We start from the raw sequence: 144179 nt of genomic DNA, 5'->3' as shown, positions 1-144179 counted from the left end.
ACCCGGTGCTGATTCCAATCTGCCACACCAGTAGGGCTGTGTCCGGTGTGTGATGTGACGTGGGAAGGTTGGGAAGCTTTGGCCCAACATAGAGCATATAGGGAGCTTATGTGGTGATGTTTGTGGAAGCAAAATAAATGGGAATAGCCTAAATATCTACCAATGGAAAAGAGGACTAAAAACTAATGCATTTGCTGTGCAAACTATTATATATAGGATGGATAAACAACCAGCTCCTACTGTATAACACAGGGAACCATATTCAATGTCCTGCGATAAACCATAATGGAAAAGAATGTAAAAAAGAATATATATGTGTGTGTGTGTATATATATGTGTGTGTGTATATATATATGTGTGTGTGTGTGATATATATATATATGTATATACTTTGCTGAACACCAGAAACTAGCACATTATAAATCAACTATACTTCAATAAAATAAAGTTTTTAAAAAGTAATACACTGATCATACAAAGAACATCACACAATATAAAAACTTGCACTGAACTACACATATCTGCATGATCAAATCTGAAAACAAAATATTAAGTGAACAAACAAGTTGCAAATCATTTATATAATGTCTGCAATACAAGATTAAAAACATAACAAATAAAAATAAGTAAAAACATAAGAGTGGGCTGTGTGTATAAAGATAAAGACAAGTTTTCTAAACATGGGATCTATTAAAAGAATCTGTGATATCAGAAAATTAGAAGATTGCTCTGAGATGAAAGGAAAAAAATACATGTAAAGATTTATGATTTGGAAGTAAACAGCATTTGATGTGTCCCTTCAAAGAAAAAAAAAAAAGCAACAACTGTAAAATAGTAGACAAAGTACACAATGATAATAATAAAGGGGAGGGGGAGAAGTGGTTGTGAAACAGGTAGAAATAAAAAAGGAAGCACAATGCAGCAAAGAAAGAATGCTATGTGAAGGGCACGCTTGAGCCACAAGGCTAGAATGCAGCAAAAAACATTTAACTCTGGGACTGAATCAATATTACACTTTTTAGAACTACTATATGACACCGCAATCCCACTCCTAGGCATGTACTCAGAGAGAACCAACATTCAAAACATATATGCACTCCATGCTCACTGCAACACCATCTACAATAGCCAGGCCATGGAAGCAACTTAAATGTCCATCAGCAGAGGTATGGGTAGGCGACTTTCCCAGCAGTCCAGTGATTAAGATTCCACCTTGCATTGCAGAGGAGGAGCGTTATGTATTCCTGATGGGGGAACTCAGATTCCACATGCCTTGAAGTACAGCCAAAAAAAATAAAACAAAAATCCCAGAGAAATGGATGAAGAAGTTGCAGTACCTGTAGGCCGTGGCATATTATTCAGCCGTAAAAAAGAAGATAATGCCATTTGCAGAGACACGCTTCTCGGGTGGCGCTAGTGGTAAAGAGGAGACGTAAGAGATGCAGGTTCGATCCCTGAGTTGGGAAGATCCCCTGGAGAAGGAAACGGTAACACACTCCAGTATTCTTGTCTAGAGAATTCTATGAACAGAGGAGCCCAGTGGGCTATAGCCCATGGAGTTGAAAAGAGTTGGATATGACTGAAGTGAGTTAGCATGCCCAGAGATTGCCATACTGAGTGAACCAAATCAGACAAAGACAAATATATGATATCACTTATGCATGGAATCGAAAAAAGAGGGTACAAATGAACTTATTTACAAAACAAATAGAGTCACAGGTACAGAAAACAAACAAATTTACCAGGGGATTGGGGGAAGGTGTAAATTAGGAGATTGGGATTGACATATACATGCTACAATATAAAACAGACAACTAATAAGAACCTACTGTATACACAGGGAGCTCTACTCAGTGCCCTGTGATGGCCTATACGTGAAAAAAAAATCTAAAAAATAGATTCACTTGGCTGTGCACCTGAAACTAACACAACATTGTAAATTAACTATACTCCAGTCAATTTAAAAAAGAGAAAAAAATCACACTTTTAACTATAATAATTTTAGAATAAGGTTTAGAATCTGGTTGACCATTTTTCAATATCCTCTTTTTAACATTGAAAAATATTTTCATATTTTATCCTTTTTGAAGAAAAAACTTGCTAAGATATGACAAAAATGCCACTGTAATTTTATATAAAGTGAAAGTGAAGTTGCTCAGTCTTGTCCGAGTCTTTGCAACCTCATGGACGGTAGCCTACCAGGCTCCTCCACCCATGGGATTCTCCAGGCAAGAGAACTGGAGTGGGTTGCCATTTCCTTCTCCAGGGGATCTTCCCTACCCAGGGATTGAACCCGGGTCTCCTGCATCGCGGGCAGACGCTTTAACCTCTGAGCCACTAAACAAACTATTGATTATTAAACTTGAAGATATATTTTTTAAAGCTTTCTGGGCTATAGTTAATGATTTTTTTTTTTTTAAACTACCAATTTGGGGCTTCCCTGATAGCTCAGTTGGTAAAGAATCTGCCTGTAACGTGGGAGACCTGGGTTCGATCTCTGGGTTGGGAAGATTCCTTGGGTGAAGGGAAAGGCTATGCACTCTAGTATTCTGGCCTGCAGAATGGCCTAGATCACAAAGAGTGGTACACTGAGTGACTTTCACTTTCACTTTCAAGACTGGAGACAGACTTTGTTATGATGTTTGGTGATGCCCTTCCCCACTACTGGGGGTTATGAGTCTCTGTTATTTTACATCTTGGAGGTGTAACTTTGTTGACAAAGTTATAAGCACTTTAGATGTAGGAAAGAAAAAACATCCTACAGAGAGAGTAAATAAGCTAATTGACATATTACATATTAATAAATAACCAGAACAGGATGCTGGTAAAAAAAAAAATTCTGAGAAGCTCAAGAATGAAAACTATCCATTCATTCCTTCCACAAATCTGGATGAATACAGGACTAAGATGTCAGGAGCACACGTGCACAGACAAGTTCCTATCCCAGTAGAAGGGCCAAATAGAGTTATGATTGGTATCAAACAATATCAGTATCGAGACTGAAAAGACAGAGTTTTGTCTGTAGCTGTGGGAATCACAATTCAGCAGACTGGGATCCAGGTAAAACCAAAAGAGTGGTCTGGGGAAGAGAGAAAAGCTACAAGGTTGTTAAAAGTTCTCTTGCAAGACTTATAACTGGGACTTCCCTGGTGGTCTAGTGGTTAAGAATTCACCTGCCAATGTAGGGGAATCAGGTTTGATTCCTGATCTAGGAAGATTCCACATACCACAGGGCAAATAAGCCCATGAGCCACAGTTTCTGAGCCTATGCTCTAGAACCCATGATCTGCAACTACTGAGACCCAACACCACACCTACTAAAGCCTGCATGACCTAGAGCCTCTGCTCCACAACAAGAGACTGCCACTGCAACAAGAAGACTATTCACTGTAGAGTAGCCTCCATTCTCTGCAACTAGAGAAAGCCCACCTATAGCAGGAAGACCCAGTGTGGCCAAAATTCAATCAATAAATACAATTTTAAAAGATTGACAATTGGATCTGATGCAAAAGGGAGACATTTGTCAATTTTTTTTCCTTCTTTTTCTTTTTCTATTTTTCATTTTTCCTATCCATTACAGGATATTGAATATAGCTCCTGTTCTATATAGTAAAACCTTGTTGTTTATTCTATATATAGTATTTTGCAACTGCTAATTCCAAACCCCTAATTTATTTCTATTGCCCACCTTTCCCCCTAAACCATAAGTTTGTTTTCTATGTCTGTGAGTCTATTTCTGTTTCATAAATAAGTTCATTCAGACCATTTTTTTAAGATTTTGCATGTCAATGCTATCATATGGTTTTTGTGTTTCTGATTTACTTCATTTACTATGATAATCTCTAGGCCATGTCTAGCCATGTTGCTGCAAATGGCATTACTTCATTATTTTTATGGCTGAATAGTATTCCATTGTGTATATATGCCACTATTCTTTATCCATTTATCTGATGTTGGACATTTAGGTTGCTTATATGTCTGGGCTATTATGGGAAGTATTTGTTTTTAAGACATAGGATGTCACTAGTTATTTAGGGTAAGGGTCCCATAGATATCTTGGGTTTCTAGAACACTACATTTCTACAACACAGTTGATCTGGATGCTTATATTAAGATAATAAGTGGTTAAAAGTTCAGACTCCATCTGGGCTGAGACATGCACAAGTCCCACAATGTCAATGGCCTCCTATTTCCATTTTAGAGTGCTCTCTTAACAACACTGACTCCATTTGTATTTTCCTTTTACACCAGAAACTGGAATGTAGAGAGAGCCCCAGGGGAGATGTGACCCAGCCTAGGCATCAGGAAGAGTTAGTTGTCTTGACAAAGTGATGAGTAAGTTGAGAGTTATAGGATCAAGAGAGCTAGCATGGTAAAGAAGAAAAAAAGAAATCCAACCAGGGCTCTGCAACAACCTAGAGGGGTGGGATGGAGAGGGAGGGGACATATATATACCCATGGTGGATTCATGTTGATGTGTGGCAGAAACCAACACAATATTGTAAAGCAATTATCCTTCAATTAAAAATAAATTAAAAAAAAATTTTTTAAAGAACATTCAGGTATAGAGTCGGGTGAGAAGTTATTGACTAAAATGAGAAATCTGTGATTGCAGTCTTCACTGGTGGTCTGGTGGTTAAGATTCCGAATTTCCACTGCAGGCAGTGCAGGTGTGATCCCTGGTCAGGGAATTTCCACTTGCTTCATTGTGCAGCCAAAACGAAAAGAAAGAAATGGGGCTTCCCTGGTTGTCCAGTGGTTGAGAATCTGCCTGCCAATCCATAGGACACAGGTTTGATCCTTGGTCTGGGAAGATCCCACATGCCTCAGAGCAACTAAGCCGATGTACCACAACCACTAAGCCTGAGCATACAACTACTAAAACTCCAGCACCTAGAGCTCATGCTCCGCAACAAGTGCCACTGTAATGAGAAGCCTGCACACCACAACACAGGGTAGCAACTGCTTGCCGCAACTAGAAAAAGCCTCCACAGCCACAAAGACCCAGTGCAGCCCCAAAGAAATAAATAATATTTTTTAAAAAAAGAAAGAAAGAAATTTGTGATAACAAATAGTGACATTGCCACTCAAGAATTACCGATGCCATTTCTACACATAAAAGGGATTTGTTCATTGGGCCCTGGGAACATGATATGAATTGAGTTTCATCTTCACAGAAAACAATCGGGTAGATTACGCAGCTCTGAAGTAGAAACATATTCTACTATGTTCTATCTAAGACTGGCAATTAGATAAACATGGTATTCAGCTGCTTTTGTATAGCTATGTAGTTTTGTGCAAGATAAATGCCTTATATCTCAATATATTGACTGATTTTTGTATCTTATAAAAATATTTTTGCCCTGAGGATATTTTAGTTTCTTTTTTTTTTCCCCAGAATTTAGAATGTTGCATATGGTGGGGGGAAGGGTAAACTGGAAGCCTTTAACCGCAAAGTAGAAATTTCATGATGTTCTATATTTGAATGTGTAATTTCATTAGTGTTGTATTCCTTTTTTTCTTTTTTGCTGTTTGCAGTTACTACTTCAGAGTTCAAACTACAAATTTTACTTTGAAGATTTTATAAAAATAAAATTGCCTACTTTAATTCACAACATTGAATTTTCAAATAAAAAAAAGATATACCATGATTGAGGTTTCTAGCCAATGTAATAGGGAGAAAAAAACTAGAAAGTTGAATAATGGAATAATGCTTGTCTTAACAAAATTCAAAATGATCAATGTAAACCTAGTGGAAGTAGTAGGAGAGTTCCTAGGTGGGCAGATACAGTTCCCACAACAATAATCACTCTTCCTGAAACTAAGCAGGACCCTGAAAGGCCCTTCTGGGTACAAGCCCCTTCTTGTCCCAGCTTCTTATTTGCAGAAAAAGCTTCAGTACCCTATCCTTTCCCCAGTTTCCAAAGAGCAGACTCAAACAGTTAATGATTACAGAAGTGAGAAAATGAAGAAACAAAGGAAAAGCAGTCAAACAAGAAAAGTACTAAACATGAACAATAGTCACTCCTAGTTCCTGCTGAAGGGATAGATAACAATCTGATGCCTATCTTTGAGTTGTTTTACAGAAACTAGATTCCCTTGTCTAGAAACCACAAGCACACAGACCCCAGACTGATTGGAATCAGAAGGTTGAGAACTGAGATTCCTGAAATATCACCCTGCTACTGTACCATCAACTAATCAGAAGAATGACAAGGTGATCATGCATGAATCCTGTGACCTTCATCACCTAATATTGCCTTTAAAAACCCATTCCTGAAAGCCATCAGGAAGTTTGGGTCTTTTAACCAATGGCTACCCATTCTCTTCACTTCTGCTGTGCTGTGCTGTGCTAAGTTGCTTCAGTCATGTCCAACTCTTTGCGACCCTATGGACCATAACCCCCCTGCTCCCCTGTCCGTGGGATGTTCTAGGCAAGAATACTGGAGTGGATTCTCTTTGCTCGGTTCCCTGCAAATAAACACTGTCTTTCGTTCACCTCACCTTGGTATCAGTAGATCGGCTTTACTATACGGCAGGAGAGCAAATGCAAGTTTGGTTTGGTAACAGTGTTTTCACATAGGAGAACACCTTAACAAGGAACATCCTGTTAGAAATGTAATGCAAAACAATCCCAACAAAAACTATTTAAAAAAAAATTTACCACCCTTAATCAGCAAATTCAACCAAGTACTAGAAGAAACCAAGGAGGAATTTTTTTGACTGTTGGATGGGAAAGTGTAATCAAAAGAACCCTGTGGGTCTCCTGAGTATGAATCCTTTCTGTGTCTCCCATCTCTTGTTTGTAGACAATTAGCTTCATTCAGGGCTACCCTGGTGGCTCAGTGGTAAGGAATCAGAAATGTAGGAGATGTGGGTTTGATCCCTGGGTTGGGAAGATTTCCTAGAGAAGGAAATATCAACCCACTCCAGTGTTCTTATCTTAGAAATCCCATGGACAGAGAAGCCTGGCAGGCTACAGTTCATGGGGTCACACGACTCGGCGACTAAACAACAGCAAACTTCATTCAGCCTTCAGGACCTTCCCTGAGCTCCAAAGGGCCAATCCAAACCATTGCTAACCAGGGAAAGCAGGGAATGCAGAACAAGGGAGGAGCAGTTAAGAAATAATAGTACAGCCTTGGGGCTGGGTCCTGGCTCCTCTTGAAGTATGTATAATAATAACTTTGAATTCTTCTGCAGGAACTAAGGCCCCCACTCAGGATGGTAACTTCAAGCTGAGCTCAAGATTCCTGAAGCACCACCCTGGTACTTTGCCTCCAGTCAATCGAAAGAAAACCACACCCTGCAGCCCTCACCCTAAATTTTGCCTTTAAAAACTTCTTACTTAAAGCCTAGGGAGTTCAGGATTTTCAGCATGAGCACACATTCTCCTTGCTTGTCCTGGCAATAAACCTTTTCCTGCTCTAAACCTCTCTCTCCTATATGTGCATGATGCACAAGAACTTGTCTTCAGTAATAAAAGTATTGTAATAGTTGCAGGAAAGACCCAATTCTGACTGCCTGTTGGATCTGTTTCTTTAACTTGATTTTCATTGTTTTTGTTATTATAATCATACATAATGGCCTGCCTGAAAGGCCCCTGCCCCACTGCCTGGCTGTTAAACTAAAGTGCCTTTGTTCAGCTCACAGAGAAATAATTTGATCCTGCCTACCTGTAGATGGCTGCAAGACAGAAGAGATTAACACATTCCTTCCCAGAGATGTTTTGCAAGACTGATGGCCCTTTTTACTTTACTTCCTGATTGCCTCTTCCTCTCTCTACTCTGCCTTTTGAGTTCTTCACAATTTCTCTCTCTGGTTCTATAAAAGAATCTGGCATCCAGACCCAGGCAAGATGGTTATTTTGAGACATTAGTCTGTCATCTTCTTGGTCAGCCACCTTTCCAAATAAAGTCGTATTCCTTGTCTCAACACCTCACTTCTTGGTTAACTGGCCTGTTGTGCAGTGAGCAGAGTGAGCTTAGAATCAGTAACAATATGGACCAAATATTATGTCTCCCCAAAATTCATATGCTGAAATCCTAACTCTCAATATGATGATATTTGGAGGTGGGGCTTTTGAGAGGTGATTAGGTCTTAAGAATGGAACCATCATGAATACAATTTGTGCCTTATAAAAAAAGGCATCAGAGAGTTGCCTCACTCCTGCCAAGTTGGGGACACAGTGTGAAGACCAGAAAGTGTGCTTTCTCTAGACCCTGAATCAGATGGTGACTTGATCCTGGACTTTCAGCCTATAGAGGACAAGAAATAAATTTCTGTTTCTTGTAAGCCACCCAGTGTATGGTATTTTATTAGAGCAATCCAAATGGGCTGAGACAAAGTACTTACTAATGAAGATATGAAGTGCCAAAGGCATAAAGAAAATATCACTAAATACATGGATTTGGCTGCATTAAAATTTAAACTTCAATACACCAAGACACCATAAAAAAAGTAAATAATGTACAAAAAATTTTGTAACATATAAAGAAAATTACAACAACCCAGTAGGGGTGAAATGCATAAAAGATATCAGCAGACTAGTTAGATAATGAAAAACACAAATGGTTAACAAAACATATCAGAGAAAAGAAAATTAAAACAGTGAGATATCATTTAAGCTAATTAGATGAGCCTAAATATTAAAGATTAATAATATCCAGTGTAAGCAAATGAATCTGTTTGTTTCTGCATGGGAAGGAAAACTTATTTTTATACATTTCCAGTAGAAAATTGGTCTAGGACTTTAAAAAGAATTATTTATAAGCATTTATCAATCAGAATTCAAAGTGCATGTATGCTTTATGATAGCAATAACGTTTCTGAAAAGCTTTTTTATAGAAATAATCATGTATCTTTGGTGGTGGTGGTGGTTTAGTTGCTCAGTCGTGTCCCACGGACTGTAGCAACCCACGGACTGTAGCCCCCAGGCTTCTCCATCCATGGGATTCTCCAGGCAAGGATGCTGGAGTGGGGTACCATTTCCTTCTCAAGGCAGTGTGCGTGAGGTCTATTTAAAGTCTCGCACTTAGTTGCTTCAGTCATGTCCAACTCGATGCAACCCCATAGACGGCAGCCCACCAGGTTCCCCCATCCCTGGGATTCTCCAGGCAAGAACACTGGAGTGGGTTGCCATTTCCTTCTCCAATCACATATGTTAAGTGGATGCTAATAGAAATATTGTTCATCATAATGAAAAATGGAAACATCCTAGATGTACATTAGAAGGAAAATTTAATTAAACTGCATCACCTTAATATAGAAAACTATGCAGAGGTTTAAAATTTCAGGTATAAGAAAGTCCAGTTCAGGACAGCAGACCAAGGACACATACTACATTCCACTTGCTACCTCCTGCCTATAGCAGTACCTTTTTAATCCCAGAGGCCCCTGGAGACATACTCTAAGTGAAGTCAGCTGGTCAGTGAATGATCCGCTGAGCTCCCAGTCAAAGGTCACTGGAGATATGACTACCATTCAAAACCACAGCGTAAATTTCCATTGGCTACTAAGCTCTCTTGTAACAAATATCCATCAGTCACTATGCAGGAAAAAAAGAATCAGTGGTTTATAAGACAAATACTCATATAAACAAGTGGCTGGGCAGGGGGAGGAACAATAATTTGGGAACAACATACACATTTAAAAATCTCTAACCTACTACACTGGAGCTTCCCCAAGTGGTAAAGATCTGCCTGCTAATGCAGGAGACACAGGAGACTCAGATTCCATCCCTGAGTCCGGAAGATCCACTGAAGTAGGATATGGCAACCCACACCAGTATTTTTACCTGGAAAATTTCATGAACAGTGGAGCCTGGCTGGTTACAGTCCTGTTCAGTTCAGTTGCTCTGGATGTCCGATTCTTTGTGACTAAAAGGACTGCAGCATGCCAGGCCTCCCTGTCCATCACCAACTCCTGAAGTTTACTCAAACTCATGTCCATCGATTTGATGATAACATCCAACCATCTCATCTTCTGTTGTCCCCTTCTTCTCCTCCTGCCTTCAGTCTTTCCCAGCACCAGAGTCTTTTCCAATGAGTCAGCTCTTCACATGAGGTGGCCAAAGTACTGGAGTTTCAGCTTCAACATCAATCCTTCCAATGAATGCTCAGGACTGATTTCCTTTAGGATTGACAGTTTGGATCTCCTCGCAGTCCAAGGGACTCTCAAGAGTCTTCTCCAACACCACAGTTCAAAAGCATGAATTCTTCGGTGCTCAGTTTTCTTTACAGTCCAACTCTCACATCCATGCACGACCACTGGAAAACCCATAGCTACAGTCCAAGGGATCGCAAAGAGTTGGACACAACCAAGCACACAAACAATAATGGCACACGTAGAGAAATTTGAGATTTTCACCAACTTAAAACCCAGATAAATGTGGAGTTATTGCTTACCAGGTATAAAGTTTAAGTCTAGAAAGATGAAAAGAGTGCTGGAGGTGATGGCGGTGATGGTTGCATAACAGTGTGAATTACTTAATGCCACTGAACTGCACACTTCACACTTAAGAGCAGTTAGGATGTCAAGTTTTATTTTAACTGTTTGTGCATGCTAAGTCCCTTTAGTAGTGTCCATCTCTTTGTGAGCCCATGGACTGTAGCCCCCAGGCTCCTCTGTCTATGGGATTGTCCAGGCAAGAATACTGAAGTGGATTGCCAGGCCTTCCTCCAGGGGATCTTCCTGACCCAGAGACTGAGCACTTGTCTCTATGTCTCCTGCATTGGCAGGCAGGTTCTTTACCACTAGTGTCACCTGAGAAGCCCTATGTTATCTGTATTAAGCCACAAATTAAAAAAAAAAAAAAAAAAACAATGAAAAAGAAATAACCAAATACAGACCATGAGTTACTTGGCATTGTTCTCCTTGCAGCTGTGGTACCAAAGGAGACATGACTGGAAGTTGTTCAGTTTAACATCTGGGAAAATGTCTGGAAAGGGGCATGCACCCTGGGACGTGTCTGTTGCTGACAAACACATGTGTATATTTCTGTCTTGGGACTAGAGGGAAGGCAGGTGGGAGGCATGAAGACCTTAACCATGGTATGCAGCTGCGGCTCTCCACCAACAATCACCAGCCCCCACTCTCCTTTTTCATAAGCCCTCGTAATTTGAGTCACTCTTATTTGGGTGACTCAAGAGTCTATCTGGCTATTATACACAGCCAAATACAACCCCTGACTGAGACATTCCTGCTTTTGACAAGACATGACATGTGACTGTATCCCCAGCAGCGTCTGGCAAAGAGCAGAGCAACTTCTTCACAAATACTTGTTGGATGATAGGCATAGACTCCCATTGTTATAACATATCAAACACAGCCTCACTTAAGGCATCGCTACCCTAAAAAAGAAAAACAGATGCTTTCCCCAGGGAAGAGGTGAGGACTAACCACCCTGTACCACAAAGGCACCTTCCCCCATCTCCTCTAAGGAGGTGGTGTACAGATGATGCCCCAGGAGATGAGGTCATAAGACAAAATTCCCACTGTGAATGTATGAGTTTCAGCCCCTTGAGAAGTCAGCTGTCTGAAGCCAATCAACTTGTGGGCATTAGTGCCAGGGAGCAGGTGACAAACACATCCTGCTTGTTATAGCTAAAGCCAGAATGCCTCAGCTGTCGGGGTTACACGTTAACCCCTCAACATCCACTCCCATGAGAGCCCGTCATGAAGACGAGAGGAAAAATGTTTCCCTCTTGGCAGCCAATAGGGATCACTTATTCCATGGACACAGGGGCCGTAAGATTTCTGAGTCATCCTCATCTGAGAGAGTGTTAAACCACAAACAGGTTATAGAGACATAAGACAAATATTCCTGAAGGACCTAAGCTACTCCATTTTGTTAAAAACTCCATTTTGTAAGGGTCCAGGAAAAGAGCCTTTAAAAATCCAAGAGCCTTTGAAAATCCCCTGACCTCACCCCACCACCCTCGAGCCAACCAGACCCCAGACCAAAATCTCCTGACTTAACGTAGTCTACCTAGGTAATGGGAACCAATCAGAACCTGGGGCCAGCCCGGGGAAAATAAGAATCAATCAGAAACCAACACCTAACCCTTCCACAGAAGGTAACCAATTAGATGTCTCCCAACCCAGAAACTCCCGTTTTTCAAATTTCTCGCGCGAGAATACCCTATATAAGCAATGTAACCCAGAACTCGTGGCTCCTCTCTATAGCTGCCGCATCGGTATCGGGTGGGAGCCCCAGCTCGAGCTTGGTAATAAAAACTCTCTTGCTTTTGCATCGGATATCGGCTCCCTGGTGGTCATTGGGAGATTTCGCGACTTGGGCATAACAATTCCAACTGCTAGCCCTCCTCTTTCATTTTTCAGATCAGAAACTTGGGCCTGGAAAAACTAATATTTATCACAATTTAACAACTGATGCTGAAAGCTCAGCTTCTCTGTGCTCCGGTGCCGAATCAAATTTCGGACAGTATTTTGAGTGAAATATAAAAGGATAGCTTTATTGCTTTGCCAGGCAAAGGGAGACACAGAGAGCTCATACCTTCAAGATCATATACTCCCACTTGGGGAAGACAGTAGTAAGTTTTATAGTAATTGTTTTATAGTAATTGTTCAAAGAGAGTATGATCAGTCCATACATTCTTCTGATGAATGGATGATAAGGTAAGTAGGAGTCAACATCATCAAACTTCAGGTCCAGCTGGTGTGGAGTCTATATGCTTTGGGGCAGTATATCATCATTAATTGCTAACTTCTTCTACCCGAAAAGGGTTTCAGTATCTGAAAAACAGCTCAAAGATACCGTGGTGTGTATTTGTTTGTTACCAAGTCCAAGCTCACTCTGCTTGCCACACGATAGGCCAATGAATCTGAAAGACTAGGTGTTGAAGCAAGGAAGAGACTTTAATCCAGGAGACACCAGACCGACAAGACCGCAGGCTTGTGACTCAAAATAGCCATCTTACTTGGGTCTGGATGCCAGGTTTTTTAATAGATCAGAGAGAAAGAAGCAATGAGGAATTAAATTCGAAAGACAGAATAGAGAGGCAGACTCAGTGGGGAAGTAAAGTGAAAGGGTCTTCAGTCTTGCTAAACATCTCCAAGAGAATGTCCAGCCTTCAGAAGGGGTGCATTTATCTCCTCTATTCACAGGTGGGAAGGGACAAACTATCTCTCCATGAATTGAACAAAGGCACCTCAGTTTATAGTCAAGCAGAGGGGCAGGGTCCTCCAGGCAAGCCATTGAATATGATTATAATAATAAAAGCAAGTCAAAGAAACAATTTCCAGCTTGGAGTCAGAATTGGCTTCTTTCCTGCAACAACTTGATGGGGAAACAGGACCTTAACCCAAGGGTGTTCTTGACTGTTTCTCCCTGGTCTTGTATCCCTTCTCTTCCCCAATTAACAGCTGCTTGAATTTGCCCATTAGAATTCAGGGAAGACCATGAAGGTTGAATGAAGGCTATTTCCTATAATCGAAGGAATGGGGGACCCAGAAAGGCCCTATGCCCAGGACCCCACAGTATCACAACTAATTTGGGGACTTAAATTTATGCTTGACATGGAGGGGGAAGAAAAATAATTTTCCCTGTACCCTGAGTTCTTGGCTGAGACCTCCCTGTAAAAAGACAGATTGAACCAAAAAAAAAAAAAAGAAGAAGTTTATTAACATGTATACCTCATGGATACAGGAAAGATACCCAAGAAAAATTATTAAATCTTCAGATCACCCAATCCATCACTTTAAATACCATCTTCAGCTAAAGATAAAAGATAGGTGTTGGGGAAGGGAAGCCACTGGTGGTGATGGGAGGTTGGGGGTGGGGTGGGGTGTGGGGGGTTGTCTCCTAGAAGAATAGGATAAACAAAGACAAGGTTGTGATGCAGATTCAAGTGTATGCCTCCTTCACTTAGTAGATTCTCTTGTAATTTGGAGTCATCCTCCTCTTCCTGGTACATAGCAGGAGACACCAATACAAATGGAGATTTCCTTTTTAAATGTAAATGTCCCTTACAAAAAGTAACTTGGAGTCTGTTTTCAGAGCTTCTACCCTTCAACAAACTCTAATATCTATAGATGACATGGAGAATTTTTATATTTTTCCCAAATAGCTACACATTCACTATCACCTTGAAAAAAAATTCTAGGTGCTTGACTGTATATTGTTTTGTTGAGTTTTTAACTGCGCTGGTATTTATAGCTCTGTTTCTCTAGTGAAGGCTGTGTTTTAAAAGCTGCTATCCTTCCCCCATACATCACCACCTTCTTTCCTCAGCTTAATTTTCCTTAGTAGTTGGGCTCTTGTCTCTAGTCTCCAGCTCAAGAAGAAATCACACTCTAGAAAGATGATCTAAAAGGTTAGCTTAAAATTTCGTACATTATCATGCTAATCTGATACTTTAGGTGTCACTCTCGTTATTCAACTGCAGGCCTCTATGTTTCATTGCATAGAAAAATGCTTATGGTGCATTGTGAGATAAAAACTAAAGTCAGTTTTCATAGCCATTAAAAAAAATTGTGCATTATCTGTTCTGAGTTTTCTATAGAACTTTTAAAAACTATAACGAACACTATATTGGGTTATATTGGTTCATTTTTTCCATAAATTTTATTTAATGTCTAGAAAATTTTTCCCCTAGAACTCCAAATTTTTTCAGCTAGAGACACCACATATTTTCTCCAGATAGACGCCCAAAACATAAATCTGTGTTCTCCTGCAGAAACACTGTCAGCAATCTGTATCAGTGGTCTTTATCTTTTTAATAGTGGCTAAATAGCTTTCGACTCCTGGATTGGAAGATCCCGTAGAGAAGGGAATAGTCACCCTCTCTAGCAGTCTTGCCTGGAGAATCCCATGGACAGAGGAGCCTGGAGGGCTACAATCCAAAGAATCAGACAGGACTGAGTGAATAACACTTTCATTTTCTTTTCAAACAGTTCTTAGAAGTGATTCAACATGTTAAATGCAGAGGCTAGGAACTTTGCAGAGAAGAATGGTCCTTGCTCCTTTCCCACTTTCACGTACTTGTGCAGTGGATCAATTTTCTTTCATGGCCCGACTTCATCTCTGTAATTTGCAGAGTGAAAATGGAGTATTGATATTTGCATCAGTAGCGCTAATGTAATCTGTATTGCTTTAATTGATTTATTTTCATTACTAGGCAACATTTCTGATGGTGGGTTACACAAGTGATATCAACATACTCCTAACTGATCTGTGTTTGTTCATGAATCAACCTAGCTCTTATATTCTCTGTCTCTTGCTCTTTGCAAAAAATTTTGTTTTTAAAAAAAATTAAAGGACGGTTTCCCTGGTGCTGGTGGTACTGGTGGAGGATTTGTCGCTAAATCATGTCTGATTTCTTGCGACTCCATGGACTGTAGCCTGCCAGGCTCCTCTGTCCATGGTATTTTCCAGGCAAGAATACTGGAGTGGGTTGCCATTTCCTTCTCCAGAAGATCTTCCTCACTGGTAAAGAATCAACCTACTAACCCAGGAGACACACATCAGATCCCTGATCCAGGAGGATCCCACATGCCATGCAGCAACTAAGCCTGTGTGCCACAACTATTAAGTCTGTGCTCCAGAGCCTGGGAGCTGCAACTACTGAGCCCACATGCTGAAACTACTGAAACCCATGCCCCCTAGAGCCCATGCTCTACAATAAGAGAAACCACGCGATGAAAAGCCTGCATATCACAATTAGGGAAAAGCCTGAGCACAGTAACAAAGACAGTGCAGCCAAAAACAAATAAATAAATAAAGCTACCTAAAAAAAGAAATTAAAGGGGGAGCAGATGGAGCACTCCTCAGCACACATTGTCTTAAATGTAAAAATAGCCGAGATTGATAAAAGGATCTTGCAATGTCCTCCTGGGAGCTGCAGGGACAAGGGTTCATGCGCAGACGCCCCCGCGGGCTGTGCCCCTGCTTTGTGGTCTCCCCACCCTCCTCCCTCCAACACCGGATAGACAGGTGCTTCTCCCTTAGTTCTGAGAATGCAGAAGTAAAATTTAACTACTAAGCCCCTAGTGATCACTGCATGCCCCTCCCCAGCACCACTTTGCCCACACCTCATTTTTCTATATTTTTTAAAAGAAGGACATGAATCCTGGGAGGCAGTCCACTGTCCACTTACCAAATACAGAAACTGACAGGTCTCTCCCCAAATTCCTTCTGGCCATAGTCCAGTCACCTGTAGGAATAGACCAAGAAGTGACAACTGGGCCACTTCTCTGTTTCCATCTCAAACAAGCTAAAGGAAATTATTCTGATGCCTGTTCAAATGGTAAAGAAGAAATTTTTGTTTTTCAAGACAATTGCAATAAGGGGCAAGAGATCAGGCCTGACTCAGAATGGAACAAAGACAACTGGGGGGTTATAGCCAATGAGAAGACTGTGAGGTTGGTGGACATGAAACCACTAGGAGGAAACATCAAGGATGGGCGATTCTTGATCCAAGGTATCAAGAATGAGGCATCCAGGGTAAGGAGATGAAGAGTTTGATTAGATATAAAGGGTGGGTGAAGTGATGGGACCAGATGCCATGATCTTAGTTTTCTGAATGTTGAGCTTTAAGCCAACTTTTTCACTTTCCTCTTTCACTTTCATCAAGACACTTTTTCGTTCCTCTTCACATTCTGCCATAAGGATGGTGTCATCTGCATATCTGAGGTTATTGATATTTCTCCCGGCAATCTTGATTCCAGCTCGTGCTTCTTTCAGCCAAGCGTTTCTAATGATGTAATCTGCATATAGTTAAATAAGCAGGATGACAATATACAGCCTTGACATACTCCTTTTCCTTTGGAACCAGTCTGTTGTTCCATGTCCACTTCTAACTGTTGCTTCCTGACCTGCATATACAGGGGGAAACAGTGGAAACAGTGTCAGATTTTATTTTTCTGGGCTCCAAAATCACTGCAGATGGTGACTGCAGCCATGAAATTAAAAGACGCTTACTCCTTGGAAGGAAAGTTATGACCAACCAAGATAGCATATTCAAAAGCAGAGACATTACTTTGCCGACTAAGGTCCATCTAGTCAAGGCTATGTTTTTTCCAGTGGTCATGTAAGGATGTAAGAGTTGGATGGTGAAGAAAGCTGAAAGTCGAAGAATTGATGCTTTTGAGCTGTGGTGTTGGAGAAGACTCGTGAGAGTCCCTTGGACTGCAAGGAGATCCAACCACTCCATTCTAAAGGAAATCAATCCTGAGTGTTCTTTGGAAGGAATGATGCTAAAGCTGAAAATCCAGTACTTTGGCCATCTCATGCAAAGAGTTGACTTACTGGAAAAGTCTCTGATGCTGGGAGGGATTGGGGACAGGAGGAGAAGGGGACGACCGAGGATGAGATGGCTGGATGGCATCACCGACTCGATGGACACGCGTTTGAGTGAACTCCGGGAGTTGGTGATGGACAGGAAGGCCTGGCGTGCTATAGTTCATGGGGTTGCAAAGAGTGGGACATGACTGAGTGACTGAACTGAACTGAACTGTGTCTGCCTATAATTCAAAGGTGGGGTCTCTGACAAGACTAAGGTGTGCCCTGGGTTTCAGCTCAGTCGCTCAGTCGTGTCCGACTCTGCGACCCTATGAATCGCAGCACACCAGGCCGCCCTGTCCATTACCAACACCCGGAGTTCACTCAGACTCACGTCCATCAAGTCAGTGATGCCATCCAGCCATCTCATCCTCTGTCATCCCCTTCTCCTCCTGCCCCCAATCCCTCCCAGCATCAAAGTCTTTTCAATGAGGCAACTCGTCACATGAGGTGGCCAAAGTATTGGAACTTCAGCTTTAGCATCATTCTTTCCAAAGAAATCCCAGGGCCTATCTCCTTCAGAATGGACTGGTTGGATCTCCTTGCAGTCCAAGGGACTCTCAAGAGTCTTCTCCAACACCACAGTTCAAAAGCATCAATTCTTCGGCACTCAGCCTTCTTCACAGTCCAACTCTCACATCCATACATGACCACTGGAAAAACCATAGCCTTGACTAGATGGACCTTAGTCGGCAAAGTAATGTCTCTGCTTTTGAATATGCTATCTAGGTTGGTCATCACTTTCCTTCCAAGCAGTAAGCGTCTTTTAATTTAAACACCTTTAATGTCATCACATTTCTTTGGAAGGAATGATGCTACAGCTGAAACTCCAGTACATTGGCCACTTCATGCGAAGAGTTGACTCATTGGGAAAGACTTTGATGCTGGAAGGGATTGGGGGCAGGAGGAGAAGGGGACGACAGAGGATAAGGTGGCTGGATGGCACCACTGACTCGATGGACATGAATCTGAGTGAACTCTGGGAGATGGTGATGGACAGGGAGGCCTGGTGTGCTGCGATTCATGGGGTCCCAAAGAGTTGGGCATGACTGAGTGACTGAACTGAACTGAACTGAATGTCATCTCAGGTGATCTCCTAATCTAGATTATCTTCTTTAATCCCTTTAATCTTTAATTTTTAATCTTGCCTTAGTAGTTTCTTGGCTGTTCCTCCCTTGATTCAGTTCAGTTCAGTCACTCAATGCTCAGTTGTGTCTGACTCTTTGTGACCCCATGGACTGCAGCATGCCAGGCTTTCCTGTCCATCAACAACACCTGGAGTTGGCCCAAAATAATGTCCAAGAAAAAGAAATGCAGAAAGGCAAAATGGCTGTCTGAGGAAGCCTTACAAATAGCTGTGAAAAGAAGGGAAGCGGAAAGCAAAGGAAAAAAGGAAAGAGAAAACCATTTAATGCAGATTTCCAAAGAATAGCAAGGAGAGATAAGAAAGCCTTCCTCAGTGATCAGTGCAAAAAAAAAGAGGAAAACAATAGAATGGGAAACACTAGAGATCTCTTCAAGAAAATTACAGATACCAAGGGAACATTTCATGCAAAGATGGGCTCAATAAATGACAGAAATGGTGTGGACCTAACAGAAGCAGAAGATATGAAGAAGAGGTGGCAAGAATACATGGAAGAACTGTACAAAAAAGATCTTCATGATCCAGATAACCATGATGGTGTGACCACTCACCTGAGTCCTGGAATGCAAAGTCAAGTGGGCCTTAGGAAGCATCACTGTGAACAAAGCTAGTGGAAGTGATGGAGTTCCAGTTTAGTTATTTCAAATCCTAAAAGATGATGCTGTGAAAGTGCTGCACTCAATATGCCAACAAATTTGGAAAACTCAGCGGTGGCCACAGGACTGGAAAAGGTCAGTTTTCATTCCAATCCCAAAGAAAGACAATGCCAAAGAATGCTCAAACTACCGCAGAATTGCACTCATCTCACATGCTAGTAAAGTAATGCTTAAAATTCTCCAAGCCAGGCTTCAACAATACCTGAACCATGAAATTCCAGATGTTCAAGCTGGTTTTAGAAAAGGCAGAAGAACCAGAGATCAAACTGCTAACATCCGCTGGATCATGGAAAAAGCAAGAGAGTTCCAGTAAAACATCTATTTCTGCTTTATTGACTATGCCAAAGCCTGTGACTGTGTGAATCACAATAAACTGTGGAAAATTCTGAAAGAGATGGGAATACCAGACCACCTGACCTGCCTCTTGAGAAATCTGTATGCAGATCAGGAAGCAACAGTTAGAACTGGACATGGAATAACAGACTGGTTCCAAATATGAAAGGAGTATGTCAAGGCTGTATATTGTCACCCTACTTATTTAACTTCTATGCAGAGTACATCATGAGAAAGGCTAGGCTGGAGGAAGCACAAGCTGGAATCAGGATTGCTGGTAGAGATATAAATAACCTCAGATTTGCAGATGACAGCACCCCTATGGCAGAAAGTGAAGAGGAACTAAAGAGCCTCTTGATGAAAGTGAAAGAGGAGAGTGAAAAAGTTGGCTTAAAGCTCAACATTCAGAAAACGAAGATCATGGCATCCAGTCCCATCACTTCATGGCACATAGATGAGGAAGGATTGGAAACAATGGCCGACTTTATTTTTCTGGGCTCCAAAATCACTGCAGTTGGTGATTGCAGCCATGAAATTAAAGGACGCTTACTCCTTGGAAGGAAAGTTATGACCAACCTCGATAGCATATTAAAAAGAAGAGACACTACTTTGTCAACAAAGGTCTGTCTAGTCAAGGCTAGTGTTTTTCCAGTGGTCATGTATTGATTTGAGAGTTGGACTATGAAGAAAGCTGAGTGCCCAAGAATTGATGCTTTTGAACTGTGGTGTTGGAGAAGGTTCTTGTGAGTTCCTTGGACTGCAAGGAGATCCAAACAGTACATCCTCAAGGAGATCACTCCTGGGTGTTCATTGGAAGGACTGGTGTTGAAGCTGAAACTCCAATACTTTGGCCACCTGATGCAAAGAGCTGACTAATTTGAAAAGACCCTGATGCTGGGAAAGGTTGAGGGTGGGAGGAGAAGGGGATGATAGAGGAAGAGATGGTTGGATGGCCTCACCGACTCAATGGACATGGGTTTGGGTGGACTTCGGGAGTTGGTGATGGACAGGGAGGTCTGGGGTCCTGCGGTTCATAGCGTCACAAAAAGTTGAACACAACTGAGCGACTGAAATGAACTGAATGTCCATTGAGTAGGTGATGCCATCCAACCATCTCATCCTCTGTTGACCCCTTCTCCTCCCGCCTTCAATCTTTTGCAGATTCAGGGTCTTTTCAAATGAGTCAGTTCTTCACATCAGGTGGCCACTATTGGAGTTTCAGCCTCAGGATCGGTTCTTCAAATGAATATTCAGAACTGATTTCCTTTAGGATGGACTGGTTGGATCTCCTTGCTGTACAAGCGTCTCTCAAGAGTCTTCTCCAACACCACAGTTGAAAACGATCAATTCTTCTGTACTCAGCTTTCTTTATAGTTCAACTCTCACATCCATACATGACCACTGGAAAAACCATAGCTTTGATTAGACAGACCTTTTTTGGCAAAGTAATGTCTCTGCTTTGTAATACACTATCTACGTTGGTCATAACTTCTCTTTCAAGGACCAAGTGTCTTTTAATTTCATGGTTGCAGTCACCATCTGCAGTTATTCAAAGCCTCCAGAATGATGCCTGTCACTCTTTCCATTGTTTCCCCATCTATTTGTCATGAAGTGATGGGACTGGATGCCATGATCTTAGTTTTCTGAATGTTGAGTTTTAAGCCACCTTTTTTACTGTCCTCTTTCACTTTCATCAAGAGGCTCTTTAGTTCTTTGCTTTCTGCCGTAAGTGTGGTGTCATCTGCATATTTGAGGTTATTGATATTTCTCTGCAATTTTGATTTCAGCTGTGTGTCATCCAGTCCAACATTTCTCATGATGTACTCTGCATATAAGTTAAATAAATGGCCTTGATGTACTTCTTCCCGATTTGGAACAAGTCTGTTGTTCCATATCCAGTTCTAACTGTTGCTTCCTGACATGCATACAGATTTCTCAAGAGGCAGTTCAGGTGGTCTGGTATTTCATTTCTCGAAGAATTTTCCACCGATTATTGGAATCTAAACAGTCAAAGGTTTTGGCATAGTCAATAAAGCAGAAATAGTTTTTCTGGAACTCTCACTTTTTCAAAGATCCAAATGATGTTGGCAATTTGATCTCTGGTTCCTCTGCCTTTTCTAAATCCAGCTTGAACATCTGAAAGTTCACAGTTCAAGTGTTGTTGAAGCTTGGCTTGGAGAATTTGGAGCATTTCTTTGTTAGCTTGTGAGATAAGTGTAATTGTGCAGTAGTTTGAGCATTCTTTAGCATTGCCTTTCTTAGGGATTGGAATGAATACTGACTTTTTCAGTCCTGTGGCCACTGCTGAGTTTTCCAAATTTGCTGGCATGTTGAGCGCAGCACTTTCACAGCATCATCTTTCAGGATTTGAACTAGCTCGACTGGAATTCCATCACCTCCGCTAGCTTTGTTTGTAGTGATGCTTCCTAAGGCCCACTTGACTTCAGATTTCAGCATGTCTGGCTCTAGGATGGTGATCACACCATCGTGATTATCCAGGTTGTGAAGATCTTTTTTGTACAGTTCTTCTGTGTATTCTTGCCACCTCTTTTTAATATCTTCTGCTCCTGTTAGGTTCATACCACTTCTGTCCTTTATTGTGCCCAGCTTTGCATGAAACATTCCGTTGGTATCTCTAATTTTCTTGAAGAGATCTTTAGTCTTTCCCATTCTATTGTTTTCCTCTGTTTCTTTGCACTGATCACCCAGGAAGTCTTTCTTATCTCTCCTTGCTATTCTTTGGAACTCTGCATTCAAATGGGTATATCTTTCCTTTTCTCCTTTGCCTTTTGCTTCTCTTCTTTTCACAGCTATTTGTAAAGCCTCCTCAAACAACCATTTCCCCTTTTGCATTTCTTTCTCTAGGGATTGTCTTGCTCCCTGTTTCCTCTACAATGTCACGAACCTCCTTCCATAGTTCATCAGGCATTCTGTCTATCAGATCTAGTCCCTTAAATTTATTTCTCACTTACACTGTATAATCATTAGGGATTTGATTTAGGTCATACCTGAATGGTTTAGTGGTTTTCCCTACTTTCTTCAATTTAAGTCTGAATTTGGCAATAAGGAATTCATGATCTCAGCCACAGGCAGCTCCTGGTCTTATTTTCTTGCTTCTCCATCTTTGGCTGCAAAGAATATGATCAATCTGATTTTGGTGTTGACCATCTGGTGATATGCATGTGTAGTGTCTTCTCTTGTGTTGTTGGAATTGGGTGTTTATTATGACCAGTGTGTTCTTTTGTCAAAACTCTGTTATGCATTGCCCTACTTTTTTCTGTATGCCAAGGCCAAATTTGCATGTTATTCCAGGTATTTCTTGACTTCCTATATTTGCATTTCAATCCCCTATAATGAAAAGGACATCTTTTTTGGGTGTTAGTTCTAGAAGTTCTTATAGGTCTTCACAGAACCGTTCAACTTCAGCTTCTTCATCATTACTGGTTGAGGCATAGACTTGGATTACTGTGATACTGAATGGTTTGCCTTGGAATGAACAGAGATCATTCTGTCATTTTTGAGATTGCATCCAAGTACTGCATTTTGGACTCTTGTTAACTATGATGGCTACTCCATTCTTCTAAGGGATTCTTACCCACAGTCATAGATACAATGGTCATTTGAGTTAAATTGACCCATTCCAGTTCATTTTAGTTTGCTGATTCCTAAAATGTCAATGTTCACTCTTGTCATCTCTTGTTTGACCACTTCCAATTTGCCATAATTCATGGACCTAACATTCCAGGTTCCTATGTAATATTGCTCTTACAGCATCAGACCTTGCTTCCATCACCAGTCATATCCACAACTGAGTGTTGTTTTTGCCTTGGCTCTGTCTCTTCATTCTTTCTGGAGCTATTTCTCCACTGATCTGTAACAGCATATTGGGCACCTAACAACCTGGGGAGTTCAGCTCTCAGTGTCCTATCTTTCTGCCTTTCCATACTGTTTGTAGGGTTCTCAAGGCAGGAATACTGAAGTGGTTTGCCATTCCCGTCTCCAGTGGACCATGTTTTGTCAGAACTGTCCACCATGACTCATCTGTCTTGGGTGGCCTTACACGGCATGGCTCATAGTTTTATTGAGTTAGATCAGCCTGTGGTCCATGATCAGATTGGTTAGTTTTGTGTAATTGGGGTTTTCATTCTGTCTGCCCTCTGATGGTGGAGAAGGCAATGGCAACCCACTCCAGTACTCCTGCCTGGAAAATCCCACGGACGGAGGAGCCTGGTGGGCTGCCATCCATGGGGTCGCAAAGAGTCTGATATGACTGACGACTTCACTTTCACTTTCATGCATTGGAGAAGGAAATGGCAACCCACTCCAGTGTTCTCACCTGGAGAATCCCAGGGATGGCGGAACCTAGTGGGCTGCCGTCTATGGGTCATACAGGGTCGGACTCGACTGAAATTACTTAGCACCAGCAGCAGCCATCTGATGGAGAAGGATAAGATGCTTATGGAAGCTTCCTGATGGGAGAGACTGACTGAGGGGGAAACTGGGTCTTGTTCTAAGGAAATGGCAGCGCACTCCAGTATTGTAGTCTGGAAAATTCCATGGACCGCAGAGCCTGGTAGGCTACTGTCCATTGGGTGGCAAAGAGTCAGACAGGACTGAATGACTTCACTTATGCTAAGTAAATCCTTAATCCACTTTTCTGTTGATGGGCGGGACTGTGTTCCCTCCCTGTTATTTGACCTGAGGCCAAGCTATTGTGGAGGTAATGAAGATAATCAGGACCTTCTTCAAAAGGTCCCATGCAGGCACTGCTGCACTCAGTGCCCCCAACCCTGCAGCAGGCCGTTGCCAACCCACGCCTGTACCGGAGACTTCTGGACACTCATGGGCAAGTCTGGTCAGTCTCTTGTAGGGTCACGGCTCCTTTCTCCTGGGTCCTGGTATGCACAAGGTTTTGCTTCTGCCCTCAAAGAGTCAGTTTCCCAGTCTTGTTGGAATCTGAATCTGCCCTTTGGAACTCAGGGAAAAAGTCATGGAGGCTGGAATCTTGCCTACAAGCAATAGGGGACAGAAAGGCCTCTGTGCTTGGTTGCCACACAGGGTCCTGCTTGGTTTCAACAGTAGGAGAATTCACTTTCCTGTTTTATTTAATTCCAGTACTTTCCTAAAGTTTAGCTGACTGCTAGACTGGCACATAATGCTCAAAAAAAAAAAAAAAAAAAACACAACCAAAAAACTTTAATTCAATGATTGCACAAACCCCATTATTCCTCTCTGAATAGGAAAGGAAGGTGTGGAGCCCTGTGCCAAGGTCACAGGGATGGGGCCCAGTACCAAGGTCACAGGATAAAAATCTGTGGAACTGACCAAGCCCCATAGCAACTGTTGCCATGAGCCTCTGGATGTAAACCAGCCAATTCCCTAACCCCATATTAGTTAAAATACCCACACTATTATACACCCTATTGCATCCAATGGGTCATGGACTGTGGCAGTACCTGCCTAGGATCTTTTGAGGGAGGTCACCATTATCTTCATTACCTCTACCATAGTTTCAGTTCAGTCCCTCAGTCGTGTCCGACTCTTTGCTATCCCATGAACCGCAGCACGCCAGGCCTCCCTGTCCATCACCAACTCCCAGAGTTCACTCAGACTCACGTCCATCAAGTCAGTGATGCCAGCCAGCCATCTCATCCTCTGTCGTCCCCTTCTCCTCCTGCCCCCAGTCCCTCCCAGCATCAGAGTCTTTTCCAATGAGTCAACTCTTTGCATGAGGTGGCCAAAGTACTGGAGTTTCAGCTTTAGCCTCATTCCTTCCAAAGAAATCCCAGGGCTGATCTCCTTCAGTAGCATATTGGGCACCTAATGATCTGGGGAGTTCCTCTTTTGGTATCCTATCATTTTGCCTTTTCATACTGTTCATGGGGTTCTCAAGGCAAGAATACTGAAGTGGCTCGCCATTTCCTTCTCCAGTGGACCACATTCTGTCAGGCCTCTCCACCAGGACCTGCCCGTCTTGGGTTGCCCCATAGGCGCGGCTTGGTTTCATTGAGTTAGACAAGGCTGTGATCCTAGTGTGATAAGATTGACTAGTTTTCTCTGAGTATGATTTCAGCGTGTCTGCCCTCTGATACCCTCTTGCAACACTTACCATCTTACTTTGGTTTCTCTTACCTTGGCGTGGGGTATCTCTTCACAGCTGTTCCAGCAAAGCACAGCCGCTGCTCCTTACCTTGGATGAAGGGTATCTCCTTACCGCCACTATTCCTGACCTTCAACGTGGGATAGCTCCTCTAGGCCCTCCTGTGCTGCGCAGCCACCACTCCTTGCTGTAAAAGTGCTGCACTCAATATGCCAACAAATTTGGAAAACTCAGCGGTGGCCACAGGACTGGAAAAGGTCAGTTTTCATTCCAATCCCAAAGAAAGGCAATGCCAAAGAATGCTCAAACTACCACACAATTGCACTCATCTCACATGCTAGTAAAGTAATGCTCAAAATTCTCCAAGCCAGACTTCAGCAATACGTGAACCGTGAACTCCCTGATGTTCAAGCTGGATTTAGAAAAGGCAGAGGAACCAGAGATCAAATTGCCAACATCCTCTGGATCATGGAAAAAGCAAGAGAGTTCCAGAAAAACATCTATTTCTGCTTTATTGACTATGCCAAAGACTTTGACTGTGTGGATCACAATAAACTGTGGAAAATTCTGAAAGAGATGGGAATACCAGACCACCTGACCCGCCTCTTGAGAAATCTGTATGCAGATCAGGAAGCAACAGTTAGAACTGGACATGGAACAACAGACTAGTTCCAAATAGGAAAAGGAGTATCTCAAGGCTGTATACTGTCACCTGGCTTATTTAACTTCTATGCAGAGTACATCATGAGAAACGCTGGACTGGAAGAAACACAAGCTGGAATCAAGGTTGCCGGGAGAAATATCAATAACCTCAGATATGCAGATGACACCACCCTTATGGCAGAAAGTGAAGAGGAACTAAAAAGCCTCTTGATGAAAGTGAAAGAGGAGAGTGAAAAAGTTGGCTTAAAGCTCAACATTCAGAAAACGAAGATCATGGCATCTGGTTCCATCACTTCATGGGAAATAGATGGGGAAACAGTGGAAACAGTGTCAGACTTTATTTTTGGGGGCTCCAAAATCACTGCAGATGGTGACTGCAGCCATGAAATTAAAAGATGCTTACTCCTTGGAAGAAAAGATATGACCAACCTAGACAGCATATTCAAAAGCAGAGACATTACTTTGCCGACCAAGGTCCATCTAGTCAAGGCTATGGTTTTTCCTGTGGTCATGTATGGATGTGAGAGTTGGACTGTGAAGAAGGCTGAGTGCTGAAGAATTGATGCTTTTGAACTGTGGTGTTGGAGAAGTCTCTTGAGAGTCCCTTGGACTGCAAGGAGATCCAACCAGTCCATTCTAAAGGAGATCAGCCCTGGGATTTCTTTGGAAGGAATGATGCTAAAGCTGAAGTTCCAATACTTTGGCCACCTCATGCGAAGAGTTGACTCATTGGAAAAGACTCTGATGCTGGGAGGGATTGGGGGCAGGAGGAGAAGGGGACGACAGAGGATGAGATGGCTGGATGGCATCACCGACTCGATGGACCCGAGTCTGAGTGAACTCCAGGAGTTGGTGATGGACAGGGAGGCCTGGCGTGCTGCGATTCATGGGGTTGCAAAGAGTCGGACACTACTGAGCGACTGAACTGAACTGAACTGATCTCCTTCGGAATGGACTGGTTGGATCTCCTTGCAGTCCAAGGGACTCTTTGGCCCTGGGTAAATAGCAAGAAGGGAACACAGCTTCACCCATCAACACTTTTTTTGGTTTTTGTTTTGATGAACCCACTTTTTAATGACCCCACTTTTTTTTTCTGTTTGTTTAAATGAATCCATTTCTTTTTGTTTGTTTAAATGAATCCACTCTTTTTTTGTTTTAACGATTAGCACATTCTTATGGAGGCCCCACATGTATGTAGTATGTAATTAGATTTTATTTTCTCTTGTTGACTTGTCTTATGTCAGTGTGATTCTTAGACCAGCTAGAGGAACCTAGAAAGAGTAGAGAGAAACTTTTTCCTTCCCCAACATGGCATCACACACTTCTTTCTGGGGGGCATGATAATGCCTCGTTCACTTTGCTGCTGCTTTTCCATATTCTGGAAAACACAGCAGGTCCCCAAGGCATAAAGCGGTGTCCAACCCCATTACGAGGAAAGGTATTGGCTCTGTAGGGGAGGAAAAACTCTCTACCTCTCCCTTCCTAGGTTCTCCAGCTGGGGCCCTGCAAAATAGACTGATAAGAAAGACAGACTAAGAAGAGAAACTTGAGAGTTTCCTTGGGGCCCAGTGGTTAAAACTCCACACAGCCAGTGCAAGGGGTCCAGGTTCAATTCCTAGTCAGGGAACTAGATCCTTCATGCTGCAACTAAGGCCCGGTGCAGTCAAAGAAAAAAAGAGAGAAAAAACTCAAATAGAGTTTGTTAATGTGGGTAGCACATATAGACCTAGGGAAACTCAGGGATGTGGGCATTTAACAAAACAATAAATTTCTAGAGAAGTGACCAGACTCAGAAAAAGATGTTCAGGATTAAAGGTAGCAAACTTTGGAAGGTAAATATATGGGGAGAACTCTTGGGAAAGAAGAGTTGTTTTAATTGGCTCATTACCTAGATTCCTGTCCTGCTATTTCAAGGGCTGGGAAGAGACTCAGATCCATCCTCCTCTTCCTGGTACAGGACAGGGAAAAAGCTTTACAAATGAGAGTTTATATCCTTTTAGGCAGATGAGGGAGATGTTTGGCTCCTGCTGTTTCTCATTTGTCTTTAGCTCAAAATAATCTTTATGGCCACATGGTGTATTTTGGGGGTGGCCTGTTCTGACCCTTACAGCCCTTAATAATCTCAAATCTTGACTGGTGGCCAAATGTGCTGCCTACATTTGAGGACAATCACGGTGATGCACAATTTATGTACCGATAGTACAGTAGAGTTTAAGACACCCTGGAAAGAGGTGGGGCAGACTTGTCACCTTGTTCCAGAATTTTTAGGCAAAGCCTACCTAATGTAACAGGTTCTATGTCCTTGACTCTGTCAAAGAGTTAGATTTCTTTCTGCAAGCCTTTTAGTGAGTTGCACTGAATGCCTGTGATGTGCATCGAATTCTGGTTTAATGCTTTTATTCAATAATAATAATATATATTTTCCTTTCTACTTCTGTGGAGCAGTTTTTTGGGGTGGGAAAGAATTTTGCAATTGTATTTCTCCCCCATAGGGCCTGGGAACTGCAACTACTACGCTCACTGAACTACTGAAGCTGCAACTACCGAACCTGCACATCAGGAGCCTATACTCTGCAGCAAGAGAAGCCACTGTGATGAGAAGCTCCTGTACCGCAACTTGAGAAAAGCCCGATTGGTAACAAAGACCCGGCACAGCCAAAAATAAACAAGGTAATAAAAAATTTAGAAAGTAAGAATTCTGGACTAGAGCTGGGAAATCAGTTGTTGTTGTTGTTCAGTCACTACGTCATCTCCAATTCTTTGAGACCGCATGGACTACAGCACACCAGGCTCCCTTCTCCTTCACTATCTTGAGGAGTTTGCTCAGATTCATGTCCATTGAGTCAGTGACGCTATCTAACAAATCTCATCCTCTGCCACCTGCTTCTTTTGCCTTCAATCTTTCCCAGAATCAGGGTCTTTTCCAATGAGTTGGCTCTTTGCATCTGGTGATCAAGGTATTGGATCTGCAGCATCAGTCCTTCCAGTGAATATTCAGGGTTGATTTCCTTTAGGATTGACCAATTTGATCTTGCTGTCCAAGGGACTCTCAAGATTCTTCTCTAGCACCACAGTTCAAAAGTATCAGTTCTTCAGTGCTCAGGTTTTTTTCTGGTCCAACTCTCAAATATGCACATAACTACTAGTAAAACCATAGCTTTTACTAGATGGACCTTTGTATCTGCTTTTTAATATGTTGTCTATTCTTGTCATAGCTTTTCTTCTTTTGATTTCATGCCTGCATTCACCATCCACAATGATTTTGGAGCCCAAGGAAATAAAGTTTGCTACTGATTCCACTTTTTTTCTACTATTTAATTCCAGAAAAACATCTCCCTGGCTTCATTGACTGTGCTAAAGCCTTTGATTGTTTGGATCACAAGAAACTAGAAAATTCTTAAAGACATAGGAATACTAGATCAACTTATCTGCCTCCTGAGAGACCTGTATGCAGGTGAAAAAAAAAGCAACAGTTAGAACTGGCCATGGAACAATGAACTGGTTCAAAATTGGGAAAGGAGTATGTCAAGGCAATATATTGTCACCTTGATTATTTAACTTATATACAGAATACAACATGTAAAATGCCAGGCTGGATGAAGCTTAAGCTGGAATCAAGATTGCCAGGAGAAATATTAATAACCTCAGATATGCAGATGACATTACCCTTATGGCAGAAAGTGAAGAGGAACAGAAGAGACTCTTAGTGAAGGTGAAAAAAGAGAGTAAAAAAGTTGGCTTAAAACTCAACATTCAAAGAACTAAGATCACGGCATTCAATCCCATCACTTCACAGCAAATAGATGGGGGAACAAATGGCATCAGTGATATTAAATGCAACACTTTAACAGCATTGTCTTTTAGGATTGCAAATAGCTTAGCTGGAATTCCATCCCCTCCACTAGGTTTGCTCGTAGAGATGCTTCTTAAGGCCCACTTGACTTCACACTCTAGGATGTCTGGCCCTAGGTGAGTGATCGCACCATCATGCTTATCTGAGTCATTAAACCCTTTTTGGTACAGTTCTTCTGTGTATTCTTGTCACCTTTTCTTAATCTCTTTCGCTTTTTTTAGGTCCTTACTGTTTTTGTCCTTTATCATGCCCATCCTTGCATGAAGTCTTGATAGCTCCAATTTTCTTGAAGAGATCTCTAGTCTTTTCCATTCTATTGTTTTCCTCTATGTTTTTGCATTGTTCATTTAAGAAAGCCATCTTATCTCCCCTTGCTATTTAGAAATATTACTACATTTAGAAAATGAATGAATGAATCATTAAAATATAGACATAGTGACTTCCAAGCATTTATGCACTGATTTGCCTTGATATTATTTTGAATTTATTAATAACATCGTTTGAGAGATGAGAACTTTGTCTACTTACCTACATTAAAAAAATATATAAGCTGCCATTGGAATCTGTCCAAATAACTCTTCTATCCTACTTTTTCATTTCTAATTAATTTTATTTTTGGTTGCACTGGGGCTTCATTGCTGCATGTGGGCTTCTTGAGTGGAAGCCAACTAGAGAAACTAGAGGGGGCTTATCTCTAGCTGCCATGCTTGGGCTTCTCATTTCAGCGGCTTCACTTACTGTAGAGCGTGGGCTCTAGAGTGCATGGGATTCAGTAGTTGCAGTTCCCAGGCTCTAGGGCACAGGCTCAGTAGTTCTGGCATAGGGGCTTAGCTGCCAGGAGGCATGGAATTTTCCTGGACCAGCGATGGAACCCATGTCCCTTGCCCTGGCAGGTGAATTCTTAACCACCGAGTCACCAGGGGAGTCCTCTTCTATCCTACTTTGTGCCTTTGTTGGCTTGACAGCCAGACATGAGAACCAGGTAATGTCAAATTTTTTCTACCAAAAATGAATTGTCCTTTGGTTCAGTTAAAATTTTAAACGAGTAACTTATACATGCGTCATGTGCTTTCCTTTCCTGACTGTGCAGTGGGCTCTCTGGCTTCCACACTGTCTACGGAAGCTGAAATGAAAAGACATTCAAAGCTCAGTGTTTGAACAGTCTAGGATTAAAAAAGCTTTACAAGTAAGTATTAATGTAGCTTTATATTAAAACCAAAATGAGACCCCAAAAGAGGGAGACCTTTTGCTAAATGGTATGAAAATAATATGTGATCAAGGATCCCTGTAGTAATAACTTTGTAGCAGTTGTTCTAGACCTAAAGGCAAGCTAAAGAATGCAGCATTTTTCACGCCATGTATACATGGGATTGCTGTTTGACTGGCATTCCATTTTGCTTGTATTAAACTAGTTAAACTAGAATGTGAATTTTATTGTTCTTGAGCTTGTTTCCTGAGATAGCACGTAACATGTGTATGAAGTAACAGGTGAGATGGTTAAAAGGAAGAATGTGACTGAGTAGAGCTAGTGGATCTCCCAGGGGCTGCTGCTGGTCTGTGATCCCCTCATTCAGTAAGCATGAAGGTCCTAGAGGACTGACCATTCACAGATCGCAAAGGGAGGGATTCTCCTTTCGGTAAGAGTGGAGTAAGGGGGACAGAAATTATCTTCTACCTTACCCAAATGAGAAACAGACCAAATATAGGAAAAAGCTATGGATTACTGCCTTGTTGGTTTGCTATCCATGGAGCATAATGGGGGTCTCAGATGTAGCTCCGTAGTGGCAAGACCCCTGGGTTAAGGAGACACAGCTCAGAGATGGAGGTGGCCAAGGCAGCCATGCTTCACAGGTGAGAGTGTCCAAAAGAAGAGATCTCCACAGAGCACTCCCCAAATCTCTCTGCAAACATGTGAAAGAGTTCTGAAAAATGTAAGTATGTGAAGAGAAGGCCAGAGAAACATCACCAGAGAGGATCAGGGGAACAACCCCCACTCACACAGTCCAGGAATAATTCATGTTCCACCAGCCAGACTGGAAAGATTCCCAATAAACAGAGTATTAAAAAAAGTAGTCAATACTGTATTGTCTTAGGAGTAGGGACAAATTAGCCTTAGGGTAAAAATCAAGTCTCAGAAATATCAAACTATTTCCAAGTACTTACAGTACGTATCAGAATAAAGGTAGTAACATTTAAAGGAATGATAAAAAAATTCCTACACTCAAGAATATATTTAACATATCTATCATACAATTAAAAATTTACCAAATAGGCAAAGATCTAGGAAACTATAACTCATGATTAGTAGAAAAATAAATTGATACAGTTCCAGAAATGTCACCAATGATAGAATTAGTAGAAAAGAATGTTAAAATAGCTACTATGAACGTTTTTCAAATGTTCAAGAGAGCAGAGAAAATTATATGTAAAGAAGAGTCATTGGAACATATGAAGAAAAAATAGACCCATATAATAGAAAGAACCTCAAGAAATGAAATATATGATGCCTGAGATGAGGAGACGTATGTATTACTATGGCTGATTCATACTGAGATTTGACAGAAAACAACAAAATTCTGTAAAGCAATTATCCTTCAATTAAAAAATAAACAATTTTTTAAAATAAGAAAATTACAGTGGATGGAATTAATAGCATTTTAGACAATGTCCAAGAAAAGATAAGTGAACTTGAAGACCTCGTAGCAGAAATCATCTGAAATGAAAGACTATCAGTGAACTGTGAGACAACATAAATGACAGTATTTTTGGAACTTGAGTCCTAGGGAGGGGATTTGATGAAAATCATAAAACTACAGCTTAAACAAACGAATAAGAGCAAAAATAAAACTCAACAACCCCAAACAGAAGGATCATGAAGAAAATTACTCCAAGTTATATCATAATAAAACTGCTTAAAGTGATTGAGGAAGAAAAATCTCCCAGGCATCTGGAAAACAAAGGGCACATGAACAACAGAGAGATGAGGATGGCGGGGGGCGGAGGGGGGGGGGGGAGGTGGGGGTGGGGGGTGTGTGTGTGGCCAGTGAACCTAGGATCCTCTGCCTGTAATGTTGGTATGTCCCTCATTTGTCCTCCTGGGCCCAGATCACAGGCCAGCTCCTGTGAGAGACAGGAAGGGACACTGCAACTCTTGATTTTTAGGGTCTGTTTTACTGATGTGGCAGGTGAGGGAAGATACCCCTCTCCCCTCACTATGTATCTGTCTCTCCGAACTGTCTTTGTGTTTAGAAGGGGTAGGGGAATAAAGACTTGCCCTAGCTGGATCTATGAAACACACTGACAACAGACACAGTAACCAGAACAAAAAGTATGTAAATTAATTTATTATTTAAAAAAATATTTATTTATTTGGCTGTGCCAGGTCCTAGTTGCAGTACTCGGGGTCTTTGATTTTCATGAGGTATGCAAGATTTTTAGGTCCAGCATGCCAATTCTTAGTTGTATCATGTATCTGTTTCCCTGACCCAAGATCAAACCTGGGCTCTCCACATTGGGAACATAGAGTCTTAGCCACTAGGGCACCAGGGAAGTCCCCCAAATAATTTATTCTTAACATCACAAGATTGGAGGAGTCTCAGGGAGAAAAAAGTGAATACCCAAAATGGTGATGAGATTTGAGATCTTATATACTATCTTCATATGGGAAGGGAAGAAGGGAGATGAACGTTTTAGGGGAGAGTAAATTATTTTAAAACAACAACAAATACACACACAAAAAAGAATCAAACAGATGGAAGTTATGGTCATTTGTCTGAGTGTGGTGGTGACTTCCAGTCTTTTCTCCTATGATAAAAATTAATCTTCCCTGCTGGGTGAAAAACTCCTGGGAAGGAATTAATGGCAATTGAGTTCTTTTCGGAGGATTTGTCTTTAGGCAGATAAGCACTTCCTTTGTTCAAGTGCCTTCGGATCAAAATAATCAGTATACCAAAGAAGCATATTTTGGGGTGGTGTTCCTGAATTCCTTTAAAGGACCTGGGAATTTGTGGGTACAGAGTTAGACAGACTCCAAGTAACATCACTTAAATATCTAAAGAGTCACAAAAGACAAAGATTAAAAAAAAAAAAAAAAAACCTTGAAGGGATGTTAAAAACCATCTTAAGGGGGAGGCTGCCAATCTTAAGATAGGAGAATTACATAATGTACAACTTGACTGATCAAAACATGGGCTGGGAGAGCCTTTGGCACAGAAATATGTCCCTCATTTTGAGAAGGATCATCTGGAGTTTCTGGAGCTGAGAGAATCATCTTGCTGGGGATGGTTACTTCATGCCATTCAGGTGGGATCACATTCTTGTGTCTTTACAGTGTCAATGTGTCTTAGTCCAGAGGCTCAGCTGTAAAGAATCTGTCTGCAATGCAGGAGACCCCAGCTTAACCCCTGGGTCAGGAAGGTCCCCTGGAGAAGGGAATGGCTACCCAATCCAATATTCTTCCCTGGAGAATTCCATGGACAGAGGAGCCTAGTGGGCTACAGTCCATGGACTTGCAAAGAGTCTAACACAGATGAGGAAGATTTAAAAATACTAGTATTTAAAATGCTATATATAAAATAGATAAATAATGACATACTATTTAGCACAGGGATTCTACTCAATACTCTGTAATGACCCATACAGGAAAAGAATCTAATAAAGAGTGGATATATATATATAAATAACTGACTCACTCTGCTGTACAGTAGAAAACATACCATTGTAAATCAACTATATGCTAATAAAAATCAATTTTAAAAAATGCTAAAAGTATGTGTAGACCTGATTCATAAATCAAGAATATACTGTTAATATTTTTGTGCATACTTAGTATTTTATGTATTTTTGAAGTTTAGGAGATTTAGGGCCCAACAATCTTGCAATTTCAGTTTAAAATGTGTAATTAAATAACTGATTAGACTATTTTTAATTTTCAAAGAAACTCCTAAACTTTGTAAAAAATATTACCATGTAAAAGAACTTATAATTTATGAATCTATGAAGACTACTTGGGAAAATTTTGTTAATTAATCAAACAACTAAAGAACTTATAAAGGAAATCAAATTTTTGCTTTTCTTAAATTGATGAATAATTGATGGAAATCAAGTATATTGTTAAATGCTTAAGGAGACTTAGGTTATATAAAAGTATATCATTAAAGTTTATTTAAAGATTGGCTAGATTTTGGAATAAAATAATATGAATTATGTTTGCTTAAAGAAGAACTAGGTTTTTACAACTTTAGGATTCACTAATATTAAATTTGTAACTTTGATAAACCGAGTCAGTTCAGTCAGTTCAGTTGCTCAGTCATGTCCAATTCTTTGCAACTCCATGGACTGCAGCATGCCAGCCTTCCCTGGCCATCACCAACTCCTGGAGCTTGCTCAAACTCATGTCCATTAAGTCGGTGATGCCATCCAACCATCTCATCCTCTATCGTCCCTTCTCATCCTGCCTTCAATCTTTCCCAGCATCAGGGTCTTTTCCAATGACTCAGTTCTTTGCATCAGGTGGCCAAAGTATTGGAGTTTCAGCTTCAGCATCAGTTCTTCCAATGAATATTCAGGACTGATTTCATTTAGGATTGACTGGTTTTATCTCCTTGTAGTCCAAGAGTCTTCTCCAACACCACAGTTCAAAACCATTAGTTCTTCGGTCCTCAGCTTTCTTTATGGTCCAATTCTCACATCCATTCATGACTACTGGAAAAACCAAAGCTTTGACTAGGCGGACATTTGTCAGCAAAGTAATGCCTCTCCTTTTTAATATGCTGACTAGGTTTGTCATAGCTTTTCTTCCAAAGAGAAAGCATCTTTTAATTTCATTGCTGCAGCCACTAGCTACAGTGATTTTGGAGCCCAAGAAAATAAATTCTGTCACTGTTTCCATTGTTTCCCCATCTTTGCCATGAAGTGATGGAACCAGATGCCATGATCTTAGTTTTCTGAATGTTGAGTTTTAAGCCAGCTTTTTCACTCTCTTCTTTCTCTTTCATCAAGAGGCTCTTTAGTTCCTCTTCATTTTCTTCCATAAGGGTGGTGTCATCTGCATATCTGAGGTATTAATATTTCTCCTGGCAATCTTGATTCCAGCTTGAGCTTCAACCAGCCTGGCATTTCTCATGATGTACGCTATATAAAAGTTAAATAAGCAGGGTGACATTATGCAGCCTTGAAGTATGCCTTTCCCAATTTTGAACCAGTCCATTGTTCCATGTCCAGTTTTAACTGTTGCTTCTTGACCTGCATACAGATTTCTCAGGAGGCAGATCAGGTAGTCTAGTACTCTTATCTCTTTAAGAATTTTACAGTTTGTTGTGATCCACACAGTCAAAGGCTTCAGCATAGTCAATGAAGCAGAAGTGTTTCTGAAATTCTCTTGCTTTCTCTATGATCCAATGAATGGTGTTAATTTGATCTCTGCTTCCTCTGCCTTTTCTAAATCCAGCTTGAAACTCTGGAAGTTCTTGGTTCATGTGCTGTTGAAGCCTAGCTTGGAGAATTTTGAGCATTACTTTGCTAATGTATGAGATGAGTGCAATTGTGCAGTAGTTTGAGCATACTTCGGCATTGCCCTTCTTTGGGATTGGAATGAAAACTGACCTTTTCCAGTCTTGTGGCCACTGCTGAATTTTCCAAATTTGTTGGCATATTGAGTGCAGCACTTTCACAGCATCATCTTTCAGGATTTGAAACAGCTCAACTGGAATTCCATCACCTCCACCAGCTTTGTTTGTAGTGATGCTTTCTAAGGCCCACTTGACTTTGCATTCCAGGATGTCTGGCTCAGGTAAGTGGTCACACCATTGTGGTTATCTAGGTCATTAAGATATTTTCTGTATAGTTCTTTTGTGTATTCTTGCCACCTCTTCTTAATATCTTCTGCTTCTGCTACGTTCATACCCCTTCTGTCCTTTATTGTGTCCATCTTTGCATGAAATGTTCCTTTGGTATCTCTAGTTTTCTTGAAGAGATCTCTAGTTTTTCCCATTCTATTGTTTTCCTCTATTTCTCTGCACTGATCACTGAGGAAGGCTTTTTTATCTCACAGTGCTATTCTTTGGAACTCTGCATTCCAATGGGTATATCTTTCTTTCTCTTCTTTGCCTTTCACTTCTCTTCTTTCCTCAGCTATTTGTAAGGCCTCCTCAGACAACCATTTGGCCTTTTTGGTTTTGATCACCGCCTCCTGTACAAGGTGCTGGTTTTCTCCTGGCCACAGGCAACACCTCCTAGATGTTTGTTATCTGCTAGGATGCCAAAACAATGGAAACAGTGACAGACTTTATTTTCTTGGGTTCCAAAATCACTGTGGATGGTGACTGCAGCCATGAAATAAAAAGACACATGACAAACCTAGACAGCATATAAAATAGCAGAGATGTGTTTGAAGATGTAGGATCTGTCAGTTCCAGCTCCCCTGGGGTCCCTGCTATCTGTCCCTTCCCCAGATGGAGTCATGAGAACAGGGCCCAACATTTAGGAAACCCCAACATAGGTCGGTTCCCGTGACTGCTCTGGGGTCAAAATCCCCTGATTTTCTGAAAGAGAGGATGAAGGGCCTAGTGGTCTCGTAGGTCTTCATAGAACTGCTCAACTTCAGCTTCTTTGGTGTTAGTGGTTGGGACTTAAACTTGGAGTACTGTGATACTGAATGGTTTGCCTTGGAAACCAACAGAGATATTTCTGTCATTTTTGAGATTGCACCTAAGTACTGCATTTCAGACTGTTTTTGTTAACTATGAGGGTTACTCCATTTCTTCTAAGGTATTCTTGCCCACAGTAGTAGATATAATGGCCATCTGAATTAAATTCACCCCTTCCTGTCCATTTTAATTCACTGATTCCTAAAATGTTGATGTTCACTCTTGCCATCTCCTGTTTGACCACTTCCAATTTACCTTGATTCATGGATCTAACATTCCAGGTTCCTATGTAATACTGTTCTTTAAAGCTTCGGACTTTGCTTCCATTACCAGTCACATCCACAGCTGGGTGTTGTTTTTGCTTTGGCTCCATCTCTTCATTCTTTCTGGAGTTATTTCTCCACTGATCTCCAGTAGCATACTGGGCACCTACCGACCTGGGGAGTGCATCTTTCAGGGTCATATCTTTGCCTTTTCGTACTGATAAAGCAAATATTGACTTAAAAAACAAAGTTTGCTCCACAAAGTAGGTGAAATGTGTATGAAGAGCTATTCTCAAGGATATCTGAAAGGGGCTTTGAAAAGAAAGAACTTTTACAATAAGAGAGGTGCTCTGTAGGTCAATAAGTACTTTCCCTGAACAGTAAAGGGGCAGGTGGAGCTCATTTTATACATTTCAGGCATTCTTTGTATCTTTTACAACATGTATGCATCAACTTTCTGATAAGAAAGTGTTTTAACTAGAAAAACAATTCTTTATCTTTCCTTTGTGCCCAAGGATTACCTATCACTCATGTTGACTTACAAAAATCACACACAATGTGAGATCGTGAGTTGAGTATATTCAGGGTCTTACTGAAGATTATAGCCTGGGAGACAGTCTCTCAGCTCAGAGAAACTGTTCTGAAGCAGTAGGGGAGAAGCCAGGATATATATGAAGTTTTTGCTGGAAAACAAAACCAAGCAAAAAATGAATAATCATGGAGTTGACATCAGATTACTGCTAATCCTAAAGAATAAACATCTTAAATTAATGATTTTAGTGCTTTTCTGTATATAAAAAGAAGCAAGAATCTGGGGTCATTGAAAGTTTTCCTTAGATATGCATCTTAGCTATTTAGGGATGGATACCCAAAGCACAGACTGCTTCCGGTTTTTCTCCATTCTGAATTCCCCTCAGGTGCACTGTCATTGAGCAGCTGCAGTGACTAATGGCTTGATCTTTGTAGAACTGGAAGAGCAGGTAACATTTTATTTTCTTTACACTCAGAAGTCTAACTCTTCATTTGCAGTGATGGAGGAGGGGTTCTTGAGCCTGCTGAGGAGCCTGCTCACTGCTTGGAACACAAGAGGTGAACAAAGGTAATAATGGAATGATTTGTCGGTTGCTACTCCAAGAAGAGCTTCCAGGGGCCAGTTGACATTTTTCCTTAAGAACCAGAAATCATCTCTCCTGGAATTAAAAATTCTTCACCTCCTATTAGCGCAAGCAGGTCAATTCTTTACTGTCTGAGCCTTCAGGGAAGCCCACCTATTATCTCAGCATTATCTTTAACACAGAGTCACTGCAAGTACTCTAGCTGAGTGAACTTATTCTGAATTTAATTGACATCCAAGGCAGAGGAACAAAAGCTATGCTTTGCCAATTTTTAATATATAGATTAGCAGTAGTATATATGGACACACATTAGGAGCACATTCACTCATGGGGTACTTGCTCAAAAGGTTTTCAACTTTGAGATCAAACATATTTGGCATTCATGTATTTAGAACATCCCAACTATCCTGCTTCACAGGAGAGTCGATTGTGAAAAGACTGGAGATAACAAAATTATTGGCTTTTGATTTATAAAGTAGGATTCTGAGGTCTCAAGGCAGAGATTCTAGTTTGAGACAAAAAACTTGAAAAGTATACAAACTGGTTTTGAGACTCAAATGCCAAATCACTAGGGACTCACAGATTTGGGGGATAACAAAAGAATAGATGAAACCAGCTTTTCCCCATCCTCCTGAAATGCAGACACCCTTCTCCTTCCAGAAAGCTGATGTTGCTATGAAAGATAGAGGGCACTGGGGTCAGGGCTTGGGAGAGATTATTCCTGGTGGAAGCCTCTCTGCCTCTAGGCTGTCAAGGCCTGGAAGCTAATGTTTTAGCTACTTTCTCCATTGGTGTTGGTTTCCTCTTGGCCATAGGCAGCACCTCCTGGATTATTATCTGCTAGGATGCCGAAACAATGGAAACAGTGACAGACTTTATTTTCTTGGATTCCAAAATTGCTGTGGATGGTGACTGCGGCCATGAAATTAAAAGATGCAATGACAAGCATAGACAGTGTATAAAAAATCAGAGACATTACTTTGCTGGCAAAGGCCTGTGTAGTCAAAGCTATGCTTTCTCCAGTAGTCATGTATGGATATGAGAGGTGGACAATAAGAAAGGGTGAGCACCGAAGAACTGATGCCTTCAAACTGTGGTGCTGGGGAAGACGCTTGAGAGTCCCTTGGACTACAAGGAGATCAAGCCAGTCAATCTTAAAGGAAATCATCCCTGAACATTCATTGGTTAGACTGATGCTGAAGCTGAAGCTCCAATACTTTGGCCACCTGATGGGAAAAGATGACTCATTGGAAAAGATCTTGATGCTGGGAAAGACTGAAGGCAGGAGTGAAGAGGAAAAGTTAAAATTTTACATAACCTCTGCTCCTTCTGCCTCAGTAACTCAGCTTGCTCCTTACAAAGTCTGGATCATGTAGGTCACATAGTCTCAGAAAGTGGGGACTCACAATACTAGGAACTGGAGCTTATCTCCCTCACCCTTGTCCTGCTCTTTGTAATTGCCCAGCCCCTGCAAACCCACTTAATCACGCCTGTCTGTGTATAAAAACTCTGCAACCCCTTTGTTCAGGGCTCAGAGCTTAGAGTGTTAACTCCTCTGGGCCCACTGGCATAATAAACCTGAGTTCTCCAACTCTCTGAGTGTGGTGCTTGGTTTCTCGAGTACTGGTTTCTGCAACATTTCTGGAGGCCCCAGAGAGATTCTAACCATGCTGGCCCCTTGAGCCACCAGACTGGTGGCTTGGCTGGGCTGGAGTGAAGGAACCCAGAGAGGAATGAGGAGGTGTGCCACCTGACGGTATTCTGGGTTCTCTTTCAGACCAGTGTTCTGACTCTCCGAATGGCCGAGCCCCATCCATACTCATTGGAGGGTCGGACCATCTCACCAGGAATGGCCACAGGATCAGGTAAGGCCCTGGGGCCAGTCCCAAGTTAGGTCCTATCCCAACGGGTAGAAGAGGAGACTGATCATCTTCTTGGAGTTCCCAGGAAGGGAGCATCAGATAGGGAGGCATTGTGACTGATAACTTCCTTGGCACTCTCAGGACAGGAGCAGCAGTTAAGGAAAACTGGGGACTTGGAAGAAGGGAGGCATTGTGATAGCCTTTGAGTGATTGTGAGTGTGTGATTGCTGATTGAATGGAGTGAGAGAAATTTTTCTTCTGGAAACTGCAAAACCAATTCTTTTTGCATATGCCATTAAAAACAGCTAGCTTGTTAAAAGGCCTGCCTAGGGAAAAGCTTGATGTTAACCTTTTCCATGTCCTTGAAATACACAGCCCACTTTGCCTGAGACCTCAGCCTTGGGAAAATTAGAAGTTCAAGCAAGGAAAAAACAAGGGGGTCAAAGAGATATTTTAAATCTCAAACAGAAAACTATAAGATCTCTGTCTGTCTGTCTGTCTGGATTTATGTATGTCTCAGTGTATGCCTTTTTTTTCTGATGATAAAGTTAAATGAGTTCTAATTTAATTGGCCTAAAAATGTAAGCACTTACAAAGCAAACAATTCTAAATACAAGAAAAGTTAACCTAAATAAATTTCAGATGTGTGAACTGGGAAATATTCAATATTAAATATCTAGTATTAAGGTTTGTTTGCTAATCTAATAAGGAAAATAGGATGTATGTTTTTAATAAAAAAGGTATAAAAAATAAAATTACATTTTATGAAGGGAAAAGAAAGTAGGTCTGACTTAACAGGTGGCTGTTATAAAAAGTGATTAGAAGGTAGGTGGAAAGTGAACCCTGAAAAAAAAGTTTTGTGTATGGTTAGGATTGACTAAGTTTAAAATATGTTTAATCAAGTTTACCTAAATGAGTTTAAAGTAAGCTGGTGTAAAAATGTGAATTTGGCCTTTCTCTCTGTTAAGAGGACATATTTTCTTCAGATGCTGAACTACTTTTAATAGTAGATTTAAGTTTCTTTACCTCTTAATTGATCTGTTCTATATTTACCTTTGAAATCTTTTGTTAACTTTGGCTAAGTGAATAACTCTTATGTTATAAACCCTTTTGACATTTATTGACAAAACTTCCTAAATAACTTGACTTCTAGCTAACTTTGGGATGCTTCAGAGGGACCCTGAGACATTCCAAAGAGCTATTAAGCTACCTTGGTTCACTGGACATGTTAAATTACATGAGAAGTACTTTTAAAGGGGTGATAAATCTTTTCAGGTTATACTGTATGGTTGATGTTACTAATATAGATATCCTAAAATTATGTAAAATTCATATAGATGTGATGTGCCTTGATAAAATATGGTTAATTATAATTCTAGTTATCATATTAAAGTGTTACATATCATAACAATGACCAAGTTTCTTTGTCAATTGCAATAGAATCAGATTTTAAACATGCCTTGTATGGTTTTACTCTCATGCCTTTAGAAGAATACTGCTAGTTCTTCAAGATTTATGGAAAAGACTTTCTAAGATTAAACAGATAAACAGATTTTGTTATTAACAGTAAGCTGCTGAGAGGGTAACAGGCAGGAAGGCCAGGGGTCTTCAAATGGAGGAAATAGGCTGCAAGTGTCAGACATTTTTATCTCTCTTAAGCGGCAGGAAGAAACAAACTAGTGATATATTTTTCCTTCTCTACAAGTTTAAAAGAAGGTTCCTCTTAAAATACTGTGTTGTCATAATTACACCTGGTTTCACCTGAAGCTAACTATTCTCAAACCTTGAGTTAACCAATGCATTTTTCTTATGGAAATGTTTGTCTTAAGCTATGTTAATGTACTGTGCATTTACCCCAAACTCTGTCTTCAAATCGGTTCTGCCTAATGGCTCAGAACCTACTTGACAAACCAGTACGTTATACTCAGATATTGTTCCCCTAATCTATGTAAACGAAACTATTTGTATGGTAATCTGCCCTCCTACAAGATTCAGGTCAATCGTTTTATGGCCCAGGATGAATCATCTGGTGCCAAGATTATGGATGGGGGCCTGGTGCCATTCTGAGTTTTAAGACATTCCTTTCTTTCATTAACAGACTACTAGATCAGTCCTGGGTGTTCATTGGAAGGACTGATGCTAAAGCTGAAACTCCAATACTTTGGCCACCTCATGCAAAAAGTTGACTCATTGGAAAAGACTCTGATGCTGGGAGGGATTGGGGGCAGGAGGAGAAGGGGACGACAGAAGATGAGATGGCTGGATGGCATCACTGACTTGATGAACGTGAGTCTGAGTGAACTCCGGGTGTTGGTGATGGACAGGGAGGCCTGGCGTGCTGCAATTCATGGTGTCATAAAGAGTCGGACATGACTGAGCGAGTGAACTGAGCTGAACTGAGTGACTACATAACATCCAGCTGAAGACTAGCAGGGGAGTACTCTTTCTGCCCCCTTCTGATGCCTATGTCAGAAGCTTTCTCTATCTCCTTTGTACTTTAATAAAACTTTATTACACAAAAGCTCTGTGCAATCAAGCCTTGTCTCTGGCCTCGGATTGAATTCTTCTCAGAGGCCAAGAATCCTGGTGTCTTCTCATTCAGCAACAACCTTTTACTAGTACCAGACTGTAATTTGGTCTTTTTTCTGTTTAGAGAACAAAGTCTTCTTAGAATGCAGCTTTCAATAACAGATTATGAATTTCTTTGCTTTTAAGTGATTTATATTTGTTTTAAAAATCTTTTTGTTACTTTGGTAAAGTAAATAAACATTATTTAAAATGATGGTACATGTACATAAAGCCCATTCTGCTTCTACAAAAAATAACCCCTCAAGATTAGACTTTTGCTATCCTGATGTCCTTTTAAAACATGGCAATAGTCTGCTCCTAAATCAGGAAATTAAAAATGGGTAAACAACAGCTAAAAATCAAAGAGCCAGGGCTATGGGAAATCCAAGACGGCTGCTTGGCTTTTCCCGGCTCCCAGACAGACCTCATTTCTATTTGATGGGCTAAAGCTTCCCCTGGCTACAGTGTTAATACCCTCACAGTGAGTTTTCCAAAAAAGAAAAAATTATGTTTCATTGAATATTAAGTACTAGTTCTGTTAATTAAGGTCGGTGCGTACTAAGACTCACTTCTGAGATAGTTCCTTGTTGTGTATATAATACTAAAAGGTTTAATTAAGTTATTAAAAGGACACTCTAAGATTGTTTCTAAAGCTTATCTCAGTAACCAATCTATGGATAAAGGTCAGATGCTCCATGATGTACAACCGGGAGATTAACATTTGGCTATAATCATTTAACTGAGTCAGATGACCTGGGGTATACCAGGCTATACCCAGTGAAAGTTCTTGACTTAAATTCTTGCTTGTGACCTTACTAATACCTGCTGCTGCTGCTGCTAAGTCGCTTCAGTCATGTCCGACTCTATGCGACCCCATAGACGGCAGCCCACCAGGCTCCTCCGTCCCTGGGCTTCTCCAGGCAAGAACACTGAAGTGGATTGCCATTTCCTTCTCCAGTGCATGAAAGTGAAAAGTGAAAGTGAAGTCGCTCAGTCATGCCCGACTTCCAGCGACCCCATGGACTGCAGCCCACCAGGCTCCTCTGTCCATGGGACTTTCCAGGCAAGAGTACTGGTAGCTATTTTTTTTTTTTTTTAATGTAGCTTGTTTCAGAAGATTATTTCTTATGTTACCAAATGTGTGACTAAGCCTGTGATAAAATGCTAATATGCAGTTCCTTATGAAATCAATAATTGTAATAATGTAACACTAGATATGAGAAGGAACAAGAGGAAATATTTTTCTGGATCAAGAGGCTAGTAAGACAGGTATGGTCCAGAGACGTTTGCTACTTACAAGGCCTGGTCTAGTGACAACACTCTGAATGGCTTGTCAATGGAATCTTTGTTAGACCTGGGAAAGAGCCTTCCCAGCACCGTGGGACACACTGACCATGAAATGCTCCCAAAACATGGTCAAATATGTGGCTATGAAGGAGCCTTGCTGACTGGAATGTGGCCCTTGCCAGCTGCCTCTACAAAGATTAAGTTAAGATCACTACAAGATGCTGACTTTCAACATCCCCTTGAAAGGAGTTCAGGGTGGAGACAAAAAAGTGAGGCACTCTGTGCTCTAGGAGAAACCTGGAAAAACAGGCCTTTAGATAGTCAGAGGTTTTCGGGTAAAGATTTTCATAAGTCCAAATTCTTGCATCTTCTCATACTTAGAGAAAGACTAATGTCACGAACCAATGTCTGGACCTGGTTTTCCTGGCTAGCTCCACAAGAGCTTTCCTACTTCTATTAATCTTTGGGCCCTATATCTTTAACTTTCTTGTTAAGTTTGTTTCTCCAAGTAGTAGTACAACAAGAATATCCCCCAGCCAACACCCAGACAGTGCTGAAACAAACTGCCTTATCATTCTGTGGACTGTCATCTCCCTCTGTAAATGCATCCCGAGGTCCTCAGGCTATTCTCCCTTAGAGATCTTATAAGGGAGACCATTCCCAGTGATAGAAAACCTCAAGAGAGACCACCAACAACCAGCTCACCTGGAAATGTCCCAACACCTCCAGGCCCTGGGAAAAGCCTTCTGTCATATCGCCCAATAAACCTTAGAAAGGACATCCATTCCGTTGGGAAATTGGGTTCATCTCTATCAGCCAGGAGATGTGGTATGGGTTAAAGATTAGGGGAAAAAAAAAAAAAAACAACTTCAGCCAGTTTGGACAGGCCCTCACACAGTTGTCCTGGCAATCCCTACTGCTATTAGAGTTATAGGTGTCATCCCTTGGATCCACCACTCCAGAGTCAAGAAGGCAGCAACTTCCTGTGATGAGGACACCTGGAAAGCAATTTGGGATCCGAAAAACATTCTCAAGGTCCAGTTCCAAAGACAACAGCCCTCACCCACGAAGGACGCTGAGCCCTGTTCTAGTCACTCTAGAAGCTGACTAGTCAATGCATGGCAGAAGCTTGAGGATTCTTCAGCCTTACTCCAGCCACACTCTAGCAGCTGGCTGGTCAATGCATGGTGGAAGCTTCAGGATCTGGCTATCAAAATATCGATGGATTTTCATTGTCAACTCTGGCCTCTATGCCTAATTGGTATTATTGCTGTACTCTTCATTACAGGACCAGCTAGACTCCTTGGCTGAGGTGGTTTTACAGAATAGGAGAGGGCTAGACCTACTAACAGCTGAAAAGGGAGGACTCTGCCTCTTCGTTAATGAAGAATGCTGCTTTTATGTAAACCAATCAGAAATAGTCAGGGACATACCCCAACAGCTAAGGGAACAAATCATAAAAAAGAGAGAGAAACTACCTAATTCCTGGGGTAACTGGAACAATATCTGGAGCTGGGCATCATGGCTTCTCTCTTTAACCAGTCCTCTCTTCATGTTCTTTGGGGAGCTCTTGTTTGACACTTGTATTCTCAATGCTATTATCCAGTTCATAACCTCTCGAATTGAATCTATAATATTACAAATGGTAACAGCTCCATATAGCCCCCTAAATGATGGGGAGCTCTGAACGTCCTACCAAAACATGAGATGATGCTTTCTACAATGAGTGATAGAAGCATCAAGATGGGGGAATGAAGAGGAAAAGTTAAAATTTTACATAACCTCCTGCTCCTTCTGCCTCTGTAACTCAGCTTGCTCCTTACAAAGTCTGGATCATGTAGGTCACATAGTCTCAGAAAGTGGGGACTCACAATACTAGGAACTGGAGCTTATCTCCCTCACCCTTGTCCTGCTCTTTCCAATTGCCCAGCCCCTCCAAACCTGCTTAATCATGCCTGTCTGTGTATAAAAACACTGCAACCCCTTTGTTCAGGGCTCAGAGCTTAGAGTGTTAACTCCTCTGGGCCCACTGGCATAATAAACCTGAGTTCTCCAACTCTCCGAGTGTGGGGTTTGGTTTCTCAAGTACTGGTTTCTTCAACAGGAGGAGAAGTGGACAACAGAGAATGAGATGGTTGGATGGCATCACCAACTCATGGACATGAGCTTTGGCAAACTCTGGGAGATGATGAAGGACAGGGAAGCCTGGCATGCTGCAGTCCATGGGGTCACAAAGAGTCACACACAACTGAGCAGCTGAACAACAGGATGCCAATGCCCATTGTATGTGTTCCAGACTTTGCTCAGTCCTCTGAATCATCCTCACACCCAGAGGAGGTGCAGAGGGACCCAGCACTTACACCAAGGCTGAAGTTGCCAGAAGACTCAGTCCTGAGGGCAAATTGTGAAAACAATCACCACTCAGGGTCATTGTTCACAAGCATGGCGGCTTCACAGATAAAATCGCTTCCATTTTATGCTATTTTTTTTTCTAATTTACAAAGCAAAGAAGTGAGCTTTTATGCTCTTAAGGCAAATCTGGACAAGGGAAGAGGGTTTGTACCGGGGTCCAGCACCAGCAGGATCCAGGGATACCATCAGGATATACGGCATTGGCTAAAAGAGAGAGAGAGAGAGAGAGAGAGAGAGAGAGAGAGAGAGAGAGAGAGAGAGAGAGAGAGAGAAAAGAATGATATGGGGAGACCAAGCTTCAGTGAGCAAGGCCCGTCACTTTATTTTCAGAGGGAGCTTTTATACCTTGAGTTGTACATTGAGCAAAGTGAAAAATGCAGAGTCATGCAGAGTCAGCTCAACATTCCATCAGCATTAACTTTTATCAATACCAGGTTTTTTCCTGCATACTGTTTCATAAACAAGGGTCTTATTTTTGTACATTATCTTCTGGCCCGGAGGCCTGCTGACATTTTATGACCCCTTTTTGATAAAGGTTGGTCAGCTAGAACACTTACTTTTTCTTGAAATGTTTTTTCTTAAATTCCTTAGCCTCCATCACCCTTAAAGTATAGAGTTACATTTTTATGGAGCAAAGGTTCAGTGGGTTACAGCAAAGAAAGAACTTATTAACTAAGTCTAATGTTGCTAATGCTAAGGCCACTACTTGTTTTTTTCTACATCCTAACTATATGTACTCCCAGGAACACAATGGATAAGGGATGTGGGAACTTGGCAGTAAGCACTGGGCTTATTGAAAGTATTCCTTTTATGCACACCTTAATTTCTAGCACTGATATCCTGCTTTTCTCCATCCATCCTGAATTTCTTAATGGTGAACAATCCTGGGCAGCTGCAGTGGCTGAGGACTTGACGGCTACAACATCCATTATTTACTGGTATATTGTTCATTCCCTTAATGAAGGGTTGTTGTTCAGTCACTAAGTTGTGTCTGACTTTGCATCCCCATGGACTGCAGCATGCCAGACTTCCGTGTCCTTTACTATCTCTCAGAGTTTGCTCAAATGCATGTTCATTGAGTCGGTGATGCCTTTCAACCATTCCATCCTCTGTTGCCCCCTTCTCCTCTTGCCCTCAATCTTTCCCAGCATCAGGCTCTTTTCCTGTGAGTCAGCTCTTGGCATCAGGTGGCCAAAGTATTGGAGCTTAGCTTCAGCATCAGTCCTTTCAATGAATATTTAGGATTGATTTTCTTTAGGATTGATTCGTTTGATCTCCTTTCTGTCCAAGGGACTCTCAAGAGTCTTCTGCAGCACCACAGTTCAAAAGTATCAGTTCTTCAGTACTTTCTTTAGGTTCCAACTCTCACATCCCTGCATAACTACTGGAAAAAAACATGTCTTTATCTATATGGACCTTTGTCAGCAAAGTGGTGTCTCTGCTTTTTAATGAAGGGAAACCTCACTGAAATAGATTTGGGAGGGCAGAAAGGGGAGCCCTCATACATGTACCCCTTGAAGTCAGTAAGATTGCACTGGATGAGAAGTACTTTCCATCTCCTACAGGAATGACCCTACTTTATTGCCACCAGCAGGAGGAAGACAGATTTTCTTTTTGCCTCGCCATAGCTCAGACGAGAGACTGTCACAACTTAGCCAATGAAAAGTTACTATATCTTGAACTCCCAGTTTCCTCTAGTGGACTTTTTATTTACAACAGCCCCTCCCAACTTTCCCTTCTCCTCAACAGAAACTTTCCTTTCTTTGCTGGACTTGCATGTGGTTTCCCATAGCTGTGTGTCTCAAATTGCACTTGTCTTCTAGTCCCAAATAGATTTGCTTCACTGGTAAAATAACTGGCTGTTTTATTGCCTTGGGCTAACAAAGCATTTGCAGGGAAATAAAAAATATTACAAACAAAATAAAACCCAAATTAAAATATTAGGTAAAATTTTAAAAAAACTGGGTAAAATTTTTGCTACACCTATAACAAAAGACTAGTACTCTTCAATGTGCAGAGTTCCTACAAATAAGGAGAAAAATAAAACAAAAATCCAAATAGAAGAATTCACCAAGGATATAGACAGCTCACAAGAAATCAATATCAAACGACCTTTTTTTTTCATTTTTTAGATTAAATTCACTTACCAGATAATTCAACCATTTCCAGTGTAAAATTTCATGGTTTTTAGTATATTCCCAAAGTTATGATTCTATTATCATAATTAATTTGAGAACATTTTCATTACTCTCAAAAGAAACTCTGCACCCCTTAGCCATCATCCCTCAATCTTCCTATTCCCCAGCTCCAGGCAATAACTAATCTACTTTCTGTCTTTACAGATTTGCCTCTTTGGGACATTTCATATGTAGCACTGCTGCTGTGCTGCTAATTGCTTTAGTCATGTCCAACTCTTTGTTACCGTATGTACTGTAACCCATCAGGCTCCTCTGTCAATGAGAAGCCTGCACATTTCAACTAGAGAGTAGCCTCTGTTCACTGCTACTAGAAAAGGTTTGTACTGCTCACTGCTACTTACAACAATGAAGACCCAGTGAAGAGAAAAAAAAAAAATCGAGAAGTGTGATTCCTCAAATTTTATTCTTCTTTTTCAGTATTGTTTTGGCTATTTTGGATCCCTTAAATTTGTACACAAATTTTAGAATCAGCTCTTCAAATTCTGCAAAAAAGTCATCAGGATTTTGATAAAGGTTGCATTGAATCTGCATATCAGTTTGGAGAGTACTGCCATCTGTAAATAGTCCTCCAGTTTGTGAACATGAGATATTTGCAAACTTACCTAGTTCTTTAATTTCTTTCATTGTTGTTTGGTAATTTTCAGAGTATAAATTTTGTACTTTTGTTAAATTCATTCTTAAGTTATTCTTTTGAAATCTATAATAAAAGGAAATTGTTTTCTAAATTCCACTTTCGGTTTGCCCACTGCTACTGTATAAAAATATGATTGATTTTTGTATATTGATTTTATATTCTACAACCTTGCTGAACTTGTTTATTACTTCCAATAGTTTTTAGTGGATTTCATAGGCTCAAATGACTTTTAAATATATGAAAAGTGAACAATCTCTCTTAAAATGAGATAAATACAAACAAAAACTATCATGGGATATGGTTTTGTTCACCTACTGCACTGGTAAAGATCTAAAGTGTCCACATCATTATATGAATGTGGTACCTATTAATATTCATATTCTTTATTCAGCAATTTCTCTTCTAGGAGTATATCCAAGAGCAGCTATCTTCCAGTTCATGTGCAGTATCCCTAGGGATGCATAAATAGTATTCAAGTATCATGTGATATATAGGTATGTCACTGTTTGATTCCATTTATATAAAGTTCAAAACCAGGCAAAATTAGTCTGTTGAGAGAAATCAGCATGACTATATCATCATATCATTTAATTAAAACTTTTCAGGATATTTCTTTAAATCATAAGGAGTTCTTCCTTCTCAGCCTAATGAAAATGCCACCATCATCCCCCTCTGCAATAACATAACTCCCCTCTATCATGCAGTTGGATGCTTGCTCTTTAAAAGTTATTATATTATCCTTTTCATAAGCACTGTATCCAATTCAAATTCTGTCCCCCAAAGTTATTACAGTAGCCTCCTACATGGTCTCCTTTATGTCATAATTTCCACTCTAAATTCTCTTCTAGATAGCACCTGATTGATTTTAAAAAGTCACCCCACAAACCTAACTGAACATCTTCAATTGTTTCCAATGGGATGGAGAAATTCCCTCACATGTACATAGGTCTGTATAGAGTTTCTGTTGAACCTTGATATAACTCTGTGAGTAGGTAAGAGTTTAAATTCCCCAGTATCTTGGCACTTGAGGCTCTTCCTAAACCCTATGTTAACAAAGCCACATGATCCAGTATTCAGACAAGTCATCTATTCATTTATAATAAATAGCTGTTGAACCCTTGCAGTCCTCTGCAAGGTATAAAGGAAAACAGATATTGTCTCTGGCCTTTGGACTTTATAATGGGGTGGGTGGTGACTTAACAAGTCAGTGCTGTATGTAATTACAAGAGAATCAGTGCTACAAAGAAAAATAAACAAGGATGACAGTTAAAGAGAATAGAGGGCAACCTACTTGTGCAGGTGGTCAGAAGAGGCTTCTCTGAGAAGGTATCATTTTGAAGCATATATTTGGTTGCTGTGTACAGAATGACCTGGAGAAAGGTGGGAATGAGCCAGGGCAGGAAGCTGTATGGTTGACCAGATAGTTGAACTCTGCTCCTGCTGTTCTTTCTTGGAGTCATACACTCAGTAAATACCTTTTCAGCACCATGTGATGTTCCCTTCATGAAGTATAAACATTCTTGTGTATCTAGACACAGTGTCCCCTCCAGGGGCAAATGCAGTGCCCTGTGCCTGATAGGGTCCAGTTGATATATGTTGAGCCAGGTAGTGTGAAAGACTCTTCTGGTTCTCTTTTTCAGCCAACAGTGTTATGATGGTGATAGTTTCAAACTGTTGGAAAGAAGCCTGGAAGGGGCTTAGTACTCTAACTGGTGATTTTCCTGTGGTTTCAGAAGCAAGTTAAGCCAAGAATGAGCATGGAAAGAGAGTACCTTTTGAGAAACAGGATTCTTGAGACGAAAGTGGTCCTCTTTGGTTCTTCAGGTCCCACTTCCAAAGAAAGAGTATTGCAACAATCTGACTCCCTCCCTACTAATAGGAAGACACTTTAGTGTGGGGTCTACTGAAGCTTCCTGGGAAGCAAGGTGGCCAGACCTCTCTAGTCAGAAGGGGAAAGGAAGGGACTCATAGCCTTCTGGTTGAGGTTTTTAGGGCACCCAGTGGACTGCCTCCAAATGTGCTTCAATGGAATATTAATTATTTTGTATTAAAGTTACTTACAGGCTTTCCAGGTGCCATTAGTGGTAAAGAACCCACCTGACAATGAAGGAGACATAAGAGACTGGGGTTCGATCCCTGGGTTGGGAATATCCCTTGGAGGAGGGCACAGCAACCCACACCAGTATTCTTGGCTGGAGAATCCCATCGACAGAGGAGCCTAGTGGGCTACAGTCCATAGGGTTGCAAAGAGTCAGACCTGACTGAAGTGACTTAGCATGCATGCACAGTTATGTAAGAAAGGGTCACTGCAAGAGGGACACTCTGACCTTCCCCTCTGTCTCCTTAAAAATAGGAAAAAATCTCCCATGTGAAAATTGCTGAAACCATGCAACTCAGATTGGGACTTGAACTCAGTTTTAACTGAGATCACACACATGGTCTCAGGACTTAATGAAACTCAGGTTCTTGATGTCTCATCACAGAAAGAATTCAGTGAGAGACAAAGTGATGGATAAGAAGTGGATCTATTTAGAAAGAAACATTCCACTGACTTGTCAATTTTTACAGGGGTGGGTAATTTCATAAGCTAATGAGTGGGAGGAGTATTTTAGCTCTTTTGGGGAAGGAACGGGGATTTCCAGGAATAGGGACCACCACCCATTTTTTGACCTTTATGGTTCGCCCTTGAACTGTTATGGCACCTGTGGGTATGTTATTTAGCTTGCTGATGTGTTACAGTGAGCATATACTGAAGCTCAAGGTCTAGTGGAAGTCAACTCATCTGCCATCTTGGACCTATTTGGTTGTGTCCTCGGGCTACCTCATTCTTTTAAAGGTTTCGATACCTTTCTCAGGGTGGCTCAGCAGTAAAGAATTTGCCTTTGGAGAAGGAAATGGCAACCCACTCCAGTATTCTTGCCTGGGACATCCCATGGACAGAGGAGTCTGGGGAGCAACAGTCCATGGAGGGTCTGTTTTTCCACGGAGGGTCAAAAAAGAGTCAGGCAGGACTGAGCAACTGAACAACAAATACCTTTCTTGTACCAGAAATTACAGAGAGATCCTTATCACCAGAAACAAGGAAATCGGGCTGAAAAGCCTGTATAAACAAACCTTGTTAATGTTAAATTTACCATCCTAAGCCCAAATTTTGTTTACATTTTTCACTAATTGAGCATCCCAACCCTATTTGTCAACTCACAAATTTACTTTTTGTCTAAAAAGTATAAAATCTGCCTGCTTTGGCCACCTCATGGATCCAATTTCTATGCGACCTATATGTGCATGCATTCAAATTTGTTTTTCTCCTGCTAATCTGTCAATTTCGTCATTAGTCCACCGCTTAAGAACTCAAGAGGGAAATTTCTCCCTTTCCACTACTGTCTGGGTTATAAACATCTAACATTGTGGCAAGTTTATTTCCCAACGCTTTCTCATTGGTAAGTACAGTGATACATTTTTGTATATCTGTATATCTAAATTGATCCTCTAGTTGGCCTGTGAACTTGCAGTTCTTGCCAAGTGTGTCATCTGAGATGAGCACTTTGTTTCAACAGGCACGTATCACTCTTACTTGGAAGAAAAAGGTGCCAGCAAAATCCCACAGAGCAATGCTAAGCGACAATTGGGCTGCAGGTTACGGTGTAGAGAGCGCTTTCCAATAATACGCCTGTCATTTGACCCGACAACATTGGGGCAGGCGGTTTATTACGAAGCTTTTCGCATTCTAGGAACCACGTCCGCCCAGTGACTCTGGAGGACGCCCGGGTGGTGGTAGGGTTGGGGGAAGGGAGGGCACCGGGCAAGTGGGGGAGGGAAGTGCTGGGCGAGAGTTGAGGGGGTATGAGGACTAGGGGAGAGGAGAGCGCCAGTCTTGGGATTGAAGCAGGTAGAGCTCCAGGCTGGGGTGCGGGGTAGGGATTCAGACCCCGGGTACAGCCTGCGGGCATTGCACTCCGAAGGAGTCAAAACTGTTCCGGACTCTTCCTTCCTCTCCCCCTCTTCCTGCAAACAACCAAGCTGACACGCAAAGGGCGTTTTGAGTGAAACAGAAGGCAAACAAGTTCGCGAGTGACCGTGTAGTGCCTGGCTCCTGTCTTCTGCGGAAAGCCGAGCGAGCTGGCAAGTTTGTGCAGGGGGCGGAATACGGGCAAGGACGGAGTGCGTTGCCAAGCGCTGCAAAGCTCGTCCTCCTCCGCCAGGTAGGGCAGGTGAGTGGGCGAGACCCGAATTTCGGCCGCGGTGGCGCAGTGCGGCGGTGGGGCCCGACTGGGAAGCCCTCAGCGCTGGGTGCTGCGTTTCCTCGGCCACTACAGCTCTGTCAGCGGGTGGCCTTGTCACTGTATTCCGCTTCTTCCAAAGGGGCGGCGTGTGCGACGCAGGTCGACTTGCTGCTTACATTCAAGGACAGGGAGGATCAGTCAGTCGGTGAAAACCCTCCCACTGCGCGAAAACGAAACTTCTAAGGATGCCAGACTTCCGGCGCAATTCGCGCCGTCCCCGGCCCCCCTGCCTCTGGGCCCTTAATGCCGCCTCTCGGAGCGCTGCTGGGACCCAGCCAGGCCCCGCCCCCAGGTGAGAGCCGCGCCCGGCCCCTCCTAGCTGCCAGGCCCCACCCCGGCGCCAGGCCCGGGTCCGCTGTGCTTGGCTACCAGGTGAGTGGTGCCAGGCCCCGCCCTGTTGCACCACCAGGCCCCGTCCCACCTCCAGGCCCTCCTTTATTCGGCCCCGCCCCGCCGCCAGGTGAGCAGCCTCTAGCCGGGTCCTGCCGCCAGGCCCCGCCCTCTGTCCTCTAGGGCCCGCCCTCCAGCTGGAGCGCCTGCGCAATACGGCCCGTCGGGCCGGGGCCGGGCGGCGCTGCCGGTGCAGTCGGCGGGCGCAGTGCGCGTGCGCCGTGCGGTCGGGGGCGGGCGGCGGCGGCCGCGGAGCGGAGCGGGGGCGGGGCGGCGCCGTCTGGCTCGGTCGGGCCGGGGCGGGAGCGCGGCGCGGGACGGCAGGGCCCAAGGGCTGCGGACGGCGGCCTAGGAGGCCAGCAGGTGAGGCCTGTGCACCGCCGGGGAGCGGGCGCCGCAGCGGGACCGCGGGCGGGGCGCGTTGAGGGGCGGTGGCGCCCGGGGAGCAGCGGGCCGCGGCGCATTGTCCGGGCGGCGGGCGGCGCCTGTACAGCGCCCCCTGCCGGCCGGGCTTCGGGCGGGGGCCTCGGGCTCGGGCAGCGCGCCTTTGTTCGCCGCCCCCGCCAACATGGCCGCCGCCCCCGGCCCGGCCGGCCAGCCCCGCGCGCTTTGTTCGGGAGGCCTCGGCACTCGAGCGGGCGGGGGGCGCGGGGTGGCTGGGCCCGGGGAAGGGGGGCAATGCGGCGGGCGCTGGCGTGGGGGGGCGGGGCGGGTGAGTGTTGCATAACCTGGCCTGGGCGGGGGAGGAAGGAATGAGACCCTCGGGGCCTGAGGGGGCCGTGTAGGAGTCCCCTGGGGCGGGGGTGGGGGCTGGACCCCCGGGTGGTGGGAGGGGATGTAATGGGGGAGGGGTTCGGCCCTCGGGGCGTGGGGAGGGGCTGGGGCGGAGGGTGGAAGGAGGTGGGGGTGGAAAGGAGGACTGGTCTCTGTAGCTAGAGGGGCGCTGGAACCTGACCACTGAAAGGGGAGGGGGTTCTCCGAGATCGGGACCCTCCGGAGGCCTGGCGTTGCTCTCCTACCCAGGGCTGTGTACCTACGACGGCGTAACCTCCCGGGTGGCTGCCCGGGGTTCTGCAGCAGTGGGCTTGGCGGAGAAGGTGGTTTTTCGGGGCTCTCGGTAAACCCCCCCCCATTTCCCCCGCCCCCTTGGCTGCCTGTCCACGCGCCCTGGGCAGCTCTGCGCGGGACTAGCCGACGGCGGGCGTTTCTGCACACGCACACTCAAACACACACACACACACTTTTCTTTTTCATCACGAGTGACCTTGAGCGCATTCCGCAAGCATTTGCTGAGATTAATCGCACGGCGCGGAAACTGCGCAGTGCCTACGGTTTGGCTCTGTTCGTTTTTCCTGTTGGGGATGCGTTGTCGACTTTACCGAATTGAATTTTAGTGATGGCCTCAGCCATAATGCCACGAAATAGGCACCCCAAATCTGTTTACGCAGTTGCTTCACGCTTCTTTGCTTTTTTTATGATTTGTGGGTTGGGATTCCTGGTTTTGGAGAGGGTTTTCCATGCACGTTGAAGTAGCAAATACAGATCTGCTGTACGTCAGAAAGCAACCCTCAATACATTAAAGTGTTAAAGGATTGCGCTGTATAACATGACTTCTGCCAAAGACGACATACCTCCCCAAATGCGAATTCCTATATAACTTCTGTTGGAATTTTCTGGAAGGAACTCTGCGGTCTGAAGGGATTGATGGAGAGTACAGTAATTGCCTTCTACATACCTTTGTTAGGAAATGAAAACTAAACCTGTACTTGAGGGTGTGTATACCAGGACAGATTGAGTCTGTTAACGTTCTTAGAGGTTGTGAACTTTTAAGAGGCTGTGAAATTTCAGATGAGGGTCAAGTGAGATGAGGAAGCTTCTGCCCTTCCCCCAATCCTTGGGTAAGAAGCAGATACCAAAAAATGGTAGCTAACAATTTACAGAACCTTTATTATCAGACTTGGTTTGTTGTTGAGCAGCTAAGTCGAGTCCCACTCTTTTTGTGACCTCGTGGACTAACCTACCAGGCCCCTGTGTTCATGGGATTTGACTTGATAATTACATGTAAAGGTCGTTAAATGTTTGTCAGAATCGTCGATAGTAGGTGTGTGTTTCTTGTGAGAAAATAGAATTTCTTTGAGTAGCAAAATGGTTACTTCAGAATGCTGTGAAATGAATTAAGGAAAGAGATCTTCAGTCATCTCTGTGATTAACTTAAGAGTTTTTCTTTTTTTTTTAAGATTTTCGATGTTCCCCAGTACTGTTTCTATATTTACTAGTTCAGAACCTAGCCATAATATTTACTTTGTTTTGGGTATATATATGAAGGAGCGTTTAAGGTGGTATTCTTTGTGACACTCGTGCTAAGAAATGCTACAGGAAAATCAAAGGAGTCCTTGGTCACCTTAGTTTGGGAAACCGTGTTATGTTCTTTTCCTTTTCCCCCAGGGTAACAATTCACAGTATCCGGTTAGTGGTGCTGAGAAATAGTATCAACATTGTTTTCCATATTTAACCTTGTATAGTTTGTTGTTTTTAGTGTAATATCTAGTAACACTCATGAAATCTAGGTAATGGTGAAATGTTGGTCATTGATGTCCTTACAGGTAATGGTACCACTCTCGTAAATCCTGGAGTGGAAGGTTGATGTGATTTTTGTTCGCCTGTGCATCCTGTGGGAAAGAGTACCTCAGATTTGACTCTTAACGGCATTGATATGATATAATTATGAGCTATTAATTTGAAATCTTAACTAGAAGAAATTTAATTATGCAGTGTTCTCTCTTCCCAATGACTTATCTGATTGTATACAGTTAAACTCCATTGGCTGTACTCCTTAATTGTTAGCATTTTTTCCTCTGGTATGTTAGAAACACATAAAAAGGATACTACTGTTTAGGAAGAATTATGGTGGATTATTGCAGACATTAAAAATAACAGTGTTGTTGGATGTTTCTTTTGAATTAGCAGAATTCTAATTTGTTGAGAAAAATATATATCATGGAAATACTTGCTTATATTTATTAGATGCTTAATTGTGTTTTTTTCTTTCCTTTGAACAAAAAGAAATTGGAAATGAGGAATCCATTGTGAAAAAGATGTGAGCTCTGGAGTTGGACGTGGAGATCGAATGGCCTTCAACTCTGAAGAGTCTGGGTTGAAATGCAACCCCACTCCTTACTGGTCCAAAGCCACATACCTGATTGATCATATAGCCCTTCTAAGTGCTATTCTTCAACTGTAAACTGGGATGAAACCTATCATGTAAGGCTATTACAATAGTTAAATGAAACGGATGTGTAGAGTTCCCAGTACAGTTCCTGAAATGCAGCAGCTGGTGCCAGTCATTGTTGATTTCCTTCTTCTCCATGCTTTTGAACTTTGCTATAGTTATTAGCATTTTTTTTTAACAATAGGTTGTGTAGTTGTGTTTCTATTAAATTTTTAATTAAATCTTTATTGAGTGCTTATTTTTTGGCTTTAAAATTGTCGTAAGTCAGATATGGGCATGATACATGAAGATGCGTCCTTAGAGACTTTACAGCTTGGTAGGGAAGATACCCAGGCATATGGACAGAAGGTGATGTTCCTGCAGGGTTAAGAATATAGGTTAGAGGAAAGCAGTCTAGATGAAGGAACAACAGGCAGAGTCATGAAGAGTGTTAGACCATTACAATCAAAAGTTCTGCTGTGTTATCTGTTACTTCCATGTGAGTGATTCCTACGGCTTCTGGATATCATAAGTTCCATGTGGGTGTTGATCATACAACTGCTGACACCACCTAAGTTTGACATGATCAGTCTGTCTAGGAATGAATTTGGGGCCAGATTTTAAATAATTCAACATATCACATTAAGGTGGTTGCTGTTTTATTCGAAGGGTAGTGGTGGTGGGCGGGTGTGGGGAGCCATCGAAAGGCATTAAACCTTCTGAAAGATGGATTGAAGGAATCTACCAGTGTTCCAGCTCAAGTTTACAAGAGTCTAGCCTGTTGAATAAGGATAAAGTAATTTGAAGCAAAGGCAGTTTGTCTGGAGACACTAAAATGTTAAATGTGTTGACTTTTTTGGGGGTGGGTGGGTGATAGAAAAGGATCAATTCATCATAGATATTGTTTTATCTATATGTTGAGGGAATAAATAAAGAGATTAATGAAGTGTTTGAATACCACTTAAAATGTTTTTAGATTGTAGTAATAAAAAGCAGGACAAACTCGTTAAACTTAGATTATATTTGTTTGCTTATATTTGTTGTTCAGCTTGCTTATAGTTACATCCTTATAACTTAGGTTTACTATTTGGACCTGTCTGCAAATGATCTGCATATTTATTTATAGATGGTCTATATAGTTACAGACTCGTATGTCTATATGACCTCAGTTCAGTTCAGTCACTCAGTCACGTCCGATTCTTTGCCACCCCGTGAATCACAGCACGACAGGCCTCCTTGTCCATCACCAACTCCCGGAGTTCACTCAAACTCATGTCCATCGAGTTGGTGATGCCACCCAGCCATCTCATCCTCTGTTGTCCCCTTCTCCTCCTGCCTCCAGTCCCTCCAGCATCAGGGTCTTTTCCAATGAGTCAACTCTTCGCATGAGGTGGCCAGAGTATTGGAGTTCCAGCTTCAGCATCAGTCCTTGCAATGAACACCCAGAGCTGATCTCCTTTAGGATGGACTGGCTGGATCTCCCTGCAGTCCAAGGGACTCTCAAGAGTCTTCTCCAACACCGCAGTTCAAAAGCATCAATTCTTCAACGCTCAGCTTTCTTCACCGTCCAACTCTCACATCCATACACGACCACTGGAAAAACCCTAGCCTTGACTAGATGGACCTTTGTTGGCAAGTAATATCTCTGCTTTTCAATACGCTGTCTAGGTTGGTCATAACTTTCCTTCCAAGGAGTAAGCGTCTTTTAATTTCATGGCTGCGATCATGATCTGCAGTGATTTTGGAGCCCCCCAAAATAAAGTCTGACACTGTTTCTACTGTTTCCCCATCTATTTCCCATGAAGTGATGGGATCAGATGCCATGATCTTCGTTTTCTGAATGTTGAGCTTTGAGACAACTTTTTCGCTCTCCTCTTTCACTTTCATCAAGAGGTTTTTTAGTTCCTCTTCACTTTCTGCCATAATGGTGGTGTCATCTGCATATCTGCTGCTGCTGCTAAGTCGCTTCAGTCATGTCCGACTGCAACCCCATAGACGGCAGCCCACCAGGCTCCCCTGTCCCTGGGATTCTCCAGGCAAGAACACTGGAGTGGGTTGCATTGCTTTCTCCAGTGCGTTAAAGTGAAGTCACTCAGTCGTTTCTGACTCTTTAGTGACCCCATGGACTGCAGCCCACCAGGCTCCTCCGTCCATGGGATTTTTCAGGCAAGAGTATTGGAGTGGGGTGCCATTCCCTTCTCCGGCATATCTGAGGTCATTGATATTTCTTCTCCCGGCAGTCTTGATTCCAGTTTGTGCTTCTTCCAGCCCAGCATTTCTCATGATGTACTCTGCATAGAAGTTAAATAAGCAGGGTGACAATATACAGCCTTCACGTACTCCTTTTCCTATTTGGAACCAGTCTGTTGTTCCATGTCCAGTTCTAACTGTTGCTTCCTGATCTGCATATAGGTTTCTCAAGAGGCAGGTCAGGTGGTCTGGTATTCCCATCTCTCTCAGAATTTTCCAGTTTATTGTGATTCACAGTCAAAGGCTTTGGTATAGTCAATAAAGCAGAAATAGATGTTTTTCTGGAACTCTTGCTTTTTCCATGATCCAGCGGATGTTGGCCATTTGATCTCTGGTTCCTCTGCCTTTTCTAAAACCAGCTTGAACATCTGGAAGTTCACGGTTCATGTATTGCTGAAGCCTGGCTTGGAGGATTTTGAGCATTACTTTACTAGCGTATGAGATGAGTACAGCTGTGCGGTAGTTTGAGCCTTCTTTGGCATTGTCTTTCTTTGGCATTGGAATGAAAACGTACCTTTTCCAGTCCTGTGGCCACGGCTGAGTTTTCCAAATGTGCTGGCATATTGAGTGCAGCACTTTGACAGCATCGTCTTTCAGGATTTGAAATAGCTCAACTGGAATTCCATCACCTCCACTAGCTTTGTTCGTAGAGATGCTTTCTAAGGCCCACTTGACTTCACATTCCAGGATGTCTGGCTCTAGTGATGACACCATCATGATTATCTTGGTCATGAAGCTCTTTTTTGTACAGTTCTTCTGTATATTCTTGCCACCTCTTAATATCTTCTGCTTCTGTTAGGTCCATACCATTTCTGTCCTTTATCGAGCCCATCTTTGGATGAAATGTTCCCTTGGTATCTCTCATTTTCTTGAAGAGATCTCTAGTCTTTCCCATTCTATTATCTTCCTCTATTTCTTTGCATTGATCGCTGAGGAAGGCTTTCTTATCCCTTGCTATTCTTTGGAACTCTGCATTCAGATGCTTACATCTTTCCTTTTCTCCTTTGGTTTTCGCTTCTCTTCTTTTCTCAGCTATTTGTAAGCCCTCCCCAGACAGCCATTTTGCTTTATTGCACTTCTTTTCCATGGCGATGGTCTTGATGCTTGTCTCCTGTACAGTGTCACGAACCTCCGTCCATAGTTCATCAGGCACTCTATCTCTCAGATCTAGTCCCTTAAATCTATTTCTCACTTCCACTGTATAGTCATAAGGGATTTGATTTAGGTCATGCCCGAATGGCCTACTGGTTTTCCCCACTTTCTTGAATTTAAGTCTGTATGACCTACTTATCCATATATTAACTAATCATATCTAAATTAATATTCCTAGCATGAGTTTTAGGTCTTGACACAAGGGTAAGAATGGTCTTTTCCCTGTGTACAGGGTTGATTTGTTACTGGATACTTCCCTTTGCTTCCTCTCCTTTAGGATCCCTGTGGACCTATGGAATTTTATGTATGCAGGGTGTCTTAATCAAGTGGTCATCGTTCTTTTTCCTCAGCTTGTCCTAGTTTGGTCACGGCTTGGTGCTTTCAAACTAGTTTTCTTCCCTTGGATGTGACCCTGTTAACCTTTGAACTGTTTCTTGCTCATGTTACAAGGTGTCTGAAACTCACTTTGCTTTTTCTGCCCAATATCTATCAACCAGTTCTTTCAGCTCTTTTTATCAGGCAGTGGAGTTTAGATACCAAAATCTGGTGCTGTGTGTCCTTATTGCCATTGAGATGCCCTTGCTGTCATTGGACAGACTTGGGAAATACTAGTTTTGATTTTGTGTTGCTAATTCCAGTTCACATTTAACTTCATAGGGTTTTTTAATTTGAGTTTAATCCTTCTCTAATGTTAAAAATTTGCATTCTTATCAACTTTAGTTACTTTCCTTTATCCTACAGTATAAGCATAGTAGTTCGAAAACTTTTTAACAGTAGAATGATTGTGGGTTTCTATTTTATTCTCTTTGTTTTAAAAATGTTTACATTCTGAATATAGAATTATTTGAAGACATTTTTTCTCTGATTTTGTAATCAATTTGAGTATTAGTTTGGTTTATTTGAATGAAATCTGTAATATTTAAGGATTGCTTTAATGTTTTTCTAAACGTATTTTTTTCTGTGTGTAAAACATTTATACAGTTCCACAGTCAAATCTGCATTATAAAGGTGTTCACATTCTCCCTTCTTTTCCTGTCTCGAAAAGGTTCTCCTCCTCCATTTTAATTTCTGGCTTATTTTTCTACTTAGTTTTGCAATATAAGGAAACATTTTTTTTACCTGCTTTTCTTAAAAAAATAAAAAAGTTTGTGTTTCCAAAAAGCTTGTATACACTGTTGTTTCTTCCTTTTTACTTAATATATTCTGGAGATCACTTGATATACACTTCTATATTCTTGGTAAGTACTCTTTTGTGCTTGTAGTTCATTTCCTAAATATATATATAATATTTATATTCTGCTGCTGTTAAAAAATTATTGCAATGAATGACCTTGTTCGATACATTGTTTAGTATTTGATCAGATATAGTTTCAAGATAGTGAGATTGTTGGGTAAAAGGTAAATATGTCTATATTATAATTTGTTAGTGTCAGAAATTGCCTGTTTAAAAACAAAGGCAAATCTAATTGTATCACCGTTTGGGTAAAATTCTCAGTGGCTTCCCGTTGCTTTAAGGACAGAGCTTCATAGCGGCCTCAACGGTGTGCATGATTTTCATCCTCTGGGCCTTGACCCCACCTGTCCTGCCTCTCCCGTTGCACCAGCCACACAGGTGCTTCTCATATCTCCGGTGCCCGTCGTCATCTCTGCCATCATATCTCCGGTGCCCATCGTCATCTCTGCCATCATATCTCCGGTGCCCATCGTCATCTCTGCCATCATATCTCCCGTGCCCGTCGTCATCTCTGCCACTAGGGAGCGTGCCCTTGTTCTTTGCCTCTTCCTGGAATGCTTTTCTGTCCAAATTTCAGTTCTTCTTTGTCTTCCTTGTCTCAAGCATCATTTTCTGATGAAAGCTGTTTTGATGAAAGTGTTTGTAAATTTTATAATAAAGGTAGAATAGAGAATCTCCATATAAAGGTAGAATAGAGAATCTCCATATATCTATCACTCACTTATAGTAACCATCAATTTTCTGAAGGTTTTGAAGTTTTTTCTTGACTTTCGTCAAGTCCTCATAATAGAGACATTGCTGTCCTTCCAAGTGCTTATCAAAATTACAGGGTTATGTTTGTTCACATGATTTAACGAGGTTTTGTTTTCTCAAAAAGGCTGAGCTTCATGAAAGTAGAGATTCTTAATTGTTTTTGTCCATCAATACTTTTCTGGTCCTTAGCTCAGTTCTTGGGTTCTGAGAGCTCACATCCGCTGGGCCCTAGCTAGCATTGTCCAAAGGCAGATTGAGGCTGTATGGTTAAATGTGTGGTTTTCTCTCCAGGTGTCTGTCAGATAGTCTTATTCAGAGATCTCAGTTAATAGTGTAGGAGCTGGCGATGCAGCTTGTGTGCCTCATGTTAGAGTTGTAGTCCATAGGACAAGAATTTGAGAAAGAAAGGTGGAAGTGCCTTGGGGGAGAAAACAGACTGGAAGCCACAGCAAGACGGATGGAAAGCTGTGTCAGTTGTGTTACTTCTGACATTGGTTGTGTGGGCATCCGAAAGAGCTGGGCCTTTGTCTTGGAGCTGACCACACACACTTGGCCCAGGAGACAGAGACCCAGGGAGCCTGGGGGAAGGTAGAGTAGCTGTTGCAGCCTCGCGTCAGTGAGGCAGATGGGGAGTTAGTGAGTGCAGACGTCCTGCCAGATGCCCTCCGTCTGCGGCACAGTAGCCTCTGTGGCCCACCCAGTCCTGAAACAAATGGAAGGGAAAGCCTGGGAGTGCAGTTTAGCCTGGCCAAGTTAAAACATTACAAAGCAAAATGATGAGCTCAGGGTTTTAAATTCCCAGTGAGGGTTCCACATAAGGGACCTGAAAGCTTCTGTGACTGCCCTAATACTGCAAATTGAATTCCCTGTTAGTAGGTGAGAACTTGGATTGATTAGGAGTGGAATCCTGAAAATTGGATTAGAGACATATGGTCAGTTTCTGTTTTGGCTGGAGATCTTGAACACCTAAATTCTGTTGGGCTACCTTTGCCACTAGAAACAGCCTTTTCATCCCCTGTCTGAACTTAATCTCTGTCTGAAAAACCTGCATTTGGCTTCACCTAGAATCTTTCCAGAATGCCCCAAAGGATGAGGTGCCAGGTGTGATTTCATGAAGAGGTAGACCTACCCTCCAAAAGAGTTTGCCTGGGGAATAATTGTGGGAATGGATGTTAAGGGTGTGAGATGATGGTGGAGGGAATGTCAAGTTGGATTAGGCCAGATTTATTGATGTGGACAGGACACTGAACTGGGATCTGTAAATGCTGTGGTGACAGTTCCATCTTGGGCTGGAAGGTCTGTTAAATGTTCTTTTTTATTTAGAATTAATCATTGGGTTATAATAGGTAATTTTTGGTGACCCTGGTATTTTTGTATAATCTTAAAAAGTTTTGCTTTAAATGGACTCAGTTCAATTCAGTTGCTCAGTTGTGTCCAACTCTTTGCGAGCTCATGGACTGTAGCACACCAGGCCTCCCAGTCCATCACTGACTCCGGGAGTTTACTCAAACTCATGTCCACTGAGTCGGTGATGCCATCCAACCATCTCACCCTCTGTTATCCCCTTCTCCTCCCGCCTTCAACCTTTCCCAGCATCAGGGTCTTTTCAAATGAGTCAGTTCTTCACATCAGGTGGCCAAAGTATTGGCATTTCAGCTTAAACATCAGTCCTTCCAATGAATATTCAGGACTGATTTCCATTAGGATGGACTGGTTGGATCTTCTTGCAGTCCAAGGGACTCTCAAGAGTCTCCAACGCCACAATTCAAAAGCATCAATTCTTCGGTGCTCAGCTTTCTTTATAGTCCCAACTGTCACATCCATACATGACAACTGGAAAAACCATAGCTTTGACTAGATGGACCTTTGTTGACAAAGTAATGTCTCTGCTTTTCAATATGCTATCTAGGTTGGTCATAACTTTTCTTCCATGGAGTAAGCGTCTTTTAATTTCATGGCTGCAGTCACCATCAGCAGTGATTTTGAAATCCCCAAAAATAAAGTCTGCCACTGTTTCTCTGTTTGCCATGAAGTGATGGGACTGGATGTCATGATGTTAGTTTTCTGAATGTTGAGCTTTAAGCCAACTTTTTCACTCTCCACTTTCACTTTCATCAAGAGGCTCTTTAGTTCTTCTTTACTTTCTGCCATAAGGGTGGTGTCATCTGCATATCTGAGGTTATTGATATTTCTCCCGGCAGTCTTGATTCCAGCTTGTTTTTCCTCTAGCCCAGCGTTTCTCATGATGTACTCTGCATAAAAGTTAAATAAGCAGGGTGACAGTATACAGCCTTGACGTACTCCTTTTCCTATTTGGAACCAGTCTGTTGTTCCATGCCCATTTCTAACTGTTGCTTCCTGACCTGCATGCAGATTTTTCAAGAGGCAGGTCAGGTGGTCTGGTATTCCCATCTCTTGAAGAATTTTCCACAGTTTATTGTGATTTACCCAGTCAAAGGCTTTGGCATAGTCAGTAAAGCAGAAATAGATGTTTATCTGAAACTCTTCGTTTTTCAGTGATCCAGTGGATGTTGGCAATTTGATCTCTGGTTCCTCTGCCTTTTTTAAAACCAACTTGAACATCTGGAATTTCACGGTTCATGCCAGACTGTAGAAGCCTTTCTTGGAGAATTTTGAGCATTACTTTACTATCGTGTGAGATGAGTGCAATTGTGTGGTAGTTTGAGCATTCTTTGGCCTTGCCTTTCTAAAGTATTGTAATGAAAACTGGCCTTTTCCAGTCCTGGGACCACTGCTGAGTTTTCCAAATTTGCAGGCTTATTGAGTGCAGCACTTTCACAGCATCATCTTTTAGGATTTGAAATAGCTCAACTGGAATTCCATCACCTCCACTAGCTTTGTTCATAGTGATGCTTCCTAAGGCCCACTTGACTTCACATTCCAGGATGCCTGTCTCTAGGTGAGTGATCACACGATCGTGATTATCTGGGTCGTGAAGATCTTTTTTGTACAGTTCTGTATATTCTTGTCATTTCTTCTTAATATCTTCTGCTTCTGTTAAGTCCATGCCACTTCTGTCCTTTATTTGAATCCATCTTTGCAGGACATGTTCCCTTGGTATCTAATTTTCTTGAAGAGATCTCTAGTCTTTCCCATTTTATTATCTTCCTCTATTTCTTTGCATTGATCACTGAAGAAGGCTTTCTTATCTCTCCTTGCTATTCTTTGGAACTCTGCATTCAAATGGATATATCGGTCCTTTTCTCTCTTGCTTTTTGCTTCTCTTCTTTTCACAGCTATTTGTAAGGCCTCCTCAGACAGCCATTTTGCCATTTTGCATTTCTTTTCCATGGGGATGGTCTTGATCCCTGCAATGCCACAAACCTCTGTCCATAGTTCATCAGGCACTCTATCAGATCTAATCTCATGAATCTTTTAAATGGAATCAGTAAGAGATAAAAGTAATCTTATGTGCTTTCTCTTCATAATTACTCTTCACCACAAGTTTTAGTCCATAAAGTAGTGTTCACTTAAAATGCATTACCTTTAAATAAATAAATAATTTACATAACTGTGGGACTATAATTTGGTAGAATTTTTTGGAAAGTGGCTTCACTGAAGAAATATAAATTGCTTATGCTCTGTTTTCATTTTTTAATTGGAGTATAGTTGCTTTACAACTTTCTGTAGTTCCTGCTATAGAAAAGCGTGCATCAGCTGTAAGTATGCATGCATCCCTTCTCTCCTGAGCCTCCCTCCCACCCCCTGCGGCCCACCCGTCTAGGTCATTGCTGAGCTCCAAGTCGAGCTTCCTGTGCTCTAAAGCAGCCTCTCAGTAGCTAGCTATCGTACAGATGGTAGTGTGTATATGTCAGCGTGACTCTCTCAGTCCACCCCCCACCCACCCAAAGTCCATCCTCTACATCTGCATTTTTGTTCCTGTTCTGCAGTTTGGTTCCTCAGTACCATTTTTCTAGGTTCCATGTATATTCCATGTATATATGATATTTGTTTTTCTAACTTCCCTCTGCTGTATGACAGATGCTGTGTTCATCCACATATTACAAATGACCCAATTTTGTTCTTTTCTATGGCTGCTGAGTAATATTCCATTGTAAATATGCACCACATCTTTATTTATTCATCTGTCAGCGGACATCTAAGTTGCTTCCACATCCTTGCTGTTGTAAACAGTGCTGCTGTGAACATTGGGGTACATGTGTCCTTTTGAATTACGGTTTTCTCAGGGAGTATGCTCAGTAGTGGGATTGCTGAGTCATATATGGTAGTTTTGAGAGTAGCGTTGATGTCTACTCAAATGGATACCAAGGTGAAGGTAAGAAGCGGGAGAGAGGGAGGGAGAAAAAGAGGAAGGAATTACTGTTCCTTTGGCCTTCATCACCCTCAGCATCACCTTTGGGCTTCCCAGGTGGCTTTGTGATAAAGAATCTGCCTGCTAATATGGGAAACTCAGGAAACACTGGTTCGATCTCTGAGTCAGGAAGATCCTCTGGAGGAGATGGCAACCCACTCCGATATTCTTGCCTGGAAAGTTTCATGGATAGAGGAGCCTGGTGGGCTGCAGTCCATTGGGGCGCAAGGAGTCGGGCACAACTGAGTACACACAGATGATACTTTTATTCTTAGTTACTTAAGGATCCTCCACACTGTTCTCCATAGCGGTTGTGTCTGATTAATAGTAGCCAATTCCCTTTTTGGTTTAAGGACAGTTGACTTCTCAGAGTCTTACCTTTGTTTTTTTTTTTTTTCAGTGAAATATACTGAAAGTACAGAAGTAATTACAAATCTGTGGTTTGTGACATACTACCCATGCAGCTGTTACTCATTTTTGTCATTCATTTCATTCACAAGGTCACATATAGTTGTGGTTTGTTTATGAATTTAATGATTTACTCATGTATTATCCATGGCTCTTCATTCTCCTGCTGATAAATGTTAGGTTGTTCCCACTTTGAGACTGTTCAGTTCCCCCCAAGGACAAGAAAGGAAGTTTGGATTAGGTTTTGCAGTATTGGGAGAAATACTTGTGAGAGAGTGAACAGCCCCTTGCAGGTCTGATGCGTGTGGAAGAGAAAGAAATTGAAGAAAATGTCTGGTAACTTAGGACTTAAGTGCTGTTCTAAGAAAATTTTAGCAAGGCCAGTGACATGTCCTCTAGCCAAAGTTGGGACCAGAGGAGTCCCTTGTCCTGCTGAAATGGGCATTCTTTAGCATCCTGCCTATGGCCAGTCATTGGCTAGAACAGCCTGTGGGAAGTATTGGTCGAGGGCAAGGGCCATGATGGATTTAGAACCGAGCATCTCCCGATAATAAGTGATCCAGGAGGCTCATTTCATGAGTGTCACGGGGCTCGGGTACATGTCTCTTGGTTGCTTTTCTGTTGGGTAGACTTAGGAGTAGAATTGTTGGGTCTTTTATGCCTGTGTTCAGTATTAGATAATGCCAAACATCCAGTGTGAGTATACCTATCAGTTTCTTTTCTGGTGAATGCATTCTTGTGACTCCACATCCTCACTAGTATTAAGTTTAAATCTTTTCTGAGAGCATGTGGCAGTATTTTTGCTTTTAGTTTCTGCCTGCAAAGTTAAGTAGTCATGTGATTTGTCTTGGCCAGTGAAGTGTGAGCTGAAGAGACTTGTCACACAGGCTTTAAGAGTAGTGGTGAGATTTGCCATGCTCCCTCCCTCTTGCCAGTGATCATGTTTACAAGCGGAGCTTCTGGCAGTGCAGGTCTTTATGTGTCTAGAGCAAACTGAGAGCTGAGGGTGTGGGAGGAGGCAAGAGGGGAGAAAAGAGGGAGAAGGCAGGAAGTGGGAATTTCTTTGGTCTTAAGCAACCAAGATTTTGTGAGTTGTTTGTAATCATAGCATACTTATTAACCTAGCCTGCCAGGTAGGTAAACTTTTTTTTTCCTTATTTCCAAATACACTTTTATTTTTAAGGGCAGCTTTAGGTTCACAGCAATACTGAGTAGAAAGTACAGAGTTCCCTGTACCCCCTGATCCCACACAAGCACAGCCTCTCCTATTAGCAACATCCTGTACCAGATTGTACATTTGTTAGAGTGGATGAACCTACGTTGACGTCATTGTCATCCAGGGTCACATAGGGTTCTCTGTTCTTTTTAAAAATGTATTTGTTTGTTTGTTTGGCTGTACGAGGTTTTAGTTGCGGCATGCGAATCTTCCATTTTCAGTGATGCGTGCGTGATCTTTAGCTGTGTCATGCTAACTCTTAGTTGTGGCATGTGGGATCTAGTACTAGTTCCCCGACTAGGAACCAAACCTGGGCTGCGTGTGTTGGGAACATGGAGTATTAGTCACTGGACCACCAGGGTTCACTTTTGGTTTTATATAGTCTGGGAGCCTTTACATTTGTAATGTGTATCCACCATTATAATTACATACAGAGTAGTTTCTTTGCTGTAAGAATCTTCTGCATTCTATGTGCTTTTTTTTTTTATTTCTGTTTTGATTCCTTTGTGGTCAGAATACTATATAATTAAAAGCTTATGACATTTTTTTAAAGGTTGCTTTATGGCCTAACATACAATCTGATCAGGTTCTTTTTTTTTTTTTTTTTAATATGATCGGGCTAAGTGGCTTTATTAGAGAAAGCCAAGATTATGGAGGACTTGAGAGTTGGCATTGGGGCCCTTCTTGCCCAAAATGGGCACAACACTGACAGTGCTGGTTCTACTGCGTAGGCTTCTTGGCTCAGTCTGTCTTTTCCTCTTGCTTGGCACCTTCGGAGTCTGACCCTTACTTCCCCAGCAGGGGCCAGGGACCCATGGACCAAGCATGAGGCTGGCTACTTGCAGAGTGCTCAGAACCTCTAACCCACACTGGCCCAGGGTACCCTCATCCTCTCGGGCGTGCCTGCCAGGAGCAGGACTGGATCCTTTGGAGCAGTGCTCTCCAGCGAGAGACTGCATGAGCCTTGATCTGGGCGACTGTCTCTTGGCTGCTCACCTGGAGAGTGTGTAGCTCCTGTGTGTGGACAAAGAGCTGCTTGTTGGCGACTAGAGCGTGGACACTGCTGCTGCTACCACAGATACGGAGTAGAGGGAGAGGAAGGAGTAGTGCGGGCGAGCATGTCCTTTCTGCCTGCTGTGTGCAGCGTCACTGCTCTGATCAGTTTTTGTAAATGACCTGTGTGTGCTTGGAAAGAATGTGCTTGAACATTTGTTTTATATTTGTTAATCAGCTTTGCTGGTTGTGTTAAATTCTTCTTGTCCTTTTATCCCTTTGGTTTGCTGGTTGTATTGGTTATCAAGACAAATGTATTGGTATCTCCTTAAGGATAATTTTTGCTTTATCTATTTTGTGGTTATGTTACTAAGTGTACACATGTTTAACATTGTATATTTTCCTCACCATTGAGTCTTTTAAAATAATGTGTCCTTTAAGGCAAAAGTATTATTAGAGGTAAAGTTCGATTAGCTCAATATTAATGTAATTGCATTATCTTTTCTCTGATTAGTAGGTATAGTGTGTGCCTTTTAGTTTTTATAACTTGTACTTGCAGTCTTTCTGCATACTTTCTATGGATTTTTCTGTTGTCAACAGTACATAGCTGGGATTTAAAAAATCTAAGTCTGACAATATTTCTTGTGGAGTGTTTGGTCTATTGATATTTAACAAAATGACTGACATGAAAGTGAAGTTGCTCAGTCGTGTCCTACTCTTTGCGACCTCGTGGACTGTAGCCCACCAGCTCCTCCATCCATGGGATTCTCCAAGCAAGAATACTGGAGTGGGTTGCCATTTCCTTCTCCAGTGGGTTTAAATATGTTCTTGTGTTTTCTGTGTATTGTACCTGTTTTATGTCTTTTCCCTCATTTCTTTGGATTTTTTTTTTTTTTAACTCTGCTAACCTCAAGGTTACTTAAAACATGCATCTTTGACTTGTCAAAATCTAACGTTTGGTTGTTTCCCCCTCTTTGTGGACGCTGAAACTCCATTTATTTTATTTTCACTTACGTAGCTCAGTTGGTGCTATTTTAACTCTGTGTATATTTTATCTCATACATTATTAATTTGTATGGTAATAGCCATTTATTATTTTTAAAAACCCCTCATTTGACTGTGTCAGATCTTGGTTGCGGCATGTGGAATCTTTGCTGCCACAGGCGGGCTCTTAGTAACTGCCTGTGGACTTTTCTCCATTTGGGGCGTGCAGCCTCACTAGTTTCAGCGAGCGGTCTTAGTTGTCCCACGGCATGTGGGATCTTAGTTAAGTGACCAGGAATCAACGCATGTCCCCTGCATTGGAGGGCAAAGTCCTGACCGCTGGACCTCCAGGGAGCCCCCTAGTACTAGCCATTCACCTTAATCCTTTTCCTTGCTCTTCGTTCCTTGCTGTGATTCCAGTCAGTCCAATTCCAGTTTCGTTTTCCTTCTGTCTGAAGAACACTCTGTTTCTCCCCTGTTGTGTGACTCCTAATAGTGAACTCTATGAGTTTTTGTTAGTCTAAAAATATCTCAAATTGATTTTTCTTTTTGAAGGATATTTTTGATATGTATGGAGTTTTAACTTGTTGGTTTTCTTCTAAGGTGTTGAAAGAAGTTACTGAATTACATTTTCAGCTTTCATTTTTTTTTTTTCTCAAGTAAACTGTCAGTTTAGTATTTGCTGTCATGGATAAAATATTTTTTACTTCATGCTTTTTATTTATTTGGTCTTTGTTTTGAACAGTTTTTGTGATTTTTAAAATTTATATTTTGTGTGTTTATATTTTGTAATTTTTGTATTTTGTATTCTATGTATTTTTTAATTTATATTTTGTGTTTACAGGTCTTACTGAATCTGCGGTAATGCTTTTTATTCTTTTGAGACGTTTGCAGTCATTGTCTTTTAATGTATTTCTGCTGCCCTGTCTCCCAACCCTCCATGCCATTAAAACACTTGTGAGATTTTCCTGATGTTTTATTTACCCTTTGCATGCTTCATTCCTGATATTTCTTCTGATCTCCCTTTGTTCACTAATTTTTAACGAGTCTGCTGCTGCTCGAGACTAGCTTACTGATAATCTGTCCATTGAGTTTATTGTGTTTTTTCACTTCTGGAAAATCTGGTTCTGTGGTAGTTTTCTACCAGAGTTTTATATCTTATTTTTAATCACTTCAAATGTGATAGTTGCAGATATTTTTGCATTTAGCTATTTATTCCTGTAGCCTTCCTCCCATAATTTACTTTAAAGGATAATTTTGTAACTGCAGTAGCCAACAGCCCAGTTCAGTTCAGCCGCTCAGTCGTGTCGAACTCTTTGCAACCCCATGAACCACAGCACGCCAGGCTTGCCTGTCTATCACCAACTCCCAGAGTCCACCCAAACCCATGTCCATTGAGTTGGTGATGCCATCCAACCATCTCATCCCCTGTCATTCCCTTCTCCTCCTTCCCTCAATCTTTCCCAGCATCAGGGTCTTTTCCAGAGAAGGCACTGGCACCCCACTCCAGTACTTTTGCCCGGAAAATCTCATGGATGGAGGAGCCTGGAAGGCTGCAGTCCATGGGGTCGCTGAGGGTCAGACACGACTGAGAGAGTTTACTTTCACTTTTCACTTTCATGCATTGGAGAAGGAAATGACAACCCACTCCAGGTTCTTGCCTGGAGAATCCCAGGAACGGGGGAGCCTGGTGGGCTGCCGTCTATGGGATTGCACAGAGTTGGACACGACTGAAGTGACTTAGCAGTAGCAGTAGCAGCAGGGTCTTTTCAAATGAGTCAGCTCTTATCAGGTGGCTGATGAGAAGTATTGGAGTTTCAAAACTCAAGTATTGGAGTTTCAGCTTGAACATCAGTCCCTCCAATGAACACCCAGGACTGATCTCCTTTAGGATGAATTGATTGGATCTCCTTGCAGTCCAAGGGACTCTCAAGAGTCTTCTGCAACACCGTAGTTCTAAAGCATCAATTCTTCAGCGCTTAGCCTTCTTTATAGTCCAACTTTCACATCCATACATGACCACTGGAAAAACCATAGCCTTGACTAGATAGACCTTTGTTGGCAAAGTTTTTTATCATGCTGTCTAGGTTGGTCATGGAGAAGGCAATGGCACTCCACTTCAATACTCTTGCCTGGAAAATCCCATGAGTGGAGGAGCCTGGTAGGCTGCAGTCCATGGGGTCGCAAGGAATTGGACACGACTGAGCGACTTCCCTTTCACTTTTCACTTTCATGCATTGGAGAAGGAAATGGCAACCCACTCCAGTGTTCTTGCCTGGAGAATCCCAGGGATGGGGGAGCCTGGTGGGATGCCGTCTGTGGGGTCACACAGAGTGGGACATGACTGAAGTGACTTAGCAGCAGTAGCAGCAGCAGGTTGGTCATAACTTTCCTTCCAAGGAGCAAGCGTCTTTTAATTTTATGGCTGCAGTCAACATCTGCAGTGATTTTGGATCCCAGAAACAGTCAGCCACTGTGTCCACTGTTTCCCCATCTATTTGCCATGAAGTGATGGGACCAGATGCCATGATCTTAGTTTTCTGAATGTTGAGCTTTAAGCCAACTTTTTCACTCTCCTCTTTCCTTTCATCTAGAGGCTCCTTAGACGTTAGTGGGTCTTGCTCTTTTTGGTGGTGGTTATTGTTTCAGCTGGTTTTTATTTTGTCTCTTTATGGGTTAATTTACATGGCTGCACATGTAGTAGATTATATTTTTTCAATTGAGATAATTTGGGCTCTGGGATGGTATTCCTGGGGAGGGTTTATGGTTCTGGCAGACATCTGAGGGATCAGGTGGTTTAAGGAAGAGATGAGTTGCAGCTAGGTCTCTTACCATTCCCTCAGATCCCAAGAGCAGTTCAGGATTCCATCTTACAGAGAGATGGATTTACTAGTCCCCTCCTTTCTTTGGTATTCCCTGGGTTCTGGCCTTTGGAATGAGGTTCCCTCACCTTGCACAGTTTTTACCTTTAGCTGCCCCAAACGCTTGGCCATTACCCTCAGGGATAAAAGTGGTTGCAAATTTGGGGTTTACCTCTCAAGGCCCTACCTCTGGAAGCACTATTTTCAAGAATTCTTTGATACCTGCAAGCATGTGATTAGGGTATGTGTCAGTGTGTGTCTTCAAGTTTTGGTCTGTGGACATTTTCAGTCATATACAGTTGTTCCTCAATATCTGTGGGGGATTGGTTCGAGTATCCCCTGAAGAGAGCCATAGATGCTCAAATCTCTTCCATAAAACGACATAGTTTTTGCATGTAACCTATGCACGTCCTCCCATATACTTTGTCATTTCTAAATTACACCAAATGCAACGTAAGTACTGCATAAGTGGTTGCAAATGCAACATAAATGCTGTGTAAGTAGTTACCAGTGCTATGGGGGAACTTTCTGGAATTTTTTTTCCTTTGAATATTCTTTATTTAAGGTAGGTTGAATCTGTGGATGTGGAACTTACAGATACAGAGGGTGAACGATATAACAGTCAAGAAAATAGTGTAGAAGAACCCCCTTTGTCTCTGTGACACCACTCCAGTGATACTTTCTTAAGTTGGATAATTTCCTGGCTTCTGGTATGAGCAAGATGTTCCAAGCTCTTCGTGTATTTCCTCCCCCTTACCTGGAATTAACCATTCCTATAAGAAACCCTGGTTCCCAGTAGTTTTTGTTAGTGTTGTTCTTTCAAATTTTATTTAAATATTCTAGCTTTCAGGTGAGTGGTCTAAATTACCAGTCCATCACCAGTGATGGTAGTCCATCACTACCAGGATTGTCTGTTCTTCATAGTGATTCCTGTGTGTATCTTTGTAAAGACACACCAAAGATTCAGAGTTGTTTTTTTGCCAGTGGTTTTAGGCAGGAGTGGTTTTGTCATGGGTCTTTTGGCAGTCTAGCGAAACCTATGGATACCTTCTCAGAATGTTTCTGAATACAGTAGGTTAAATACAAGGGAGCAAAGGAGAAATAAATTTAAACATTTAAATAGTTAACTAAAATATGAAAACTTTAATTTAGTAATAGTGCTTTTTTGTTAATATATTATGTTGCAGATAAGACATAGATAAACAATTTTTATATTTTAAGGTGCTGAAATGGTAGTTCTTGATGCTTATCAGAAGAGTGAATTGAGGTGGTCTTTGACCTTTCACATTTATTGTTGGTTGTTCGGTCATTCAGTTGTGTCTGACTCTGCGACCCCATGGACTGTAGCATATTGAGCCATAAATAATTGATGATAGGGAATACAGGAGAGCATTATAGATCTGTGGGTCAGTGCATATAATCCTAACATGCTAGCTACTCAGAGTGAGGCTACAGTTTACAGGCTGAAGCATTGTCCTCCATAAAACTGCCCTCACTGCAGATACCAGCAATAAACTTGGGGTCCACAAGCCATCCACATTTCTGACCACCTGGGCTACAAAGTCAGGGGTTCCCATGACCACCTCAGATTTGAGAATTTACTAGAAGAACTCATAGAACTCAGGAAAATGCTCTCCTTATGATATAGTTTCATTGTAGCAGAAAAGGATCCAAATCCATGACCATCCAAAAGAAGAAACAACACAGGACGAGGTCTGTAATGGTCAGAGTGGGGATCATCCAGTTTTCTCTGGTGGAGTCAGGAGTATCACTGTCCTGCACATGGATATGTAACGGTGTGTAGGGCTGGAGTATTGCTGACCAGGGAAGCTTGGCTGTCCAAAGTGTTTATTGGGGCTTTGTTATGTAAGCATGGCTGATTGAATCATTGGCCATAAGGTTGAGCTCAATCTTTAGCGTCTCTCCTTGAAAATTGACTTGTCAGGGGATTCAAAATCCCAGTTCTCTAATCCCCTAGTTGATCTTTTTGGTGAGTCATCTTGTTAGCACAAACTACCTAGGGGATCATAAATCAAAAGCACTCCTGTTACTAAGTACATTCCAAGGATTTAGAAGGTACTTCCTAGGAACTGGGACGAAGGCCAGGCAAACTCTTTGTTTTACAGCAGTCACCAATTCTGTTTTCATAGTTGGATGACTAATTCCCTGGTGGCTCTGGTCATGTCTGTTCTGTGGCAGGCCATGCAACTTAATTTAGAAGGAGTGCATGAGCTTTAAAGCTATTTTGAGACCTGTAACATATGCAGTGGGGGTTGGAAAGATCTGTGATTTCTATTGTTTGAGAAAGTCAGGGATACTCAAATAATATTGTGTTTCATACACATGATGGAAGTAAAAGGAAAATGAAGATAGGATTTTCCCCTTGTCCAACTTCATGGTACTAGTGAATTTTGTCCATGCTTAAGAGCTCTTATATTAGAACTTGGTGTTTAGATGTCTAGTGATTTAGACTGTTTAATGGTTTTGTTTATATTGATAGTTTGGGGCTCTGAAGGCCTTCCAAGTATACTCTTGGTATATACTGGGTATTTAATGATGTTGTGTTCAAATTGAGCCCTTCATTTTAATCTTAAAGTTTTAGCCAAAGGGATGTCAGCACCGGAGGCCTGGAGTGCTGGTTTTACCTACCATCCATTGAAACATTTATGACTGAACTTTCTAGTAAATTCGTTTAGGTACTTAGGAAGGTTCTAAGTTGTAAACCAATGCTTTTTCTTTCCAGATTTATAAAATCTGAAACTGTTGAATCTTTTTCTCTCTCTTACCATTTTATTGTGAAAATTTTCAAACATGTAGAAAAGTTGAAAAAGGCATTTGAACATCTGTAATACTTGCCATCCAGATTCAGGAGTTGCAAATACTTTGCCACCTTTTCTTAATTTATTAAAAAATAAATCTCATCTTAGGAAATAAGCTACAGACTGTTGAGTGCGTGTAGTGAATCTGTGTTGTTGCCACTAGTTCCAAACTCTGCTGTTCTCCTCTGTCTGCTGTTCCCCATCCCCTAAGCTTTTAAAGTGAAATTTCCTCTACATTGAAAGGTTAAAGCTATGGCTTAATTATACCTGTATGTTTTCCATTGAGATTTCATTTGCTAACATTTTGCTCTACTAATATTATTTGTTGAGCCATTTGAAAGTTGAAGTAAATTGCAGGCATCATAACACTTTAAGATTTGGGTGTTTTTCTTTGTATCTTCAATATCTTAGTTAAGAAAATTATTTCTTGTTTAATGTTTAGGTCCTATTCAGATTTTAGCCATATGTCATTTTTCATATAAATATTTGTGTTAACATAAATTCTCCCCCACACTCTGAACCCTCTATGATGACAACTTTAAGACCCTTGTTGGCAGCCCAAACTTAAGCTTACACGTGATGTGTTTGGCCTTTAGTGTTCCTGTGTAGTTTTGCATTGGTGTTGAGACTTGTTTGGAACATGGCACTTTTGCTTAAGCAGCTTTAGGAATTTATAAATAGCACTGTTTGGTGATAGCAGCTGGCAGCAAATATTTTGATATGTAACTTCTGCTTTGTGTTTAATTTTACATCTGAAAATTTGAAACATTCATTTCTTAACCTTTTTGGAGACAACAGCGCTGTGTCATTGATTTTTTTTTTTTGTGTGTGTGTGGTGTCCTTTTCCTCTATGGGCACAATCTGTGTTTTTAATTTTTGTTTGGTTTGTGCGCCACACCGTGTGGCATGTGGGATCTTAGTTCCCTACCAGAGATTGAAGCCATGCCCCCTGCAGTGGGAGCTCGGGGTCTTAACCACTGGGCCACCAGGGAAGTCCCTATGTTTATTTTCAAAGTAAGAAATATTTCTCAGTAATACTTCCTGCAGCCCACTTGCGAGCTGTTTTAATTTCAGTGCCATAGGTTTTTAATTTCCAAAATGGAACAGCTATAGTGTGTGTGCCTCATGGTGGCTGTGTAGGGTGTGAGTTGTTAATGTATATCAGTGTGTGAGATACAGCATGTGCTTGGGGACAAACAACCTTTGAGATAGTTGTAGAAGAATTTTGAGCTCTAAAACTAAATTCATAACATTTTAAAAGTTGTCTAGCAAAATTGCATACCTGGATAGCTAGCTATATTTAATACAGATGGATTTAGCAAAGGGAAATCCAAGATCATCTTTTCTCCAAATTTCATTATGAAAAACTTTATTTATTTTTAAAATTTATATTGAAGTAGGAATTTGGAAAATAACATTAGTATGTTCTTTGTTTAGATTCAGAAATTAATATTTTGTCATTTTCATTTGATTGTATGTATTGCTTTCTTCACCTGAACTGTTTGAAATTCACTTGCAGACATTACGTCACCCTACCTGTAGAAATTTCAGTATGCGTTTCCTAAAAATAAGTGTATTCTTGTGCATAACTGTAATGTCACTGTGCTTTTAAAGTTTAACGATAATGTGATAATGGGTTATCTATTATATAGTCTCTATTTAAATTTCCCTATTTAAGTTTGTCTTCAGTGTCTTCTTACAGCTTTTCCGCCTCCAAACCATTCATTTAGGGTTTACTTGTCTGCTTTTAGTCTCTTAATCTAGATCAGTATGTCTACCTTTTTTTCTTATGACCTTGAACTTTTATAGAATATGACCTGTTTGTCATGTAGAAGCTTCTTACCTGCTCTTGTGCCTGGTGTGCTTTGCATTACATCATGTCTGGAGGACTCTGAAGTGTGGTTGGCTCATAATTAGTGGTGTTGAATGGTTTGGTCCCTCCACTGTCAAGCGCCGTTCATAACCAGTGGGTAATTTGGGGTGATTCTTTGGTACTATGCAACAGTATTCTCTAGAAGCCTTTCGCCTCATAGGGTTAGCAGTCTGCTGAGTTTAGTCCTGAATACAAGGCTATCTTTTTTATGGCCATCAAATTAAACTTCACTTGATAACATTTTCTGTGATATTTGAAAAAAATTGTGACTCCTGCTATCTTAGAGGAGAAGGCAATGGCACCCCACTCCAGTACTCTTGCTTAGAAAATCCCATGGATGGAAGAGCCTTGTAGGCTGCGGTCCATGGGGTCGCTAAGAGTTGGATACGACTGAGTGACTTCACTTTCCCTTTTCATTTTCCTGCATTGGAGAAGGAAATGGCAACCCACTCCAATGTTCTTGCCTGGAGAATCCCAGGGATGGGAGAGCCTGATGGGCTGCCATCTATGGGGTTGCACAGAGTCGGACACGACTGAAGCGACTTAGCAGGAACAGCAGCAGCTATCTTAGATATGAGATTTTGCTATATCATTTCTAAGATAAAATCAGGCAGTTTGAAATAGTAATTGCAACTCAAAAATGGGGAAGGACTTTTGTGTTATTAAAAAAGCTCGTGTATCCTTTCCTGCTGCAACTCTTCAATCTGTGTGTTTTACTTTCTGTGAAAGTATTATAACAAGTTTAACCTGAAAATTTTAATGCAGTGGTAAGCAATAGAAGATCATACAAAGACAAGCTTATATCTGCTAGTGAGAAGGGTGCCTTTAGATCATCAGTAAGCCACATTTTTTATGTTATAGAACCAAGTTGATTTATTAAGTTAGGGAACTGATACTTGTGTAGGTTAAAATAGTCTTTAATCTTTGAAGTAGCTTTGTAAAGAATGTCAGAAAAGGAACAGAGTCGTGAGATGTTTTTAAAATTGGAAAATACTACATCCTTTGTTAGGTGTTGTTGAGAATGTTTTAGTGGTAAGGGAAATTGATACAGAAGATGGGATTTGCAAAACATATGAAAGGGTTGAATTGAAACAGTTTGTTACTATAGTAGGAGAAGCTACCAGTCAGCTAACAAATTTGGTAGTGCGAAAATGAGTAGTTCTCTTTTGTTTGCTTCCATCTGACTAGCAAAAAGGAAGCTTACCTGCTGAGGGTGGGCATGGTATTGTCAAAAGCTCACCTGTTTTTCAGCCATGCTTAATGGCTCAAATTGTGGCTGTGGTAAGCAAGAAGTTCGTTTTGGCAGAAAGTGCCAGAGACAAGCAAGGGAGTCACTATGTAGTTGACCATCTGTGGAATCTAAGCTGAGTAATGAGGGCGGTTAGTACCCAAGGAGATAAAAATCAAGCTGTAGTTTGGAGGTAGTGGTTGCATAAAGTAATTGTTGGGAGTAGCATGGCTGGTATAAGAAAAGTGGAGTGACGAGAGGTTGTTTTGAGCGTGAGATGCTTAAAACAAAGATTCCAGAGGTACTGGAGTGATGGTAATGAGAAGGGTGAGGTTGTGACTGTGGAGATAGTTGGCTGGAGTTGGATAGATTGAAGTAAAGATGTCTTAGAACCAGGGGGGCATGTTGTTCAAAGGATCTTATGCTGCAGAAAAAGTAATGGAAAACAAGCAAACCAGGAACCAAATTTTCAAAAATGTGTACAGATGACTAGAGGGTTAACAGGTAGATAGAGGTCTGAAACAAAAAGTTCAGTTTAGTTGCTATGTTGTGTCCGACTCTTTGCAACCCTATGGACTGCAGCACACCAGGCTTCCTTGTCCATCACTAACTCCTGGAACTTGCTCAAACTCATATACATCGAGTTGGTGATGCCATCTAACCGTCTCATCCTGTGTCATCCCCTTCTGCCTTCAGTCTTTCCCAGCATCAGCGTCTTTTCTAATGAGTGGACCCTTCACATCATGTTGCCAGCATCAGTCTTTCCTATGAATATTCAGGACTGATTTCCTTTAGGATTGACTGGTTTGATCTCCTTCAGTCCATGGGACTCTGAAGAGCCTTCTCCAGCACCACAGTTCAAAAGCATCAATTCTTTTGGAGAAAAAGGGAGGCCTGTTATTACTAGTGAGTGCTGTGGCACATGCCTCCACATTAGGGTGTGGGGGTAGGAGAGATCATGTAAGTAAAGACAGTGGAGAACACAGACAGCCACTTTGGAGGGAGCTACTGGATGGTGGGGACTGCCTTTCAGAAGGCAGTGGAGAGGTTTGGACAGTTGGAGGATAGGGGCTGTAGGGTTCCAGTAGGGGAAGCTACAGCACCGTGGGAAGAGTTGAATGTGTAAGCTGCGATTTCTGGTGTGAAGGAGGTAGAGCTGTGCGAGGCTTGCATGGCTGTTGGGTGGACTCTTGGGAAAGGTGGATGTCTGTCTTTGCTGTCATGACACCTTGAGCTGAGGAAATCAGTCTATGTGGGAGAGCCCCTAGGAACAGGTTGGGAACCTTCCGTGGGGGAAGAGTCACTTTTAGAGAAGGTGCTGCTGCTTCTACAGTGACCAGCCAATTCTGACTCCATGTTGGACCTGTTTCTTCAACTTGCTCTTTGTTGCTGTTATTGTGATCTTACTTAATCAGTTAAGTTCAGTCATTCAGTTCAGTTCAGTTGCTCAGTCGTGTCCGACTCTTTGCGACCCCATGAATCACAGCACGCCAGGCCTCCCTGTCCATCACCAATTCCCAGAGCCTACTCAGACTCATGTCCCATTGAGTTGGTGATGCCATCCAAACATCTCATCCTCTGTCATCCTCTTCTCCTCCTGCCTTCAATCTTTCCCAGCATCAGGGTCTTTTCAAATGAGTCAGTTCTTCGCATCAGGTGGCCAGAGTATTGGAGTTTCAGTTTCAGCATCAGTCCTTCCAGTGAATACTCAGGATTGATCTCCTTTAGGATGGACTGGTTGGATCTCCTTGCTGTCCAAGGGACTCTCAAGACATCTTCTCCAACACCACATTTCAAAAGCATCAATTCTTTGGTGCTCAGCTTTCTTTATAGTCCAACTCTCAATCCATACATGACTACTGGAAAAACCATAGCTTTGACTAGACAGACCTTTGTTGGCAAAGTAATGTCTCTGCTATTTAACATGCTGTCTAGGTTGGTTATAACTTTTCTTCTAAGGAGCAAGTGTCTTTTAATTTCATAGATGCAGTCATCATATGCAGTGATTTTGGAGCCCCCCAAAATAAAGGCTTTCACTGTTTCCATTGTTTCCCTATCTATTTGCCATGATCTTTTTCTGAATGTTGAGCTTTAAGCCAACTTTCTCACTCACCTCTTTTCACTTTCATCAAGAGGCTCTTTAGTTCTTTGCTTTCTGCCATAAGGTGGTGTCATCTGCCTATCTGAGGTTATTGGTATTTCTCCCAGCAGTCTTGATTCCAGTTTGTGCTTCATCCAGCCCAGATGAACTCTGGATGAACTCTTTTCATGATGTACTCTGCATATAAGTTAAATAAGCTGGGTGTCAGAATACAGCCTTGACATACTCCTTTCCTGATTTGGCACCAGTCTGTTGTTCCATGTGCAGTTCTAACTGTTGCTTCTTGGCCTGCATACAGATTTCTCAGGAGACAGGTCAGGTGGTCTGGTATTCCCATCTCTTAAAGAATTTTCCAGTTTGTTGTGATCCACACAGTCAAAATTTTGGCATAGTCAATAAAGCAGAAATAGATGTTTTTCTGGAACTCTCTTGCTTTTTCCTGATCCAGCGGATGTTGGCAATTTGATCTCTGGTTCCTCTGCCTTTTCTAAATCCATCTTGAACATCTGGAAGTTAGCCTGGCTCGGAGAATTTTGAGCATTAATTTGCTAGTGTGTGAGATGAGTGCAATTGTGCGATAGTTTGAGCATTCTTTGGCCTTGCCTTTCTTAGGGATTGGAATGAAAACTGACCTTTTCCAGTCCTGTGGCCACTGCTGAGCTTTCCAAATTTGCTGGCATATTGAGTGCAGCACTTTCACAGTGTCATCTTTCAGGATTTGAAATAGCTCAACTGGAATTCCTTCACCTCCATTAGCTTTGTTCATAGTGATGCTTCCTAAGGCCCACTTGACTTCACATTCCAGGATGTCTGGCTCTAGGTGAGTGATCACACCATTGTGATTATCTGGGTCGTGAAGATCTTTTTTGTACAGTTGTTCTGTGTATTCTTGCCACCTCTTAATATCTTCTGCTTCTGTTAGGTCCATGCCACTTCTGTCCTTTATTGAGTCCATCTTTGCATGAAATGTTCCCTTGGTATCTCCAATTTTCTTGAAGAGATCTCTAGTCTTTTGCATTCTATTGTCTTCCTCTATTTCTTTGCAATGATCACTGAAGAAGGCTTTCTTATCTCTCCTTGCTATTCTTTGGAACTCTGCATTCAAATGGAAGTATCTTTCCTTTTTCCCTTTGCTTTTTGCTTCTCTTCTTTTCACAGCTATTTGTAAGGCCTTCTCAGACAACCATTTTGCCTTTCAAATCTTACTTAATGGCCTGCCTCAAAGGACCCTGCCTCTCTGCCTCTTGTTCAGTCGCCAAGTACTCTTCGTGACCCCATGAACTGCAGCACACCAGGCTTCCCTGTTTCTCATCATCTCCCAGAGTTTGTCCAAGTTCATCCCCATTGAATCCTTGATGCCATCCAGCCATCTCAGCCGCTGTCTCTCTCTCCTCCTTCTTCCTTCAGTCTTTCCCAGCATGAAGGTCCTTGCCAATGAGTTAGCTGTTTGCATTGTGTGTGTGTGCAAAGTCGCTTCATTTGTGTCCAGCACTGTGACCCCATGGACTGTAGCCGGCCAGGCTCCTCTGTTCAGTGGCTTCTCCTGGAGTGGGTTGCCATGCCCTCCTCCAAGGGAACATCCAACCCAGTGATTGAACCCATGTCACCTGCAGCCTTTGTACTGCCGGCAGAATCTTGACCACTGAGCCACCGGGGAAGTAGCCCAGTTATTTGCATTAGGTGATCAAAGTATTGGAGCTTCAGCTTCAGTCGTTCCAAGGAGTATTCAGGGTTGATTTCCTTTAAGACTGACTGGTTTGATCTCCTTGCTATCCTAGGTGCACTCATGGGTCTCCTCCAGCATCACATTTCGAAAGCATCAGTTCTTCCTTGCTCTGCTTCTTTAATGTCCAGCCCGAACATCCATATATGACTACTGGAAAGACCATAGCCTTGATTATATAGACCTTTGTCGGCAAAATGAAGCCCTTGCTTCTTGACACTAAGTTTGTCATAGCTGTCCTGCTTAGAAGCAGTAGTCTTCTAATTTCGTGGCTGCAGTCACCATCTGTGATTTTAGAGCCCAAGAGGAAGAAATCTGTCACTCCTTACACCTTTTCCCCTTCTATTTGCCATGAAGTGATGGGACTGATCTTAGTTTTTTCAATATTGAGTTTTAAGCGGGCTTTTTCAGTCTCCTACCTTCACCCTCATCAAGAAGCTCTTTAGTTTCTCTTCACTTTCTGTCATTAGAGTGGGATCGTCTGCATATCTGAAGTTTTGATGTTTCTCCTGGGCTAGCTTGTGAGTCATTCAGCCCAGCATTTCTCATTGTGTGCTTTGCATATAAGTTAAATAAACAAGAGTGACAATAACAGCCTTGTACTCCTTTCTCAATCCTGAACCAGTCAGTTGTTCCATACAGGGTTCTAACTGTTGCTTCTTGACCTACATACAGATTTCTCAGGAGACAGGTAATGGTCTGGCATTCCCATCTCTGAGTTTTCCACAGATTGCTGTGATCCACACAGTCAAAGGCTTTAGTATAGTCTGTGAAACAGAGGCAGATGTTTTTCTGGAATTCCCTTGCTTTCTCTATGATCCAGCAAATGTTGGCGATTTGATCTCTGGTTCCTCTTCTTTTTCTAAACCAGATTGAACATCTGGAAGTTCTCGGTTCACATAATGCTGAAGCTTAGCTTGGAGGATTTTGAACATAACTTTGCTAGAATGGGGGATGAGTGCGATTGTCCTGTTGGACCATTCTTTCGTACTGTCCTTCTTGGGAATTGGGATGAGGATTGACCTTTTCCAGTCCTGTGGCCACTGCTGGGTTTTCCAGATTTGCTGACATATTGAGTGCAGCACTTCACTAGCATCATCTTTTAGGATTTTAAATAGCTCTGCTGGAATTCCATTACTTCCACAAACTTTATTGTTTGCCTGTTAAACTAAAATGCCTTGTTCAGCTCATAGATAATCTGACCCTGCCCACCTGTGAATGGCTGCAAAGAAAAGATTTACACATTCTTGCCAGAGGCTTGGCCATTCCTGGAGATATTTGCAAGACTGAAAACCCTTTATACTTTACTTCCTCACTGCCTCCATCTCTATTCTGCCTTTTGACTGTGGTTCCTCATTGCTTCTCTCTTGGGTTCTATAAAAGAACCTGGCATCCAGACCCAGACAGGATGGTTATTTTGAGACGTTAGTCTGCCGTCTCCTTGGTCAGCCAGCTCGTCTCTACACCTTGTCTCTTGGATTCACTGCCCTGTTGTGTGGCAAGCAGAATGAGCGTGGACTTGGTGGTACTGCTTCCTTTTTTTTTTCATTACAGGCATGCCTCATTGTATTGAAGGTTTGTGGCAACCTGGCATTGGCAGATGATGGTTAGCTTTTTTAGCAATAGAATCTTTAAAAATCAAGATATGTATGTAGTTTTCTTACATTATACCTATGTATGTAGGTGTAATGCTGCTGCATACTTAATAGACAACAGTATAATGTGAACGTAACTTTCATATGCATTGGGAACCAAAAAATTCATGTGATTCACTTTATTGTGTTGACTTAAAAACAACATGAGAGTTGTGAGTTAAGTTTTATTTGGGACAAAATGAGGACCGCAGCCAGGGAGACAGCATCTCGTACAGCTCTGAGAGACTGCTCCAAAGAGCTAGTGAGGGAAAGTGAATATAAAGATTTTGGTGAAGGGGTAGTTGAGTGCGATCAAGCTCTTAACCTAATAAGAGGTTTTCTGCTAGTCATGAGGAGCTGATGTCTTCATGAAGGGATTTAGTGCTTTTCTAGATATGAGGAGATACAAAGATTGGGGTAATGAAATCAGTTCTTGAAAATATCCAACTGTCTAAAGACCTGTTCCACCAGATTCTGTGGAGCACAGAGTGCGTTATTCTCTACCCTGAACTCCCTCAGGGGGTGTTGAAGGTCAACAGCTGCAACAGCCCAGTGTTCAGTCTCCACAGAGGCAGATGGCAAACGCCCTTGGCAAGCACCAGTTTGTAGTTGACAATTGACAATAATTGCTTCATTGTGGTGGTCTGGAACTGAACCCGCCATGTCTCTGAGGGATGCCCTGTGACTTACTGCCACTTGAGATACTATCTCCTTTGCTTGCTTACTTGTGTAGCGTCTCTCCCCTTCCACCTTAGCTTCAAACAATAGTCGTTCTGAGTATTCATTGAATTATAAAGTCCATTTGATTTTAAATTTCCCTTGAGGTTTTCTGAAGCTTTATTTGTGTAGTTAAGAATTTTTTACCAGTTAAAATGATTCCTTTTCCCCTTGTTATTTAGACTTATTAAATTATTTTAACTATTATGTTACATTTTAGTCTCTAGAAAATGCATTCCCTTTAGTTCTTAAACCTGTGAACACATGCCTATAAGTTGTATATATGGTAACTAATACATGAGAACTGAATGTAGTCAGGTAGTTCAGTTTGTGAGCTGAAATTTGTGGTAGATATTTTTGTGTTTTATGAGAATATGTTTCCATAGATGTTTTACTGCGTGGACTGTAAACTGGACCCAAATTTGGTTTAAAGGATAAACCATTTTTGTAAGATGATTTAACTTTTTGCATGGGAATGAATGAAAATTTCTTTAAGGCTCCTCCAGAGTTACTGGATCTTTCCCTCTGGTTTCTGGAATCTTGGGAGCAGAAAGGGAGCTGCTAAGTCTCATTGATTTACCGACCTTCCACCTAGCAGCGGCTCAGGCTTGAAGTAGATTCCAGTGTTGCCTCATCTTCCAGCGGTTGTTCCACTGTGTACCTGCTGCACCTGTTCCTCACTGCTGCGGCTTGCTGGGTCTTTTTGTGTCCCATCAAGAAGATGGGCTGTGCCATTCTAAATCTTTTGACATACCAATGTCTACCCTTTTCTGACTTCTGCCAGCAAAATGGATTGGGATACAGCGTGGGAAGCCCAAGGCTGTATTACGTTCAATTGACTGCCAAGGAACTGCCCTTTTCTTTGTTGAAGGGTCTAGTACTTCCTTTTCTCTTGCTTCTCTGTGCAGTCCTTGGCACCCAGGACTGAGAAATTAAAGTTAATTGCTTCTGGGCAAAGTGCATTTTCACTGATGTTACTTAAAATAATGTCATGTTTGATGGCTTACTTGGAGAAGTTTGCTCTTGTGTGATGCTCTAGTAATGAACTGTTATTTCACTGTTTTACAGAGTACTTAAGATTTCACGTATTTTTGCTGAACTTGTTAAAAAAAAAAAAAGCGCTTGGGATGATGGATTAACAAGAACATTGAAATTCTGTGAAAAGTTTCAAATTGGAGCATATTGAATTTTCACCCTAGTCCAGCAGCTGTGCTGCTCACTTAAATACAGATGAATGAAGACCCCATTCGGAAAGACACCTGGCCAGCGGTCCAGAGCTGATGCAGGTAGGCAGTGCAGTTCTACACTTACTTTAGTGTAATACATTTGAAACAGTTGTAAAAATGGGGAATGCACTCATGTAATTCCTAGTGGTTTGCTATTCTTAAAGCTTTGTGTGATTTCTAGTATTTTATACATGTGAAAAACATAGGTTTAGGTTCTTGAAAGGTAGGGAATCATTAGTTTTTCCTGTGGTCTTTTGCAGTAAGTTATGGATGTCCAGTAAATTTAGCAAGTGAATTGTAAATACTTAAGAGGTTTATAGTAAGTAAAGGTTTTATCACGGGTTTCTGAAAGAAGTGAAAGTGAGATGACTAGATGAGTATCAGATTTAGTGAGATTTAGAGTATTTAATAGGAAAAAAGATAAACTCAGTTTTTTGTGTATTTACTTGAAAGAACTTTACTGGAATGTAATGTATGGAAATGAATGTTTAATAGAAATTCTTATTTTTGTGGCATACAGCTGATACTAGAAGTTTAGACCTTGCATGGTTTTTGTCTACCCTAGAAAACTAAAAGGTAAAAATCTTATAGGCTACAGAATAAAATAGGTAAGTAATATATTCTTCTGTTGCTGTTGTTTAGTCACTAAGTTGTGTCAGATTCTTTTTCGACCCCATGGACTGTAGCCCCGCAGGCTTCTCTGTCCATGGGATTTCCCAGGCAAGAATACTGGAGTGCGTTGCCACTTTTTTCTTTAGGGATCTTTCTGACCCAGGGATCCATCTTGCGTCTCCTGTGTTGGTAGGCAGATTCTTTACCACTGAGCCATCAGGGAAGCCCAGTGTTCTCTTTTGGACTTATATTTTTCTCCATTCCAGAAATACGTTTGAATATTGAAAACATCTGTCAAATATAAGTGAATCTGAGAATTCAGCTAGCAAAATTACTAGTAATCTTAAAATGGTTGCTGTGGTTTAGAATTTATTTTATTTATTCGCTATGGAGTTTGTAATTCCCTTGTAGAGGAGCCACAGGGATTAAGATTTTCAGTTCCTTTTATCTCTTTGATTTTAGTTCTTCTCTTGCAAACACTGATTCAACTGTTACATTTGTTGATAAGATTAACTTGCAGTCATGGTGACAGACTGGAGTGTAAGTCAGCTGAGAGTTACTGTTCTGATTCCAACTCTCTCATCAGTTCTGTCCTGCTCTTTTTCTTATTTCTTTACTTCTTAAAATTTTTTAATAATTTGCGTGTTTATTTTTGTTTACACTAGGTCTCTGTTACCGCGTACAGGTACTCTAGCTTCTACTAGCGGGGGCTGCTCTTTGTGGTGCATTGCCGTGACTTCTGGATGCAGAGCACAAGCTCGAGACACACGGGCTTCAGTAGCTGCCACATGTGGGCCCTAGAGCGCAGGTTCTGTTGCCACATGCGGGCTCTAGAGCATAGGCTCAGGTTGCACATGGGCTTAAATTGCTCTGCAACATGTGGAATCTTCTCAGACCAGGGATCAAACTTGTGTCCCCTGCATTGGCAGGCGGATTCTTATGCACTGCACCACCAGGGAAGTCCTATCCTGCTCTTTTACTAGCTGTGTAAACATTGGTGCATTTTGTATCTTCTTAAGCCTTGTTTTTCCTTATCTAAACAATAGTACTGTTATGTATCTACTGGGCTTATTATGAAGAAATAAATGTGTTTTTGTATGTTACGTGCTTAGCTACATGCCTACCACATTACAGCTGCTCTGCAAAAAGCATTGTTTTTGTTGATCATACTATTTTAACAAAATGTTTATTTCATCTCATGGTTCAAAAATTGCTGTCGACAAAAGTTTTTGTTGATCATGTTTCTGTAGCTTGAAATAGTAACTGTACCCCAAGTTTTTTTAGGCACACCATTCTGAATTCATCACTCCTATTTTCTTTATTGATTTAAAGTCATATTCTTAGTTAGGAGAGAGAATTGATTAAAGTAATTTGTAGTAGGGTATAAGTAATTGACAGGACTAAACCAGGAGATGTTATTGTTAAGGGAGAGATTGTCTAATCCTAGCCAGTACTCTGATCTTATATTTTCTTATCCTTTGATAATTTCTTAGAGCACGTGGCATAGCACTAAAGACAGAGTGGGTACTCTGTAAATTACAGTTGACCTTTTGTTTAATATTTTAATGTGTTAAGATCCTGGGGTCATTTATTTTTCACTGCTATGTATTATACTCTTAGATTAATGATCCCTTGATCAGTATTATTTATAAAATTATCTTAATCATTCTTCCTGTTAACGAAAATGTAGGCTCTGTTACTTTTAAATCCTTATATCAGTAACAGCTGTGCCCATTAACAAATAAAATTCACCTAGAAAGGGGGTTTCTTATTTCCATGCATCAAGAAACCTAGATAGACATTCCAGAGTTGCTATGGTGGCTCAGATATGCCCTTAGTCTGGTGCCATCTCAAAACTGAAACGGGAAGCCTTCAGTGTATAGGGCTCCTAGGATATTTCTCTTCCACTGCGGGCCATTGGATATCTGGACTTATTACTTAAGGCTCCCAGAGCGAGTACTTCAAGGGAAACAGGCACAGATGCATGGTGTCTTCTGTTGGGAGTCTTGAAAGTTACATGGGTTCACTTTTGTTGCATTTTGTTCATTGACGCAGTCTCAAAGGTCTGCTCAGGTTCAAGGGAGTGGGCATGCACTCTGCCTGATGGGAGAAGTGTCAGAGAATTATGGTCATGTTTTAAAACCACCACAGTGGGCAAAGCCTAATACGTGACAGTGTTTGTCATTAGGGCATGTGTGATCAATAAAAATTGGAAAATTGAATATTTGCATTATCTCTATATACATAATTGACTTTGCTGGTGGCTCAGACGGTAAAGCGTCTGTCTACAATGCGGGAGACCCCGGGTTCGATCCCTGGGTTTGGGAAGATTCCCCTGGAGAAGGAAATGGCAGTCCACTCCAGGACCATTGCCTGGAAAATCCCACGGACAGAGGAGACTGGTAGGCTACAGTCCATGGGGTCGCAAAGAGTCGGACATGACTGAGTGAGTTCACTTTCTTTTCACTTTCTATATACATAGTTCAACATAATAGGGATTTCTGTTTTTTAAATCACTTAGATTTATTTGTATAATTATGTTGAATTTTAATTGGTTTCTAAAGTGGTAGTTTATGTATACCTAATGATGTTGAGCCACAAGTCCTTTTACCTGATAAAACTTTTTTTTCATGTTTTCCTCCCATAGAGTTAGCCTCCATTTTTACTAGTTTATCAAATATAAATTTTCTCTCTTTATGACATATTTTAATCATACTTACAAGTACAGGGAATGGAAATAATAGATGGATGTGCCTAATACTCAGATTAACAACTGTTTTTACTATATTCAGATGTTTTTAAAACCTCGATATTTATGTTTACCAATCAATAGAAATTCATGAGTGAATTGTCAAATAGTGCCAAAGACTTTTATCAAAAAGTAGGCATTCTGTTCATTTTGATTTTTGTCTTCAGTATTTGTAAATAATGAGTATACAAATTTCTCTTTATTAGATTTTGAAACCTGTTGAGGATTCTTTTTCACATCTTTTTCTCTCATTAGTCTTTTTGTTTTTTTAAAAAAATGGAGTCTATTTTTCAATTGAAATACAGCTAATTTGCAGTGGTGAGTTAGTTTCAGGTATACAGCAGAGCAAGTCAGTTGTATATATGCTGCCGCTACTGCTGCTGAGTTGCTTCAGTCCAGCTCTTTGCAGCTCTGTAGACTGGAGCCCACCAGGTTCCTCTGTCCGTGGGAGTTTCCAGGCAGGAATACTGGAGCGGGTTGCCATTTTCTTCTCTAAGGGATCTTCCCGACCCAAAGATTGAACCAGCGTCTCTTACGTCTCCCGCATCGGCAGGCGGGTTCTTTACCACTAGCGCCACCTGCGTATACGTGTCTGTTTTTCAGATTCTTTTCCATGTTAGGATATTACAAGATACTGATTGTTCCCTCCACTGTATGGTAGGTCCTTGTTTACCTATTCTATATGTGATAGTGTGTTTATGTTAATCAGAAACTCCTAATTTATCCCCTCCTCCCATTATATCTCCTTGGTAGCCATAAGTTTGTCTTCTATGTGTGTGAGTCTATTTCCATTTTGTAAATAAGTTCACTTGTGTTACTCTTTTAACTTTTGCATGTGGGTGATAGCGTGCGATGGTTTTCCTTGACTGCAGTTGCTATGATGATCTCTGGTCTATACGTGTAGCTGCAGTGCCATCATTTCACCTGTTCTTATGGCTGAGTAACAGTCTGTTGAGTATGTGTACCACATCTTGGTCCGTTCATCTGTTGGTGGGTACTTCTAGGTCTTGGCTGTTGTAATCAGTGCTGTTATGAACATTGAGATGCATGGATTCCAGTATCATACGGTAGCTCTGATTTTAGTTTTTTAAGGAACCTCTGTACTGTTCTCCATAGCAGGTGTACCAATTTACGTTCTCCAACTGTGTAGAAGAGTACCATACTCTCTGTAGCATTTATTGTTTATTGACTTTTTAAAGACAGCCATTCTGACTGATGTCTATCAGTCAGATACCTCATTGTTTGTACTTTTGATTTGCATTTCTTTAATAATTAGCAGTGTTGAGCTTATTTTCATATGCCTGTTACCCATCTGTGTGTCATCTTTGGAGAAATGTCTGTTTAGATCTTCTGTTCTTTTTTGATTGGGTTGTTTGTTTTTTGATACTAAGCTGTATGAAGTTTGTATATTTTAAAAATTAATCCCTGTTGGTAGCATCATTTGCAAATATTTTCTCCCAGTCTGTAGATTGACTTTTGGCTTTGTTACGGTTTTCTTTGCTGTACAAAAACTTTTTGAGTTTAATTAGATCCCATTTGTAAAATTTTTGCTTTTATTTCCATTACTGTAAGAGACAGAGCCAGCCACCCCCCCCACCCGTTCCCCCCACCTTCCCAAATATTACTGCAATTTATGTTGGAGTGTTCTGTTTTCCTCTAGGAGTTTTATAGTACCCAGTCTTACATTTAAATCTAATTCCTTTTGAGTTTATTGTTGTATATGGTGTTAAGAGAATGTTCTGATTTCATCCGTTTACGTGTAGCTGTCCAGTTTTCCCAGCAGTACTAACTGAAGAGACTGTCTTTTCTTTACTGTATATTCTTGCCACTCACAAACTCAAAGTGTGTGAGTTTATTTCTAGGCTTTCCATCCTGTCCATTGATCTCTATGCCTATTTTTGTGCCAGTATCATACTGTTTGATTACTGTATCTCTGTAGTATAATCTGAAGTCAGGGAGCGTGATTCCTCAGGTGTGTTCTTTCTCAAGATTGTTCTGGCTATTTGGATTCTTTTGTGCTTCCATACAAATAAAATTTTTTGTTCTCGTTCTATGAAAAATACCACTGGTAATTTGAAAGGAATCGCATTGGCTGTAGATTGCTTTGGGTAGTGTGGCCATTTTAACATGATTGGTTCTTCCATTCCAAGAACACAGTATATCTTCAATTTCTTTTCATCAATGTTTTATAGTTTTTGAAGTTCTGGTATTCTGCTTCCTTAGGCTTTATTTATAGATAAAGTCTCTTTTTTAATGCTTTATTATTATTTTTTGATATTTATTTATTAATTTGGCTCCTGTTCATGGATCACAGCCTTCTCGTGGTGAAGAGGCTTGTGTAACTAGAGATCTCTTCAAGAAAACTGGAGATATCACGGGAATATTTCATGTAAGGAGGGGCATGATAAAGGACAGAAATGGTAAGGACCTATCAGAAGCAGAGTAAGAAGGGTGGCAAGAATAAACAGAAGAACTATACAGAAAAGGTCTTAATGACTTGAATAACCATGATTTTGTGGTCATTCACCTAGAGTCAGAAATCCTGGATTGTGAAGTCCTGGAGTGTGAAGTCAAGTGGGTCTTAGCATTTACTACCAACAGAGCTAGTGGAGAGGTGGTAGAATTCCAGCTGAGCTATTTAGAATCCTAGAAGATGATGCTGTTAAAGTACTGTACTTAATGCGTCAGCAAATTTGGAAAACTCAGCAATGGTCACAGCACTGGAAAAGGTCAGTTTTCATTCCCATTTCAAAGAAAGGCAGTGCCAAAGAGTGTTCAAATTACTGTAAAATTGTACTCATTTCACTTGCTAGCAGGGTTATGCCCAAAATCCTTCAAGCAAGACTTCAGGAGTTTGTGAACCAAGAACTTCCGAATGTACAGACTGGTTTAAAAAAAGGCAGAGGAACTAGAGATCAGGTTGCCAACATTTGTTGGATCATAGAGAAAGCCAGGGAATTCCAGAAAATCATTTACTTCTGCTTCATTAACTGTGCTAAAGCCTTTGACTTTGTGGATCACAACAAACTGGAAAATTCTTAAAGAGATAATACCAGACTACCTTATTTATCTCCTGAGAAACTGGTATGCAGGTCAAGAAGCAACAATTAGAGTGGGACATGGAACAACTGACTGGTTCCAAACTGGGAAAGGAATATGACAAGCTGTATATTGTCACCCTGTTTATTTAACTTCTGTGCAGAGTACATCATGTGAAATGCTGGGCTGGATGACTCACAAGCTGGAGTCAAGATTGCCAAGAGAAATATCAACAACCTCAGGTATGTAGATGATACCACTCTAATGGCAGAAAGTGAAGAGCAACTAAAGAGCTTCTTTGTGAAGGTGAAAGAGAAGAGTAAAACAGCCAGCTTAAAACTTGATATTCAAGAAACTAAGGGGGTATCCGGTCCCCTCACTTCATGGCAAATGGATGGGGGAAAGTGGAAGCAGTGACAGACTTTATTTTCTGGGGTTCCAAAATCAACACGGACAGTGACTACAGCCACGAAATTAAGACACTTGCTCCTTGGAAGAAAAGCTATGACAACCCTAGACAGTATATTCAAAAGCAGAGACATCACTTTGCTGATAAAGGTCTGTCTAGTTAAGCTATGGTTTTTCCAGTAGTTATGTATGGATGTGAGAGTTGGACCAAAAGAAGGCTGAATGATGAAGAATTGATGTTTTTTAATTTTGGTACTGGAGAAGACTCTTGAGAGTCCCTTGGACTGCAAGGAAGTGAAAGCGGTCAATCCTAAAGGAAATTAACCCTGAATATTCATTGGAAGGCTTGATGCTGAAGCTCTAGTACTTTGCCTACCTGTTGTGAAGAGCAGACTCATTGGAAAAGACCCTGATGCTGGGAAAGACTGAGGGCAAGAGGAGAAGGGGGCGACAGAGGTGGGATAGTTAGGTAGCATCACCAACTCAACAGACATAAATCTGAGCAAATTCCTGGAGATGGTGAACGACTGGGGAGCCTGGTGTGCTGCCGTCCTTGGGGTCACAAAGAGTCGGACCACGACTTGGCGACTGAACAGAAACGACAGTGAATTTATTTGGCTGCAGCAGGTCTTAGATGTGGTCCACAGGATCTTCGATCTTCATTGCAGCCTAGGAGATCTTTTAACTGTGGCATGTGAGCCCTTATTTGTGGCATATGGATCTAGTTCCATGAGCAGGGATTGAATGTAGGCCCTCTGCATTGGGAGCATGGACTCTTAGCCACTGAACCCCAGTGAAGTCCTAGAGTCTTTTTGATGCAGTGGTAAATGAACTTATTTCCTTAACCTCTCTTTCTGATGCTTTATTGTTAGTATACAGAAATACAAATGATTTCTGTATATTAATTTTGTATCCAGCAACTTTCAAATTCATTGATGAGCTCTAGTAGTTTTCTGATAGCATTTTTTAGGATTTTCTATGTGAAGAAAGCTGAGTGCCGAAGAATTGATGTGTTTGAACTGTGGTGTTGGAGAAGACTCTTGAGCGTCCCTTGGACTGCAAGGAGATCCAACCAGTCCATTCTGAAGGAGATCAGCCCTGGGTGTTCTTTGGAAGGAATGATGCTAAAGCTGAAACTCCAGTACTTTGGCCATCTCATGCGAAGAGTTGACTCATTGGAAAAGACTGATGCTGGGAGAGATTGGGGGGCAGGAGGAGAAGGGGACGACAGAGGATGAGATGGCTGGATGGCATCACCGACTCATGTGAGTTTGGGTGAACTCTGGGAGATGGTGATGGACAGGGAGGCCTGGTGTGCTGTGATTCATGGGGTTGCAAAGAGTCAGACACGACTGAGCGACTGAACTAAACTGATGCATAGTGTTATGTCATCTTGACAGTTTTACTACTTCTTTAAATTTCTAAAAAAGCTTTGGCTAAAAATGTATTTATTGTTTCTGTCATGATTACTACATAAATATTGAACATTTGAGCCAAGTAATGCAGTATGGTTACTTTTTTTTGGTACATTATGTTTTTCTTGGAGTTTTGTGATTGCCTTATTTTTTTTTCTATTTGTTTAAGTTTCTTTGCAAGTTGGAGTCTCCTAGAACCTCTAACAGCTTTATGAAACTCCTCTCAATATAATTTCCTGCATACCGAATGTAATAGATAATCCATCTGTCCTTGTTTTTCTTAAGAGTTTTTTCTAGCACCTTCTGTCAGTTTCTATTCTGTTGATTATTCTCTCGATCTGATACAACATTGTCATCCTTGGAGTTTCTTTTTCCTCTTTTATATGTTAGATTCTCCTTTCTCTTGGTTGCTGTGCCTTTGTTTCTTAGTGTGTACTGTTGCCTAGCTAAAGCATGTACATCTTTAAAAGTTACATGAATAGGCAGTGGATGAGTTGATTGTTAGAAAGCTACAGGTGTAATGTATAGTGACTCATTCATATTCTTTACTTTTCAGTTCTCAGATTTACTGAAATTGTCTCTAATAAAAATTTTCAAAAACGCACATAAAAAGGGCTTCCTTTGTGGCTCAATGATAAAGAATCCGCCTGTCAGTGCAGGAGACATGGGAAGATCCCACATGCTAAGGGACAGTCAAACCCGTGCGCCACCACTATTGAGCCTGTGCTCCACAACAAGAAAAGCCGCTGCAGTGAGAAGTCTGCACTGCAACTAGAGAAAGCCTACACAGCCAAAAATAAATAATACAGTAAAAGTAAATTTAAAAAAAATGCTGATTATTTTGGAACTTGTGTCTGGATGAGTTTGTTAAAACAGTTTGAGTGTATATAGTTTTTCTTGCCTGTTTCTGTTTAGGACAGTCCAAACGACTGTACTGTTAGGTGAATCATAGAACTGCTTATTTTGTAAATTATGCTTATTTTTCCTCACTTCAATCAACAAATAGATGTAACTGTTGCTACCTAGTGTAGGGTCTTGTTCTGTTTTCTGCTGGAAAATCTGTGATCCTCAGATGGGTGTCATGAAGCCATTGTGAATAACAAACTAATCTTCAGTTCAGTTCAGTCGCTCAGTCATGTCCGACTCTTTGTGACCCCATGAATTGCATCACTCCAGGCCTCCCTGTCCATCACCAACTCCCGGAGTTCACTCAGACTCACGTCCATCAAGTCCGTGATGCCATCCAGCCATCTCATCCTCTGTCGTCCCCTTCTCCTCCTGCCCCCAATCCCTCCCAGCATCAGTCTTTTCCAGTGAGTCAGCGCTTTGCATGAGGTGGCCAAAGTACTGGAGTTTCAGCTTGAGCATCATTCCTTCCAAAGAAATCCCAGGGCTGATCTCCTTCAGAATGGACTGGTTGGCTCTCCTTGCAGTCCAAGGGACTCTCAAGAGTCTTCTCCAACACCACAGTTCAAAAGCATCAATTCTTCAGTGCTCAGCCTTCTTCACAGTCCAACTCTCACATCCATACATGACCACAGGAAAAACCATAGCCTTGACTAGACAGACTTTGTTGGCAAAGTAATGTCTCTGCTTTTGAATATACTGTCTAGGTTGGTCATAACTTTTCTTCCAAGGAATAAGTGTCTTTTAATTTCATGGCTGCAGTCACCATCTGCAGTGATTTTGGAGCCCAAAAAATAAAGTCTGACACTGTTTCCACTGATTTCCCATGAAGTGATGGGACCAGATGCCATGATCTTCGTTTTCTGAATGTTGAGCTTTAGGCCAACTTTTTCACTCTCCACTTTCACTTTCATCAAGAGGCTTTTTAGTTCCTCTTCACTTTCTGCCATAAGGGTGGTGTCATCTGGATATCTGAGGTTATTGATATTTCTCCCGGCAATCTTGATTCCAGCTTGTGTTTCTTCCAGTCCAGCGTTTCTCATGATGTACTCTGCATATAAGTTAAATAAGCCTAGTGCCCAGTTAATATATACATACCTACCTGTTCTTCTGTTACTTGCCTTTTCCACTGAACAGTATGTAGTTGTGACCTCTTAGCAATATATAGAGAAATGGCTCATGGTTCCTTACAACTGAATAGTATTCCGTTGTGTAGAAGTACGAAGTTAGTTTGTAGGGTAGTCATTTATTTGGACATTTGTGTTGTTTCTACTCTCCTACTATTGGAAATAATAACTGAAATGAATAGCCTTGCCCATTTGTCTTACCACTGTCATTGGGATAGATTTCTTGAGGTAGCACTGAATCAGATCTTAAATATATATATATAGTTATGTAAGATACCATCACCTTCCCCTGTATGGGCTTTGTACCACTTTGCATTCCTACCAGCAAGTAATTTGTCAGTGTTTCTTACACAGTCTTGCCAGTGATGTATGTCATCAGCAGTGTAGGTTTTTTTCCATCTGATGGATGAGGAATGGTATCACTGTAGTTTTAAAGGCCTCTTTGGCCTTTTTCTGTTCTTACCTCACCCATTTTTTCTCCCCTGCTTTCTGAAAGTCTTTTAATATCAGAGATAGTAAGTTTGTCTGTGTTGTGACTAATTTATCTACACGCTGTTGTGTGGCATCGGCTTCTTGGAGAAAGCCTGTTTGCATCCTTGTCTCTTGCTCCCAGCTGTGTGGGTCCCAGCCTGCTTCTCAGGAGTTGTGCTGGGGTTCCAACATGGCTTCTTGAGTCCTGTGTGTCTACAGTGCTTTCCTCTCAATTTCTGGAGTATCTTCCAATAATTTTGAGAGATTTATTTAAGCTGTAAATTTTTGAGCCCATACGTGAATGTAAATGCCAGTTGGTAATTTATCTGATTACAGAATTCAGGATTTGAAGTAATTTTACCTCAGGTTTGAAGGCATCACTTAACCTCTTGTTAATCTAGCCCAGTGTTGATGGTCAAAGAATAAGTATTGTACCTCTTTATTTTTTGTAAAGAATTTTTAAGAATTAGACTATTTTGTAGAGCAATTTCAAGTCATAGCAAAATTGAGCCGCAGGTACAATGGTTCCTCATATATTCCCTGTCTCTTCAGTGTTTCCCAGCAGCAGCATCCCACACCCAGTTGTACTTTTGTTAAATAAATGCAGTTGTTACAGTGACGCATCATCATCCTAAGTCTGTAGTTCACCGTAGTGTTCGCTCGTGGTGATGTATGCTCTGTGGGTCTTGACAAATAAGTAATGACACGAATCCACCCTTAGAGTATCATACAGAGTGGCTTCACGGCCCTAAAATTCCTCTTTGCTGCAGCTATTCATCCCTGCCTCCCCCTTAACCTTTCATTGTCTCCATAGTTTTTGACTTTTCCAGAATATCATATAGTTGGAGTCATAAAATATGTAAACTTATCAGGTTAGTATTATGGATTTAAGTTTCCTCCATGTCTTTTCATGGCTTGATGGCTCTTTTTTCTTTCAGTACTGAATAATCTGTTGTCGGGATATAGTACCAAGTGTTTATCCATTCACCTACTGAAGGATGTCTTGTTGATTGCTTCCAAGTTTTGGCACTTATGAATAAAAGTCCTATGAACATCCATGTGTAGGCTTTTATATGGATATAAATTTTCTCCTCCTTTGGGTAAGTGTCAGGGAGCATCATTTCTGGATCATATCGTAAGAGTTTTGTTAGAAACTGCCAGATTCGCATTTCTATCAGCTTTGAATGAGAATTCCAGTTGCTTCACATCCTCTCCAGCATTTGCTGTCAGTTTCACCATTCTAATAGGTATATTAGTGGTGTCTCATTGTTTTGAGCCTGTATTTCTCTGATGACCTATGATACAGAGCATCTTTTCATGTGTTTATTTGCCATCTGTCTTCTTTGATGAGGTGGATATTAAGGTTTTTGGTTCATTTTTTAAAGGATGTTTATAATCAGTTTGTTTTCTTGTTGCTGAATTTTAAAAGTTGTGTATATTATAGATAATAGTACTTTATCAGATATGTCTTTCACAAATATTTTCTTAGCATCTTGACATTGTCTTTCATAGAGCAGAAGTTTTACATTTTAATTAAGTCTGACTTATCAGTTATTTTTTTCATGGATTGTGCCTTTGGCATTGTATTGGGTTGGCCAAAATGTTCCTTTGGTTTTAAAGTAAAAATAAAAGACACTCTTTTCATTTTCTTCAAGAACATATTCATTGTTTTTTGTTCCATTACCTTCTATGATTTTTTAAGGCAACTTTGTAATTCCTTCTTCCCAAAACTTTATATCTTCTTGCACAAAGAACTGTTCCAGGTGCTTTTTACAGTCTTCCAGGGATTTGAAATTGTTTCCATTAAGAGAATTTTGTAAAGACTGAAATAAATGGAATTTTTAAGGTGCAGTGTCTGGTGAAATGGTATATGAATCAGAAGTTCCCAGCAAAGCTTTTACAGTTTTTGCCTGATCATCAAAGAAACATACAATCTTGTGTTACGCTGATGAAAAGATTTTGTGTTTTCTGTTGACTAATTCTGGATACTTGTTGTCAGGTGCTCTAATTGGGAGCAGTACTTGTTGGAATTGTTTGATTTTCCAGAAAGAGCTCTTAATAGAGGACTCCGTTACAAATCCCATCATATATACTATATAAACTTGGGATGAAGACCAGCCTTTGGTGTGGTGGTTCCTTTTGCTTGTCCCACAATCTCTTACAGTTGTTATTCAGTGACTACTTTTCATCACCCGTCACAGTTTGTTTTAAAAACAGAATGTTTTCATGACGTTTAAGTAGAATTGCTTGCAGAAATACTGTTTCTTCATGGGGCTTCCCTGGTGATCCAGTAATCCACCTGCCGTTGCGGTGGACACGGGTTTGGTCCCAGGTCTGGAAAGATCCCACATGTTGTAGGACACCTAAGTTGTGCCGCAAGTACTGAAGCCCACATGCCTAGAGCCTGTGCTCTGCAGTAAGAGAAGCTGCCACAATGAGAAGCCCTTGGCCTGCAGCTGGAGAGCAGCCCCCATTTGCTGCAACTAGAGAAAGCTGCTGTGCAACAGCAAAGACCCAGCACAGCCAAAAACGATTTTTTTTTAATAAAAGAAGGTTTTTCCCACTTATGTGAAACCCAAATACCAAAGTGATTAACATAACCAAGCTGGTGCAAATGATTTTCAGCACTTGATTTGGATGTTTTGAGTATGTTGGCTGTCTCCCACGTGGTATAACATTGATCTTTCTCAGTTAATGTCTGGGTTTAATGGCTATCAACTTCAACTGGTCTACCTGATAAGTCACAGCACCTTCTCCATACCCTGCACAAATCAATTGTGTTTTCTTGAAATAATATTTCTTCTGTCTCTAGTATTAAAATGACTGGAAATGGCTACACAAAATTTCACCAATTTTGATAAGGTTTGTTTGTTTGTTTGTTTGTTTTTGATGCACACTGAGATGACAGCTGTCACAATACAGTCTAACAGAATTGTTTCAAATGAAGTTAAAGACAGCTAAACACTGGTGATGGCACCCCACTCCAGTACTCTTGCCTGGAAAATCCCATGGACAGAGGAGCCTGGTAGGCTGCAGTCCATGGGGTCGCAAAGAGTCGGACATGACTGAGTGACTTCCCTTTCACTTTTCACTTTCATGCATTGGAGAAGGAAATGGCAACCCACTCCAGTGTTCTTGCCTGGAGAATCCCAGGGACGGGGGAGCCTGGTGGGCTGCCGTCTGTGGGGTCACACAGTTGGACATGACTGAAGTGACTTAGCAAGCACTACCGCAGCTATCTTACAGGAAAACTGAATGAACTTTTTGGCAGACTCAGTATCTAAAATGTGTTCAACTAACCAAGGTTATCTAGATTTTCTCCTATTACTACCTTTTAGGGATTTTATATTTTATAGTTTTTAATTTTACATTTAGGTATATGATCTGTTACGAGTTCATTTTTGTGATGGATATAAGGTCTGTGTCTAAATTCACTTTTCTGCATGTAGAAGTCCAGTTGTTCAGCACCATTTGTTGAAAACACTCTGTTCATTTGTATTACCTTTGTTCATTTGTCAAAGGACAGTTGACTGTATTTATGGAGGATCTCTTATGGGCTTTCTATTCTGTTGTTTTTTTTATGATGTATTTGTTCATTCTTTCACCAATTCTTTTACACTGTCATGATTAATGTAGCTATATAGCGGGTCATGAAGTCCAGTAATGTCCTCCAGTTTTGTTTTTCAACTTCAATGTCCTGTTGGTTGTGTCTTTTTGCCTCTCTGTAAAAACTCTAGAATCAGTTTGTTGATATCCTCAAAATAACTTGCTAGGAATTTGATTGCGATTGCGTTTAAAGTCTATGGATCAGGTGGGGAAGAGCTGACATCTTGATGATAATTGAGTCTTCCTGTCTTCAATTTCTTGTAGTTTACCTCATATATATATTTTGTGTGTGGAATCAGTACTGATGTCTTCTTTCATCTTTCGTACTAGTGATTTGTATCTTTTATTCTTAGTTAGCACAGCTAGAGATTTATCAGTTTGGATCTTTTTGAAGAACCAGGTTTTGTTTTTGTTGATTTTTCTCTGTTGACTTGCTAATTTAAATTTTGTTGATTTCTAAGTTTTATAATATCTGCTTACTTGGCATTTAATTTGCTCTTTTTCTGGTTTCCTAAATTGGAAGCGTAGATTTTTGGTTTTAAATCTTTCCTCTTTTCCGACATATGCATTTCATTTAGTCCTATAAATTTTCCTTTAGTTAGTATCAGTCACTCAGTCATGTCCAACTCTTTGCAACCTCATGGACTGTAACCCGCTAGGCTCCTCTGTCTATGGAATTCTCCAGGCAAGGATACTGTAGTGGGTTGCCATTCCCTTTCCCAGGGGATCATCCCCAACCCAGGGGTCATCTCCTGCATTGCAGCCAGATATTTTACCATCTCAGCCACCCGGGAAGCCCAGATACCCCTTTGAGCACTGCTTTATCTGAATCCCACAGATTTTAGTAAATTGTACTTTCATTTTCATTTAGTTCAAAATATTTTTGTCTTAAAATTTCATCTTCAAACCATGTATTTAGAAGTGTGTTATTTAATCTTCGAGTGTTTGGGGATTTTCCAGCTGTCTTTCTATTACTGAGTGTAGATCTCATTGTGGTCTGAGGATATTTCTTTTATCCTCTTTTAAATTTGTTAAAAGTGTGTTTGATGGTTCACAATATAGGCCCTCTTGATGAATACTCCAAGGGATCTTGAGAAGAAGGTATATTCAGTTGTTGGGTAAAGTGCTATATATATGTCAGTTTTATCCATGTGATTAATGGTAGTATTGGGTTCAGCTATGTCTTTTTCTGATTTTCTTAAGGCTGAAGCTGTCCATTTCTGATAGAGATAGTGAAGTGTTTTCAACTGTGATAGTGAATTCATCTATTTCTGCTTGTAGTTCCTATAGGTTTTTGCCTCAACTAGTTTGATGCTCTGTTGTTAGGTACATACACATTAAGGACTGTTATGTCTTCTTGGAGAATTGAGACCATAATCGTTACATAATGCTTTTCTGTATCCCCAGTGAATTTCTTTGCTCTTAAATCTCTCTCAACATTGAGAGAGATTGGCAGCTCAGCTGGTAAAGAATCCACCTGCAATGCAGGAAACCTGGGTTTGATCCCTGGGTTGGGAAGATCCCCTGGAGAAGGGAAAGGCTACCCACTCCAGCAGTCTGGCCTGGAGAATTCCATGGACTGTGTATAGTCCATGGGATCACAAAGAGTCAGATACGACTGAGTGACTTTCACTTTTACTGGGAAACCCAAATACCCCTTTAAGGGCTTTCTTTAGATCTTTGTTACCTTGGTACCTCTTTCTCCATCTGTTTACTTTCACTCTGAATATATCTTTGTTTTTAAAGTGAATTTCTTATAGAACATCTACAATATGGTATTGCTTTTTCATTCAGTATGACAGTCTCTTTATTGGAGTGCTTACTTAGACCACTGGCATTTCAGGAGATTATTGGATTAATGTCTGCCATACTTACTGCTGTATTGCCCTTCTTCTCTGTTCATATTTTTGTCGTCTTCTCTTTTTCTGCCTTTTACGGTTTTTCCTTGCTTATTTACTTATGGTTGCACTGTGCTGTCCTTGCCGTGCATAGCCATCCTTCTAGCTTCTGTGAGTGGGCACTGCTTTCTGGGTGCAGTCCTCAGGCTTCTCATTGTGGTGACTCCTCTTGTCGCAGAGCGCAGGCACTCAGGCATGCAGGCTTCGGGAGCTGCTGTGGACTTCAGGAGTTGTGGCACTTGGGCTCTGGAACAAGCAGGCTTCAGTGGTTTTGGTGGGTTGGCTCAGTAGTTGTGCTCACAGGCTTAGTTAGCTGCCCCTGTGGTACATGTGATCTTCCCAGACAAGGGATAGAACCTGTGTCCCCTCTATTGGTAAGCAGATTCTTAACCACTGGACTACAAGGCAAGTCCCCTTTTATGGTTTTAATTGAGCATGTGCTTGATTCCCTTTACTTTCTTTTCTTACCTTGTCAGTTATACTTTAAAAAAAAAAAAACTTTAAGCTCTAGAGTTTGCAGTATACAACTAATTCTGGTACACTGTCAAATAATGCGGTAGAGCTTCATTGGTAGTGAGAATATCTTCTGACAGCAAAGCATTCTAATTCTTCCACTCTAGTCCTTTGTACTGTTGTCTTTCACTTTCATATAAGCTCCATAATCATCTAGTACGTTGTTGCTAATATTACTGTGAACAAATTTATCAGTTCAATTAAAAATCAAAAAATAAAAGTTTTTATATTACTTTCACTTACTCTGTTTCTAATGTTCTTCCTTTATGCAGATCTGAGTTTCAGAGCTATCTTGTTTTTCTTCTCTTTGAATAATTTCTTCTAGCATTTTTTTGAAGGGCAGATCTACTGGCAACAGATTCCCTCATCTGTGTTTGAGCAAGTCTGTTTCTCTCACTTTGAAGGATACTTTTGCAGAATACAAAATTAAATATTTCGCTCCAGTATCTTTTTGCTTCCATGCTTTCTGAGGAGAAGTAGGATCTAATCCTTAATTTTGCTTTTTTTAAAATTCTGGCTTAAGAGGTTTTTTTTCTTTATCTTTGATTTTTCTCACATTTGAATATGAAAAACCTATTTAGGTTTTATTTTTGTTTCCTTGGCACTTTTCCTGTTTGGTGTTCTCTGCACTTCCTTGTCTGTGGTTTGGTGTCTGACATTAATCTGGGGCAAATTGTCGTTATTACTTTACATATTTTTTTCCTGTTTCTTTCTTGTCTTTCTGATATGCTCATTATGTACATATTACCCTTACGTTGTTATTTAACAGTTCTTGGATATTCTGTTTTTCCCTGCATCTTCATCTATTTTTTTCTCTTTACTTTTCAGTATTGAAAGTTTCTTTTGACATATCTTCAAGCTCAGAAGTTGTTTCCTTAGCTGAGTCTACTCGGTCTACTAATGAGTCTATCAAAGCATTCTTCATCTCTGCTTTGGTGTTTTTGATTTCTGCTGTGTCTTAAATCTCTTTGATCTTTAAAAAATATTATTTTGGTTATTCTGGATCGTCTTGAGAACTTCCCTGGTGGCTCAGACGGTAAAGTGTCTGCCTGCAATGCAGGAGACCCAGGTTTGATCGCTGGGTTGGGAAGATCCTCTGGAGAAGGAAGTGGCACCCCACTCCAGCACTCTTGCCTGGAGAATCCCATGGATGCAGGAGCCTGGTAGGCTACTGTCCATGGGGTCGCAAAGGGTCTTCTCTGCTGTGCAGGCTTTTCAGAGCAGTGGCCTCTCTTGTGTGGAGTCCTGACTCTAGGCCCGTGGGCTCAGTAGTTGCTGTTTCTGGGGTCTGTCTAGAATACAGGCTCAACAGCAGTGGCGTAGGGGCGTAGTTGTTCTGCAGTATGTAGGATCTTCCCCGACCAGGGATCAAACCCATGTTTCCTGCACTGGCAGTGGATTCTTTACCACTGAACCGTCAGGGAAGCCCATCTGCCATGTCTGTCTGTTTTTTCTTAAACATTCCATTTTTCTGCTCATATTACTCATTTGTTCTTATTTATTGTCTGCTTTTTCATTAGAGCTTCTTTGAGGGTGGAGATACTAATATCCTCTGTACTAAGGAGGAACTTTGAGACCAAAAGTGAAGTGTGATTATGAAATTTATTGTGGGTTGACAGGATCAGCTGGACGACCATCCATAGGCATTTGCAGCTGCACTTCATGTGGCTGAAGGGGCTCTTCTAGAGATGCTTCGGGTAGATTCCGTCTCTGTTCAGCCTGTGTCTTCATGTATGAGCTGCCCACTTCATCAGTGTATGTCAGCATGCTGGGTGAAACTGAGGGGGAATGGCTCTTAGCATTTGGGATCATGTTTGGCAGTTTTCATCTGTGAAGTAGAATGGATAGTCCTGTACAGACCAACTGACTATATATATCCTTTTTCTTTTATCTTTTTAGAATTGTTATGTAATTGCAGAAATTTATGTTTAAAAACTGTACATCTTGATGTAATGCCAAGGAGAGAACTTTGTAGATAACCCAGAAGCCTTCTTCCTCCACCCAGGTGGATTATGTTACTTAGAGTGAATTTTGATCAATGTGGTATACATTTTGAAGCACTCTGTAGATATTGATAAGTTGTTGTTTTCTTATTCAAAATATTTGAATTTTCATTGTGACTTTGTGTTTGAAACATGCAGTTTTAGGAGATTGTTTAATTTTCAGATATTGGGGTATTTACAAATATTTATTTCTAATTTAATTCTGATGTAGTCAGAAGACTTATTTTGTATGGTTTCATGTTAAGTGTATTGAGAGTTTGCATTCTGAGTAGCATATGGTGTATCTGGGTTAATGTCCTATGTGAACTTGGAAAAAAGGTTTATTTTGGCATTACTGAATTAACATTCTGTAAATGTCATCTAAGCCTAGTTGGCTGTTTGTGATGTTTAGGTCTCCTATATCCTTTTCTTATGTTTTTACCCACTTGTTATATCAATTACTGAGAAGTGTTTATATTTTTAAATATGAGTATGTCAGTTTTTCTTATTCTGTCAGTTTTTGCTTTATATATTTCAGTATACTATAATTAGGTTTATATACTTTTAAGCTCGTTATAGCTTCCTTTTTTGTTTTGTCTTGTTTATTTTTTGACTGTGCTACACAATTGTGGGATCTTAGTTCCCTGAACAGATACTGAACTCAGGCCCTCAGTAATGAGAACTGAGGGCCCTAACCACAGGACTACCAGCCCTGTTGTGGCTTCTTTTTTTTTTTTTTTTTTTGTCTTTTAAAAATATTTTATTAAGGATCTTTATAGAGCAACATCCAGGCTCCAGACCCAGGGGCCAAGGAAATCTGTCTTGCCTTGGTTACTGGCTAGGGCCTGGCAGGCAGCTCTGGCGTCCCACTTTTCTGTTCATGGTGTCAGTAGGCAGCATTTTCGTCTCTGGGTTCCACAGTGTTCCTGTGATCAAGCAAAGGCTTCTTAGGGCCAGTCTTAGCGGTTGGGTCCCAAGGCAGCATGATCTTTACCTTGATGCCCAGCACACCCTGTCTGAGCAGCACGTGGTGTGCAGAGGTGTCAACATAGTAGTTAACAGGGTCCCCACTGTGGATCATGAGGCCATCCACAAACTTCATGGATTTAGCCCTCTATCCTTGGAGTTTCCCAGACACCACGACCTCACAGCCTTTGGCCCCGTGATAAACCTCAGCACACCATAGTAGGCCCTTTGCAGAGCAAGGCCTCTTAGGAGTCCATAATGCAGAGACTCTGCCTGGACAATGGCACACAGACTTCCTGTGGCTACCTTTCAGCATATAGCCCTACACTGCCCTCAGGGAAGCTGCATCTCTTCTGAACCACAGCAGTCAATTCCCAGATCCGCCAGCCCTCCTCACCAAGAGCATTCTCTGTCCTTGTGGCCATAATAATGATTTCTGTCCTGGTTGGTGTAACTCGGACCTCACCTCCAGAGTACCCATCTTCAGCCATCTCCTGAGTGAGAAACTCATTCAGTTCAGCTTTGAAGATGCCATCTTCTTCAAAGACAAACTTCTCTTCTTGGAAATCTGCACTGCCATCTTACCTCCCACACCCTGGAAAGGAAAGTGTTGGGGCTTCTTAATTGACTCTGTTATTTATCATTTTGGAATATCCTTTTTGATGCCTGATACCTTTGGTTTTAATAATTGTTCCTTCTTTCTTTGTATGGTCTCTTAATTGATGTATTTAAACTATATTTATTGAGATAATATTGTTGGGGTTGGAAAGATTTTTGCTATATATAGTATTCACAAGTAGATTGTTTTCTTTATCTTAGCAGCACCTTAAAGATTTATTCCACTGCTTTTTCTGGCCAGCATTGTTTCTGACAACAAATCTGGAGCCACTGTTTTGTTTCCCTAAATTTAAGATGTCTTTTATTGTTAGGCTGTGTAAAAGTATTTTCTGTGTCACTGGTTTTCAGAAATTGGTTAGAATGTGCCTTGTGGTTTTTCCCTTTGTTTTTTTATCTTACTTTGGCTTCATTGACCTTGTTGGCTCTATGTTTGTGTACTTACCACATCTGAAAACCTTTCTGCCATTATTTTTGTCAGACTTTTTCTTCACCCCTCTGTCCTCTTTGTGGAGTCCATTTCATTTATGCTGGGCCAGTTGCTATTGTCCTAGAAGTCACTGAGGCTGTTTTTTGTTCTATTTTGGATATGTTGTGTTACAGTGTCTCACATTCACTGCTTTTTCATTTGTGGGGTCTGATCTGCTACTAACCACATCTAGTGTATTTTTTTTTCTTTTTCTTCATTTTGGATCATGTATTTTTCATCAGTTTCATTTGTTTCTTCTCCTTCCCCATTCATCTGTTTTAAGTGTTTATGTCTTCCTTTAACTGTTGGAGCATAGTTGTTAATCATTCTTTTAGTGTCTTTGCTTGCTAATTACATTGTTTTGGTTATAACCTGTTTGCTTATGAGGTTACAGTTTGCTGCTTTCCCACAGACCTAGTACTTGTAGTTGGGGTGTTGGACATCTGAAGTGTCCAACCCAATTGTGGAGCATTGGGTTTTACTGGTGTCCTTTACTGAATATTAGAGACTGGTGTCCTTTACTGAATATTAGAGTTTTGTTTTGGCAAGCAAGTTCTGGGATGTGTCTGTAGCAGCTTTCCTTCTTAGGGCTGCTTCATCCTCCTGCCAAGGAATTATCTTTATGGTTTTTTCTGATTGTCCTGTGTGCTCAAAGAGGTGGCTAGATGGAGTTTGAACAGCTCTCATGCCTTTGCAAGTTAGTATCTAGCCAAAGATTGAAGACCACCATACCTTTTCCAGATGTTTGGAGCCCCCTGTGAGATCTCTTTCCTTGCTAGCGCTCTGACCCATGGCTCCCAGCCCACCTCGCCTCCTTAGCTTCCATCCGACTCTCAGTGTAGCACAACCTCAGTGTCCTTGGTTACCCTTCATGCACCATTATCCTCAGTTGGTTCTTGGGATGCACTTGGTTGGTGTAGGGGCCCTTGTGTGGGTTTTCAGCTTCCTGGTTCCATCATCCTGTGCTGCCTGTTGTCCTGATGTCTGCATCCAGATGTTTCATATCTCTTGTCCCATTTTCTAGTTGTTTGTGGCAGGAAAATGAGTTCTTTACCTTTTAGTACTTTATGACTAGGATTGTCACTTTTTTTGGCTGTAGTTTTTATCCATGTGATTTTGCTTTTTTTGTGTTTTATGGGCAATTTAAGCAGATAAACTGCTCTTCCTGTCATTTTATCTTCCCAGAACCCCTTATATCTTCCGTTTAAAGGATAAGTAAGCAAATGGTTTTCTTACATTTTGGCTGTTTGGGGGTTTTTTGTTTTTTGGCCACATCTTGTGGCTTGTGGGATTCTGCAGAGTTCCCTAACCAGGAATGGAACCTGGACCTTTGGCAGTGAAAGCAGAGTAGTGCAGAGTCCTAACCACTGGGCCTCCAGGGAATTCCCTTGTGGTTTATTTTAATTGCATACTTTATATGGCAGTTTTTCATAAGTTAACTTTTTCCTGAGTTTGAACTATTTTTTAATCCAGTTTTCGTTGACATATACTCACTTCTCTTTTAGGCCATGCTGGTGTGTCTGCAAGCATGATGAAGAAAAGGACATCCCACAAGTAAGCGGCTCTGAAACTTGCCTTTTCATTTATTTATTTTTTAAGTAATTAATTTTAGTTGGAGGATAATTGCTTTAAACTCTGTGATAGTTTTTGCCGTACGTTGGCATGAATTGGCCACGGGCACACATGTCGCCCATCCTGAATCCCACTCCCTCGTCCCTTCCTACCCCATCCCTCTGGGTTGTCCCAGAGCACTGGCTTTGAGTGCCCTGCTTCATGCGTTGAACTTGCACTGGTTATCTATTTTACAGAAACTTGCCTTTTTAGATAGCACACTATGGCCTTTGGTTACATGGGCTGTGAGGTCATCTCTTTGAGGCCCTGTCTTGAACCCTCAGAGCAGCCAGCCTCACATGGAGCCTTGCTGCACACTGAATAATGGTGTGCTATCTCGCCCCTGTTCATCAAGAACCTAGCTAGCACTCTGCCAGGCGCACTCACTTCTTCATAAAATTTTCAAATGAATGAAGATATTGTAATGTAGAGAAAGCATATTCATGTTGAAAGATAATTTTAAGTGACAAAGTGGTATGCATCTTAAATCCTGTAGGTACTAGAGTGTAAAAGCAACTTTTTTCCTTCCTGCATTTTTTTCTATGTGTATAGTTATGTCCAGAATGAAAATTGAGTTCCTGTTTTAACAACATCCACTGGTACTGTGATACTGTGATGGCTACTGCACCATGAAATCCTCTCTAACAAATCAATTATGATCCTATGAGTGTTCATCATAAGGTTGTTAAATATGGGAGACCCTCACTGTGACCCTCACACCTCCGAAGACTGATTATACAATTATTTTCAAATTATTCATATTGAAATGCTTGTGCCACTTGGTCATCAGTCTAGTAGTCGAAGAGTGTGAGAGTCCTCTGGGCTGTTATAGAAGGTCTGGATGAATAAAGGTGCCTTTCATTAATTGCTGGTAGTTAAACCAAAACGTGTCTCTATTTAAAGGAAAACTTGGATATGTAATATAAATATATGTGATACTCAGTTTAAGAAATGACTTGAAAAGTAAAAATATGAAGATAGGGCAAGTCCTGAGGTTTGATAAAACATTTCTCAAATTTCACTTATTTGCCCATCATCTTCACAGTTCTGTCATATCTAGTGATCTAATAATTTATGTAATATATCTCCACTCGTTAACTTTACCATAAGTAGTAAACCATCTCGGCATAAATAGAAGGTAATGAAAAAAAAAACCTTAAATACAATGGGAGATGAAAGCAAATTACACGTTAACTTTGCAAAACTAGCATTGTTTATCCTTTTTCCCCTAAAAAGGAATAAATACCTATGCATTTGATTTTTGAAGTTCATACATGTACAGCTAAAGAATCTCTCATCCCATGTGTTACATGATGCAGGAAACGTGATCTAGGGCTTTAATATGAGGTGTGCTTGTCTCACTTAAAGAGTAGAAGTTTTGAACATAGCAAAAAGGAGAAGTTGAAAAGTTACCAGTCATTTTCCTATTTTTTTCTGATGTCAGTGCAAATTTGAGGATGGGTGGGGTGGAAAAAAACTGAAACAGAAGTTTCCGCATATCACAAATGAAAGCTGTTAACTGTTGTCCTTGAATGGGTAAGTGGGGATGATGGGTGGTGGAGAGGCTGGCCTTGGAGTGGCAAGCCCCACTGGCCCAGCTGTGGGCTTTACCAAATCCCTCGTATGCCTAACGCTCGCTTAACTTGTATTAAGTCATGGTGTTGGACTGGAACAGTGAGGTTTTTGGGTTTTCATTACAGATGAAGTGTTTATAGCAAACAAATACAGGAAAGCAGAACTTGGAGCCTCGCTCTCTCCTTGCCTGCCTCCACTGTGGCCCTCCAGAGAGTAAGGCACTCAGACTCCTTGTGTGCAGCCACTGACCCGTGGTCATGCCTCCTCTCGCTTTCCATGTTGGTACAGGGGGACGGTGCAATAATAACTCCCTGTGCACATGCCTCTGCTTGCTTGAGAGAGTCAAAGGAACACCCTGGAGACAAGGGCTGGCAGAGCCCAGGTCGTGCAAATGGCACCTCCTGTCTCTGTGGGTGTGAGGGGATTCTGGTAATCAGATCCAAAGTGCTTGGAGCAGTGTCTCTGCACCCAGAAATGTTGCATAGCTGAGTCTCGTTCTCATTTTTTGAAGTAAATAGAAACTTTTGTGCTTCTTGTGAGCCAGGGTCCTTGGTGTAATCTGGGGACAAGCTGGTGGACATTTCTTTTCTGGCTTCCCAGAAGGTTGTTTGGGAATTATGTCTTCACTGAAGGTACATCTTGAAGGCAGGTGTAGTTGGGGAACAAATAAGGTGGATGTAGCTGTAGTGATTCTTCGTTTTAGTTTTCGATTGTGGGTCTGGCTCTTTTGCTTCTGTAATTTGGACAGTCGATAGATTTACATTTCAGGAGGTGTGACTGGGCTTTGGTATCTTTTCCACTAATGCACATTTGAAAAATGGATCAGGAGCTGTTAACACACTGAATTGAGGGTTTCTAGGGAATGTTTTCCTTTTTCTAAGACACCAGTAGTCACTGACCAAGGCTGTCACTGTGCTTCCCCTCCTCCTCCTCTTGGCCCTATTTTAGTCTCATTCGTGACATCCCTTGTCAAGTAGGGACCTTGAACCCTTCTGTGGGAAGAAAGTTTGAGTCTGCGGTCATCACATCTAAGAAATAGCTAGGACAGTATGATTCTGGAACCTATAGTAACTGTTGATACCATGTCCTGTTTCCTGAACTGTATGTTTTGTTGTCTCGTATATGAAAAATATTTCTGTGACAAGCACACAGACCTAGATCACAGTTGGAGTAAGCATCTAAATGAACCATGGTATTGACAGTCTTAAACTGGTCAAATGTGGAATACTTTTTAATCAGTTTGCCAGTAGCTCTGTTATTCACACCAGTGAAAGTGAATAGTGCTTTGGAAAACCCTTGAGGCATTTGGATGCTTGCCATGAACATCTCTGAATACTCTCAGTGTGCAGTGTGTAGACAAAATAATGAAAAAACCGGAGTGAAATGGATAGAAAACTTGACTTTCTCCATTCTGGTTTTTTATTGTTGGTTTAAGCTGGGAATGCCAGTTTCAGCTGTAGAACTCTTAACAAGCAACAAGTACTAGAGAAGCAGGTTTTTTTTCCCCCCTCTTTCTATTTGCTGCTGTGCATCTTGCAAAAAGACAATTATTTTGACTTATTTTCTTTTGAAATCTGCTGGAACACAGTAAGGAAGCTGCTTTTATCTCACAGTATTAAAAAAATCAGGAAAGAGGTCAGTTAATTCATACACCAAAGTATGCAGTATGTGGCTGTCATTACTGGTTTATTATAGGAGAATTATGATAGTTGAAAATGTAAGAAGTACGGTGCCTTTAAATATTGACTATAAAAGTAAGGTATTTACTGATGAGAAATGGTAGTCAACTTAAGTCATTAAGGGAGTCTAGATAAAGGGTGAAAGGTCTTTCAGCACAGATTTTGTTTCTTAAATTGACATATAATTGAGTTATACAATGTTCTAGGTGTACAACATAGTGTTTCACAACTTTTAAAGATTATACTCCATTTATAGTTGTTAGAAAATATAGGCTAGATTCCTTATACTGTACAGTATATCCTTGTTTGTTTTATACACAGGAGTTTATACTTAATCTCCTGTTTCTGTTTTGCCACTCCACCTTCCCTTTCCTTACTGGTAACCACTAGTTTGTTCTCAGGAATTCTTTTCTTGATGACAGAATAATTGGAATGGTACTTTCAGTACCATTATTTAAAATATTGAACAAAGTACAGAAGTGTTTTCTGTGGTCTTGGTTTTCCTTTTTGGGAATGTGGATGTGTAAAAGTTACTGTTTACTCTGGATCAGTTCTGCTACCAAAGGTGTGGTGCCTAGGTCAGCAGTGCACTTGGAAGCTTGTTAGAAAGTCTTTGGTTCTTCTTCAGACCTGCAGAATAAAATGGAACCCAGAGTTTCTGGGACAGGGTTTGGGTAACTGTTTTCAGGAACTGTAGGTGATTTGATGCATGCCTAAGTTTGAGAAGCACTGGCCTAAACCATCATCAGAACTGATATCTTAAAGCACATCAGATAACAAAGTCAAGTTGTTTGGAAATTAATATACACAATTACAGCAAAGAAAGGTGATTGGATGCTGTATACTTGGTCACCATTTACTCCCATTGAAACTACAGGAAAAGCTGTTTATAACTTATGGAGATGACAAGGAAAGTGATTATAGATGTTTAATTCTGGTTTCTCTGCTTTTATCCTTGAATTGTTTGGATCCTGACACAGTACAGCCTTTTATTTGCCCTTGGCGCTATAATTCCATGTGTCTTCAGTTGAATGAGATGTCTTGGTATTTGTTTATAATGTTGTTGTTTGTTTATTGACTACCTGGTAAGTGATAGTCAAGAATATTTTAGACTTTTTTCCCCAAGAAAATGCCAGACACTAAGGCTATTAAAAATAACATATCCAAGGAGAACATATAAAGCAAAATCACCATATTCCAGAAACTCTCATTTTAAATTTAAAAAAGTTAGTTGCTTTAAATTGTTAATTTTACATCCCTTTTTGTACTGGCCTGTGGGATCTTAGTTCTCCAACCAGAGATTGAAACTCAGTCTTCAGTTGTGAAAGTTTAAAGTCCTAACCACTGGACCACCAGGGAACTCCCTGTACTGTTCTTTTTAAAAATATGTTTATTTTCTGTTCTGTTTTGTTTATTTTTGGCTGCACTGGATCTTTGTTGCTGCAGCATGAACCTTCTGTAGCAGAGAGCGGGGGCTACTCTCTGGTGTGGCACACAGGCTTCTCATTGCAGGGGCTTCTCTTGTAGGTCGTGGGCTCTGGGGCACGAGGGCCTCAGAAGTTGCAGCATGCAGGCTCTAGGTGGGGCCTCAGTAGCTGTGATGCACGGGCATAGTTGCTCCACGGCATGTGGGATCTTCCGGACCAGGGATCAAGCCGGTGTCCCCTGAACTACAAGGCAGGTTATTAACCACAGTGGGACCAGCATGGAAGCCCTGTATTGCTGTTAGATTGAACTACCTAGAGATATGACCATCTAAGTGTGTTTTTGATCTTTCTGTATCTTCTGCCAGTTATCTGACATGTTCTTATTGTTCACTTTTATATATACTATTTCAACTCATGTAAGTAAGCTTTAATTTTTATTAAAATTTTTCTTACCGATTTTTGAATCTGAATTAGTGATTAGAATTAAAAAACAAAAAAAATTAATATGTAATTTTTAACTTCTCTAGTATGGAAAATTTCAAATACACACAGAAATAAAGTAGCATTTTTTTCACTCTTAACATTAATAATTACTAGTGTAACATATTTAAAAATATTTTAAAACAATACTTGTAAACTCTGGCTGTAAGGGTATTTGAACAGTTTGGACATTCAGGGAGCAGTAATTGGAAAGCTTGGCTTACGATTTTTAGAGGTATTGTATTAGTCTAATTACCATTTTTGTCTTTAGTATTCATTGAGGCATCCATTCATTCTTTTCTTTTTCTTTTTTTGGGGGCTGCACTTTGCTGTGCCGCTCCTAGTTCTTCAAACTGGTGCCTCCTGCAGTGGAAGCTCGGAGTCCCAACCACTGGACCTCCAGGAAGTCCCATCTGTTCATACTTTCCTGCCTCTACCTTTTCAATCAAATTAGGTTGTTGATTAAATAAATTTGGCAAAAATGGTATCTATAGTAGATCTTTAATTCTTCTTTTAGAATTAGTAAAATGGTATTCTAAAAGTGAAATTACTCTTGACTAAAAAGGCAACAGAAGTAAAATTTGGAATTTATAATGCTAATATATATAAATCTATTTTTATATATAGTTTCTTGCAGAATTAGGAACCCATTGCATTAATTTAAGCATAATTATAAATTGTATTTTATCTGCCTATAAAAGTAAAGTACTTAAGTCATAAAAAAATTTGAAAATAACAGGTGAATGCAGAGAAAGGCAGCTTAATTATTTTTGATCCACTGTCATCCAGAGATTATCCCTGTCAATAATTTAATGTATGTTTTTAAAGTTTTTTTTCCTACATATCTGGATGATTGTGTGTATTTTAAAAATGTCTTTATATTTTTCTGTGATTTTAATAGCTATGTAGTTATTCATCATATAGATATAGTATTACTTACTAAATCAGTGAGACCTATTGAACTTCATATCAAGTTTCCCATGGTACAAACACTGCTCAGAACATACTGTTTGCTCTAGTTTTGTGCTTGTCCATTGTTTTCTTTTGATCAATTCCTAGACATGAAATCACTGAGACAATGGATGCCAGATTGTTTGTTCACTAGGAGGGTTGTATTTATTCTATATGCAGATAGAAAATAGCACTTCAACATAATTTGCATTAAGTTTGCAGTTTTTGTTATTGATACAGAAAGATCATCCCACCAACAGATCAGAACACTGAGAAATCTCTGCAAGATACACAGCAGACAGGAATAGATTTATATCAACATAAAAGCTAAGCTAAGGTAAGGTACTCTCAACAAGTTTGAGTTGAAAAAGAAGACCTCCAAAAAGCTGAATGTTCGAACTAGACCCTAGCATCTATTCAGGTTAGGGACAGCACAGGCTGGCCACAGTTACCTTCGTCATTACGGGCGAGAAACCAGCCGCATTAGGCAGTAGGTGTTCTCTCCTGGCTGGAAGTTTCCACACAGTCTCAGCTGCTTTGAAATTACCTGGGTCCTGGCTGCTTTATCAGAACCTATACTTCATACTGAGACATCAGAGACCGTGACTTGGCCTGAGGAAACACATCTCAAGTACGGATACCACTTTATATCTTTCCTTGCATCTGAAAATATGGACACCAAGAATCATCAGGCACCTGAGGAACTCTGACAGCACCAAAGAAAGTCATACATAAAATAGGAGAGTTAACCGTGCTCTCCTGCAGGTGTGAAGAATGCTGCCACTCAGATGGCAGCAGATGCAACAAAGACAAGGCTGAACCCAGAAGCTCATAAGGAATCCAGAAAAGTGAAAATTATCCTCATATCAGGTGTTGCACTCATTACAAAGAAAAATCATTTAAGATAAAGAAATGATCAGTTCATAGAAATCAAAATATTAGGTAAGATATTCAATAGATAGGCTGAAATTCAAGCCTATTTTACCTAATTCAAGAAATTGACCAAGTCCTAGTGAGGGATACTTAGAAACATGTCACGAGTTCTAGGGACATTTCAGAATCTAGTAACAAACAAAATTCTAAAAGCAGCTTGAAGAGGAAGATGGGTTACCCTAAAAGGAGCAAGGATCAGATTGGCATCTGGTATGTGTGATTCTGGAAGATAAAGACAATGAAAATACCTTTTTGCAATAAAGGTACTGAAGGCAAAGGGAATTTGAGCCTGCCTTGCATACCTAGGCAAGTCAAGGATGAGAACAAAATAACAGTGTTTTGAGGCTTGCAGGAATTTTTAGTTTGCATTTGTGAACCCTGTCTGACTACCAGAGAATTTATCTAGAAAGAGCAAATATGTACGAGAAAAAAATAAATGTTGCAAAAAGCAACAAAAATCCTCTTTCTTTACTACTATATAAGGGAATGTTTTTTAAAAATTATTTTTAAGATAGTAGCAACCTGTAGGCAAGTCAGGAAGCAACAGTTAGAACTGGGCATGGAACAACAGACTGGTTCCCAATAGGAGTACGTCGAAGCTGTATATTATCACCCTGCTTATTTAACTTATATGTGGAGCACATTATGAGAAATGCTGGGCTGGAAGACGCACAAGCTGGAATCAGGATTGCCAGGAGAAATACCAATAACCTCAGATATGAAGATGACAGCTCTCTTATCGAAGAAGGCAATGGCAACCCACTCTATTACTCTTGCCTAGAAAATCCCATGGACGGAGGAGCCTGGTAGGCTGCAGTCCATGGGGTCACGAAGAGTCGGACATGACTGAGCGACTTCACTTTCACTTTTAACTTTCATGCATTGGAGAAGGAAATGGCAACACACTCCAGTGTTCTTGCCTGGAGAATTCCAGGGATGGGGGAGCCTGGTGGGCTGCCATCTATGGGGTTGCACAGAGTCAGACATGACTGAAGTGACTTAGCAGCAGCAGAACCCTATGGCAGAAAGCGAAGAAGAACTAAAGAGCCTTTTGATGAAAGTGAAAGAGGAGAGTGAAAAGGTTGGCTTAAAGCTCAGCATTCAGAAAACAAAGATCATGGCATCCAGTCCCATCACTTCATGGCAAATAGATGGGGAAACTGGAAACAGTGGCTGACTTTGTTTTTTTTTTTTGGGCTCCAAAATCACTGCAGATGGTGATTGCAGCCATGAAATTAAAAGATGCTTACTCCTTGGAAGGGAAGTTATGACCAAACTAGACAGCATATTAAAAAGCAGAGACATTACTTTGCCAACAAAGGTCCGTCTAGTCAAGGCTGTGGTTTTTCCAGTAGTCATGTATGGATGTGCAAGTTGGACTGTGAAGAAAGCTGAGTGCCGAAGAATTGATGCTTTTGAACTGTGGTGTTGGAGAAGACTCTTGCGAGTCCCTTGGACTGCAAGGAGATCCAACCAGTCCATCCTAAAGGAGATCAGTCCTGGGTGTTCATTGGAAGGACTGATGTTAAAGCTGAAACTCTAATACTTTGGCCACCTGATGCAAAGAGCTGACTCATTTGAAAAGACCCTGGTGCTGGGAAAGATTGAGGGCAGGAGGAGAAGGGGACGACAGAAGATGAGATGGTTGGATGGCATCACTGATTAAATGGACATAAGTTTGGGTAAACTCTGGGAGTTGGTGATGGAAAGGGAGTCCTGGTGTGCTGTGGTTCATGGGGTCACAGAGTCGGATATGACTGAGTGACTGAACTGAACTGAGCAAGATTAATAACAATTTGAAACAAAAGACTAAATTTCTGATAGTGTGGTGAAAGTGGTGAGGAAAGGGTTACTAAGGTGCTAAGATGTTTGTTTAAAAATTTTTTTCCTTTACTAGGAATTTTTTTGTTGTTATTTAATTTTTTTTTTTTGGGTTAGTTTTCGTCTTGCTTTGGTTTTAATTGTGTACTCTAGTAGAAAATTGTAAGCTTAAAAAGTAGGTTATTTATGTATTTGTATTTTTTTGACTGTGCCATACGGCTTGCAGGAAGTTCCCCAAACCAGGGAGTAATCCAGGCATATTATTACCACATTTATGTAACAAAAGTTGATGATTAAAATTCCCTTAAAAAAAGTGAGAAAATCCATGCAAAGAAGGGTGGGTCATGTTTCTTCAGAATTAAAGGATACAGGAACCACTCTGAATAGGGCTGCTTGCTAACTAGATTTGAGTCCCTCGTGTTGTTTGGAAGAGGGGAGGAGCGTCTCGTGTACTTCCACTGGAGGCGACCAGGATGAAAATGCTTGTTCTGAAATGTGATTAAAGAGAGCATCATGCATCTCCCTCTTCAGAAGCAACTGCATGTTACAGAAGAATGCCACTAGTGAGTGTGGGAAGGAGGGATGGCTGAACTGCTCTGAGTCTTCCAGTTGCCCTTTTCTGCTCTCAGTTGCTAAGTGTATTTTGGTTTCGTTGAGAATCATGGTAGTAGAAAATTTCATGCCTCTGAATCTAGGATAGAATCTTTTCTGTTTGTAGTCAGTGTTTTCCAGAGAAACAGCACCAATGTTTTGTGCACAGAGATTGGAGATCCAGGGACGAGCTGATATTAATACCTTCAGCTGATCGGATGAGACTCACCTGTGTAATGGAAGGCAATCTGTCTGCTGATTTACGTGTTAGTTTTATGTAGAAAAATATCTTCACAGAAAACATTTAGAGTAATGTTTGACTAGGTATCTTAATACTGTGGCCCTGCCAACTTGACACAATAAAATTAATCATCACGCTGGTAAAGGTGCTATATTTGCTTATAATTTTGGTAGTAATGATAGAATGTCTGTGAATTATAAAATGGTGCATATGACTGAATTCTTTCTTCAGTGAGTTTTGGGGACCAACCTCTGCCTTTGCTTTGAAGAAAACCTGATCCTGTACACAGGATGAATCACAAGGACTTTTTCCTAAAGATCTAAAGAAGATAGGTAATTGTCTGTTTGGAGAAAAATGTAATGCTCAAAAAGATACCTGTATTCTAAAGAAGAAATGTAATCACCTTCGCAGCCATATATCCCCACAGAAGGCCAGTTGGATGTAGTGGCCCATTTTCAGGGAGTATGAAGAGGTCTTGAGTTCACTTTTAGGTTTGAGTATTATTAGTAGTTACAAGTTACTGACTGATAGTATGTTATTAAGGCGTTTCTCTCCAGTAAGTTTTATACTGCAGTCTTTTAAAATTAACCAATCTTTATTTATTTTAGGTTTTATAGATTGGTTCCTTACTATGAACAGTATTGAATTTAGCTCCCGCTTCTCTGCTTTATCTCCATTTAATATAAGGTACTCTGTTCCAAGTCATACTCTTTTGTTTAGCGAACTTCTTGTACTTTACAGGTATTCTTCTTTCCTTCCCCTTTTCAGAGTGGTGTTAACTCTGTTGTCAGAGCAGATAATAGTTACATATTGCTCTTTTCCCTATGTTTGTTCTGCAGTAAAAGATGCTCACTTTTACTTATTATCAGCTCTGTGCTGAAAGCTTTCTAAGCATTCTTGATTATCTGAAACTGTCCTATACAGTGGTTCCTTGGTATCTGGGTGGATTGATTCTAGGACCCTTGACACCATACCAAAATCCACAGTTGCTCACGTCCATTGTATAAAATGGCCTAGTATTTGCACATAACCCACACACATCCTCCTGTATACTTCACATCGTCTCTAGATTATTCATAATACCTAATACAGAGTAAATACTGTGTAAATGGTTGTAAATACAATGTAGATGGTATGTAAATTGTTGCCTACATGTGGCAAATTCAAGCTTTGCTTTTTGGAACTTTGTTTTTCTGTCCACATTTGGTTGAATCAGGATGTGGAACCCATAGATATGATGGCCAACTGTTAACTTCTTCAGGAAGCATCTGTAAGAACGATATTCCTCAAGTCCTTATTTGTTCACAGTGTTATATGTGTACTTTTACCTGGAGGATAGTATAGCATTCTTGGCTGACTGTGAAATCACCACCTCGCGTTTGCTTTCCTGGGAACTTGGAAGGTCATCACCCTGGGTGTCTGGAGGCACACAGGGTCGCTGTCACGTTGTGATTTGCTTTTCCTTACATGTGATGCCATTCTTCTGCTTGGACGCCCAGGAGATGTTGTTTTCCTTAAAGTTTGTTTGTTTTACTGGATGTCTTGGCGTCAGTAGTTCTGTGTCAGTTTTACCAGGGATGCGTTTGTACATTTCAGTCTTTCAGGATATTTTTCTTGAATTATTTTAGTATTTTTTCTGTTCTGATTTTAGCTGTTGGGTGATTCTGTTATATAGAAGTTAGAATTTCTTATCTGTTCCCATCTGTCTTTTTTTATTATCTATTTTCCTTAAATGGACATGAATTTGAGCAAACTGGAGATACTGGAGGACAGAGGAGTCTAATGTGCTGCAGTCTGTGGGATTGTGGAGTTGGACACGACTTAATAACTGAAAAACAACAATTTTCCTTAAATGCTCCTTGGTGTCAATTTCTTCCATGTTCCTCTAGTCTAGTCTTCATTTCTGAAAAGATTTCAAATTGCTGCTTGTTTCTTGACTGTGTCTGATTCTTCTTGCATCTTCTTTCATGTGGCTCCCTCTCATCTGGGCTCTTCTGTTTCTGATGTAAGTTCCTGTTTCATGGCCTTTGTGTGTACATAATATTAGGTGATAGTTTCCATCTACCTTGTGGATATGTTCTTGGGTTTGCTTCCATTGCCCGTTGTTGCCACCATGGTCCTCTCCTGAGACTCTTGTACATGGGAAGGGGTGACATTATACCAGGAGAGCTGTCTGTGCTGCAGAGCTCTTCAGTATTCCCATGGCACACTTAATACACTTCTGTGTGGTCTCCTCTGTATTACCTGTTGAGGTCTGCCTAGCACCTGAACCTCATCTTTCCTTTATCCCCGGGCCTCATCCTGTTCAGGATGTTAGTCTCAGCTTATGGCCTCAGTGCATGATTCTGCCTTTCCTGGAAGGCCTTTTGGCTGGGTGTGTGCAAAGCCTTAAGGGCTGGGCAGACACAGCGTCTTCTGGTCTCATGGTCTCACAATCCTGTATGTAATCTGTGAATCCTTTTACAGTCCGACTGGATAAGTTTCCTTCTGAGATGTTCCCCAAATGGTGTTCCCTCTCTTAGGTAAAGGATTGTGTCAACTGATTATAGGCCTTATTAAGGCAGCTTTAAATGATTTGCTGTATAACCTGTTGTCTCTGCTTATAAACCCACTAAGTTTACCAAGCTGTTCTACTTCAAATATATATAATTGTAATTTTAAATATTACATCCTATAATAAATTGCTTGTTTTTTTTTTAAGGTACATTTGTATTTATGCCATTTATTCCCACTTTTATGGTTTACCAGATGAGAGCTTTATGCCTATAAAAGTGTAGCAGAAAAGCAATTCTTTTCTGCTCTAAATTTTTTCATTCTTGGCATATATCCATGTGCCATCATGGCTTCGGCCTTCAGCTTTCATTCAAGCTGAGTCTTGCCCCTTGTCTTTGGATTGCTCCATGAAATGAAGGTTTTTTTCCCCTCACATCAAGAGCCAGGTGTATTATTTGTAAACATTGTATGTAGGTTTTTCAATTGTTTGTAACTGATGTAAACTTTTGGATTGCTCCATGAAATGAAGGTTTTTTTCCCCTTACATCAAGAGCCAGGTGTATTATTTGTAAACATTGTATGTAGGTTTTTCAGTTGTTTGTAACTGATGTAAACTTTTGGATTGCTCCATGAAATGAAGGGTTTTTTCCCCTCACATCAAGAGCCAGGTGTATTATTTGTAAACATTGTATGTAGGCTTTTCAGTTGTTTGTAACTGATGTTATGTCACTTGAATAATTTTCAATATTACATTATTTGCTACAGATTTAAGGGTTGAAGGTTATATGCTTTCTAAAGAAGTAGTGATGGTATAGATGCATGAATATAAGCCAGCCTGGGCTTAGTTTAAGAAAAAGTGAAATGTGTAGTTTATTCTTATTGTTTAAGCCAATGGGAATTAAGTTATGTGAATAGTTATACGTTTCCCTTTGACAAGAAATGGATTTCTGTTTCATAAAGCCATATGCACATGCAGTATTTCATGTAGTCAGTCCTTGTCTTTCTTTGATTAATTTGGATAACTGTAAGTTGATTGCATTAAAAGAAACTCAGAAAGCTGAAAAACTGATGCTTAATTTTAGGGCTTAGTTGCTACGGGCTAGGCCTGTGTTTTTCTGCCTCCACACTTAAGGTGCACAGGGAGCCCCTATTGCTTGAAATGGGCCCCCTGTGAGCCACCACTGCATGGCTGTGGGACTGCGAGATGGCTGGCTGGAGCCACCTGAACCCTGGGTGTGGCAGCGTTAGCCTGCACAGGACCAGGATCATTTCTGATGAGAGCATGCTAGGTAGCAGCAGTTGTGTTGGTAGGAGTGCATACTTTGAGAAGATACCTTATGTGTGTATATGTGTGAATACAGAAAACATCGGAGCAGTGTGGGACCAAGCAAACCTGTTTCCCAGCCTCGGCGGAACATCGTAGGCTGCAGGATTCAGCATGGGTGGAAGGAAGGGAATGGCCCTGTCACCCAGTGGAAAGGAACCGTTCTGGACCAGGTGCCTGTAAACCCTTCTTTGTATCTTATAAAATACGATGGATTTGACTGTGTTTATGGACTAGAACTTAATAAGGATGAAAGAGTTTCTGCGCTTGAAGTCCTCCCTGATAGAGTTGGTAAGTTCTCTTTACTATTTGTGTGTTATATGCTTTAAAAAGGATTTCTGAAATGGATGCTTTTTGATTATTTGCATTACTGGTATTTTGTCTTTTTATTGGAGAATAAGCACTTCTGATACATATTTAAATCAGTCACCTAAGACCATGAAAACTGCTGAACAGATGTCCTGAAACCACAGTTCAAAGGAACTGTGAGGGATATAAAGATGTATAAATTGTTCCCTAAGAAGTTGACAGTCTAATAATTTCTGATATGATTATTTCCCACATTTTGCTCACAGTTTATCTGGACTCTGATGGGTAAGAGTATTTCTCATTAGCTCAAATATTCAGTATACTTATTTTATCATACAATAGTTAAGAAAAATTTCATGTGTTTATTTTAGAATCTTTTAGGTGAAGTGTATCTTTCATTGTGTATTATTACAAAAGTGATCATTGCACTTTCAGCCAGAATTTAAACAACCAATGCATGTGAATTTTGTTATATTTTTAAGGGTTTGTTTTGCAAGGTTTGTGGGAAATGAATGGCTTTTTTTCTTTTTTTTTTAATGACAGCCTCAGTTTATTTTGTATATACACAGATGGTCATAGGAGCTATGAATGACTTTAAATGTCATATGAATCAGTTTTGCCTTGCATACCTTAGGCATAATGACTGGTTTTATTTTTAAGAATAAAGTAAAATAGGTTTTATTTTTAACAGCAATAGAATACTCCCAAATGAATGTTCCTTTCTTCAGAGTATTTGCATTTTTACAGTGATGCTGCCATTGCCTGAATCTGGTTTATGTTTTTGTAATTGTCCTTTAAAAGCCTGTATTTTTACAAATATAGCTTCAGCAGTTCTGTACTTGGAAGATAGAATTTTGGAATCAGATTGTCAAGGGAAGAAGCTTACCCAGTCCCCTGTCCCTTTGTTTTTACCCTTGTGTTCCTGGGACAATGCTTCCCCATCAGGTTAAGTTTAGCAGAGCAGCAAGTTACTTTTTAATCTTCGCTTTAGATAGCAGATGTTGTCTTCACTCATCCTATATAAATATAGTTCTGTTTTCACAGAAGTCTGTCTTTAAATTTGTGTTTTTAACTACAGGCAACTAATTGTGTAATAGTAAATCTTTGGCATTTTAAACTTTATCTCTTTTAAGTGTGACTGAACAAATTGTTCCTTGTGAGGCATGTCCTCTTTCCTCTTGATCTTGAAAGCAGTCCATTTCCCACATCAGAAACTAACAGGGAAGAATCTTCCCTTCAGGGCTTAAAAAGTACCCTCACTTTTATATCAATTATTTGTGCTCATTAATTATCATAATTCTTTTTCTGACCCCTTCAAGGGCAAGACTGCTAGCTTATTTGAGATTTTACTGCATTCTTCCACATGACCTATGTTAGTTCTTTTGTGATCATAGAGCAAAAAAACTTAGCTTGATTTATTAAAAAACAGTGATTTTAGCAACCAAGATATCCAGAAATATATGAGTGTCTCTGGTGATGAGATTTAAGGGTTTATTAATGTTCTTCTTTCTAGTTCAATTTTCAAAAGGAAATCCAAAGGCCTGTTTGCAAAGCAGCAGTATGTTACATGCCTAATATAATTATCAGTTAATTATAGTATTCCCTGTGATACTTTATTCTGAAAAGTTATTTGGACTTCATTTATATTCCATGTAGAAAGAAAATGGTTTTTCCTAATTTGCTTTAGGCAGTACATTTAAGTTAGTTTTGTTTTCCATAACCTTAAGCTCAAGGTGAGAGAAAGTGACATCACAGAGTACTGATTCCCAAAGTGTGGTCTAGGACTGTTGACGTTCCCTGAAGCATATTCATGTGCCTTATGAGATCAAAATTCATAATAATCTTAAGGTATAATATGCCTTTATCACTCATCCTTTCACAGTTATATACTGAGGTTTCCAAAGATCTGCATAGCTCAGTGAATATATTTTTGATACGAACAGTGCATAATGTTACCAAATCATGTATTGGTGAAAGATCCATTCAAAGACCAACAGGTTTTTTTTGTTGTTATGGTAAAAAAACACAAAACATTAAATTTTTTTTTCCTTCCCGCCCCCCCTGCCCCAAAACATTAAATTTGCTACCATAACTGTTTTCAAGTGTACAGTTCAGAGATGTTAAGTATGTTAAGTATATTCACATTGTTATGGAATAGATTTCCACATTTTTTTATTTTGCAATTCTTTCCTCATTAAACAACTCATTTTCCCCCTCCCACCAGCCCCTGTACCCACCATCCTGTTCCTGTGAATATGATAACTTTAGGTACATCATAAGTAGAGTTATGTTGTATTGCTTTTTTGTGATTCTTGCCCTTAGCATAGCGTCCTCAAGGTTCATTCATGTTGTAGTATGTGACAGGATTTCCTTCCTTTCTGCTGCTGCTGCTAAGTCGCTTCAGTCGTGTCCGACTCTGCGACCCCATAGGCGGCAGCCCACCAGGCTCCGCCATCCCTGGGATTCTCCAGGCAAAGGCTGAGTAGTATACCATTGTATGTGTATACCACATTTTTTCCCCATTCATCCTTGATTGGACTCTTGGTGGGTTCCTTCTTCCAGTGCTATTGTGAATAGTGCTGCTATGACATGGGTGTACAAATATGTCTTCAAGTACTGCTTTCAGTTCTTTTGGGCATTTACCCTGAAGTGGAATCATACAGCAATTTTGTTTTGAGGTTCCTGTATACATACTGTTTTTCCATAGTGTCCATTAACATTTTACAGTCCCACTGACAGTGCATAAGGATTTCAATTTCTCATCTTCCCCAATATTTGTTATTGTCTGTTGGTTTTGCTTTTTGACCATTCATATGTCATCTTTGCAGAAATACCTGTTCCTTTGCCCACATTTTTTGATTGGATTATTTCAATTTGTTTTGTTTGTTGCAGAGTTATAGGAATTCTTTATGTATTCTGCAGACGAATTTTAATTTAATAGTTTGACAGAAGGTTATTGATAATGATTTCAGATTCTACAGTGTAATTAGCCTTTAAGGAAAACCAAGACTTGCTGAGTTTTGATGTGATATCAGAGAAGAATATCTAGAATTATTTGAAAAGACGGATAAAATACTCTTTTTCAACAGCATATCTTTGTGATTTTAAACGTCAACTAAAAGTACATGCAAAAAAGATTGAATATTGAAACAGATATGAGTCTAGCTGCCTGTTTCTAAAGCTAGATATATATAAAAATTTTGTTAGAAAATAGTTATTTTTCCTTAAAAATGTATTTCTGTGGGTATCTTAAAATATCTTTAGATACATCATTTATAATTTTTAAAATAGTTGATACTGATATTTATCATCCATATAAACAAATACTTAAAAATTTTAGGAGTCCTGAGATCAGAAAGTTTGATACCTTCTGGTTTGGAGAAACTGGTGAGATTTTGCTTTAGTGTTGTGCAGCAGAGAATCTGTTATTTTTGGCAATTATTGCACATGTAAACAAAACTACCATTTGTATTTAGAGTGTCTTTCTGATAAAATTGAATAGCAGTATGTTTAAACAAAAATAGAAGCTCTCATGAATGAGATAGGAGTGTCTTTTTTTCCTTAAAGAATTACCTGAAGTATGAAGAATGGAAAAATCTTAACATCAATAGATTCCTCCATAATTATCCCAGTATTAAAAAAGAAAAGAAGCTTGTCATTTTTCACCTGTGTTCCTAACGACAATCTAGAACAACCTGCTTTTCCTCTGAAATAATTAATTCACACAGCAGTGTTGAACCCATATGATCACAGTATTGAAAATAAGATGGGAAGGGCCTCTGCTGTCATCGCTGTGCAGTCTAAAAACAAGTAAACAAAAATAAAAAAATAAAAACAAGTAAACAAACATGTAAAACAAGATGATTATAGATAGTGGTGAATGTCCTTAAGAAATAAAACTCAGTGACCGAGCAGTGGGGCGCTTTTCATTACATGGTGCTAGAGAGCCTCAGGGAGGACACCTGCTCAGGAAGAGCCAGCCCCTGAGGATGTGGGGGCCATGGTCAGCCCAAGGGCATCCGAGAAAAAGATGCCCATGCTGCTGAGGTGTAGGCAGTAGGAGGGAGGTGACAGAACAGGAGGGCAGAGGACCAGCAGGGAATGATGGCTGAGGGGCTTTGGCTCTGGAGAAACAGTTTGTTATTCAGATTTTGAAAGGAAAATGCTGGAGTATTTTAAGCAAATGATCAACATAATCTGGTGTAACTGCCACAAATACCACTCTGATTACTGTAAAAAATAGATTGCAGGGGCAAGAGTAAAAACCTATGCCTTGAAGGTTAATATCTTGATTTTAATAAATGACCATTTTGTAAATGTAAATGTAAGGGGAAGGTGAGTAAAAGTTGTATAGGGACAATACTAATTTTGGAACTTTTCTGTAAGTCTATAATTAATAATTAAAAAAAATTATTGTAACCAAAATACTTTATACCTTGAATAAACAGCTAAAATTTTTAATTAAGTACAGTGCCAAGAGCAGATGAATTCAAAGAAAAACAGATTCTCTCAGTAACATGACTTTGGGGCATAGTAATTCCATGGAATCCATCCTGGGCTGGGTCAGTAATGTGAATTTGATGGTTGTCCTTCGTACAGGCCTCCACATGATTCTGAAGCCTGATAGTGTATTTCAGAATCATTTCTTTGAGTAAGTTCAGTCTTCACAGTGCATATTTTGTAAATCATCATTTGCTTTTTTCATCCCTAGCAACATCTCGAATCAGTGATGCGCACCTAGCTGACACAATGATTGGCAAAGCAGTGGAGCACATGTTTGAGACAGAGGATGGCTCTAAAGACGAGTGGAGGGGAATGGTCTTAGCACGCGCCCCTATCATGAACACATGGTTTTACATCACCTATGAGAAAGATCCTGTCTTATACATGTACCAGCTCTTAGATGATTATAAAGAAGGCGACCTTCGCATTATGCCCGATTCTAGTAAGTATAAATCGACAGCTTTTACTTTTGATACTTCAAAAGGAATTTGAATTTCAAAACAAGGTCTTTGATTAATTCTTACAGGGATACATTTGAAATATTTAATTATTAGGGATAAGTGATTGTTTTAGTTAGGTTGTAAAATTATTCACCCTCTTGTCAAGAGTATTTTCCTTTCCCTGTTCTGAACTTTGGGTTTTTATATGAATAGAATATATAATTTGGGGTCCTTTAACTGGCTTCTTTAACTCAGCTTAGTGTTTTCAAGGCTCATCCATGTTGTAGTGTGTTTCCATACTTCATTTCTTTTAACGCCCAAATACAACTCCATTGAATAGATATACTATATCCTGTTCATTCGTTCATCTCTGAACTTGCCTTTTTGAATCTAGCCATCCTGGTGGTAGTAAAATGATACCTCATTGTGATTTTGGTTTTCATATTTTTGATGACTAAAGTTGTCAAGTTTCTTTTCTTGTGTTACTGGCCTTTGGTGTGTCTTGTTTGGAGAAATCTACTCATGGTCTTGGCCTGCAGTCTCAGTTCTGCTGTCTTTTTGTTACTGAGTTAGAGGCAGTAGTCTAGGTACAAGTCTCTTGTCAGATACATGACTTGCAGATACTTTTCTCTTCTTCTCAGAGTTGTCTTTTTACTTTCTTGATAGCCTTCTTTGAAGTACAAAAGTTTTTAATTTTATGACATCCAAGTTGTCTGTTTTTCCTTCTGTTGCCCATGCTTTTTTAGTCATATCTAATAATCCCTTGCTAAGTCTAAGGTTATAAAGATTTACCTCATGTCTTCTAGAAGCCTTGAATATGTTGGGCTTTAACTCTTACTTGGATCTTTGATACATTTTGAGTTAATGTTTGTTTATGATGTGATGTCAGGTCCAACTTCATTCTTTAAGTTTTAAAATCAAGAAGTGTGAATCTTCCTTTTCTTTCAGAATTGTTTTGGCTGTTCTTTACAATTTCATATAAATTTTAGAATCAGCTTGTCGGTTTCTGCAAAGAAGTCAGCTGAGATTGTGTTAGATATTATGTTGAATCTGTTGGTCAGTTTGGCATGAGAATATTGCCATCTTAACAATGTTAAGCTATTGACCCATGAGCGTGGGGTGTTTTTTCATTCATTGAGATTTTTTTTTTCTGTGAATAATGTTTTGTAGTTTTCTAAGCTTTGCACTTTTTAAATGTATTCCTAAGTATTTCATTCTTTTTGATGCTGTTGTGACTAGAATTATTTTCTTAATTTCACTTTTAGGTAAGCCTTTTTTTTTTTAAACTACTCAATAGCTTTTCCTTAAACACATGAAGTCTTGGCCTTAGACAAATGTGGCTGATAGACAGTGGATATATTAACAGTGTGATATCCTCTCCTTGTTTTTGTGTCTTTTTTTTTTTAAGCTCTCCCTTTGAACATGCTGCTCAGTGAACCCACTCATGGTCATCTGGCCCTGACTTCTGCCTTCTTAGAGGTTTTTTTTTTTAGTTTGTGTATATTTGTTATAAGTGTATAATGGAAAGTGTTTATATAGGCAAAAATTTAGTGATGAGAGCATTCCTTAAAAGCTTTTCTCCAACCTATATGAAATTTTTAACGTTTTTGTAGAGAAAGGCCTAAAGCAGGTGCTCTTGACTTGATAATAGAAAGTATGGGGTCATTTGCACATTACCCATTGCCTGTACTGACCATGTCTTTATCCTCTCACTCCTTTCTTTTGAGTGGTATGCAAGTTTATTTGCTGTCAGAATCTCTGATGATGTTCTGGTACAAAGAGCTCCATGGCGGCCTTTGTTTGAGTCTCTTGCTTCATTCATGGTTACTGTAAAACGTATGGCAGTCATGTATATGGGATTTCTTCATCCATATGAGGTGCCATGAAAGTGTGGTGTGGTATGATGCTGCTACTTGATGGAAGAGCGCTATTGAAGAAGCGTTCAGCTTGGATTTCCTCTTTACTCCTCCAGAACTGATAACATGCTCATGTGGATTATTTGTATTATGTGAGATCAGAGTTGCAGATTCAGTGAGAGGATTTATTGTAATCAAAGAGCAAACTGCTGTTAATGTAAATACAAGATATGGTCCAGACCAAGATACATGTGGAAATTAAAAGGCACATTGCTACTAGTGTGTCAGGATGACTGGCATAAGCATGGACAACCAGGATACCTGGTCGTCCTACTTGCAGGCTCTCTGTTGCTCCATAGGAAAGGAGCAACAAAGTTACTCAGGACCAGTAAGGGGTTTCTTAAAATAAAAATGCAACTGCCTAGCGCCATCCCCTTGCCAGCCCCCCTTTCCCCTTTGTACGTTGTTTCTTTGTTGTTGATAGTGATAATTTGCTCTCATTTTTATGTGTTTTCCTAGAATTTACAGAGTTCTTGTTAGGTCATAGGGTGAGCAATGTTTTCCAACACTCAAGATTTTCTTAGGGACTTTTTAAAAATGTTCAGGTGCCCCGTTCATCCTCTGAGATTCACTTGCACTCACCTAGCATCTGTTTTTATACCATGAGAAATCTCTTTTATTTTGAAACTGGGTTAGGAGGACCATGTGTAACGAAATGAAGTTGAGGCAAAAAAGCTTTAAGGAGTCCCAAGATAAGGCAGGGATTCTTAGGCATTTTAAGTGTGTAGTACATTCTCAGCGATCCCAGTAGGCATTGTCTGCTTTAAAATCATTTCAAAGTAAAGCAAGAATTCCACTGAAAGGAATTAGATTTATTATGTATTTTTGGCTGCATCAGGTCTCAGTTGTGGCGTGCGAGATCTTCCTTGTGAAATGTGCAGGCTTCTCTCTGGTTGTGGTGTGCAAGCTCCAGAGCCTGTGGTCTCTAGTTGCAGCACCCATGGGCTTTAGTTGGCCTGTGACTTGTGGGATCTTTGTTACCCGACCAGAGGTCAAACCCACATCCCCTGCTTTGGAAGGTGGATTCTCAACCACTGGACCACCAGGGAAATCACCAGTGCAGACTTATTTTTAAGAAGTTATAAAACATAACAATTGTAAATCAGCCTCATGGCTCAGAGGTTAAAGTGTCTGCCTGCAATGCGGGAGACCTGGGTTCGATCCCTGGGTCAGGAAGATCCCCTGGAGAAGGAAATGGCAACCTACTCCAGTATTCTTGCCTGGAGAATCCCATGGACTGAGGAGCCTGGTGGGCTCCAGTCCATAGGGTCACAAAGAGTCAGACACGACTGAGCGACTTCACTCACTCACATGTCAATAAAATTTTTTTTTTTTAAAAGAAAGATATTATTATAGCTGACAACTGAACAACTTGGAGGTTGCGGTGGGGAACTGATCCCTCTGAGCAGCTGAAAATTTGCATATAACTTACGGGCAGCCCTTCATTTCTGTGATTCCTCTGTATCCATGAATTCAACCAACTGCAGATCTGTTTACTGTTGGGAAGAAATCCCGGTATAAGTGGACCCATACAGTTCAAACTCCTGTTGTTTAAGGGTGAACTGTATTTAGTTTTTTCTTGCCCTTTTCCTTCTTTTAGTCCTTATTACTTCATTAGGTAATTATAGCTATAATTAAATATGAGCCAAAGGAATTTCTGGTTATGATTTTTGAAATTGTTTACATATCTAGATTTTTGTAAATAAAGTTTTATTGGCACACAGTCACACCATTCATCTATGTGTCATCTGTGTCGTCACAGATGTGTCATCACAGATGTGTCATCATAAAGAGGTACAGCTGAGTAGTCGGTACAGAGACCATATGACTTCAAGCCTGCAATATTTATTGTTTGGCCATTGAAGAAAAAGTTTGCTGACTCTTGGTGTAGAAAATCAAGATGAATGCAGGATATTAAAAACATTTTTAAAAATTATTAAAATATGTGAGTTGGTGTGTATCTAAAAACTGACTCTAAATTCTTTTTTTTTCTCCCCCCTTTAAATATAGATGATTCACCTCCAGCAGAAAGGGAACCGGGAGAAGTTGTGGACAGCCTGGTGGGCAAACAAGTGGAATATGCCAAAGAAGATGGCTCTAAAAGGACTGGCATGGTCATTCATCAAGTAGAAGCCAAACCATCTGTCTATTTCATCAAGTTTGATGATGATTTCCATATTTATGTCTACGATTTGGTGAAAACATCCTAGATGTCATCACAAACTTTACCAAATTTGTGGAACTATTAAATGTATAATTTGTAGACATAAAGACTTGATTGCTTTCCAGTTTAATGAAAGCTTAAATGTCCCTGCGAACCCACAATCTCTGCCAGCAGAACTGGTTTTGTTCTGAATCGTACAGATTTATGTGAACACAAAGCATTTTGTGTAAGGAACTCCTTCCTCTTAAAAGAAGTCTGTCTGTTTGGAAGGGAGTTACAGGCAAGTCTGGTAAAAATTAAGCTAGTATCATAGTCATTTAAAACCGTAATAGATCTTATCCACTTTCCCCTTCACTCTTAACACTTACTCTGCTGCCACAATGCAAGCATAGTTTGGTTGCATTTTTGTTACTGCCTTTTTTTTTTTTTTAAAGATATATATGTATGTATATCTCTACCTATCTATATCTGTGTGTATACATATATAATATATATATACACACACACAGATCTGTGTACACACACACACACACACACGCACACACACACACACTTCATTGGCAGTTCTTTGTGGATTGAGGTAGGAGTTAAATAATTTTCTCCAGTTTAACAGGAGTGCTTGACTATATCACTGCTGTGTATTTAAAAATTAAATCTAGGCACAGGAAGAACATGGGGACATTCAGCTTGTGTTGAAAGTCAGAAGTTCAGAGCGCCATTTCAATCCAGAGTTTTTAAACTGTAAATTCAAATATGAATCACTTGTGGGTGTTTAATGACCCACATTAGAATTTACAAAACAATTAGGAATTTACGTAAAAGGCTGCCTTTAATTCTAAGCTTTGTACATTTTTTGTTTACATTTTTTTTAATCTTAAATACTTTTTTAAAGCAAAGCCCAGGTACTTGGTCCACATTGTGTAATACAGGTGTATTTTGGATGATGCATTTGGTCCACTATTTGTACAAATTAGTACTAGTCTGGGTTTTAGTACATGGATTTAAAAGGCAACAGTATATCAGTGGTTTATGTGTATTTGGTAGGTTCCTGGAAGAACATAGTACTTTTATATTAGAAATGTAAGAATGGCATTGTTGTCTTTTACCAAGTTCTCTCGGATCCCTTTGTTACTATTACTGTTATTACTGGTGTATGATTATGGTCAGAAGGCTTTTCCCCCTCAAAGAATATCTAGACAATTAACAGCTTAAATTCCTGACACCTTTTTTGGTGCTGTGTGTTCTTGCTCATGGTGTGCTAATAATGTGGATTGATTCCAGTTGGTGGGTCCTGCCACATCAGGGTTGGTCACCTGCACTGGTTTGTGGGTGTGACTGATAGCAGCCCTTAGCCTTTGAAACCTTCCCTGCAAGGCTGTTTGAACTAAAATATAAATGCAAAAGTGGTTCGTTTAGCAGCAAAACATCAGCCTACCACTTTGTTTTGGATGATCCCTGGCAGTTTGAAAGCTGGCTGGGAGAAAGATGGTTTGTGAAACCAGTCTTGTAGAGGTTGAAAATCTTACCTAAGATTTGCGCAGAAAGCTTAAATACATAGGCTGGCAATCAAACACCAGGTCTGTGTGACCCCTCTCGTAGCTGTTCTTGACGTTAGCTTCAAGGCCATGCTGTATGTGGTTTGTATGATGCCCATTTTCGCTCAGGAAGGCTTTGCCGTGTCGTGCTGGTGTATGGTAACCTCGTGCGCCATGTAAATCCAGCACCCTGGTTCTCTGCAGTGTGCCCTCACCCAGGGTGGTCAAGGGTGAGCTTCTCCATGCAGTGAGTACCTAGGTCGTAGGTGTTCTTCTGTGGTTGAAACAAATGTCACACTACAGATCTATCATCTGTTCTGCTGGTGGCTCTTGTAAGAGTTCCTGCATGTGAGTCTCAAGGCTGAGCCCAGCTCCCTGAGTCCAAGAGGACACGAATGGCCAAGAGAGTGAGTTGTCCATTGTGCACTGCATGAACAGGACACAGTGACTATAGGCTGAAAAACAAAGTCCTTTGGTGGTATCTTGAGGGTTGGATCAGTTGAAACAATTCTTGCATTACTTAATGACTTGCATTGTGGTTTTCTGCAAGTACCTTTAGGAACTTTTAATATACCACATGATCTGCCACTCTCTAGATAAATGTGACATGTGATTTGTTATTATTATTTTAATCATTGTTCCATTTATTGCCTTTAGGATTGAAGGAAGGGGAAGGGGTTTTATGTTGTTATTTTCCCTTTTTTTTTTTTTTTCATTCTTTTTCTTTTGGTGGCTTAAACCACACTTCCTGATGCCGTGACTAACTCCGCTTCCCAGCTGAGTATTTCAGGCTTCGTTTAGGCTCATGTTTCAGATTTGCATGCATTGCTTGCATTTTCCTGGTATCGGAATGTTGGTTCCTTGTTCTAGGAATACAACATTAATTTCCAAAATTATCATGGGACTTGTGACAACACAAGACATGAATCTCTGTATAAAATGTATTGGCCTTTCTCATTGACCTGCTATAGTATTATTGTGTCGTGTGTGTGCGTGTGTGATGTCTGGCTGCCACGTAAAGCTTCAAAGGAAGACCTTAAAAGCAGACCATCCTTTTTTGCATGCTCTATTCTAAGTAGAATGTTCAATGTAACTAACTAAAATTGCATGTTAAATATATTTAGGTTTTTTGTTTTCTATCTTTGTTTTTATTTGTTTTCAGTTTCTGTATATTTGCTTAACTGTGCTGTTTTAGTGGTTGTAGGATATAAATGCACTGGTGAAGCAAATGTAGTGCCAACAGAAGGTGATTTTCCTGTTGTGTATGTCTTGCAGCATTTGAAGGGACTGTGCATTCTTAAAACAATCACAGTTGCTTCTAAACCAGATTTCATTTCTATTATTGTTTTACGTGCCAAACCCCGAAGTGCATTGGGCTTGAATCTCTGAACGCCGTGGACCCATTAGAAGACTGTTTTGATTGTCACAAATTGTAGTGCCTGAAAACATTATTAAGCTGATTGTCTTAAAAAAAGAAAGTTCTCCAAAGACAAAACAGGAATAATTATTATAACAGAAAACAATTATGGTTGAAATGTCTGTGGTTCCTTGGAAATGCTGCGCTTTTTGTATTTTCCATCATTAGTGCAGTTGAACGAATGTGTATAGTTCAGAGGTCTTCGTGTTCGCATTTTAAAATTAGGTAAATGACCTCATCTTTCAAGCTTGAATTCATTTTTAATTTTAATTTTATTTTATACAATGTGTAGACAGTTCCCTGTTCTCTGCATTTAGAAGTATAAACAATATAAAGCTGTTAATTCTGTAAGTAATTTTTATAATTATGATGTAACTCTATCCTATCCTTAAAACATTTAAAATAAACCCTTTATGTGCAACTTTTGACTGCAAATTTTGTGCTTATGAGCAGACTGTGATGTGTTAAAACTGCTTCTGTGAAAAGATTTTTTGAAGTTTTACTTGAAGACTTTAAGTAACCTTTTTCCCTCTTTTCACCAATGTAAATGTCAGGTATACATATAGGAACAAAAAGAAGTAGAATTTTTATTTGAATGATAATTAATACTACCTAAGAAGAAAAGGGGCAATAATCAGTAGCCCCAATATATTATATAGTCCAAAGTATTAAACTTTATGATTAGCAATTAATAAGAAATTTCAGTTTATCATGAAATTTTAAACTTAAAAAGAATTGTTTTAAATAGGATTAAATAATGTGTTTTATAGTTTCATATCTTTTCTTGCTGTAATTGCGTATTGTTTTTATTAATACTTAAGTACCAGTTAGATTCTGTAGTGAAAAATCTTCATTTTAAGCACCAAGGCATATAAGTACTGAAACTGTATGTACCCTGTTTTATCTTCCTGGATAATTTTATCAGAGGAAAAAGTAGAATTTATGGTATTCCTACACTTAATTAGTTGTTTTTTTTTTTTTTTTTAATGTTACCCTCTTTGGCCCAAGGATCTGTGGTTAAAGCTGGGACGGGACAGGTCACCTTTCCTGCTGGCAGAGTGGCTGGCGGGGCAGCCACAATGGCCACTGCCAAGGCCATGGCCAGGGGGCTGCAGGGTCACTGCTCAGGCTCTAGTGGGAGGAGCCACAGACAGATACGGGAAGGAGATGGACCTGGAAGCATAGGTGTTCCCCCTGAGTGAGATCTTAGAGTCTTCTTCCTGAAGGTAAATCACTCATTGCAGTAACTGAAGGTGCAGCTCCGGAAATATTTTTTCCCCAAAATAACAAGGCAGGCTTAGTCTAAAGGTGGGCGGTTGCTGACTGCTACTTGTAAACTGAAGAACTGAGTCTAAAGCAGTCACCACTGTAGGAGAATTGCAGGGGTGGACTTACTTTCCATTGTTTCTTCATTTGGTACTGTCAGCTCTGTGATAATAAAAGCATTTGACACTAATAAAGCACTAGCAAAAGTGCTTAATAAGTACCTTACCAAGCACTTTCCACCCAGTTCATTTAATGCTTTTTGTTTTGGTTGTGTGTTTTGTTTTGCTGTTGGCGTGTGTGTGTGTGTGTGTGTGTGTGTGTGTGTGTGTGTTTTACCATGCCACACAGCATGTGGGATCTTAGTTCCCCAACCAGAGACTGAACCTATGCCCCCTGAAGTGGAAGCACTAAATCTGAATTGCTCAACTGCCAGGGAATGTCCTTCATTTCATTCTTAATCCTGTGAAGAAGCATGATGTTTTTTCATGTTGTGCTTATCTAAAAGAGATGAGGGTGGGGTCCCTTGTCCAGGATTACAGAAGCGAAGGAAACTCAGACCCCCAACACTGTGTCAAGACTGCAAGCTGCTTCATTCTTGCATCGGAATTACTTCAGTGGAGTGATTAAGTCACTAGAAAGCTATGTCTCTTCAGAAAGCTATGTAGAAAGCTATGCCTCTTTATAGTGAGAATTATAACCCAAAATGACAGCTAATAAAAGATACAAAAATATCTATTATTTAGAGAGAGATTATACGGGAAATATTTTAACAATTTCCAACACAAGAATATAGGTACTATTTTATATTTTCAAGACACTTCAAACATTAATAGCCCTATTAAACCTGGACTCCTATCTAATTAGAGTAATTAGTTTGTCATTCATATATATATATATATATAGAGAGAGAGAGAGAGAGAGTTCTTAGGTTGCTGGATTTATATGTAGTTCTCAAGTTCTTAGGCTGCTGAATTTCAGAAGATGAAGTGAGTCTGTTAACTGTTTCTCCAGATATTCTTAGATAGTCTCTGTCCTTACATTGTCCATAAAACTCAGGTTTTGGTAACTCAGTGGCAGATGGTTTTGGGGTACTGCCTTGGCACATTATTTTGCTTAAAATGACATTGCATTCTTTCTGCTTAATTTTTATGTGAAGGGCACTGGACCAGGTGGTGTGTTGACACCAGTCAGCTCTAGTGATAGCGACCTGGAAGTTTGGGCCCTTTGCATGCATTTCTTTCTCATGTTGGCTGTTAACAGTAGGTGAGTGGGCTGCCATGTGTACTGTTAGGCACGTTCCTGCTTCTGTTTTTATCTCCATCATCCTCCGTTACTTGTAGCTTACGCCTTGAAAATTCATCCTCTGGGAAAACATAAGAGCTTGAAGTACCATGTGAACTACCTGGAAATCCCTTATAGGATTGGCATATTACATAGAGCTTTTGAATTCTGTGTCTTCATGTTGGAACCAGAGCAGATAGATCATGATGTGAAAAGTAGAGAAGGAAGACCGTTTAAAACTCTTGATATTAACATAAAGAGTTAACAACTGAAGATTGAAATTCAGCATTCTAAATTGTCTTCAAATATTGATTGTGAAAGTAGCTTTAAGGCTTTTGCCTTGAATTTGTCTCCTAAAGGATCTATAAGAAATCTGGACGTGACCACTTGTGCCCTGTGCACTTTCCCACTAGAAAAACAAGGAGAGTAGTCCCCGGTGACCCCGGCTTTTCTCACAAGAGTTAGACTTTGCAGTGGACTCTCTGTGTGCCTGATTTATGGGGGACCTGTTTTGAGCAAAGTACTGCTTCACGTCCTGTAGTACCATGGCTAAGTAGTTTTAACCACTGAATTTCTCTTTATTCCAAATCTGATCTGTCACACTAGAAGGACAAGGGAGTGGTCGTTTTCAGACCAGTCCAGCAGAGGAGAGCAGTGAAAACACGTCTTAAGGGATGGAGTCCATGGTCTGTATGGTCCTACGACCACAATCGCTGCTTCTGATCAGTTTGTAAGGGGGAGATCACACAGAGCACAGGAATCTTAACACCCATTACTGGATGTCTCTTTAATTTGAAAGCATTTGTAAAAAAAAAAAAAAAAAGCTGTTGTCATTGGCCCTTTTTAAAAATTTGATAATTGCAGTTTTTTAAAAAGGGCCATGCTCTGCTCAAATTACATGTGGTAAACCAGTGGAGGATTTTTTTCTGCTACTGCCCTGCATATTATATGTATCAGGTCAGGCTGCTGTAACAAACACCACAGACCTGGGGGCTTAATAAACAGGAGACATTTGTTCTCTCAGTTCTGGAAGCTGAAAGTCCATGGTTGAGATGTCAGCAGGCTGGTTTCTCCCGAGGCCTTAACTTTTGGCTTGCAGACGTGTTCTCGCCCTCCATCTTCACATGGTGTTCCCTGTGTCCATGTCCTGGTCTCGTAAAAACATCAGTCACATTGGATTAGGGTCCACTGTTAACCACCTCATTTAACCTTAACTGCTTATTTAAAGGGTTTCCCTGGTGGCTCAGACTGTAAAGAATCTGCCTGTAATGCTGGAGACCCAGGTTTGATCCCTGGGTCAGAAAGTTCCCGAGAGGGCAGTGGTAACCCACTCTAGTATTCTTGCCTGGAAAATTCCATGGCCTATTTAAAGGCCCTGTCTCCAAATACAGTCACACTTTGAGGTGCCAGGTAAATTTTGAGGGAATGCAATTCAATCTGTAGCACCATGTTGGATTTGCTTATTGTTAAGCTTACAATAGAAAAGAAATCTTATTGGGAGGGCATTATATTTTACAGTCTACTTATTTAAAAATTAATACCAATTCTGGTTTTATATAATAGAGATGGATAAATTTAGTGTACTAAAAACACGTTCTAGTCACTCACTTTCTACTGGTGTGAACTTAGGCAGATTACTTAGCCTTTGTACCTTCTTTTCCTCATCTAGTTAGGGAGGATCCTGCCCCACACACTGAAGATGCCTGTGAGTTTCCAATGATGCAAACCTGAGCTTGATGCAGGAAGGACGAGTCCCTTTTGGTGCTGGGATTTCATTGAGTGGCAGAGCCTTACACAGGCAGTGGCTCCGTCATTTCAGGCATTGCCATGTTTTGCTTTGATTTTATAATCTTTGAGATCCTAAGTTTAGTTTCACTTACGTAACGTCAGTTGGGAAGATTTCCGTTTTTATGTTTTATCAGAACACTGGCATCTCCCAGCATATGTAAAAATTGTTATAAAAAGCACTGCTGAAGGGTTAGTGGCTGTTCCGTATTTTCCGTTTTATTGTGACTGAGAAGTAGACTGTAAAGGCAATCTTGATGGATAAAGCTTTGCTTATGTTCTCACATTGTCATAGGGTTCATGAACGTTGAACTGCCTCCTCAGTGCTTTTGTTAAACGTGGTGCTAGAGGTTTGCGGTGTCAGCCAGGAGCCCGATTCAGAGTAATTTAAACAGCGTCCACTTTGAGAATGATTTGCCGCCTATGAGGGGAGATGTGTCTTTAAACCAGGACAGTTGCGCCACATGAAATGTAACTGTTATGTGCAAGAGTAACGACCACTCTCCTCCCTCCCACACCAGGCGAGGCCATGGTTCACTGTGTCTTTAATCACCACCTTTGCTTTTTCTCTAATATGGTCTGAAACCGGTCCCTCTTTGGAGAGGTTTTAAAAGTTAATTATGTTTCTGCATGATCGCAGGGGTGGTGTGGAGATTTATGGCAATTAAAATTCACCTTAGTATTTAACATTCCATCATTAATTTCTAGTATGGATTTTTAACATTGGGTCCTACACTCTTAAGTAATGCTAACAGCTTTATTTAAACTGCAACAAAATTTCATTTTCTTTTCTGGGGTGCTAAAAGAAATAACCCTCAAGATTGTGAGAGAATGGTAGCTGGCAGCTGGTACATAACTGTGCCATTGCCTATGTTCTTCTGTGGGGCGCCTGGGAAGTGGTTGACGAGTGTGTTTTGTTCTGAGAAAGTGAAGACAGCAGGCTGCCTTCCTCTAAAGGGTTAATGTTTAGGGAACATTCTAGACCTTTGGTCTAGAAGTTATAACTGGAGGTGAGGGTTTATACAGACTTAAGAGTTAAATTTCAAATGTTGTTATGTTGTAAGGGTTTATTATAACCTGTACATAAGTCAATTCTAAACTAATTCAGCTTTAATGCTCTTCAGATAGTAGTAGAAATATACATTTGCCTGTAGTGTATTTTTTAAATGTGGAAAATATACAAATAATTTCATAAGACACCTAAAATACTGTATAGAACAAAACAGGTGTACATTGTTACTTTGCCCTTGAAAATTCTCTACCCTTCAGTGAATTTTTAAGTCTCCTGTGGAAAATTGATCTTTTTTTAAAAAAAATTATTTTTTTAAATTAATTTTGATTGGAGGATAATTACTTTACAATATTGTGACGGTTTTTGCCATACATCAGCATGCATCGGCCACAGGTATACATGTTTCCCCCCATCCTGAACCTACCTCTTTCCCCACCCTATCCCTCTGGGTTCTCTTCTCTTTTTTCAGGTGATATAAATTGATACAGTGTACTGCCACCTCAGAGGGACACTTCACTGAGATGGCTCCTAAAACTTGTCGTCACTGTTATGTGGTTAAATTCACCAGTGCATGAGTTTTATGGTGGTTTTAAGTTGGGACTTTGGGTAACACTGTGGTTCAGCAGCTGGACTTTACAGGGTAGATTCACAAGGCCTAACAGAATTAGCATTGGGCAGATATCTGCACTCTGCTCTCTGTTCTCTATTTGAAAATATCTCTGTGCTCAGTTTCTTTCTTTGCATGATTTGTTTTTTTAAACATCTCTGAGAAAGGCAATGCCAAAGAATGCTCAAACTACTGCACAATTGCACTCATCTCACATGCTAGTAAGGTAATGCTGAAAATTTTCCAAACCAGGCTTCAGCAATACATGAACCGTGAACTTCCAGATGTTCAAGCCAACAAGGGTCCGTCTAGTCAAGGCTATGGTTTTTCCAGTGGTCATGTATGGATGTGAGAGTTGGACTGTGAAGAAAGCTGAGTGCTGAAGAATTGATGCTTTTGAACTGTGGTGTTGGAGAAGACTCTTGAGAGTCCCTTGGACTGCAAGGAGATCCAACCAGTCCATTCTAAAGGAGATCAATCCTGGGTGGTCTTTGGAAGAAGTGATGCTAAAGCTGAAACTCCAGTACTTTGGCCACCTCATGGGAAGAGTTGACTCATTGGGAAAGACCCTGATGCTGGGAGGGATTGGGGGCAGGAGGAGAATGGGACGACAGGATGAGACGGCTGGATTGCATCACCGACTCAATGGACATGAGTTTGGGTGAACTCTGGGAGTTGGTGATGGACAGGTAAGCCTGGCGTGCTGCAATTTATGGGGTCGCAAAGAGTCGGACACGACTGAGCAACTGAAATGAATTGAACTGAACTGCTCATTTGTTTATCCAGAATAAATTATGATTTCCTGTTCATTAGGAAAGGGTAACTTTTTTTTTTTGCAATAATACCTCAGAATAAGTGACCTTATTTAAACTATGACTTTTAAACTAGTAGCAGAGTAATTTAGATAGCAATTAGCTTGTATCTTTTCTAAGTATTACTACATCTCGGGCTTCTCACTGCTCACCTGGTTCAACAAGTTGCCTTATGTCAACAGTTACTTTGGCTGATGAACATGAAGTTTATGAAGGTGTTTGTTCCTAACCAGTGTCATCCCTGTTAGGCTGTGCCCCATGGAGTGGCTTCCAACTGCCATATAAGCATTTTAGTTCTCTGTAACACTAAAGAAGGGTGTGGTGTAACTTTTAGAATGAGAAAACAAAGTAAAATGTAAATTGCAACATGTTCTCAGTCAAAAGTCTCCCAGCCAACCACCCTTGTCCAACTGACTGCTAATACATTGGAATCCGCTAACTGCCCAGCCTCCTCCAGCCAAGGGCTTTCTGCGAGGCAGCAGGACAAACTCATGTTCCTTGTTCTAGCAGGATTTGTTTGGCTGTGGTCAGGACCTGCCTGGTTGTGTTGTCATATCTGTGCTTCTCAGGTTTTACGCACCCTTTATAGTTTTATCACGAGGTGCAAAGTTAGATTTCAAGTTACTTACCATTGCTATCAGAAGAATCCAAAATCTTTCCCTCAGTTTCTGTCTTTGTAATTTAAAATATCCAAAAATTATTTGTCATTTGTTTCCAAAGTGCTTAAAACCGTTCTGGTTTCACATGGAATAAGGGTAAAAGGCGTGATTTTTGTCTAGATGCCATCCTACTACAGTAGCTCTGTTTTCTTATCTCTATCTCCTTTGGAGAAAAGACCAACTTTACCTGCTTTATCTTTCTGATGTGGCAGAATTTACTGGATTTCAAAACATTTTAAGTATTTTGAGGAGAGAAACTATTAAAATGCGACCTTTGTGTACCAGTTTTTAAAAATGTTTTCATTATACTATGGAAAGCATCCTAGGTTTGGTGTAGTAGTTTTCATGCTCCTTCAGCACTGAACTGAATTAGACATTTTTCAAAATTTATCTGAAGCTTTTACTCTGAGACTGATTGTTAATTTTTCCAAGAAAATTGTTTGTTTTGTAGCTAACCATATTAACAAATGGGGCTTCCCTGGTGGCTCAGATGGTAAAGCGTCTGCCTGGAATGTGGGAGACCTGGGTTTGATCCCTGGGTTGGGAGGATCCTTTGGAGAAGGAAATGGCAACCTACTCCAGTATTCTTGCCTGGAAAATCACATAGATGGAGCCTGGTAGGCTACAGTCCATGGGGTTGCAAAGAGTCAGACACAATGGAGCAACTTCACTTCCTATTAACAAAATTCCTTTGCACTTTGTAGAAACCATAACTTCCATAAATTAGACATACTTTTATTTGTTTTTTTTTCAGGGTCATGTTAATATAATTTTGTGCTTATTTGCTTTTTATGATCTTTAAAGGCAAGATTTTAAGATTCTTGTGTCACAGATTTTTTTCAGATAGTAAAGTCCTATCTAGTCCCCTGGGAAGTCCCCTCAGAGTACTACTCACACCTTTTGAAAGAGTTCTGGTGTAAGTTAGTTTGAGCAGAAAATCCCCCCCAGAGGGAAGTATATGAAAGTATGTTACTGAAAAAAGGAGTAAGCTAATACAGTACCTAGGTTACTTTTATGTGTTAGAAGAAACACTCTGAGCAGATCCATCTCAGGTTCACCTGAGAGTCCCATCTTTAAATGGCTCTCCACCTTGGGAGCTGTCTGCCAGCTCCCGAGTGCCTGACAGATGTGTGTGAAGCTGAGTGGTTG

At 40.6% G+C, this 144179-nt stretch overlaps 1 protein-coding gene and 1 pseudogene across 1 annotated transcript; one reads left to right on the top strand and one right to left on the bottom strand.

Moving 5' to 3' along the window:
• The first annotated feature begins 55016 nt into the window (after positions 1-55016).
• SPIN1 (spindlin 1) lies at positions 55017-133042 on the top strand. The gene is made up of 6 exons (XM_068974213.1): positions 55017-55072; positions 87265-87482; positions 109704-109752; positions 123362-123615; positions 128345-128578; positions 132503-133042. Exons 2-6 carry the CDS (start codon positions 87431-87433, stop codon positions 132700-132702), a joined length of 789 nt encoding a protein of 262 aa, XP_068830314.1. The 5' UTR covers positions 55017-55072; positions 87265-87430; the 3' UTR covers positions 132703-133042.
• Positions 107035-107694, bottom strand: LOC138081217 (small ribosomal subunit protein uS3 pseudogene; annotated as a pseudogene).
• Positions 133043-144179: the final 11137 nt, after the last annotated feature.

This window comes from Capricornis sumatraensis, chromosome 6, assembly GCF_032405125.1.
Source record: "Capricornis sumatraensis isolate serow.1 chromosome 6, serow.2, whole genome shotgun sequence".
NCBI classification, from domain to species: Eukaryota; Metazoa; Chordata; class Mammalia; order Artiodactyla; family Bovidae; genus Capricornis; species Capricornis sumatraensis.
Note: the sequence above shows the minus strand (reverse complement) of the source record. Positions and strands in the feature narration are given on the sequence as shown.

Coding starts and splice junctions, on each gene's coding strand:
- SPIN1 (XM_068974213.1), top strand. CDS start 87,431: ATGAAGACCCCATTCGGAAAGACACCTGGCCAGCGGTCCAGAGCTGAT. Junction 87,483..109,703: donor GCGGTCCAGAGCTGATGCAG/GTAGGCAGTGCA, acceptor CTTCTCTTTTAG/GCCATGCTGGTGTGTCTGCA. Junction 128,579..132,502: donor TCGCATTATGCCCGATTCTA/GTAAGTATAAAT, acceptor CTTTAAATATAG/ATGATTCACCTCCAGCAGAA.